Raw genomic sequence first — 126,055 nt, forward strand, 5'->3', positions numbered from 1 at the left:
TCGACATGTTTGTTTACAAGGAAATGCGCCTACATCTCAATGTATTATAATTATTACTGACATACGAAATGCGCGCATCGTTCTTAAAAGAGGCGGGAGGTACAGAATAGCGAGGAGGGAGAAATGGGCAAAAAAAATATGGAGGTGGGAGAAATTTTGGCTAAAAATAGGGCGGATAGAGAAATTTTAGCTCAAAATGTAGGGAGGAGGAAGAAATTGGCACAAAAAGTAGGGATGAGGGAGAAATTGGCGCGAAAAGTAGGGATGAAGGACATTTACCTTCTGTGCCCCCCACCCCTCTTTAAAAACACGAGAACATACACTGTCGTAAGATACGTGAACATATTCCTTGTCATAGTAGCAAAAGGTTGGTTAAATTTGTGTGTTTAAGACGTTTTGTTATAGAGTGGGACATAAAAACATGATTAGTTAACAGCTCAGTGTTTTTATTTAGAATATGCTTAAATTAGGAAGATTAAATCTGCGTTGTCAAAATTTTGACTGAATTCATAAAATTTTAGCATCCTGCTGTCTTGTATATTATATCGTTTCAGGTATCGCAAGGGGGTCCGTATGCTTCTTTTAGCAAACAACATAAACTAACATTGATCTACCTAATATTTTTTTAGTAGACCGATGGTTAATTGTGGTTTATCGTGGTTATCCGTTCAAATTTATTCATTGTCGTCACTTTCTGGCCAAGAAACATTCGTGCGAGATATTTGTTTACAAAAACTCATGTATTTCTGTTTTTCTTGGGGAATTTCAGCGACAAATGGGAGTATTCTCCAAGCTAATTATATCGTAGATTTTGTTAAACATTAACCCATTAACTCCTGCACCGGCCTAAACCGGCCGATCGGGGCATTTGTTCCGCTTGTGACGTCATCGCCTTTCACCCAGAAAGGCGACATCTATGCTCAAATTGTGAAGCAGAAGAAGACCTTTCCAACGATACCTAAACCAGCGTGATTAGATTAATGGAACTTGAAATATGCACCAAAACGCTTCAAACTTTTAGCCAAAAACTCAGAGGAAAATTGCCTCTTTCCACCCTTTCCTTGTCCATGGTAAGTAGTTCTTGCCTCGTTTACGCTTTCGCGGAAATTCTTCTACTAAAAAGAAGCCTGCTAGAAGGCCAAACACTGCAGCAAAAAGAAAGGAAGAAGAAGAAAAAAAGAAAAAGCAAAAAAAAAAAAAAAAGTTACGATTTTGATTTGTGCGCATGCACGAGCTAAAAAGTTCTTAAACGTGATTCTGGTGAGAAATAAGGATGCATTTTGTGTTTCGAGGGCCGATTTGAGTGATTTGGAGCTATCTTAGCTTATAATAGACCTTAAAAGGTCAAACATCTAAAAAATGCGTTTTTTTGGAAAATCTCCAGGAGTCAAAGGGTTAATCTCAAACGCCCAGAAATTTTGTTTCGCATGCTCTTGAGAACGTGTATTGCTGCTTTCTCTAAAAAATCAGCCGGCTGCTTTTTAACAATGATACAACAACATAGTCAACTGGAGTATCATTGCAAAAGCCCCGCTTAACACCCTTAGACAAGAAAATGAATAATACGACCCTGGATAGTTACACGCTCAATGTTATGGACGGGATCTAAACCCGTACTTTGTATATTTCCTCAACTTAAGACACCATTTTCAACTTTAGATAATCAAAAATACACTTAAGCCACACACTGAGCACGCTTTTTAAAAATAATTATGTTAGAGCTAAGATAGAGCTAACAGGTATCCTTTCTTTTCACGGAAATAGACCTCAGACAATCTTAGACAAGAGCAGTTGAAAAATAGACTTTGCTCTGCTAATTTTATGGTTATTTAACCGCTAGTTTTTAAACAATCTCGTTTCCAGGGTCTCTCTCCCCGCAGCCAAAAGCGACAGAGGAGTCTCTCTTCTCTCGCTCTTGGGGGTGGGAAGAGAGAAAGACCCTGGGAACGAGGCTGTTTTTTTTTTTAATTTTATGACTGTCTGTTTAAAAATGGTTAACATGGTTACAATTTGGGAAAGGCTTGTATCCAACAATAAAAAGGATTCAAATCGGCCACCCCTTTCTTCCGACATTTTTCTACTCTGCTTAGTTTTCTCAGACATTTACTCTTAAAATATTGTATACGCTTCTTGAAGTTTAGCAACGAGAACCTTGTACAAAAGGCTTATGGTGGCTATTAGGCTCTTACCGATAGTGCTAGCACTTTTTTTGGCATTATTTGGCTTCGCGAGCATTTTTTTCTACATTTTATCCCAAAAAGTACTGCTAGCATTATTTTGAATTTTCGACTGATTATTTGTATAATTTTGTGTTAAAAAGCAAATCTGACTTTATTTATGGCGTCCAAAGCGTCCCAGATGCATTTTGCCCTCATTTTAGTCAAAGGAGTCGAGGAGGCCTGGGGAATAGGTTTGATAGGTCAGCGGTTGCCTTCTAGAAACCCAGTCCATCACACTCGTTCCAAGATGGCGTCATCCACATTGTCATCGAGAAACAATGGAAGTCAGCCAGCCAAGGCAGAAAATGAAAAATGTTACTGAAAATCTACAAAATGCAATATTCTATGTTAAAAATAAAATCGGAAAAAGTGAGCATTTTTATGTAAACCACGAGCACTTTTTTAAAAAAAAATAGCATTATTTTAGCACTTTTTTGGCAAAAAACAAGAACTGCTTTTAGCATTTAATGCTTTTTTTACGAGCACTATCGGTAAGAGCCTAGTGGCTATAGTTTGACGGATAAATAGAACCCCTACGTATCTGTTGATGCTACAGTGATGAAACAGACGAGTACTCAGTCACTGGTGAACAAGGTATACTCAATTGTCTCTCTACCGTACGGTCACCTTATATAGTAACAGAATAAACTATAAAAACACCTTTAATCGCAGCTGTCAATGATTTTATTGCTGTGACCAAGAACACTGTTGCAGCTCTTGGAAATATTCATCGCCTAACAAGCCGATGCATAACTTACAAATCACTAGACCTCCACGTTCATAGGACTTAATGATCTCCTCTGGCAAACTTACTTTAGACAGTAAAATAAAAAGCTAGATTGCACATGTTCTACGAGTCAGCCCACCAAGCCGACCAACAAGAATTGAAATAGAAAAGTTCGGTGGATACGGTGAATTGGAGGCTTTGGTAAACTAACCAAAAGTAAATGGGTGATCGCGAAAAAAAAAGAGAGAGAGAGGTAGGGAGGGGAGGGAGGAAATACAAACAATAATGTAAAACCTGTTTTGCTTCATTGTGTTGATAAAAATAAATAAATGAATAAACAGGTGACTGGGCCCTCTCTGCAACACTCTGCACTTTAATGATTTTTCTTACAGTTTTATATTATCATGTTTATGGCATGTCCCCGTAACACTCGCTCAATTTTCATTCTCTGAACCAATTGGCTCCAGTTGTTCACAGCGTTTACCGCTATATACAAAGTTTCCCTCCATTCTGCAACCACAATAATGGCCTCCCATTCCTGGAAGTCGAAAACACGTTCCACCATTCAAACAATAATGGCGCCATTCATGTTCGCATGCTGATGAGAGAAGATAAAATATTTCACTAAGAAAGTGGCAAAATAGAAGGGAAGTTTTCTGAACTTTAAAGAACAACTAGTTTTATTATCTGTTGAATAGCATGCACAGTATTGTTAGGCAGATAATCATGACGTCGTCAACTTCACCATGGTCTGTGTGGGGCTTCGCGTTGGATCTGTAACTATTAACAATACAACTAAAAAATAGAGAGTCAACCAATAGGCGACAGAGGGTAACTTACGACGAGAGTTTAAAGGAACATCTTTCCAGTGAGATCGAGGAGCATCTTTCTTGGGTGCACTTGATCCCTTCTGTGAATCACCTTAACACCATAAACGATATACAAATACAAATATAAAACTTGTAACTGGTCTTGACTTTTTTAAAACAACGTTTCGGCGTTCGACATTCTCCAGATGACAGAATGAAACTAAGCTTAGCTACGGGCTGCGCGTACAATTAAGTACAATTAAGTTGTACACTAAAAAAGGTTATTTATATAGCTGGCTTCAACAAATGCAAAACAGTATATTGGCTCTACTTCAACAGAATTGAAAGTTCTTTTCTACAATCACAAACTATCAATTTTTAACAACATGGGTCATTTTAGCTAGCAGTTCATTTTAATTCTACTAAGCACCACAATAGATCACATCAAAAACGAGTGACAGCCTGGGCCGAGAGTGTCGGCGCGAGCGATTGTGGGATTATTTTGGAGCAAAAAAATAATAATAAAACACGGAGTAAAACACTAAATCCCATGGTAATTTTAGGGTTAAATACCGAGCCAAGTGTTCTTTTCCTCGTAGCTTTGGCGTTGTGACACAATGTTCCAATATTTATTAATAGTTTAATTTGCTCCCGTTACTTGTAAATTCAATTGAAATTTGCTTGGGTAAGTTGCCAAGATCCAAAAGGTCGGGCTTTATTTCTTTCTCGTGTATAAACTGAAATAATTCCACTCAATTGAAAAAAGGGGGAAATTCTTATTGCCCTGATGAACGGACTGCGAAAAAAGGAAAAGTGGGAAGTAAGCCCAGGTCGAGTTCACATCGCATAAATGGGAGCGAGAATTCCAAATTGAAATTTGCTCTGCAAGCAGCAGCTTTCTTTAAACCCTATTCAGACCGGGGGGGGGGGGGGGGGGGGGCTTTTGAAGCCCGCGCTGACTTTGAACTGATACAACTTTTTTTTTAAGATTTAACGTAACGCTGCCAAACTTTCTGAGTTTTCCTAAAATTTATCTGTCAATAATTTGGTAGGGTTGGATGATGCCGGTCTGGAACTTGATATCACCGTGGCAACGACATTTTTACTGCATGTTTTCCGAAAGGTGTAATTTTGCGTGTTTCTGTTAATAAAAATCAACTTAAATGGAACTATTTTTACATGTTTACGTGTGAAAAGCACATTTTCATTGATTTTGAGTAGTTTGCAGTCATTTTGGGTGGTTTTCTGGCATTTTTGAAAAATATTGAAATCCAAGATGGCGGATCCAAGAGGGCGGCTGTTTTGACATCATGATGTAATTGTCACGTGATGTAACGTCACCATCCCACGTGACGTATACCAAAAAAGAGATGCTCGGACATACAACGCATCCTATAGGTTTCATTGTGATTATCCCCCCCCCCCCACCCCCGGTCAGAGAAGGTCCAAAAAAGCCCTGTATGAATAGGGTTATCCTTTTTTCGGGTTATTGTCAAATTCCATTTGTGTTGTATATATTTATAAGTAACTGAGACAATTAAATAAGTCACTCAGAACAATGTTTTCCAAAACCATTTTCAGAGGTAGCGGCTCCTAGCAGCTCGTGTCAAGATGGCAGTCTCGGGGTAGATGATTCGACCCTCTAATTTTGATCAAGGCCTCGCTTGCATTTATTTATTTATTTATTCATTTATTTATTGATTGATTGATTGATTTTTGAGTCTAATGCTTGCGTGCGCTTTGCGCATGCGCATTAGACTCTTTGTTATATATAAAAAAGCTGTTAGCAATCCCAAGGGAATGGTTCGGGATCGATAATCGTTCGCTGTAATGTAGAAAACAATGACCAGCTGCAAGAACGGACTCCGTACGGACACGCACGATTAGTTTCAATTAAAAACAGCCAATCAGCGACACGTGTTCCCACGCATAATTAAAAGTTCTTTTTCAAGTCACGATTATTCAACTTGAACAGGACGAAATAATTTTCCAGTTAAAGCATTTGTAAGCTTTTTGTGAAAATAAAACTTCGTTTTAAGATCACTTAAGCAGTTGTGTTTTCGTCTTGCTTAAAAAACAAGACGTCTTTGAGAAAAAATATTTCGACGGCGATTCGCGTTTATTTACACAATGCGACCAAATGTTTATTTTGTTAAAACAGAAAACTTTACCTCGTATTTTGTATTTAAGTCATTCGAATTTTCACCAATTTTTTCTTTCACAGTGCAAACAAAAACCTTCAAAAATAAAAGATGTACATGGATAAATGTAAATCAAGTTACGTGACTAAATCAAAATGCGTTTGTTTGGCCGCTTTGCAGTATTACACTGTCCCGGCCTTTGCCATACACTGAAATCGAATTTCATGCTTTTATAACTCTCAGAGATCTCAAGTTCTTCTTACAGCTAGAAAAATCATAAAATGGTTATAGTAATATGGAAGTGATGATTCGCGAAATTTGTACATCATGTTAAACAGTCTTCGCTCCTGTGTATCGTAGCTCGATAATAATTGCCTTCCAGCGTTCAAAAGGTCATCATTATATTAACGTGAGTATTTACACCCGTTTTTAGGAAAATCTGTCACTCAGTGTTTACAGTACAATGGAGGAACAGTCACTATTTCAAGTGCTTTTATTGCAAAATCTGTTTCAAGAGTCATCATCAAAGTGGTGAAAAATCTGAAAGAAAACGATGTGAAGTTTTTCAACCCTTGTTGTAATGAACATGTTTTTTTGTAAATCGTCACGCAATCTTGTCCAAATGTTTAATCGTTTCTGCTTATACGGACAATACGGAAGAAGTAACATCAACTCCTGTTCACACTTTCAATTTTGTGAAGCATATAACAATTATGACCATTTCGTTTTCATCCATTATCATCCACGATGCCCCTAGCTTGCTATAAGCATTTTAAACTCCCGAACACAAACCTCTAACCATTTTTCACCGGCTTACGAAAACCGCGCAATCTGTATCACTATGCCATACAGCATTAGACTCATGTCACTCTTGGTGACCTATTTTTTGCTAATTTTCACTGTCACGCCACTGTAACGTCGTAAAAAAAAGCAAGTCCAAAAGTACTTAGCCAAAAAATCAAGAGTACGGTATTCCGTACTCGAGTTATCAGCCAAAATGTTCCACACAAATTTATAGAGCACAGTAACGTGGACTCGAGGAAGAACCCAAATCAGTAAAAGGATGTCAAATACAAATCCTTAAATGGTCGCGTTGATTGACAGCTCCATCATAACTAAATGTTAAATGGCATCATCGCTTAAATTCAGAATTAATTAATGGCTATTAAGTGCTTATATAAAACGACTTTTTTTACATAATTAAAATGTTTACTTTTTGAAATGCACAATTCCGAAGTGTAAGAATCGTACGATAAAAATTGTCCATTTTACAAGCGCCGAAAGGTGGCTTTTTTATTAAAAAATGTCCCGGGACTGGGTCCGAATTTAGCACGAAATCTCAGCACGCGACGTCACAGTGTTTGTCTGAGGAGATCTGCTTCTAGTCTTTAGCTTTATTCTATAAACAGTTGAATCCCGATTTCTCGGACCTCCAGGGGAAACGAAAATTGTTTCGAGAAATCGGAGGAAAAATTACAAAGAAGTACTATCCAAGGGAAACGAAAATTGTTTCGAGAATCCGAGGGTTCGAGAAATCGGGATTCAAAAAAAAAGGAAAATAATACAAAGACCGTGAAAAAAGACCAATTATTTTAAAGGGATTCTACTAACCGCACAAGCAATGTAGTTAAACTTACCCTCAACAAGCATCCATACGGCAAGGGATATGTACAGGACTACAAGAATCTTCATTGCTAACAAAGTCTTGTCTTCTTTGAAACTCTTTTAACTGCGAATTTGAACTGCTGGAATAAGCCGAAGACCTTTGTGTCCCCAGTGATATATTCTGAAGCTTTTAAAGGATCACTAGATAAATTAAAAATATCGACTGAGTGGGTAAGGCATTTTACTTGCCTTCTATTTCTTGTCATATAATATAGAGCCAATCAATTGCCTCGATATCAATTCAGACTTTTCCTACCATCCGTTTCGTGCCCGATTTTCTCGAAACCCAATGCTTATGATTTTAGCTATTATCAGAGGTGTAGCTGTCAGTGTCATAATAGAACACTTTCAAACTTTAACGAGTCTAATGGCACCTATCGACCCTCCTTCAATTGGGGAGCACAAGCAAATTTTTGTTTCCAGGCAACAGGCCACCCCGTATCAGAAACAAAGAAGTGCACTAGAAATAGGATTTGCGAAATTGTTAAAATGCACAACGCAAGGACACATGTGCTCGGCAATACCAGATAATATTGCGTTTTTCTTTATCTAGAAAGACGGTTTTAATAAGACAGCAGTTCATTTTGATACGTGTCTATTGTTTGGTGGGACGATTGTGTTGTCCTATTCGCGTCCTAAGCGTTTAGCGTTTGGATCGGTCGACTCGATCATTCAACAATTAAGGAAGATCGGCTATTGATATTCCTTTCCCCAGGCTCCCTAAACCCGCGGCTAAACCCGGCGGGATAAAGTCCTATTTACCAGCCATCACTGAGAAACAGCTGGTCGCGAGAGGCATCCCGAAACAAACATTGAACAATTTATTTTTCAGGATTTGGTGATTTTATGTTGAAAAATATATAATTAATCAGAAGAACGTACAAGTACGTTCGTTCACCGCCATGTTATTTATTCGTGGAAAGGATGTAAAAGCCCTCTTACAAAGTCTCTGCGCCCTTTCTCCGGGGTCACAGTGGGGGAGGGGGTGGGGTGGGGTTGGGGCTTGAGGCTTGGGAGGTCTTAGCCCGCCCCCCAATATTTTCGAAACAAATATAGACTTACTAAGAGAAGAGGAGTCTCTAAAGCACCCTCCCCCTCCCCCCACAAGAAAAAAAAAAAAAAAAAAAAAAATGGAAAAATGCTCCGCGGTCCCTGTGCGAGGCGGCACTTCAAATCTATTTGCCCTTACGCGTCACGCGGACTCATTGGTATGCCCCGTAACTGCAGTGAAGGCCTACATTAGCCTGTGCCAGTTACTGAAGATCCCTGTCCGACAAGGACTTTTGTTTAGGCCCCTCAACCCATCACGAAATGTTATTCTAAACCTTTTAATCTGGCCGCGGCTCAATGGCGACTCCCGACGTACACACACTAGCCAGCGTTTAACGACTGGTACCTGTGGTTTGCAATTATTATATCAATAACACTTTCATACAATCAAGCGTTTAATGCCAAGGACAACTCTTGAAACAACCTGTCTACTAGCGTGCACAAATAGTTCCACATGCCAACATCACCTGTGGTATGAATATTGCATTATCCTTCCTGCATACTTATTAGCATTTAGCTATGAGAAAGTCATCCTAGAATGCGCTACGCCTATTGCTGCAGAACCCCTAGCTAATCCAGACAGATATACCAAAATGAATCTATTGCCTTTCTTATCCTCAATAAATCAATTTCACAAATCCTGACTAATCTTCGAGCTTTATTCCAGCATTGCTAGCAAAATTTTTCCGGCCATGTTTTACCTCAAACGTCTTCAAGATTGTTTCACCAATTTTGTTTCAAAAATATTGCTTTAAAGAAGTTATGACTGGAGTTTTCAATTTGTGAAAGAGTTATTTCCTGGATTTTTATCAGACAGAAAAATGTTTTAGTAGTGACGGTGGGGTAAAACCGAACAGAAATCTTGATTTCGTGGCAGAATTAAGTGGAAAATCGTTTTCTGTCATTTTTCGCACATAAACTGAGCTGCTCGACACAAAAGATCTCTGGTGTAGTTTGTTTCTACTACAATTCCTTATCTCAATAAATAAATAAATAAATAAATATAAATATAAATAAAAAGGGGAAAGACAACATCGGTTTTCTTACCCCAACCCGCAAATTGCCCAAATTTTAATCTCGAAAATCTTTATAATAAACACTTCTCGCGTTCTCAAGCCACGGTGCTTGTGCTCGAGTTAAAATTAACTATGCGATAATTTTGTGACTCAAAGCAAAAAAGGCTTCAGCCGTCGCAAGAAAAGGGAATTGCTTTCTCCCTGTACTTCTCTTGAATCATGGAAAATGTGTTTGCATGCAGGCATAAATTTAGTTGTCCTTGAATTTTTCAAAGTAACTTTGAAATAAGATAATATCTTCGAGGAAATATTAGAAACATTAAAACAATAGTAGAACTAAATCCCAGTTTTCGTTTTTAAAGTTTACTATTTCTTCATTTATCTTGTTATTACTGAGATTATTTCATTTTACAAAAACTGTAGAAATTTCTGCGCACTCTTTGGTGAAGAGCCATTGTAGGTTTGTCTTTAGTTATTTCAGCCTTTCAGAATATTTTGGTAGTCGGAGAAATATAATTAAAGAAGTATGTTCCTTCATTTATGAAAAAAGTCACCAAAGAAAAGAACAAACTAAACCTTTACTTTACGTGTACTGATGTTGCGCACTTCGTGACTACTAAGTTCTTTGTCTAATAGAAACATTTTGAATGCTATATTCTAGACAAACAAGAATATGATTTTCCTTTGTCTTATAGGAAGCTAATGTTCTTTTGAGCTTTAGAAAAGCAGCTGAATGCCATAAGCTATGTGGTAAAATGTGCTAGCTCCTGAGCCTAGCTCCTGAGCCTATGGTTTTAATTTATTTATTTATTTTTTTTTTCTCGCACCACCTATTTCGATTAACCGTTTTGTCGTTCGTTAAGGAACACGAGTAGAGGAACGCGTTTAATATAAACTACTATAACCAAGGACTTTTAAAAGAAGAAACTTAAGTAAATAAAAAAACCTACGTCTTGATAGACCGATTTCCAGTTACATTTAGTATTCAAAGAAAACAACGTTTTCCAATATACAGCTATTTCAATTAACGTTGTCCGGATCAAAGCTTAAAGACAAGACTGAAGGGCAGTATGGGTAGAAGAAGAGGGCAACTGCACGTGCTGAATACTAAAATATATAATGACATGACAAACGCGAATTTGCACGTTTTCTATTTCTTTAGACATGTGAAACAAGGTGGTTTTAGCCACACTGAATTTAAGAAGAATTTTCAAAACTCAGAACCAAGCGACAGTGAAGGTAAAGCTACAGAAAGTCCTCCTGAGAGGAAAAAAACAAACTCGTGAATACCCAGAACGCCATACGGTCTTGCCTTTTAGCTTTAAGCTTTGAACCGACAACGTTTATTGAAATAGCTGTATACAGAATTTGAATAATATTAAAGGCAATTAAAACCTCTGCCTTCAATCTCTATTTAAATTTATGGGTATCACTCACAAGTAAAAGGATCGTAGTCAGCCTCTGCCATTTTCTCGCCCATCTAAATTCGGACATTTCGCATGTTGAAAAGAAATCCTCGTCCATCCTTGTGCGTTTGCTTTACTGAGGTCTAAGACTACCACAAATGCTTTATAAAACTATCGACGCATATTTTTGACTAGTTATTCTATCATTCTTTTGTTTGTTTGGAGTGAAATTTATCAGTTAAACTTAACGAATCCTAGTCAGCCTCCGCCATTTTCGATGCCATCTAAATAATGAAAACTGTATGGTGACAGTGATCTCTTTCCTTTAGAGAAGCTCCACGAAAACTACAATACGTACCGAAAGTCTCGTATGTAAACAAAAACAAAGGTGTTGCTGCCTGGTTCCTTTAAAGAAATTTCGTAAAGGAAGTGTAAAATAAAGTCTACTAACCTCTTAAGCTCGCTTCAAATTCGCCGGATGTTTCAGATATCTCGTGTTCAAATTGTGGGTTAACTTTGTTTACCTTGCAAGGAATATAGTACGTGTTCATGAATTTGCTATTCTTATCTCAGGTAATGTGAACATGTGGCACAATTTGTGTAAGCTGCGGATAGGCTGTTTCAAGACAAGGGCGGATCCAGGAGATTTCAAATGTAGGTGGCTGTTAGCAAATATTTGATTTACTATTTTATTTTAGCCGCAGGTCTTTTATAGGGAAGGGAAGCTTGGGTGATGTTTGCAAATCTTTTACTTTTATTGTAGTTAAAGTTATTCAAATTTTCACACCTTTTTCCGATCCTGCCATTGTCGTTATTTTATATTTTAAAGTGCTTATTTATACAGTATTTCTTTGGTGGATCTAGGGGGTGGCTAGCCACCTGATTCACGTGCACTCCCCTGAATCCGCCCCTGCAAGGGCGGTCCTGATCGCTTGATTGTACTTGAATAGGTATATGTAGCAGGTTAAAATTCCATAGTTGAAGCTTTTGATTTTAAAAGTATTCTTGAAATCGCTGGTGCCAGTTGTTAACTTATTTAAAAAAATAATAATTTCTCGAACATTTGGGAGCTGTATATCGCGTTTATATATTTGTCGCGATTCTAAAAGAAAGTGTATAGAAAAGTATTTAAGAGGTTGTGTCTGAAATACCGGTCTTGTCGATCTGGCGTGAAAAATAGATTTCGCTCACAATTCTTGTTTGTTGCAAGACTGTCATGTACTTACACTAAAACCACAATTCGCTTGACCGGATCATTCATTTTCCTCGAGTTTTTAACAATTTTCTCTGCACCCGAACGAGCGCTAGTAACGACCGCTGTCAAGGCTTAAATTTACAACAACTTTGAAAATTAATTAAAAAAGAACTAACAACTTCTGTACCAAACAAACACCACAGCCAGTTAAATTATGTATTTTAATTTATCAAACCAACTTTCATGAACACTGAGCTCGCATTAAGCCAGCAGCAAAACATTAACGACACCCCTATAACACACCTTGATGAAACACGCGAAAACGGCTGAGATTCAAACTTTATTTTTGAAAAAGTTAGGCGGTCTACTTTATTTTAATAACAAGGATTGAAAGCTCAAATATGAAAACCTAAATGTATTATCCACCCAAAGTTTAGGAAATGCCCGCCACAGCCCACTATGAGCCAACTATCATCCGAAAGCAACCTCGTGCTTGCCGTCTTATTGTTTAATATAGAGGCAATACCCGATTCCCTCTACAGCGCGCGCCTGTAGGGAATCACGGTAGTTGTATTCATCAAACCATGCGCGAGACTCAGCAACGCGCAATGTTGCTTACAACTACCGTGATTCCCTGCAGGCGCGCGCTATAGAGGGAATCGGGTATTTGCTTTATCTTGTCTCAAATAATTTAATCAGCAGACAATATTCCAATGGCAAGACGACAATACCATTTGGCCACTTGCCGCCGTGAAATATTGACACTTAAATGGGTCAGTTTTCGATTCATTTAAATTCTAGCTTGGCTGTGAGGCTAAGGGAGATAGCCAATAAATTATATAAGACATTTTAACCCGTCCTTGACCTTGATGCGTTTTCTTTTGTTTCATTTCTTTAAGCCTCGAAAATGAGACTATTGTCATAAATAGTTGATGAAGTGATTTCTACTGTGATTATGCACCATGATCTAAATCAAAGTCAACACAAAGTGTTATTGCAGAATTTATTGAATTATCTTGAACCACTGAATTATACAGACAATCTACAAATAATCAGAATGGTGAAGATCATTGATTTCAAATGGACAATAGCTTTCCAGCAAAATAAAGTCATTATCAAATTGTTTATTCAGTATAGCACTGTAGAATTCCGATTAAGCAAGGACACTTGTTGCTTTGATTTGGCTGCTCTTCAAGATGCATGGTAACTTTCGATGGATTATCGCGTTTAGAATTGGAGCAAACATGCTCAGGCTGTCTTCTACTTTCACAATCATTTGAAGGGAAAGTATCACAAGGATTTTGATTTTTTTTTCGTCGTAACTGTGGTGTTATTACCTCTACTTGTTTTAAAAATAATTCTAGAACACCGAGAGAGTGATATCAACCAATATTTTGGAAAAAGGTCAGTGAGAGAACTTGGTGAGAACTAAAAAACTTCCGCCGGAATTTTTCAAAATGTAATTCATTTCGACCCTTTCCATCTACGGCCAGAGACACTCGTGGACAGTTTTACTACACTAGGTGGTAATTTAAACCAAACTTGGACATTATTTTAAGTTTCCGTTAACACTGAAATGTTTTTTTTTTTTTTTACGTTTTGAAGTTACACAAAATCCCAGTGATACTTCCCCTTTAAAAGGCTTCGAGAGATAACGTTACTGGATCGTTGCCCTCGGAACTCTACGGTATCATAAATACTATATGTCCTTTGTGCACCTACATTGTATACTAAGTATTTTAAACTTAATTCAAAATAGAATACAGGCAGTTAAAACTTAGCTAACTGAAACTTTTAGTTTCTTTGTGATAGAAACATCCACCAAACAGACAATAAAATTTTACAGTGCTACCGTAGCTCTACTAAGGTCCCGTATAATAACGGCAACTATGCAACAAATATATTACAGTAATAAGTCATGCAGACTTTTAATGTACCATAACCTCGTGAGCTCTCATGCAAGTATATGACTTTGCAGCAATAAATATAAATATAATAAAACATGTAAGATTAAAAACAAGTCAACTTCAAAGGTGCAAATACATGCACCACTCATGGTAGCCCAGAAAGAGCTTCAAAGGTAAATCATAACGTTATATTACAGTAGATCGCATAGCTTTATGCCAATGTTGTCTCATTTAAGCCGACCTATGTGTTGCTTGGCATATAGGCCGGCCAGACACTTGTGATTTTCTAGTGTCGTTCTATATCACCCATTGGTGTTAGTTTGATATCAGGGAGCATAGACATTATTAAAGTAAATTAAACTCTGTGGCAGCAATACTCAATTAGCCACGAGTAGGAGCATTTCGACTCCTCCCTGGATGGGATGCTAGTCCATCGTAGGGTTACCTCCCAGCATTAAATTCGCTGGTACCCATTTATACACCTGAGTGGAGTGAGGCACTGCAAAAGTAAAGCGCTTTGCATAAGATAAGAACACAACGGAACGACCCCGGCGAGGCGTCGAATTCCGGCCGCAAGCTCAGCGCGCTAACCATCAACCGCCGTGGGTCGCTCGAAAAGAATCAAGTAAATTGTGAGCTATCATTCGTCATTGAAATGTTTACATTCTCTAACATGGTGCCAACCGATCAGGGGTTTTTTTTTCTTCACGCATTACCGCTCATCAAAAATCACTTTAGATATTCCTCGATATTCCTAATGCATTTGGAGTATCTCCGATGTTAACTTGGATGAGAAATTCTACATGCACGTTACAGCTAAAGTTTTCAATGTACACAAATCAATGAGTAATCGAAAGTACATTGGACTGTTTCCAATGTGCTCCTAAACAGAAAAAAATCTTAAACATTTTCGAAAACCCTCTCCAAAGTGGATAAATTTGTTTACGAAGAACTGTCTGCTTATGTATTTTATTTTGGACAGACATAAACGTATACTTTTATAAACGCTGAGCGTTTCTGTGTGAACATCGCCTCACAGATTCATTCCAGCATAAACAGAGGAGGGCCATAATTACTCTGTCCAGAGCCGTTTCTATTTCTCATCGATTTCAGGGTGTTAACTGGGGCATTAATTGGCCTAAAATTTTAACGCCCCCGACCTGTCACGAGTTCTACATCCCTGCTGACAAAAGCAAACCAACGATCAGACCCTGGTAGAGATTTATCGATGTCAGTAACAATAGCAGAAATATATATAATCATAAATATCGATCAGATAGTTTCCTCCTTTCCAACATGTAACCCCCTCCCCTTCCCTTCTTCTCCAAACTGAATATTACATAAATATTAATATTTTTCGATGAATCTCATTGATAATTATACCTGGAATAAGGAAACAGTCTTTATACTAAATAAAATAAACCATCCCGTATGATTTGTTAGTTTACAAAGAAGCTTTAACTCTCTAACTGCTGTTAATTTCACTTTAGTTACAGTCGGTCACGTGAAAAATGAAACCCCCTTTTTCCAATTATCAGTAGAAATGTCGTTAGTTAAAAACGCCTTAAACTCATAGCTAATTACTTTTAAGGTATAAAAATCATCAAGAGAGTAGAGCACTAATTTACAGTTTTGCCATACTAATCTAGTCGAAAAAAAATCAGTTTGAATCTTATCTTACCTCCACCCCCTCCACCCCCCTCCCTCCATTCCCAAATTAAGAATTAAGAAAACAACAAACTTTTCGACGAATCCTCACCCACTTGTCATTAGACCTGGAAAAAAGGAACATCAATTATTGTATGTATTGGATAAAGGAGCCTCCCCGAATGATTAGCTAGTTCATATAGCGAAGCTATAACTCTCCCACTGCTGTTAATTGCAATTTAGGTGTCACGTAAAATGAGTTAAACGTATTTTTCATCTTAAGTTCAGGAGTAACGTCATTAACTACAAAGGTGCCAGACTCATAGCTTATGATTGTAATCTCAGCGAAGGCTATGATCAGTCAGTTTTAATATAGCCAGCCCCCCCCCCCCCCCCTCCCCCCACCCTGAAGGTATCATTTTTATAGATCAAAATACGATTCTGAGTTAAAATGAATCAGTTTAAGTTGAAAGGAATAAAATGAAACTAAGGCTAGGCAAAGCTAAGGACACCAATAATTAACCTTTTTTCATGGACACTCTACCCCCAATTAGTTAATTAATTAATTGATTAATTAAAGTGTTTTTAATCACTAAATCACTTTCGCGATGTGGTAAAATCATTTAAAAACCCAAAAAGACAGACGATTCTGAGGAGACCTTTTTTTTAAAAGTCTTTGAAGTATAGTAATTAAGACTCTTTAAAAAATGTCAATATAATACAAACGTACATCTTTGATGGCATTGACGTTATGGTGAATCAACCAAGATAAAACACCTCCCAGTCATCAGGTGTGAAGTTGTAAGTCCCTGCCAGGATTGTTCTCTTGTCTTGTACTCCACTTGGAACAGAGTAGGAGGAGCCAAAGTATGTGAATGAATTAGTGTTGCTATTTGCATCGTTTGCAATGTGGATGTCATGTCCGTGGCCAAATGATGGACCACGATATGAGACCCTGTAAATTTCGCTTGATGGGGTAGTCACCATGCTCTTGAATGGCGTCAGACCTTCTTTATTGCGGAGAGAAAATATGAACGCTTTAGAAGTGGAACTGTAACCACCGCTGGATTCTAAATAGTACAGAAAAACAGAAATGTTAATGATATGAAAAGACGAAAAACATGAATCCGCATAACTGGAGTTACAAAAAGCTATCAAGTTCGGTAACGATCAATAAATCAATACTTTAGATACCTCCTGTTCCCTTCTTCCAGGTCTATGTTCAATTTCAGGTAAAAATAGAGTTAACGGGGACTGGTGTCGCATCACAACAAAAAGCACTAAACAGCACTGAACTTTGCGTAAAATTTATCTGAGAACATTATTGTCTCAATGTTGTATTATCAGTTAAAAATTTACGTTACCACAGAAATCATGAAAAACTCGATTGACACTCCAATATGGAGGTTTCTGCAATACATCAAAAATCGCTTGCCATAAAAATATACCAAGAGCATAGATAACATGATTAAAAACGGTTTGTATCTGATCTTAAAATTGGTTTTAAAAAAAAGCTGTTAAAAACGTTTAAAAACTGAATTTTCGGTAACTCTCTGTTACCTTCATCAGAGTTAAATTGGTTCAGTTCTTTTTGCATAATAAGTTTTTATACGCCGCCGGTCTCTAGGGATTTTCCCAATGCTAAATAAACTTGTGGAGAATGTATATGTTCGTTCACGCAGTTAATGTCCTGGATGGAATGTAGCGCTTCTAGGAAAAGGCGTTGTTGTCTGTTATTCACGTTTCTTTTTCAAACTCATTAATAATTCATGAATTGACAAGCCAATCAGGATACGCCAATTTGGTCAGGTGCGTTTGGTTTGAAAACCCGATGAAGCACTGGACAGAGGCCTTTCCGCGATAGTTTGATGAAATATCAAACTCTAAAGTTCGATAAAACGTCAAACCCTTGTGATGCGGGATTATCCTAATTTAAATATTAATGACACAAACACCGACTGAATAGACAAGCTTCTGTTTCACGAGTTAAGTAGAATCACTCTAAAATTTACGTTTACAGTACTAGTGCAATTCAGAAACATTCCTGAACATCTCGTTGCGATCGACCACCGTGCTTAACCAGAGTTTTTGGTGAACCAATATTTTATATTTAAAGACAGACCATCCAGGTCCTCTAACGTGTCTTCAAGACTTTGCACGCGGTAAACATCATAATCCTTGAACACACTTCCCGAGTCAAGTAAAGAAGTTTAAAGGGATTTTTGCTCGCGCGCTGTTTGGCAAGTTCGATTCTCAAAACCGCAACGGCTCTCTTGTCCACTATGCTTTGACTGTGCAAGCAAGGAATTTTCTTGCACATTTTTGGGCGGCCGAAACCGGCGATATTCATCCTCAGCTAACCCGTCCACGTTTTAAAACTAGGGACTTTAAGATACCTGGACGGCTGACCTCGAGGACGGCTGACCGGAAGTAATTTTTCGCGTGTAGCTTATATTGCGCATGCCCGCTCCACGCACATTGCCGTCCAGCTCCGTCCAGCTCCGTCCAGCTGTTGTCGAGGACGTGAGAAGTAGAGTTTTGCCGTCCACCAGTGAACGGGAGTGCTTTTTGTATGATTTCGTTTAAAAATCTCATTATTTTTTTTAATTCTGTTACTTTGTTAGGTGGTCCTTTATAGTATTCTTGGTTTGGTACTGATAAAAGGTTTAGAAGTCAAGTTTTATTTGCGGTTGCGAATAAATTTGCTGTGCTTTGCATAAACGCTGATGGCGAAGCCACGTGCGTGAAATCATGAACTTTCTTGCTTGTGTTTCTACAAAAATTTCACTTGGAATTTGTAACCTGTGAATGAAAATAGTGCTTTCTGGTCCCACACTTTGAGCTAAAAGCGCCAAATGTTTTTCTTCGCATGTTTTGGGATAAGGAATTATTGATCCACTAACGAAGCCGTCCTCCGTTCACACACGCCGGCTCTTAACGTTGGAAGTTCCCGCCAAGAACGTCGACATCAGCCCAGTCCTCCTCGCGAAATTCTACCGTCCTCGAGGTCAGCCGTCCAGGTATCTTAAAGTCCCTATTAGCAGGACGCCACTGCATGCAAATTGTGGCGGCTTGAAGTAAACAAGCTTAGTTGTGAAAAACACGGATCTTACATAATCATCACAAAGTATGCGCTAATTAAACAAAAGATAGCAACAATTCAATGTTTTCGTGAATAATATACTTTGTTTGCAATAAGGCCCCGATTGCAAACTGTACGCTAATTAAGGTCGCGCAGGACCCTTGCAATCATTAGTATGTATTTATTTAAAGAGTATGCACGAACTGTCGGACGACTGTAGCCGACAACAAACGAAATATTCATGAGAATGTTTGTTTTTAAACTCTTTTGTACAAGTAATTACTAGTAATTGTTCTCAGCTTTGTGCCACGTGCGCTGGAACATAGGGAATTATCATAATTAGATTCACAGCTTTGAATATATCACACGTTAATGTAAACATTGATTCGGAAGGTCTTCGGAAGCCTCAAAACCTGCAATTTTGTGTCCAAGTTTTCTCCGCCGATATATAATTTTAAGAGTTGATTCGCGAGGAACATAAACTTGATGTACTCTATTGTGCTATGACTAGAGCGAATTTTTAAATTTCCTTCTCAAAATGAAGATAGCACGTTTCAAAGTTTAGATTTCACATTTTTGCTCTCTTAGAAGCCATTAACTTGTAGCAGTTTTTGAAATCGAAAATTTCGTTCTAGCCATAGCACAAAAGGGGTTATGATTTATCACTAGGCTATATAATCATCTAATTCGGTGCGCTGTGCTAGCTGAAAACTTGGACACAAAATCGCATTATCTGCAGTTAAACTTTTAAGGGCTTGTAACATCACAGACAACGATCATCTCTCAGTATAAGGACAATCATGATGTAATTCCATCATCCCCGAATATCCTTGTTAAATTTTAGAGGAATCAATGTTCAAAATGTAGTGAATTAAAGCTTTACAAGATAGCACTCCGTTTAGAAATTTGGCTAATGAATTTATTAATGAGCAAGGGTCCCGCGCGACCTTAAACAAAAGAAATAAAAAATTAAGTTTTCGTGAATAATATATTTTGTTTGCAATTAGGCGCCGATTGAGAAGCTATTTCAAAAACTCGTGCTTCGTGTTTCATCGGGGTTTCCAACACTCGAAAACAATAAAAGCACTCGGCCTACGGCCTCGTGCTTTCATCAGTTTTCTCGTGTTTTGGAAACCCCGATGAAACACTCGCACTCGTTTTTGAAATATTACTTCTAAATTTGTTTCCGCGTGTAGTTTAATTGCGCTTTCGTTGTTTGATTTTGCGCCAGGGTTGTGTTCTGCGCCGCGCGAATTCCAAGATCTTTTGGTCTCTCTCACAGTAGGCAAAATCACATGTTTTGCACTTGACTTTGTACACAATTCCCTTGATCTGATTTGTAGAGGGGCGGTCTTTCGGTTTCTTAAAGATACTGCCCAGTGTTTTAACAGGCTTGAATGTGGTTCTAATGTTTTCTCTGCTTAGCACACGTCGAACTCTCTCGGAGACACCCTTAACATAAGGGATTGAAGCGTAACCCCTTGGACTCTCTTGACTTTCTTGGTTTTCTGTTTTCTTTCCAAGGCAACGATCGATGAAACTTTGGGGGTATCCGTTGACTTTAAGGTCACCGATTACTTGTTGTTTTTCGCTCTGTTTCCGCTCAGAGGTCGAGAGAAGATATTTGGCACGATCCATCAGTGTCTTAACTACAGCTCGTTTGTTTTGTGCGGGCTATGTGACTCGAAGGCGAGATATTTGTTTGTGTGCGTGGGTCAACGGATACCCCCAAAGTTTCATCGATCGTTGCCTTGAAAAGAAAACAGAAAACCAAGAAAGTCAAGAGAGTCCAAGGGGTTACGCTTCAATCCCTTATGTTAAGGGTTTCTCCGAGGGAGTTCGACGTGTGCTTAGCAGAGAAAACATTAGAACTACATTCAAGCCTGTTAAAACACTGGGCAGTATCGTTAAGAAACCGAAAGACCCCCCTTCTACAAATCAGATCAAGGGAATTGTGTACAAAGTCAAGTGCAAAACATGTGATTTTGCCTATGTGGGAGAGACCAAAAGATCTTGGAATTCGCGCGGCGCAGAACACAACCCTGGCGCAAAATCAAACAACGAAAGCGCAATTAAACTTCACGCGGAAACAACAACCCATGACATTCATCCAGATTACGTGGAAATTTTAGAAAGAAACGTGAATAATAGACAACAACGCCTTTTCCTAGAAGCGCTACATTCCATCCAGGACATTAACTGCGTGAACGAACATATACATTTTCCGCAAGTTTATTTAGCATTAGGAAAATCCCTAGAGACCGGCGGCGTATAAAAACTTATTATGCAAAAAGAACTGAACCAATTTAACTCTGATGAAGGTAACAGAGGGTTACCGAAAATTCAGTTTTTAAACGTTTTTAACAGCTTTTTTTTTTTAAACCAATTTTAAGATCAGATACAAACCGTTTTTAATCATGTCAAACACTGATTGCCCTAATAACAACAGCATAGATAACTTTCCCGCCCTTTTAACTACACACGTATACTGTTAACTCAGCTTAACTACAAGTTTATCTCGGGATAAATGAAATAAGTCATACCCCAAGGTATATCAGTGTATCCTCCAAACACGTACTGTCCCTTTTTGATGATGGTAACCGTGTCACGTTTCCCATCACACCTGCTGTGGAAGGTACTGGCAGCCCAGCCGTAAATCGAGGCGCGGTAGCACAGCACCCACTGAGGGTGACTTCCAACAGCAGGCGTGAGGAATTGATGAAGGTGCCTTTTATAATATGCATTGCCATTTATTATAGCTGACAGGCTTGAAAGCGGACCTTAAATGTAAAAACAAGGATTTAGAGAAATGATGTTAAGTTAACAATATGCTCTTATGCGTTACCAGCATAAAATTGACAACATAGATTAAGCACCATTCTAGTTAAAAATCAACAGCATAGGAAAGTAATAAAAGATCTTTCCGTTTGCAAAACCAGAAAATTAGCCTAATCATGAAAAACACAACTATTAGTATAATTTCTACAGGTGAGTAACAGTAACACAGTATTAACACAATAATAACAAAGCAGTAACACAACAGCAACACTGAAGTAACACAGTGTTCACTGTAGTAACACAACAGTAGCACAATAGTGACACAGCAGTCACACGACGGTAACACAAAAGAACACAACATTGTAACATATTGCAAAGTTGTAAAAATAACTCCATTACTATATACTTTTTGCTGGAATTTAGAAATTAATGCTCGCGAAACACAGCTCCCGAATTTTTTGGGAAATTAACAACACACGAATTAGTAAAAATAAGGTACCAGAAATAGTCATCTTGCACCATTTTTGGTAAAACAGTTTATGTTTCCGAACGTGATCTTGTTATGCCAGCAATTACGCGGCGCAAAGAAAATACAACTCAAAGTTAAAAATCAAGCGCATTTTTTTTTTTTTTACAAAAATAAGGAATATCGAAAAATATGTCAAACGAAGGCAAAAGTCATAAAAATCTCCACAGAAGTTATACCCGTATAAGGATATCAATTGTGCTCATGTCGTGCATTTATTTTTTATTTGTAAAACATTTTGGCGACGTACGTGAAGCGTCATAAACATGTAATTCAGCAAAATGAATATGCATTGAGAAACCAATAATTAGCACACCCGCACACTCATAAACAATTCTGGAATATACCTTAAAGTCGTAAATTATGCTTCAGGTAATAAAGTACTCATGTGTAATAAAGTTTTATGTCTTCCAACCCCCCTCCCCCCCCCCCCCTCAGTCTGGATAGGGTTAAAAGTAATCATGTGAGTTTCCATGTGTATTTAAGTTTTGTTTGTCGCATTTACTTTAGTAGAAAAAAGTAGGCTAAAAAAATAAAGAAATAAAAACCTTTTTGGCATCGATTCCCAAATAATCCCGGTAGACAACTGCATTTGAATCCATTGACTAGGTCAGTGCACCTGCCGTTGTTAAGACAAGGACTGCTGTCACATTCGTTGATATCTGTCACAGTAATAAACATAACTTGTTAAAAGCTGAACTCTCCCTCGCTCATACATCTTTTTGTTTTTGTAATTTTTCACGAGATATGTATACAAGCCGTGGCGTTTGTTCAGCTATTCAGTGCCCGTTAATTTTGCCCGCATTTTTTTATAATCTAATTCTTACATTTTCCGCTTCCACTTAAGGTAACGGCGAACGCATTTATAGTTTAGGAGAAGGAAGTAGGTACAAAGCACCTTTTTCACATCGATCCCCAGAGAATCCCGGTAGACAACTGCAGTTGAATCCATTGATCAGATCAGTACAGGTTCCGTTGTTAACACAAGGACTGCTCTCACACTCGTTGATATCTATCACAGTAATAAACACAAACTGTTAAAACTGAGCTCATATTATCACATCCTATTGTTTTTGATGAAACCACATGATATATAGCTACAAGCGTATGCATGAAGCTGTAAGGAAGCGGGGAAGGGGTTATAAATCCAATTTCCCCCCGGATTTTTTGCCTGATATTCCACGCCGCCGAGATATTTCTCAGTAACGTGAAACATGCAGCCTTGAGAAATCCGGCTGATAACGCAAAAATATCTCGGCGGCGAGAAGCAAGATTCGCCTCTGATCGTATTTTACACGTGTGCATGCATTAATATAAAAAAAAAATCTCTCCGAGTAAAAATCAAGAGGCTTTTTTTTTTTGTAGCTATGATCCATTTCGACAGCGAATCTTATCAAGCTCTATCAGGTCCCGAGCATTAAGGAAGTGGAAAATAAATCCATTACTGTGTACTATTTGCTGGAATTGAGAAATTATATGCTCGCGAAACACGGCTCCCGAATTTTTGGGAAAATAACAACGCGCAAATTAATAAAAATAAGGTAGCAGAAAGAGTCGGCTTACACCATTTTTGGTATGACAGTTTTATGTTTCCGAATGTGATCTTGTTATGCCGGCAATTACGCGGCGTAAATTCAACTTTAAAAATCAAGCGCAAAAAAAAAAATATCGAGAAACAAGTCAAACGGTGGCGAAAGTCATTAAAATCTCCACCGAATTTATACTCGTACAAGGATAGCGATTGTGCTCATGTCGTGGATTTTTATTTTTAAAAGATAGTCGGCGACGTACGTGAAGCGTCATCTACATGAAATTCAACACAATGAATATGCATTGAGAAACCAATAATTAGACCTTTTCAGACCGGGGGGGGGGGCGGTTTCCGCTCCCCCCTCCAAAACTTCCAAAGTATTTGAGCAATCACTATGAAACTTAGAGGATATACAGTATGTCCAAAAATCTGTCTTTTGATATACGTCACGTGGGATTTTGACGTCACATCACGTGACAATTACATCATGATGTCTAAACAGCCGCAAAGTACTCAAAATCGATAAATCTGTGCTTAAAAATCGCAACAACGTGGAAATAATAGCATTTAAGTTATTTTTCATTAATAGAAACACAAAAATAACAAATTTGGGAAAAACATGCCTGTCAAAATGCCGTTTCCACGGTGACGTAAAGTTCGTGACACAACAACCAATCCTACCAAATTATTTCCAGATAAATGTTCGATGAAGTCGCAAAGTTTGGCAGCGCTTGGTTGGATTTGAAAAAGTTATAAGCGTTCAAAGTCATCGCGGGCACTTCCCCCCTCCTCCCCCCCCCCCCCCCCCGTATGGATAGGGTTAAAAGTACTCATGTGAGTTCTCATGTGTATTTAAGTGTTTATGTCTCCTTTTTGTTTGCCGCATTTAGTCAAGTAGAAGAAAGTAGGTTAAATTAAAGAAATAAAAACCTTTTTCACATCGATCCCCAGAGAATCCCGGCAGACAACTGCAGTTGAATCCATTGTCTAGGTCAATGCACGTACCGTTGTTCAGGCAAGGGCTGCTCTCACACTGGTTGATATCTGTAACAGTAATAAACAAAACCTGTTAAAAGCTGAACTCTCCCTAGCTCGTACATTTTTTATGCCTTTCTTATTTTACATGAGATATGAATACAAGCCGTGGCGTTTGTTCACCTATTCTTCTTCTTAGACCCTTTCGATCCCAGTGGAGCATAGGTCCACGGAAACCATTGCTCGCCATCGTGGTCTGTTTTGTGCTATCCTTTCAAGCTGCTTCCAGGTGTAGCCTGCTTTGCCCGCCTCGTCGTCTACCGTTCTCTTCCATCTGTTCCTGGGACGGCCTCGGCTCCTCTTCCCATTTGGGTGCCATCTCAGTGCCTGCTTGGTGACATTGCAGTTAGTTTTCCTTTGGTTGTACCTAATCTAACCCCACTTTCACCTTCTTATCTGGATGTTGATCCTATCCTGCTCAGTTGTTGTCCATAGTTCTTCGTTTGTTATGACCTCTGGCCAGTGAATGCCCATGATGGACCTCAGGCATTTGTTGACAAAGGTCTGCAGTTTGGTGGAGTTTGCTTTTGTTACTCTCCACGTTTCATGATCAGAGCCGTAAAGAAGGACCGACTTTACGTTGGTATTAAATATTCGTAGTTTGGTATTTCTGGAAATCCCTTTTGATCTTCAAACAGGTGTTAAGATAGTGAATGCAGTTCTTGCCTTTTCGATCCTCAATCGTATGTCCTGATCAGATCCACCGTCCTTGCTGATGTTACCTCCAAGGTACGCAAAGTCATCCACCTTATAGATTTCATCCCCATCTAATTCTATCCTGTCTGCATTCCTGGTCTTAACCCTTATCGCCTTCGTCTTGGATTTGCTGATCCTAAGGCCCGTCGGCATTGAGATTTTTGCCAGTCTTGGTAGCTTGGATTGCATGCTCCTGTGGTTGTGTGAGAGAAGGGCAATGTCGTCGGCGAAGTCCAGATCTTCTAGCCGTGTTATGAGTGCCCACTGTATGCCATTCTGACGTTTTTCTGTCGTCCTCCGCATTATCCAGTCGATGACAAGCAGGAACAAGGAGGGCGACAGCAAGCAACTCTGGCGAACTCCAGTGAACATCTCAAACAGTTCTTAAAGAACTCTGTTGTGGATGACTTTACAGGTGCACTTCTCATAGGTCCTCTGTATAAGAGTGATGTTTTTCTCTGGGATTCCATAGTGGCGTAGCAGCATCCACAACACTTCCCTATCAACGCTGTCGAATGCCTTCTCACAGTCCACAAAGGTCGCATAAACAGGAGAGTTCCACTCTAAAGACCGCTCCAAGATGTTCCTCAGGGTGGCAATTTGATCTATGCATGACCTCTCTTTCCTGAACCCAGCCTGTCCTTCCCTCAATCGTTTGTCCATCTTTACTTTCAACCTCTCCAGAATTACCCTATTCAGTACTTTCCCGGTCGTTGACAGCAGCATGATGCCTCTCCAGTTCTGACATTCATTCAGCTTCTTCGGAAGTTTGATTAGGTAGCCTTCTTTCCAATCGTCTGGTATCTCGTTCGTTTCCCAGATCTTGCCAAACAGCTAATACAGCATTTTGGTCGAGGTGTTTAGATCTGGCTTGATGGCTTCTGGTGGTATGCCATCGGGACCAGCTGCCTTTCCGTTCTTTAGTTGTCCGATGGCTCTCTTGATATCTGCTTAACTTGGCTTATTCTCGCTGACCTGCAAAGGTGTGACGGCTAGTTGTATGTCAGGCATCTCGCTTGGCGAAGGTCTATTGAGTAGTTCTTTGAATTGATCTGCCCACCTTCTTCGCTGTTCGTCCTGGTTAGGGAGCAACTCTCCGCTCTTGTCTCTGATAGGTCTGTCTGGGATCTTTCTATCACCTGCCAGTTTCCTTGTGATGGACCTCTGCCTGATGCCTCCTCTGCCTGTCACGCGAGGTTTTCTACAGAGTTCCTTCGGAGCCTGTTAATTCTGTTGCTTGTATTGTTTTTTTTAAATTTATGTCTCGAATATTCGTCTTTCACTAAAGGTAATGGCGTACTCATGTTACTAAAGTAGTTGATTTCTCATTTTTGTTTATCGCACTTAGCTAAGGAGAAGGAAGTAGGTAAAAGGCACCTTTTTCGCATCGATCCCCATGAAATCCCACTGGACAACTGCAGTTGAATCCATTGATCAGATCAGTACAGGTTCCGTTGTTAACACAAGGACTGCTCTCACACTCATTGATATCTGTCACGGTAATAAACACAAACTGTTAAAAACTGAGCTGTTATTATCACATTCCAAGGTGGAACGAAACTTCCTTTGTTTAACAACTCAAAAATTCGGCATAGCGGTATCAGGCAACCGAGTGTGCATGCGAAGGAGGCCTATTCTGGGACCCAAAATCGCCCAAAATCGCCCAAAGTCGCCTAAAGTCACCCTAAGTCGCCCTAAGTTGTTTTATAGATAGTATAGATATTTTCTGTAAAAGTGGTGAAGTGGTGAAGTGGTAAGGGCATAGTGAATAGCTTGACAAAGGTCATTGTTTAGCTCGCATGTTTTTGGTCTTGATCGTGCACAAAACACAATATAGCTATTTGCACTTTTTTGGTCCTTTGAAGTTTGCCGGACATCAAATTAAAGCAACAAACAGTGATAACGGTGACCAGTCGGGCAAAAGTAAGGCTTGCGAATTATACTAATTAAAATAACTCCACCGATTCTGAAACGATTGACCATTTTTTGGTTGTTAAATGTCAACCGTGACAAATTTTTCGCTTGTTATTTCACGCCGCCAAAACATTCTCAGTGACGTGAAACATCAGTTGAGAGATCTGGATGTAAATGCAAAAACATCAAGCGGTGAGAAACATCGAAAAAAAAAACCACGACTATTCGCAATTTACACGCATGCAGTCGTTGATATTAAAATATTTCCGAGAACAACAAAACTTTGGGTGACGTCTTTCTTAGCAACGGCTTGATTGACACAGATCCACACAGTTTCCTGGCACCGCTATGCCGTCAAAGAAAAGGGCCGACTTTTTTCCCCCTGTCACATCCTTTTGGTTTTGACCGAACTACATGATATATAGCTATAAGCGTATGTAGCTGCAAGGAGGGGGCATGTTATAAATCCAATTCCCCAGCCAAAATTTTATCCAAATCCCATTTTCCTGCCTAATGTTTTCCCAAATGTTCCCAAATCCCAGCCCCAGTTCCATTGTTTTTAGTTTGCTATTCTCAGTAACCCAAATTCTGTTTTCCCAGTGAAAATTTGCCCAAATCCCAGTTTCCATTTTACCTCTTCAGGCCCCTCAAGTAGTGGAGAACAGGCATATAACTTGGTCAATATTCCTCCAGATCTTTTCTGCAGAATTAAATTGTACATGTACCTTGCGATGCTAATACTATGAATTCGATTCGACCACTTGGGAAAGTTTTGCATGGCATTTTTCTTATTTTGTTTATCGCCTATTAGTAAAAACATTTCATTTGGTTTCATTGTTTGGTTTTGGCACGATTCCGTTTTTTAAAAATTTTACCATGGCATTAAGTTTCCTTCGATACTCATTTCTGCATAATATTAACTATGACAGTGGAAAACTTCACTACCTGTTTGGCAATGTTTTCCTTTGAATCCCTTCACGCAATGACACACATAGCTTTTCTTCTCGTACTGTGATATGCAAGTTCCATTGTTCTTGCAAGGCCAACTGCTACAAGGGGACTGAAAGATAAAACGAGAAGTTAGGACGAAGCAACATAATATGACGCCCAAATCTTTAGGACCGCTGCGCTCTAGAACTGGCTTTGGCACAAAAAAGGCCATCAACGTCCGATATGCAACGAGGTTGTGAAGTTCCGTGCTACACGGGCAGCCTCAATAAAATCAATATCGTCAAAGGGAAACAAGGTACACACGCCAACACCCAAATTTATTTTAGTTATATAAACTAATTCCTATCTCAAAAAAGTAAAAAAAAAAATGTTAATAGGATACCGTCTTCTCGGCGTTGACGTCTTCTTGGCCCAGCATGTTTATATATTTCCTCCCAAGTTGTCCTCAACAACGGCTGGTAATAAACTATATATAACACCACCAGCTTGCTTAATGTAGGTTGTTACTTGTTGTATATATAATGCACGTTTAGAAAATCGAGTTACCTTATTCTTACTATTTTCGCGATTTTCGCAATTTCAAAATAATTGCGAAATTAGTAGGCGCGAAGAAAACATTGCGCAAAATTTAAACACGCGAAAACTGATACCATATTATATATCAAATGAGAGAAATGTTTAGAACTGCAACTTTTCACTCTTGAAAATATCTTTCCGTCTTGGTTTTGACTAGCACCCTTCCTCTGATTACTGTTTCGCTCTTGTAAATTGGCCAAAACCTCTTAAGTACAGTCACCGAAGTTTCCGTTTGCAGGCTCCTTGTAGTGACATTGATTCAGACCTTTGTACACTTCCAGTAGTTCCTTAGTCTTCGACGACTGCTCCATAAAACACTGACAAAATCGCCAAATTTAATACACCTTTTTGTCTTTTTTTTCTTGTAATCGCGAAAATTAATACTCGCGAAATTCGGCTCTCGAACTTTCGCGAAATTAAGTAGGCGCGAATATTAGTAAGAATAAGGTACTTACCGGATTACTGAAATGATGAAACAGTGGGCTGACGATGAACTTGTCTGAGTTGTTGTACTTGTCAGATGGAAGCAGTTCACACAGAAGGTTTTCGCTAATATCAGCAAATGCAGCCAGGTTGTACGAGAAACACGTTGGGATTTCTAGACAGGCAAACCCACATTCGATGCCATCCTTAATAAGATCTGAACCGATGCTGGTGATGTTGAGATAAGAAAACTCGTCTTTCTTGAAGTTGATAAAAGATGCTCCTTCGAAAGAACCTTCATTGCGACCTTAGTTAAAAAGAAGATAATTAAAGGTGTTTTTAGTAGCCATTCAAAACGACGCCCTTCCGCCTGCCTTAATAGAATTTTGCAATTGTCCCAAAATCGACTAGAAAAACGAAGATGAGCCTAAGAAGATTAAACCAAAGAACGCTTACCTTTCGCAGAATGAAAGAAAGAGACAACGATCGCCATGATAAGCAGAAAGTTGCTTAATTTTTGCAGACCGAGTTCCATTTTTACCGAGGTGTTAACTCCTTAGACTTGAAGTCTGACTGAAGTTTGTCCTTGCACGTCTATAATGTGAAATAAGAAGGCTTTTAAAAATGACACCTGATATGGTCATCTGAGTGGGAGGCAAAAAGAAAACAAATATGATAATGCAAAACTGGTAAATCATTCCTCTATGTTTTCTTTGAATAAGAGGACTGCATAAATAACGAGTACGGGAAGTCTTCTAAAACAAAATAAAGCTCACATAAATAAGGTACCGGTCGCTCTAGGTTAAAAAAAAATTGTTTGGTTCTACTAAAAGTCCCGACAAATTTTTGTTTGCACCAAATCTTGAATTTGGTAATCGTGGACGTACTTGAAAACACCAAATCATTTGATAACCGCAAAGTGTCAATCACGTTTAAACCGTTCCCTTCTGTTCCTTTCCGTTGGCTGAAAAAATTTTATTTTGCAGCTGAAAAGAGCTGTATTTCGGCCCTTCTTTAGAAATTTTCCCCTTTTCCCGCTTTCATCGCGTATTGAATGCTTTTATTTTTGGTTTGCCGCGCTTTTAATTTGATCAGCAGTAGTACTACTCGGGCGGTTTACACCCGGAGGTGCATTGGAAAGAAGATCTGCTAGCAATAGTATACGTTGTATGGAGTCGATGGTTGTTAATATCTTTGCCGTCCTCCATGTTCACAGCTCAATTATCGCACAAAACTTAAATATGAAAAGCCATTTTAGACTTTCTTGTTTGACGTTTTTTTTAGATTAAGGCACGTTAATTGAAAAATCTGTCAGTTTGACGCTTGAAAAAGCTTTTAATTTTTGTGTCAATAAACAAATTACACCTGCTACTTAAGTCTTCCTCTCGAGCTCTGTAGAAAGAGATCACTTAATATTCCTAAAGAGTAACAATAGACATTTCTCACTCCTTCCTTCCACGAAGGAAATTATAAGTCAACATGAAAAAGTCATAAACTATCCATTTTTATTATCTTATCGCCGTATGAGCTTCTCCGGTTAATAATAAAGGGCTATTATATACTAATTATTCCTTTTTTGTTCATGAAGTGAAAATAATGAATATTGACTACAGTTATAAAAAAAACAACGACCATTGACAGAACTAAACTACGTTCTTGTGTGGATATTCAATTTGTGCAAAGAACTAAAAATCTTTTTGAAAAAAAAAATCACCTACACAGATTTCCAAGTACAAATTTACCGCATTCGTTCTTCATCGTACGTTCTTGTAAAGGCAGCTGATTAATAAAAATTCAAAAATAGGACTGCATACATAATGACGTCTGCAAAACGTCCCAAACAAATTGTACTTGTCAAAATGACCGACACAAACACAGCTACCAGCTATTAAACATATCTTAACTTTACAAACATTAGTTTCTATCTAGACTAATTTCCTCGAGCTTCATATTGTTTCATATGCTCTTTTTGATGATACTATGATGTAGCAAATAGCACATTATTCATTAGAAAGTGACTCGTGAATAACAAACGTGTAAATTGCACAGTCATTTGGACTTAGATGTCTAAATACATAGCTGGAGTTGTTAATTAATAATGTACAAAATTTCCCTCCCATTAGCAAACTTCCACCACACTCAAATTTACTATCAGTGCAAGGACTATAAAAATAAAACATTTTAACGTATGTCGTAACAGTGAATTCTCTGTGTTTTAAAAGATCGGTGCGTTTATTTTTTATCAGTTATATTAAATATAATGCGACGAAGTCTAAGTCACTTGTAAACAAACATTTTTTTATCTTCATTGCTTGCATAGCCAATGCAATAAGCAAACGTTATGGCATGGACATAATGTTAATTATCTCGAAACCTAATGCGCGCGTCAAAATCTGCTAAAGAGCATTTACATAAAAAATCGCAATTATGAACAAAACTTTTAATGTCATATGTAAAAACCTCCTTTGTACTACGCGCTACTGAAATTAAAAAAGTTCTCTATATGCAGTACATAAGTTCCATTTCGTTGACAGAAAATGTTACAGAACAAAAAAATAAAAATGGGGCCAGTGGTTTGGGTATGATGCAATTGGAAAAATGAGACGTTAAATGAGACGTTAACGTTGGTAAACATGGTTGCCGCTAGCACGACAGCGTAGGCTGAAAGGAATTAAACCAAGGGAGAAAAAAGAAACATCATCTAAATTCCTAATATCCCTGCAATCATATCACTCTGAGGACAGAAAGAAGTAAAAGGTTTTGCATTAACACGATGCGTTGATTTTTTTTAGCGTGCGTCGTTTCTTTATAACATTTTAGTGCTTGCGGCAAATATGTTTACCAGCATTAAGGTCGGGCTTATTTTTCTAATTGCATAACCCTCTCCGCTGTCATCCTTTCCTTCCCAATTTAAGACTTTCATTTTAACATTTTCTTCCAACCAAATGGTTCATACAAACCTTATTTTACCGAGTGGTAACTATTTTAACTAAAAATTTAATGGCAAAGATCCGGAATGTGTTCAATTTAACCGCTTTAAGCGCATTTTGTTTGTCAAAGTTATATCAGCCAAACCTCTTAACTTTGTTTAAGCGTGTTGGAGGGGTTACCAGTTTATAAATTATAAATAACCTATGGAGTAAAGCATAGATCTGAACTACAAGTGGTAAAAGGCTAAATTTTATTTAAGAGAAAAAGACCGCTTGCAAGGTTTGTGTCGGAGGCATCACACTCTACAACTTCATCTTGGCCGGTCATTGAACAGAAAGTCCAGCAACCTTTTCGGTTAATTCGACGTAAACAATGCAATGCCGTTATTAATTATTCAGCTTTATTCTTTAAGTATGATATGAGAGAAGTTGTAATATTACTCCTATTTTCTGTATGTGTATGTCAGAATCGCGTCGTAAATTAAAGGCAGTTTTGCAACTGGCACTGAACATCTAGTATCGTTCCTTAATTGTCAAAATGTTCCAATGAATGCTCGCTACAAAAGACTTATTGCACAAATTCTATTTTGCTGTGTATGTAATTAAAATAAGAAATGACTTTTTTTACAAGTGACTGAGCCTGCATCTCAATGTATTATATTACTGATCAGATAGAATGAACGCATCGTTCTTTAAAACATGAAGAAACATACATTGTTAAAGCTACATGAACATATTCATGGTCATAGTTCCCGCATATAGTTGGTTAAATTTGTGTGTGTTAGACGTTTTACTATAGAGAGGGACATTGGGAACATGGTTAGTTGATATCCCAATATTTTCGTTGCTATATGAATTGTGAAAACTTATCGAAACGCCAAACTTCAATACATATTTTGTTGTTTCCAAAGACTAACATAGATTTACCTTGCTCATTTGAAAATTCTCAAAAATTTTTAACAATAAACCTGTAGTACGAATTAAGAGTTCTTCGTATTTTGGCCGCGCGAAAGTTGGGGAAAGGGCAAAAAAAAAGGAGGACCGGGACGGGAGAGCGGGATCGGAACGTTTGCCAGCAAACCCCACGATCTTGATGAATCCAGGTGTATTAATGGGTACCTACAAGCCTACAGTTTATCATAGCAACAGTGAAACTAAAAAAAAAATACTTTTCATTGCTGTGGCCAAAGAATCTGTCTCCGTTTTAAGGAACATTAATCAATGACATGAAAATGCCGTCAACACGTCCGACATTGTCTGCAAAGTTGGGCTGATCGAGTTCAACTTCTCTAACCTGTTCCAGACATTCGGTTAATTTGGGAGCAGCCCCAAAAAACTGGATTAGTGCGAAGAACGGCGAGCGAAAGAAGAGGCGAAGGGACACTGCAACCCAAGAAACTGACTACGACTTTGCAGGCATGTTAGCGATTGTCGACAATTCAACGCATTTTTGGGGCGTCATCGACGGAATAGGAAGCCTAGGCTTCCGTATACGAACTTCGATCTTTTTCAATATACGTGACATGATGTTACGTCACAATGCAGCCGTTACGTTACGGCAACGATAGTTTTTCGTTACTGTGGCAATTCTGGATGATTCAGCCATCTAATCGCTTCGCTTTCTCTCTCACACTGATAAACAAGACACCCAAGCAAGGCGGGCAAAGGCAGCGTTTGCATTATTCCACGCGAAGGTATTATCTGTACTCTATTTCAGGGATGTAACAAGGTATGTGGAATAAGGGATCAAAGGGGTGGGATCAGTGAGGCCATTACGTGTTTATACAGCTGTAAATGACTGACAACTGCTCTTATTTGAAACAGTGGTGATGTTGGTTTATATAATGCATTAATTTGAGTGTTCAGATCCTTCTTGTCCAATAAAGCTGGCTAGTTATGGAAAACATGAGAGCCTACTGATTAGCGCATTTGACTTCTGATAGAGGGGTTCTGCTTCCATGGTCTTTCTTGGGCAGGAGTACGATTATATAAATGGCTTACGGAACCAAGGCCGTATGTCTGCAGTGGTCTAGCACCCCATCCAACAGAAGTAGCAATTCTTCCAGTCGCTTCAGTCTACTGAAACCGGGATAAGCTCCAAGGAGACTTCAGTAGACATGGTAAAAGCGCTACATAATATTGAATATTATTATTCATTCAGAATATTTCTGTGTTTCTGATTGGCTTCCGATCCCCGGCTAATTCCAGCTATTCCGCTAGCGCCGACCAAATTTGGAAGAAATTCCAATTATTGGATCGCAACCGTCCAATATCAAAAATTATTGGATCGCAACCTCGTTCCCAAGAACCGCTGACGTCACGCGACTGAACGGCTTTGCTGCCGGGCAGATTGAAAGCGCGAAATGGCCGCTGGATTTGAGCATTGCGAAGAGGTAAAATTTAAAGTTATTAGACGACAAGGAAAGTCAAAACACGGAAAAAGCAACGAAGGGGAGTCGATCGATTTTGAAAGCGTATCTTCAAGAGGAAAAGATCCCTGATACGGCCACAGCGGAGGACTTGGAGCGATTTTACGAAAATTCTACGTCGATCAAGTAAGCAAGAACGATGGAAACCTGTACTCGAAATCATCGCTTTGTGTCATCAGATTTAGCTTCAACAGCACTTCAAGCAAGTGCTAAATATCGACATTATAAAGGACAAGAAATTTAATGAAGGTAACCGAGTTTTTGAAGTTTGAATCAAATTTAAAAGCGGACGTTGTTGTGTATTTGTGTACTTTGCCTATTGTCAAAACCCTATTAAATTCATTTTGTGCATTTGGAGCTTTGGAAATATTTTGAATGAATAATAAAACAATTATTGGATGAGGCTGAGTATGATATGAAGAATTATGCAGATCCCGGAGGGCGTTATCCGCCTCAGCCTTCGGCTTCGGAGGATAACACCCTTCTCGATCTGCATAATTCTTTATATCATACTCGGCCTCATCCAATAATTGCTAAATATATTTACCAGAACCACATCAATTTAAAGCTATAGCTGAAAAGGCTAAGGGTAGTCACATGACAGAAATACATCACTAAGGAACATCACATGGGTTTCACTTAGGTTTCATATGGATTTCATATGGGTTTCAAAATGGGTTTCATATGGGTTTCATATGGGTTTCATGTGGGTTTCATATGGTTTTCACATGGGTTTCACTTGGGTTTCATATGGATTTCATATGGGTTTCAAATGGGTTTCATATGGGTTTCATATGGTTTTCACTTGGGTTTTATATGGGTTTCATGTGGGTTTCATATGGGTTTCATATGGCTTTCATGTGGGTTTCATATGGTTTTCACTTGGGTTTTATATGGGTTTATTTGGTTTTCACTTGGGTTTCATATGGGTTTCATGTGGGTATTATATTGTTTTCAAATGGATTTCACTTGGGTTTCATATGGTTTTCACTAGGGTTTCATATGGTTTTCACTTGGGTTTTACATGGGTTTCATGTGGGTTTCATTTCACTTGGGTTTCATGTGGTTTTCACTTGGGTTTCACATGGGTTTCATGTGGGTTTTCACTTGGGTTTCACATGGGTTTCATATGAGTTTCATATGGGTGTTACTTGGGTTTCATATGGTTTTCACTTGGGTTTCACATGGGTTTCATGTGGGTTTTATATGGGTTTCACTTGGGTTTCATCTGGTTTTCACATGGGTTTCACTTGGGTTTCATATGGTTTTCACTTGGGTTTCATGTGGGTTTCATATGGTTTTCACATGGGTTTCATGTGGGTTTCATATGGGTTTCACTTGGGTTTCATATGGTTTACACTTGGGTTTCACATGGGTTTCATGTGGGTTTTATATGGGTTTCACTTGGGTTTCATATGGTTTTCACATGGGTTTCACATGGGTTTCATGTGGGTTTTATATGGGTTTCACTTGGGTTTCATTTGGTTTTCACATGGGTTTCACATGGGTTTCATGTGGGTTTTATATGGGTTTCACTCGGGTATTCACATGGGTTTCACTTGGGTTTCATATGGTTTTCACTTGGGTTTCACATGGGTTTCATGTGGGTTTCACATGGGTTTCACTTGGGTTTCACATGGTTTTCACATGGGTTTCATGTGGGTTTTATATGGGTTTCACTCGGGTTTCATATGGTTTTCACATGGGTTTCACATGGGTTTCATGTGGGTTTTATATGGGTTTCACTTGGGTTTCATATGGTTTTCACTTGGGTTTCACATGGGTTTCTTGTGGGTTTTATATGGGTTTCACTTGGGTATTCACATGGGTTTCACTTGGGTTTCATATGGTTTTCCCTTGGGTTTCACATGGGTTTCATGTGGGTTTCACATGGGTTTCACTTGGGTTTCACATGGGTTTCATGTGGGTTTCATATGGGTGTTACTTGGGTTTCATATGGTTTTCACTTGGGTTTCACATGGGTTTCATGTGGGTTTTATATGGGTTTCACTTGGGTTTCATCTGGTTTTCACATGGGTTTCACTTGGGTTTCATATGGTTTTCACTTGGGTTTCATGTGGGTTTCATATGGTTTTCACATGGGTTTCATGTGGGTTTCATATGGGTTTCACTTGGGTTTCATATGGTTTACACTTGGGTTTCACATGGGTTTCATGTGGGTTTTATATGGGTTTCACTTGGGTTTCATATGGTTTTCACATGGGTTTCACATGGGTTTCATGTGGGTTTTATATGGGTTTCACTTGGGTTTCATTTGGTTTTCACATGGGTTTCACATGGGTTTCATGTGGGTTTTATATGGTTTTTACATGGGTTCACTTGGGTTTCATATGGCTTTCATATGGTTTTTACATGGGTTTTACTTGGGTTTCTGGTAGACAAACAATTTCACGCGAGCGGTCTGATATCCTTTCTCTCATAAGAGAAATGAAAGCAAATATGCCTGGTAACTAAACAATAAATTAATGCAAAAAAAGCCTGGTAAGGCCTGGTTCACACTAGCGACATAACGACATAACGACATGAACATAACAACATAAAGAAAAGTTCAGTTTTTTTCCTTATGTCGTTATGCTTATGTCATTATGTTCCAACTATGTCGTTATGTTATGTTGTTTACACCGGTGACATAAAACCTAAACATGAGGTGTTTTTTTGCATTTGCGTGACCTCGCCGTTATGTCGTTATGAGCCAGGCCTAACCAGACATGTCACGCGAGCGGTCTGATATCGTTTCTCTTATAAGAGAAATGTCACGCGAACGGTCTGATATACGTTCTCTTATAAGAGAAATGAAAGCAAAAGCCTGGTAACCAAGCAATATCACGCGAGTGGTCTGATATCTTTTCTCTTATGAGAGAAATGAAAGCAAAAAGGTTGTTAACCAAACTCTGATGTCACGCGAGTGATCTACCCAAGAGATACGCCATACTAACACCCACGCGATGTCCCGCGCACATAATGCCGCCGCAGAAGCGCTAAAAAACCTTCTCATTTCTCTCAGGCCGCCCGGCCGCGCCGCTAACTGCGCTTATTTAATAAGCGTCGTCGCGAAATACGAAATCGCTGACGACTCGTGCCAGTTGTTTTTGGCCAACGCTACAAAGCAATTCCAGCTTCACGTCGGCAAACCGGTCAACTACTCTTTGTACAAATACTTCCAAGAGGTCTCAAAATACTACTGGCCAAATAAAACTAAAATTTTAGACCGGTTGGAAAACCTCCTCATTTATCTCAGTCCCCGCCCAACACCAACAGCTTGCCAACCGAGTGAGGACAAACAAAGTTTTTTTTAACTAGCCCGACCGCGTGACTGCACCCGCCGCCACTAACTTCCCTTATTTGAAAAGCGTTCTCGCGAAATACGACATCGCCGTCGGCATCGACTCGTGCCAGATTTTGGGCAACCTTATTCAGCAATTCCAGCTGCACGTCGGCAAACCGGGCAACTACGTCGGCTTTTTGTACAACTACTTCCAAGAGGTCTCAAAAGTCGACTCTCGACTGGCCAAATAAAACTGAAATTTTAAACCGGTTGGAAAAGGCTCTCCCAAAACTTAAGAAAACGTGCAAAACAGCTGAAAAATTGTTTTACGAATGGTGGGGAGGTCTCTTTTTTCCATCAACCGTATGATTCGAACTGAGCGCAATTTTGTTATTTAAGAAATAGAAAACATGTTCCGTGTTTCTATCGAGTTATAGAAACACGAGTGGAAGTTTGGGAGAAGGAGAAATGCTGTGGGAACACGAGTCGATAGACGAGTGTTTCCACAGCTTTTTCGACTTCTCCCAAATTTCACGAGTGTTTCTATGACTCGATAGAAACACGGACAACATGTTTTCTATTTCTTTTAGAAAACAGCACAAAGAAAATAACGCACATCAAAGTAATATTTAGCGCTTTAATTAAAGATGAATTCCAGTCCGTACTGCGCAATCTCGGCTGCAATGTTTATGTGAGCCCACCACGAAGGGAATGTTTACAAGCAAAACTAAAAATTCCGCGACAAACTTACCTTTTTCTTCATTATTAACGCCAGATATCCTTGCAGAACAAATGCTAACGAGTAGAAGAACCTTGACGCTATTTCAAACCGACGTTTCAGCTCATCGGAATTTCTTGAACGAAACGAACTGTAATGGCGGACTAAAAAACGTCATGTATGCTGTCACCGAAGTGTAACGTTTCAACGAATTCAAAACAAAAACGTAAACAAACCCCGAGTCTGCGCAGTACGGACTGGAAATCAGCTTTAACATCAAAACGTAGATTCTCTTCACCTCGCGGTTTTACGTCATGAACATAATCAACCAATCATAGTAAGGAAGTCGATGAACAGAAATAAATCAAATGTTCGGCATTTGCTCCAAGGCTAAAATTCACCGTTTTTTGGCCAAACAAACAAAGAAAACAGGCCCCAAAGTTAACGTAATTATGAGAAATAACTAAGCCGATGGTTTAACTGGCCAAGCACTGGAAGGAGTCAAGAATTGTGGTTTTATTTCGCTTCATCGACCTAACCGAATGGTTTGACGACCGACGCTGTCGATCGAGCGACTCGAACCTTGGAGGTGAAAGTGCATTATTTTTCTGTTAAAAGAAGTTTGACTCAGCATTCTGGACGAATATCTTGTCCTGTTGAGGAGTTGTGAATAGTTCTGAAGTACAGTCAACTCTCACCTTGCGGACACCCCGCTATTGCGGACACTCGCTATTACGGACAAAATCCTGATCCTGGCCAATGAGGTTTGACTGGAAATGACTCCCGCTATTGCGGACTCTCGCTATAACGGACACTAAACGACGCCCCGAGCGTGTCCGCTATAACGAGAGTTGACTGTACTGCAATCAAAGCCTAGAATGGAGTGAAGTTGCGCCAATTCGTATACTTCTTTGAAAGGTCAGCCGCTTCGATAATTTCTTTCACAGACTATTTTTGAATGTGTAGCGGGCTCTGTAAACATTTTACTCGCTTGTCTTCAAGTGTGCAAATATTTGTTTAGTCTTAACCTGGTTTTTTTCAGCTGTGACATTAAAATTTGACACAATTCTTAGTTGTTATTTTAGCTTTACTTATTTCAGCGCCGTGAATATTGATTGCCGTGTCTACAACAAGTGTCTGTGTCTCCATCGAGTTATAGAAACACAATTTTAAACCAATCAACGTACATATTTACTTTGTGCTATTTTCTAATTGCGCTTTAAAGGCTTCGTACTTTTTGTTGATCTCCTAGTACAGTCAACTCTCGTTATAGCGGACACGCTCGGGGCGTCGTTTAGTGTCCGTTATAGCGAGAGTCCGCAATAGCGGGAGTCATTTCCAGTCAAACCTCATTGGCCAGGATCAGGATTTTGTCCGTAATAGCGAGTGTCCGCAATAGCGGGGTGTCCGCAAGGTGAGAGTTGACTGTACTCGGCGTCAGAAATCTCCCCTCCGTCAAAGCGGCTAACACGAGAGAGCTGATATCGCCAAGCGTCTGCTCAGCCAGCCTCTGTATTTTTTTCGTGTTTTGTAGCTTTTGGCAAGAAGACTTTGATGGCGACGCTGCAGGAGGTTGAAACCAATGACAAAATCGTCGCGATGGCGACAGTCTGCCGACAGCCAGCCCAACTCTCGAAAAGGCGGTTGCAAGGCCGGAACCTGAAAAAAGCGTTGCCATAGCTCCCGAAAGCGCACAGACCGTTTGAAATCGCGTGTGCCAGCTTTTAAACTTGGTTGAAGTTTCGCTGTGGTGAGCCTGGCATTCTTCTAGAGCCTGCCGATTTTTTTTTTATTTCTCCTCGGCGGTATTTTATCCCAAATTCCATACTATATTTTACTAAAAAACTTTGTTAATCGCAAAAATGATTCACCCATTTACCGCTTTTTTGTCGTAAGTGACAGAGTTGCAAGCAGCCCCTAGTGTCTCGCTTTTTTGCTGGGGTGAGTCCAGAACCTTTTTGCTGAATAAACCAGTTTTTGTGTTAAAAGCCCCCTTTGCGATGACGCCTGACCAATATCTGTCAATCAGTTTTTTATCGACTCCCGGGAGCATTTGGTATATATCTTGAGCTTGTTGAAATCCGGGAATCAGTTCCGATTTTTTTGTTTACAGTCTCGTCGATTCCCATCCCCAACGTTTATTTTAAATTAATGGCGTTCATTGCCGCCGCGTATCCCCACTGCCTTTGTTTCCACGGGACAGCGTCGAGAGCTTTTACCATTTTCCTGTCTGCCGCGTTTTTGCAATCGTTTTCGTTTTCCTCGTACAGTCAACTCTCGTTATAGCGGACACGCTCGGGGCGTCGTTTAGCGTCCGTTATAGCGAGAGTCCGCAATAGCGGGAGTCATTTCCAGTCAAACCTCATTGGCCGGGATCAGGATTTTGTCCGTAAAAGCGAGTGTCCGCAATAGCGGGGTGTCCGCAAGGCGAGAGTTGACTGTATTTGGCTTTGCGGTTCAAGCACACACCGTAGTCTACGTCATGCTGCATTGCGGTCGCGTCTGTTGCCCCCGTTGGTTGCTGAAATATTCGCTGAATCTGCCCCGTTTTCGGGTCGTATTCAAGCTGTTTATCAAGAGGGTTATAGGGTCCGGTGTAGTTGTGCCCCGGCAAGGTCCAACCGCTTTTTGGCTTGGGAAGTTTGCCAATGCCGAATGGATGTCAACTCGCGTCCAAACTTTAGACGCAATGTGGTCAAGCATTTCGTTCCCAACCTTTTGAAAAATGGGGCGAGTTTTGTCCAGCGCGAAATTGACCGCCCGCTTTTGCAAAGCAGGGTTTCGCAAAGCTTTGGCCACATAGTTGCGACCACCCTTTTCGAGAAGCGGCATCCCTTTTTCAAGAGCTATTTCACCCACTAGACCCCACGGCGAGGTCGCCAAGGAAACCACTGTCCTCCGCTCAGGAGGGCTCACCTAGTTTCCCGGCAAAAACCGGGCTTTGGTGATTCTGCAACTAGCGCATTTTACCTTAACGATCTTTCGACCTTTATTTGTAATTTCGACCCTTTCAGTGCCTTCCACATTGGGCGTGCGCCGCCTCCACTTATGAAAAATAAGTTTTTACGATGCATTCGTTTTTTCGGACATCGTCAGTAAACATTCCCAACATATCCTCGAAACTGGTACCTTTGTTCTTTTTATTTAAAAAGAGGATGCAGTAATAGCCGCATCTCACGCTTTTTTCCCATTGGATTTGGTTGTTGTTTCTAAAAAAAAAGTCTTTGCCCCTGCAGTGCCATTTCCACTTCCCACTCCAGCGGCGGCGGAAGCCCAAACGAGTCAAAATACTCAAACGTCCTGCCCCTGGGCCAGCAGCACACCGTGTGGGTTCCCATACCACCAAAATCATCCAGGTTGATAATGCATGGGGAATGGGGCAGAGGTTTTACTTCGTCTCGGCTAAAAATACCTTTGATGGGGATACGTAAATAATTGCACCGTTTTCTCAAGTCAATGTTGGAGAGGGGGGTGTCTTTGAACTTTATTTTTTAAATCTTCCCACGTTCCGATAAAGGCGGTGAGCGTATTAGCATTCCTTTACCTCCAGGCCCTTCAGTCTGCATCTCTTTTCCGAGGATCTTTTTGATCAAACCTATAGCCAAAGGCACATCGACTCACTGCGTGAAATAACAGATATAAGGTCGTATAATGCGTCCGTATACAAAAGGTATACGGATAGAAATACTGGCGTATAAGGACATCGATGTATAAGGAATGAGTAATGAACAGTATACATTACATTCCTTATTCTAATGTATACTAGTAATTACACATCACCGTACACTTAGTGTAAGGGCATCCGTATATTCGCTATGGTTTCAAGTATTCTTAAGCCTTCTACCTTCTTATTTAAAACTACTGAAGATTGTTTTACTCCAAACGGAAACTTTAAGACAATTTCAACTGTACCATTATCGTAAACTTTTAACAGGATACACTCGTATACTGATTTGTATACTGATAACTATATGTAACCGTATACTACGAGTTAGGGCACAATCCTACAAATAAACGCGTCTTGCCAAAGTTTGCCAAAATGTCACGGGGATTTTTTTTTTCACCTGCAGTTGTTGTCTCGGAGACTTGCCTTGATTTCATTCATAGCCTCCCGTATCAATAAGAAGACGCAAAAGAAAGTCTGCGTTTCGAGATCGTCGTTTACGAGACTACGCATCGAAGTAATCTTGGAATCGCAGACATAGAATCGGCCACTAAGCGACTTGTCCCTGGAGGCACAACTCACCAATTGCAAAGCTTAAGACCGAGTTTCAATTAATCTTAACGCGCCTTCACTTATTGATTCTGAGAAAAATCATTCTAAGATTTAAAACAACTAATCCACGGTTTCTAAGGATAGTTTTGTCCTTAAATTTGCTGAAAAGCAAATTAAACAAGTGTATATGTACTGCTTGGTATACTGATATTACAGATTATTATTCAACACATGCGCGCGCTGCCCATATATGGTCAAAATGTGAACGTTATCTGTCATCCGTACATAACAGATATCCTGCGATATATGTAGGTTGCGAAGATTCGTGCGAAATCGTGTAAAGCGCTGCATAATTACAGTTTTTCTATCTGCAAAATGTGTTTCGTTGACCATTTGTTGAATAATAAAACAATTATCCTGCTCAATCTTGCGGAATATCGTCTGATTTTAGCCAACTCGGCCTACGGCCTCGTCGGCTAAGTATCAGGCGATATTCCGCGCGATTTCGCAGGATAATTGTTAATTATCTTAACAAGCTTTAATTTTTATTCTTATCTACCGTGCTTGAAGATAGAATAATTCAAAAAATCGCTGAAATGCAATTTTAAAACTACCCCTAAAAGCATTTGCTAGCTGGTTAGACAATTTTGGCAGGATGCAAGTGTATACTGTTAATATTTATATATTAACCATTTAAGGCAGTTTGGTCCACTTGAGTTGAATTATTAGAGTCATTTGGGTTATTTGAGTAAGTTGTGTCATTTGATTTGGTTGCATCATTTGAGTCAGTTGGGTTATTTGAGTGAGTTGTGTCATTTGAGCTGGTTGTGTCATTTAAGTCGGTTGTGTCATTTAAGTCGGTTGGGTCATTTATTTGAGTCAGTTGGGTCGGTTGGGTGATTTGATTTGGTTGGGTCATTTGAGTCATTTGGGTGATTTGAGTCGGTTGGGTGATTTGGGTTGGTTGGGTGATTTGATTTGGTTGGGTCATTTGGGTCGGTTGGGTGATTTGAGCCGGTTGGGTGATTTGAGTCTGTTTGGTCAATAATGAGTAAGTTGTGTCATTTGAACAGGTTGGGTCATTTAAGTTGGTTGGGTACTTAAGAGGGGGTTGGGTCATTTGAGTCAGTTGGGTCATTTGAGCTGGTTTGATTATTTTTGCCAGTTGGGTCATTTTGAGTCGGTTGAGTGATTTGAGTTGATTGAGTAAATTGAGGCATTTGGATCATTTGAGTCATTTGAGTCAGTTGTGTCATTTGAGTCGGTTGTGTGTCATTTGGGTGATTTGATTTGGTTGGGTCATTTGAGCGGGTGGGTGATTTGAGTCGGTTGGGTCATTTGAGTCAGTTGTGTGTGTCATTTGGGTGATTTGATTTGGTTGGGTCATTTGAGCGGGTGGGTGATTTGAGTCGGTTGGGTCATTTGAGTAACTTGTGTCATTTGAGGTGGTTGGTTGATTTGAGTCATTTGGGTCGGTTTGAGTCAATTCAGTAAGTTGTGTCATTTGATCCAGTTGGGTCATTTGAGTCAGTAAGTATAAATTTTTCATTCTAGATCTCTTTTGAAATCAAAATAAAATAAGTCGACAATTACAAACTAGCTTGACGTTTTCAAAAATATTGATTCGCGAGCGCTAGGATTTTTTTTCATCGGCATTTAATACCTCCTCCACGATCTTGTATTTTGCCGCCATTTTTGATTGCCGCCAATTGATTAACAATAGGGATCACGTTCCTTAGTAGAGTTTTTACTTTTAGCAGTCGGTTTTTGTTTTTGAAGTCTCGCGCATGGCCGGAAAAAGTTTTTCGCTTTGCAGGCCATTTACCAAATCGACCACATTTTTTTTCTTATAGACCACAGAAATGAAGTCGCAAAATGTTTAAAACTCAAGTTAACCAAACGAGCCGTCAGGCTCGTGGTTTCACTGCAAAGTTTTGGAAATTTTATGGCGCCATTTCTATGGTCTATAAGAGTGTAGACCATGAAAAAATGTGGTCGATTTGTTTTATACTATAACAAACTCGAACAAGTATTTATCAAAAGCGATGCCTGACCGTGAAGAAACTTTTCGAAACTTTGGCTTTAGTTACTTTTAGTGGTGCCGCTCTCTATAGGGAAAACAACTGTCTAAATGCACGCGCAAAATGACGAATTTTGTTGCGCGACCAAAAACTGTCTAAAAGCGATCAAAATGTTTCAATCTTGTGTGCTTGCGGTTAGTTCCACTCCTGTTTGCTTGCGGTTATTTTCCCTCCGGTTTGCTTGCGGTTAGTTTCACCCTGGTTTGCTTGCGATAAGCTTTTAATTATTAGTAACGGCAGCATTTTTCAAAATTTATAACTGTAGATCACTCGCGTTCCCTATATAGCGCGGCAGCACTAAAAGTAACTAAAGCCGAAACTTTACCGGCGGACGTAAAAGATTCCCGACACGTAAAAACAACAATGATCATAAAAAAGAAGATAAACAAGGATTTATAGAATAACAATTTTAACTTCCTTTTTTATTCTCTCGTTGAGTGTGTGTCTATCGCAATAAGCCAGCAAGATGATTTTTCTTTCTGAAGATCCTGTTAGCGCTCGTTCGCTGAACGTCGACATTTCGCTGAATCCGCTGCCGGTTCGTTAGCACCGTTCTTCTCAGTTAGACAAAAATTCAAAAGCCTGGTAAATTTTCTTTCGACAGATCACCTGGGTAGAAGTCCAATCCCGAATTCCTAAGACAAATGCGGACTTGATTCTAGCAAAACAAGATGAAATTCTTTATAAATTCTGACGCTGGCTTTAAACCACTTAACACGTTACGCACACGCTTCCCCAGACCGAAGGACAAACTCACAACATTCCAGTCTAGATGTGTTGTTTACAGAGTTAACTTCCTTGACTGCAGTTTTACCTACTATGGAGAAACGGACAGAGCGTTAGCTACTCGAATTAAAGAACATCAAAGAGCAGTACGTGTTTGCGACAAAAACTCTAAGATCGCGCAACACGCGAAAACGTTTGGCCATGATATGGATTTCAATTATGCAGCTGTGATGGACAAGTCAGGCGATTACCACAAGAGGCTTTTCCTAGAAGCGTGGGATTCGCAGAGGGACCAGAATGCGGGAAATGAACACATAGACATCCCTGATGTATCTAAGTCACTTACAATAGTCTCGCGCAGCGTTCGCGTGTACTTGTATTAGTCACTCGCGCGCGCGTACAAATGTGAAACCGTTAAAATAAGCCGTTGTGTTTTCTGCCATGTTAACAACCGAAGAAGACCGAAGATTCTCGGTCGAAACGTCTTGAGTAGATTATGAGCGTTGTTTACACTCAAATAAGTCAGCGTCAGAATTTATAAAGAGCATTAATGTCAACTCCTGACTGCAATTTTGGTATTTTTCGTTTAAGATGAAATTCACTTTCATTCATGAAGACCAAACTTACTCATTTATACATGTAGCCCGCGCGTGTGCGTGGCGTGATCTGACGTCACTTAAAGATATTTTACGCAGTTAAGTTTTTCGATATAAAAACTATACAAATCTGGGAGCGATTGCAGAATACCGCGCCACTTCATTTAAACTCAGATCCTGTTTCAATTTTCTGCTTGTATTGGTTGAGACCGAAAAAGTGTGCCCTGACACACACTTAAGAGAAATATTTACAATATATTTTTTCTTTGTCAGGGTCACCAGCCCTCACAACACAAAGGTAACACAGCAGATTGTTGATGAACTTTGTCGCCATGGTGGATTTACCAAAACTGCTGTGCAACGTAAGTTAACCACTGTTGTACATGTACTATTAGTCATGATTATATCATGTGGTTCCAGGAGATGACCATACTCCCCCTACAGAAAGAATTGGCAATTCATTGGGGGGGGGGGAGTCTAGAAGTTAAAAAAAACGTTCAAGGAAATGTATGAAACTTAATTGGAATTTCCAGAGGGTTGGGAAGGGAGTCGAAGGGAAAAGCTCTTCTGTAGTGGAGGTATGGATATTTAAAGGAACAAAACATTTGACTTATTAATTATTCCACTTATATGCTGAGAGATGAAGTTAACCTTTACCATCGGTGTAAACAATTTCCTCACAGTAAGACGTTTGTCATTTCTGGCAACCATTTTGTTTTGCCACCTATTTCTAACGCTGACAAGTCATGTGACAATGTTACACAAAGGGCATATAAGCTGGATTAATGTGACTCATGAAAATAGAACTGCGTGCATGTAAATGTTAGGGTACAATTGTAATCTTGATTTTTAGGGGCTATTTCTTTGCTAAGTATGCAGCAGCAGAATCTGAAGCATAAGAACCTTATAATTTAATTGAGTGGAAATCAAAATGTCAGAAAGCAGGTGGGAAATCGAAAGGAAAAGGAATCTTTCTAGCCTGATCCTTTAGACTCTGTTGACCCCTAACACCCCTAACAGTCAGGGATGTCGCTGAGGGCTGGCTGCCAGCTACTTCAACAGCTGAAAGAGAACTAAAATCCATCTGAAATATCGCATAAAAAAAACTAAGACTTAGGTTAACTTTTACAGCTGGGCTTGTTGATTATCCTGCTTAGTGATTTCTTAGCTACATCCCTGCTAACTGCATACAGCACAAGGCTTTCTTTTGATCAGAACATTTGAATTGGTGATCGTGAAGTTTGATAACTTTGTATGCGAATTTGAAATAACAACGAGTCTTCCTTTTTTTGAACAGGAACTGCCAAAAAGTACCACGAGCACATACGGAGGACTGCTCTTGGGAAAATAACTGACGAAATCAAAATAAAAAACAAGAAAAATCTTCGAAAAGAACGTGTAAGTTTACAAGTACATACATGCCTTTTATCAAACAATAGAAATCATCGATGTGATAAAAAACCGGAAGAAGATTTCAATTTACTAAAAAGTACTTTCTTCTTATAGAAATATGAAAGGAGAAGGTGTCACGTAAAAGACGAGAGAGAAGAACGTGCCTTTTCAGCGCTCAGTAAGGAGCACATGTCAAGCGACGAAGATGACTCGGTTACTGAGGGAGAAGGTGGATGGGTGTCAAGGCCCCCATTATACAGAAGCAGGACTTTAGAGTTATTCTTATTCAAGTAAGAAGCAGGCCAAAGGCGCCTTGAGTCCTTTGTTTGTTTGTTTGCTTGTCTAACTTATTGCAAGACATCAGTGCTTACAGATAAAGTTTGAAATAAAAATATGTGTTATTCAAACCAGGGATCCATCTACAGTATAAAGTAATGACAGAGCTTTGAAATTTTTGCAGTTGAACTTGTTGTATAATCTTTGTGACAATACATTTACACATTTTCGTAGACTCGACAAGCGCAGTGGCAGAGAAGAGGAGGGTGCCAACAAAAGATGGAAGAGAACGAAGACCCGTACCGGGGAACCGGTAGAGAGAGAGCCACCGACGGGTACCCCAAAATGGGCACTATCTGACGAATGGAAAGAAATTATTCGACGCAGAGAACTGGAACAAACTGAAAGGTAAAGATAAAGGTCTTCTTTTTGTAACACAGCTAGTAACCCATCTTATTCTCTTGTTGGTTGCTGTTGCATTGAGTTATTACACCCGTACAAATGTAAAACAAAAGCACAAAAGAACTGCGCAACTCAGCATACAGACTGAGACACTGTTTATTTCACTATTTGTTACATTGTTTTCTAAATAAGCTTTTATAATCTACAGGGAGCCCGAGAATGAAGAGTGTTCAGAAGAAGCTCAAGGAGAACAGACTGAAACGACATATGATAGTGATAGCAACAACTCTTCAGATAACGAAATAGACTTTAATGATCAGGATTAAGGAGATTGTATAAAATGATTGTTGTAAAATTAGTTTTCACATTTTCATGAATTTCAATTTTTTGACTGTTATGGAACATAAGATTACTTTCGCGTTTTCCTTTATGTATGTTTTTAAAAAGATCACTGAAAAAAGTGAGATTGTATAAAATGGTTGTTGTAAAATTAGTTTTCACATTTTCATGAATTTCAATTTTTTGACTGTTATTTAACATAAGATTTCTTTCGCCTTTTCCTGAAAAATGTATCGTGCCCAAACGGAAAAAGGCACGCAAGTGATGTCAATAAACAGCCATTTGCAATTGAAGCATTGACGTTTCGCTCTTTTATGATTCCATCTTAGATGTAATGAGTGATAGTTAAATTCCTCCATGGACGTGTAATGACGAACCAGAAGGCCTATATCAACTGTATAAAATCTATTTATCCTCCTTCTACGCCCCATCAGTAAAATACATGCTTTCTTCAGTATACATAATACAGACGGACTTGTGTAATGACGGATAAGAAATCCCAGCAAGAGTTTAAGAATCCGTATACCCACCTTCTTTGCCACATCCGTACACTCCATGCTTCCATCAGTATACACGATGTATACTGACATGTTTACTGACTTTTACGAAATAGCAGTGACAGTGTAAGAATCCGTATATCCACCTTCTACACCACATCAGTACACTCCATGCTTCCATCAGTATACGCAATGTATACTGACATGTTTACTGTCGTATGAGGAATCCCGGTGACAGTGTAAGAATCCGTATCCTCACCTTCTACGCCACATCCGTACACTCCATGCTTCCCTCAGTATACACGATGTTTACTGACATGTTTACTGACGTATAAGGAATCCTGCTACAAGTGTATAAGATCCTTCTATTTTTTTGGCATAGCCTGACGTATACTGATCCTTACACGGTACCTTATACATCATGTCACGTCCTTATATCACCCGTACACGACTTCGTATACTGACTGTAGAAGACCTAAATACGGGCCAGTATTCGTATTATTTTACGCAGTGACTGACACTAGCAAACCAAGAAAGCCGCCGTACATATCGCACACTGCTCTTGCTCATAAAAGCTTTAGAGTGCGAAACAATAGCAACCGTGTCACCCTTGGTTTCGCTTATTAAATATGCACATTTCCGTGCGATTGAGCTTGAAAGGTCTTGAAACAGTGACAAAATCGCGACTTTAAATATATTTCTATACACTTTTTTCCTTAATTTGCAACAATTAATAAGCGCGAAATACAGCTCCCAAATGTTCGCGAAGTTAATTAGTAAAAATAAGTTAACAACTGGTACCAGTAGTTTGCATTTCTTACCGCCCTTGCAGGGAGTCAATTAGGTGGTTAGCCACCCCGTAGATCCACCAAAGAAATATAAATAAGTACTTTACAATATAAAATAACGACAATGTCAATGAAAAAGGTGTAAAAACTATAGATAACTTTAACTAAATTAATATAAAACAAACCTGGAGTTAAAATAAAATAGTAAACAGCCACCCACATTTGAAATCTCCTGGGTCAGCCCCTGCCTTGGAACAGCCTATCCGTCGCTTACACGAATTGTGCCACGTGTTCACATTACCTGAGGTAAGAATAACAAATGAACACTATATTCCTTGCAAGGAAAACATAACTTACGCACAGTTTGAACACTAGATATCTGAAACATCCGGCGAATTTGAAGCGAACTCAAAAGGTTTGTAGACTTTACTTTACACTATCTTTACGAAATTTCCTTAACTTGAGATATCCATAAATTGAAATAGAGATTGAAGGTAGAGGGCTTAATTTAAAAGTCCTTGGTTAAAGTAGTTTATATTTAACGCGTTCTGCTACTCGTGTTCTTTAACGAACGCCAAGACGGTTACTCGAGAAAGGTTGAAGTAAGAAAAAAAATTAATTAAAGCCATAGGCTTACCACACAGGTAGGGGCTGGGTTCAGCTGCTTTTTTAAATCTCATAAAACATTAGTTTCCTAAAGGACAAAGGAAAACCATCTTCTGGTTTATCTAGAAGATAGCATAGAAAATGTTCATTTATAATAGCAATTTATAAGTCTCGTCGCCGCGCTCAGTAGTCACGAAGTGCGCAATTGCAACATCGTACATCAAGTAAAGGTTTAGTTTGTTCTTTTCTTTGGTGACTTTTTTATGAATAAACGAAGATACCACTTAATTCACATTTCTGAGACTACCGAAAGATTCTGAAAGGCTGGCAAAGACGACAAACGTACTGTTTGTAGGTGAAATTAAATATTTACGTATTTAAGTATGGTCGGATGGTTTCAATTGCAATCGAAATATTTATGCGAACTTTCCTCAGTAGGTTTTCCGAATTCGCTGCTATTTTTGGTTTAAAAGGAAGAAAATGTGTTCTGCTTTCAATTTGTTGCTTAATAAAAGTTCCCTTACCTCTACGCGTTTTTAGAGTCCGGTTTGTTTCCAATATAACTTCCAATCAATTCCGCGCGATTCAAGGTTAACTCCAGAGGAAAGCAACGAATTTTAATGTTTCCGTGTCGCTTTCGATTCTTTGGCTTTGTCTCAATTTTATTTAAACAAGTACAGCTTTTCTGACGGAGTTATGTTGTGCAAAGCATCATTTAAACAACCAAAAACGGCAATAGAGGCGACGTCATTCAGCGTAATTCGACAAATAATTCGCAAAACAGGGGTACCTATGTTCTATATATTGCCATGTTCTATCACTGGAAATATTGCTTGCTCAAAATTTATCCCATAGAGCGGCTAGACAATGGCTCTCCACCAAAGAGTGCGCAAAAATTTCACCCAAAACGCATGGAGCTTTTGATTTGAGGCCCTGTGAATAAAAAGTTTTCCCTTGGAATAAAGAAAATGTTGAAGTAAGATGAGGGTTTACAAATGAAAAGAGCAAAACTCTCTGTTTTTGTCCTCCAGCGAGAGAGTTCGCTCGCACGAACGAGCCGACAGTATATTCTATAAATCAAAGCGGGAGATATTATCTTCACGTTTGAAATTGAAATCGCTCGACATTATTTGCATCATGCATCGAAATATTTTCAAGAAACTCATTGAATAAAACTAATATCGATAAATATCGAATGTTATAGAAGAAAAGATATAAATTATATTAAAGGAGAAAATACAATATAAATTAATGTATTATTTTTATTTTTTCGCACCAAAAAATATTTTTGCCGTGACTCACGGTCGACCTGGGCTCCTGGTTGGCTCTTGAATAAATGCTACAACTCTTCTTTTGGTTAGCTTTTATTTTGGAAAGCGTGTCTTAACTCATGCACAGGGGTGTCATATCGCACGCGTCTCATATCGCACGCGTGTCATATCGCACGTTAGCGTGTCAAATAGCACACTGCTCTTGATCATAAAAGCTTAAAGCCTGGTTCTCATATGATCGTCCCGATCGTTAATGTCGCTTCTGTCGATTCAAAAAGTTTGCTTGCTCCAATCACCTCAGACTTTGCAAACGACAGAAGCGATAGAGACGATAGGGGCGATCATATGAGAACCAGCCTTTAGCGAGCGAAACAATAGCAACCGTAACACCCTTTGTTTCGCTTATTAAATATGCACACTTCCGTGCAATTGAGATTGAAAGGTCTTGAAACAGTGACAAAATCGCGACTTTAAATACATATCTATACACTTTTTTCCTTAATTTGCAACCATTTATAAGCGCGAAATACAGCTCCTAAATGTTTGCGAAGTTAATTAGTAAAAATAAGTTAACAACTGGTACCAGTAGTTTGCATTTCTTAAGGCTGGTTCTCATATGATCGCCCCGATCGTCTCTGTCGCTTCTGTCGTGTGCAAAGTCTGAGGTGATTGGAGAAAGCAAACTTTTTGAAGCGACAGAAGCGACAGAAGCGACAGAGACGATCGGGACGATCATATGAGAACCAGGCTTTACCGCCTTTGCAGGGAGTCAATTAGGTGGCTAGCCACCCCGTAGATCCACCAAATAAATATAAATAAGCACTTTACAATAAAATATAACGACAATGACAATGAAAAAGGTGTGAAAACTATGGATAACTTTAACTAAATTAACATAAAACAAACCTGGAGTTAAAATAAAATAGTAAACAGCCAAGCACATTTTAATTTCCTGGATCCGCCCCTGCCTTGGAACAGCCTTTCCGTCGCTCACACGAATTGTGCCACGTGTTCACATTACCTGAGGTAAGAATAGCAAATGAACACTATATTCCTTGCAAGGAAAACATAATTTACGCACAGTTTGAACACTAGATATCTGAAACATCCGGCGAATTTGAAGCGAACTCAAAAGGTTTGTAGACTTTACTTTACATTATCTTTACGAAATTTCCTTAACTTGAGATATCCATAAATTGAAATAGAGATTGAAGGTAGAGGGCTTAATTTAAAAGTCCTTGGTTATAGTAGTTTATATTTAACACGTTCTGCTACTCATGTTCTTAAACGAACGCCAAGACGGTTACTCGAAATAGGTTGAAGTAAGAAAAAATAAATTAAATAAATTAAAGCCATATGGTGAGAAGGTAGATGAACTCATTTTACCTTATTATAGGAAAATAACGCTTGTGTAAATTAGTATATTTGAAATTAACGCGACTTAAATTAACGCGAATCGAAGGAAATATCACTTCTCAATAAAAGAAATTAACGCGAAAGAGAGGGCAACATTTCAAAATGAAGGAAATTAACGCGACGTACACAAAAAAAAACACTTCTTGAGAAAACAGGAACAAGTTTATTTCAACACTAGGCGAAAAATCCGAGATGGAAACAACGTTCGTGAGACTAAACCTAAACGTATCGGTTAAGCTTAGGAATCTGCCGGAATCTGTCTTTGCGTTTTCGTTTTTCACTAGTTCCTTCGCTCCAACTGTGGTGGGCGGGAAAATTTATTTATGTAATCCATTCTCAGTATCAACCCTCACATAAACCAAAATAAGACATAAAACTAACGTGACTCTTCGTCCTTATGCGTGGTCGAGCGTAGCGGTGCGGAAATCTCGGGGAGCGGGAGTTTACCGGTACAAGTTTTTTGACCAATTTGACCAATCAGAGCGCCCGTAGTGTCTCAGTTATTTTATAATATTTCCTTGAAGAACAAATTTTCCTGAATTCAAGAGAAGAACAGGAAAAAAGGAAATTCCCTTTTCTGACGACGGCTAAAAATCTTTTTTGTTCTGAGTCAAAAATTAACGCAGGGGTAACTTAAACTTGAGCACTAGCACAATGGCTTGAGAACGGGAGAAGTTTATATTATAAAGATTTTCGAGATTAAAATTTGGTCAATTTGCGAGTTGGGTCAAAAAAACCGATGTTATCATTTTCTATTTATTTATTTATTTATTTATTTATTTATTTATTTTTCAGATAAGGAATTCTAGTAAAGATCTTTTCTGTCCAACAGCTGCTTATGTGCGAAAAATGACAGAACACGATTTTCCACTTAATTCTGCCACGAAATCAAACTTTTTGTTTGGTCTTACCCGACCGTCAATACTGAAAGTTTTCCAGTCTGATAAAACTCTAGGAAATAACGCTTTCACAAAATGAAACCTCCACTGATAGCTTCTTCAAGTAGTATTTTTTAGGACAAAACTAGCCAAACTATCCAGAAGTCTTTTGAGGTGAAAAATGGCCTCGTAATTTTGCTAGCTATATTGCTTTAACAAATCTCGATGCAATTATGGATCATGTGGCCTGGAAGTAATATCCACTGCACTGAATCAAGTACCTAACCTTTTTGGAGCTGCTGATGCTCTATCTTCGTTGGATATAGATAAAGTAAACGCGCACAGGTGTATAATAACTTGCATGGTTTTACCAAAGCATTGTAGACAAGTACATTTAGTTTTCTCTTGATTGTTGTAAGCAACAATGTTGTTTCAAGGCGTTTCGAATATTATTTAATGTTGAGGAAATCGATTTACTGAGGATTGGAAAGGCAGGGAGTTGTTTTTGTATATCTGTCTGGATTAGCTAGGAGTCTTGCTGCGATAGGCGTTGCGCAATCTGGGGTAACTTTCCCATAGCTAACTGCTAAAGAGTATGCAAGGAGGCTAGTGCACTAATCATGTAGTGCACTATTCAGGCGATGTTGGCATGTGGAATAATTTGTGCACGCTAGTGGATAGGTTGTTTCAAGAGAGGTCCTTGGAATTCAACACTTGATTGCTTGAAAGTATTCTTGATATAATGAATGCAAATCACAGGTACCAGTCGTTAAACGCTGGCTAGTGTACGTCGGGAGTCGCCAGTGAAAAAAGCGTTAAAAAAGCTTCAACCGATATGCTTTGTGATCGTTTGTTTTTGGGGCATGTTTTGAAAAGGTAGCTCCTGTTCCAAAACACTCCATATCGGAGAACTACTAGTAAAAATCGATGGCAAGACGGTCAAATCACTTTAACCGAAAAGCGTGTTACTTCTTAGCTAAAAAACAAGGGTGTAAGAAAATTAAAGCAACTCAACTCGCTTTCACATACAATGTGGCGGGGTACAATTGTCATATAAAAAGAGTTTAATGCAAGTTTCTGCACAGAAAAAAAAATCAACAAACGATTTTTCCTTTAAAATAGGAATTTTAACGATGACTTTATGTGCTCTTTCGGCCGTGAGGCGCCCAGAAAACTACTTCATTTCTTCTGGAAATGCCCTTAAAGGGATTCTTTCTGGAGGCCACAGTTTGATCTCAGAGCAAAAAACGTAATAGTATTTCGTGTTTAGCCCAAAGAAGCAGTCCTTTGGTCAAATTGCTCAATAAAGTTGGCGATAGGGCTATTAAAGGACACAACAACATGTTTGGGCGAAACTTGCGCCATCTTTGTTTTTGATCTCGTACGAAAACCGCGCACAAGAAAACGCCATAGGTTGAGCCTGTCGACTTTGTCATGTGAATGCAGAACGAACTTCATTCCGGAACGAGTTTCGTTGCGAAATGAAAATGATTCCGGAATCATGTAAACAAGCCCTAAAGGTTCATCGACCACTAATTTGGCCTAGCCGGAACAAGGACTCAAGGGGACAGTGATGACGAAATATTGATTTTTTTCTATACCACTTTAAAGGACTTTTTTTCGCCTTACTTATTGGCAGCGCGATGAAACTGTAGAAGAGTTATAAAACAAGGCAAATGATTGGTTTATTTTATACGTCAAAAGAATAAAACACTTGAACCTTTTCATCACGTGAAGTGTCGAGTCTCTAATTAATCTAAATTATTATTGAGGGATTTTTTAGAACGAGCTCATAAAATATTAGCTCGGAGTGTGGTTTGTCACGCTGAATTAACCCTATTCAGACCGGGCTATGTAACTTCCAGAATATTTAAGCAATCACAATGAATTAAACTTATGGGATACATAGGATGTCCAAACATTTTTTTTTGGCATATGTAACGTGGGATGATGACGTCTCATCAGATGAAAATTACATGATATGTCAAAACAGCCGCCATCTTGGATCCGCCATCTTGGATTTCCAATTTTTTTCAAAATGCCAGAAAACCACCCAAAATTACTGAAAAGTACACAAAATCGATACAACTGTGCTTAAAACCCGTAAAAAGGTAAAAATCAATTGCATTTAACACGAAAATTACAAATTTGGGAAAACATGCCTATCAAAATGCCGTTGCCATGGTGACGTCAAGTCCCAGATATCCAATCCTATCAAGTTATTCCCACATAAATTTTAGATAAACTCACAAAGTTTTGCAGGGTTTGGTTGAATCTTGAAAAAGTTACAAGCGTTCAAAGTCAGCGCGGGCCTGAAACCCCCCCCCCCCCCACCGGTCTGCATAGGGTTAATATCGAGGCAATTGATTGGCTGTTGAATTTTCATAGGCTAAGTGCAAATGATAACTATGGGACCTCTATATCATCTTTTTTTCATCAACTTTGGGAAACAGTTATAACAGATTTAAAAATAACTGCTTTACACTACCTTTTACAAGCAATATAAACTGGACCTTTTAAATACCCAATCCTACTCTTCTGCATAATTTGTTTGTATTCTGCATATATCTTACCTACGAATTATTCAACCTTTAACACCTTTATTGTTTGTATACTTTTGATTTTCACTTTGTACTATTTTCCACTGTTTCTTGTAATAGATATGTCTTGTTTGTTGTCATTAAAAATGTGTGGATCGTGAAGTAAAATGGCCCTCGAGTAATCGACTGGATACGGAATCGTATAATCCTTTATAATGTTTTATTCGATGTAAAAACAATACATAATTCTTGGAAAATATAATAGCGAGCGATACATTTCAATTCAAAATAAGAATACTCAAGATCCAACCGGTTAAAAACATATTACTCACTTCTGTGACGCTATCCAATCAAATACTTCAATACTAGTAACAGGTCAGCAAGTTTTATCGGGTCAGCACAGGATAACACTTCAGGTTAGCAAGGTAAAAAATCTGACTGCTCTCTAGCGCGTCTTTATGAAAGGACAACCTTTTAGCGGTTACGCAATGGACTGTCAATCACACAGTTTATTACTAATCAAATATCGATCAACGAATTAATAAATTGCAATAAAATTAACTTTTGTTCAGCGAAACAATGTGAATATTGTTCATCGTGCATCCTGCATTTATGCATAAATAGCGACGCTCAAACAATCGCCTTCATCGCCTGATGAAGACTGGCAGTATTACAGTCAAAGCGTCGCGATCAACATCTCAAACAGTTCTATCTGAGACAAACGAATAAGAGGAAATCCGCCAGGACTTGGAGTAGTTATTGGACAAAATTATGTACCAAAACTATTTACACCTGATTGCAATTTTTTTTGTTACTGCTTCAAATATCTTATCTTTTCTAACAACACCAAACATCGAAAACAAATTTCGAAGTTCCACTGAATTCCCATGAATCGCTTAAAAGATGTTAGCTTTTGCCCATAGCTTGTAAACTTTGAATATCATTTTCTCAAACTCTGATAAGAAATTGTTGTACCAAAATTATTTCCACCTTATTGCAAACTTTTTTGTTACTGCTTCAAATATCTTATCAAAAGAAATCTTTTCTAACAACACCAAACATCGAAGACAAATTTCGAAGTTCCACTGAATCGCTTAAAGACGAATTTACAAAATGGCTACACGTGTGATTTTGCCTATAGCTTGCGAACTTTGAAATTCATTTTCTCAGACTCTGATAAGAAATTGTTGTTGGTGTTATCACGGATAATTACTTACATCTTTACCTTTTATTAAGGGTAGGAAATAATGCAATAGGATTTAAATTATCCTGGTACTTGATTGTTGTCCAACTTTAATAAATATTACTCGACTTCCTAGTGGATTTCGTCATAAACGTTTATCCCTGTCTTGTTTGTTTGTTTCTTACGTTTCAGTGACCAACACGATAGCCTACTCACCTGAATTAAAGCATGGTTCTTGTTTCCATGCGACGTTTAGGTTATTTCTTCTTGATTTGTTCTTCTAAAAAAACGTTGCTTCTTTTTGTTTGTTTCTATTGGAAAGGAAACTTTTTAATGATTGGCTTAACTTTTAGTAGTCACGTTACTTACCACGCCCTTAATTGTAAAAATTATGAGCATTTAAGTTACGGGATGTAAACGTTCAAGTTAAGTCTCGTTTTTTCTCTTAAAACCTGTACCTCACCTGGCTAAACGTCCTGCTAAACGGGGATTCTCAAAAATGTTTATAATTTAGTCATTGTCTCCTATTTTTGCCTAGTCCCAGTCCCTCTCCAAAGGTAAGACGTTGTGATTTAAAACAAAAGAAATACATTTGTAAATCTCCGATTAGAAATTAGTCAAAAATCGCATCTGCAAGTTCTCGTAAATTTGGATTGAAATTTTAATCAATAATTGGGTGTGGTATGTCACATGATCGAGCAGCAATGGCATTTAAAGATGAATTCCAGTCCGTACTGCGCAATCTCGGCTGCAATGTTTATTTGAGCCTCACACGAAGGAATTTTTATAAGCAAAACTAAAAATTCCGTGACAAACTTACCTTTTTCTTCATTATTAACGCCATATATCCTTGCAGAACAAATAATAACGAGTAGAAGAACCTTGACGCTATTTCAAACCGACGTTTCAGCTCATCGGAAATTCTTGAACGAAAGGAACCGTAATGGCGGACTAAAAAACCTTATTTATGCTGTCACCGAAGTGTAACGTTTCAACGAATTCAAAACAAAAACGAAAACAAACTCCGAGTCTGCGCAGTACGGACTGGAAATCAGCTTTAAACCAAAACTGAAACATTTCGTACAGATACTTCACCTTATGCATGTTTATAAGCAAAAGCTTGAATACCTTTTAAATAGATCACCCCCTCCAAAATTAAGCCTAACCCTTGCCATAGTTCACTCGAGATATACTTCCTTGGTTACTGAGCACATTTTATTTTGGCTCTTATCTTATTGTTATATTTTCCTTCTTTTAATTAATATGCTGTCTATAAATAGTGTAATAGTGTATGATTTTTGTAAATAGTTTTAAATAATAATAAAAAATCTGAAAAAAATCGCCATATTAATGACAAAGAAATAGAAGTAAGTGTAATGCCTTTGCAAGTAAATGCCAACTCAGTCGATATTTTTAAATTTATCTAGTGATACATTGAAAGCTTCAAAATATATCACTGGAGACACAAACCTCATCGGCTTATCCCAGCAGTTCAAGTTAGCAGTTAAAAGGGTTTCGAAGAAGAAAAAGAAGCAATGAAGATTCTTGTAGTCCTCTACATATCCCTTGTCGTGTGGATGCTTGGCATTGAGGGTAAGTTTAACTTCATCCACTGTGCCATTAGAATCCACTTTAAAATAATTGGTCTTCTTTAAATTTTCTTTTTTTATCTTCTCATGTTTTAGAATCCCGATTTCTTGAACCCTCGATTTCTTGAAGCAATTTTCGTTTCCCTTGGAAAGTACTTCTCTCTAATTTTACCCTCGATTTCTTGAAGCAATTTTCGTTTCCCTTGGAAAGTACTTCTCTCTAATTTTACCCTCGATTTCTTGAAGCAATTTTTGCTTTCCCTTAGAGGTCCGAGAAATCGGGATTCAACTGTGTATTTATTTAGGAAAGACTAGTATCAGATCTCCACAGTTAATTTTTAATAGTCCTTAATTAATTCTGAATTTAATCGATGATACCATTTAACATTTGGTTATTGATGGAGGTGGCCTTATGGTTAGCGCGCTTGACTCCGAGTCGAACGGCCCGGTTTCGAGTCCTGGCCGGGGCTCTGCGTTGTGTCCTTGGGCAAGACACTTTTCTTCCAGAGTGCCTCTCTCCACCCAGGTGTATAAATGGGTACCACCGAATCTACTGCTGGGGCGTAATACCTGCGATGGACTGGTATCCCATCCAGGGGGGAGTAGCAATACTCCCAGTCGCTTAATGCTACCGAAACCGGGATAAACTCCGGCTGTATGGGCCACTTGGCTCGGACACAGACTTTACCTTTTATTGATGGAGCTGTCAATCAACGCGACCCTTTAAGAATTTGTATTTGACATCCCTTTACTGAGTTGAGTTGGGTTCTTCCTCGTCAGGCTACGTTACTGTGCTCTCTAAATTTGTGTGGAACATTTTGGCGGATAACTCGAGTACGAAATACCGCACAGACCGGACACTTGGACAAATAATACCAGTCAAGGATGTGCGGAATATAATTGCCTTAGGCCAATTGTTTATCATTGCAACAGATTGCTAAAAGCTTAAGAAAGCCGCAGCTTGCAGAGCAAATTTGGATTTTGAATGCTCATTCCCATTTTGGCGATGTGAACTCGACCTGCGCTTACTTCTTATATTTTTCGCAGTCCGTTGATAAACAGTTAAGCACAGCAGGGCAATAAGCATTTTCCCCTTTTTATAGAGTAATATTATTTTAGTTTATACACGAGAAATAAAAGCCGAAAACTTTTAAAACTCGAAACTTAAAACTCGAACTTTTGTTCTGCGAATCCTTGTTTTGTTAAGCCTAAAATCGTTGGAAAAGCGGCTGCTATTGTAAATTCAGGTTAATTGGTTATCGGCAACAACAAAGCTGCGAGGAAAAGAACATCTAGTTCGGTATTTAACCCTGAAATCACCATTGCATTAAGCGTCTTGTTTCCTCCCAAATAATCTCTCGCGCCGCCACTCTCGGCCCAGGCTGTCACTCGTTATCGAATTGAGGTATTGTGGTGCTCAGTAGAATTAACATGAACTGCTAGCTCACATGACCCATTTTGTTAAGCATAGACGATTTGTGATTTTAATCAAAGTTCTCTTCGAGATATCGACTTTTTTTGCATGAAGTTAGTATGAGTAGAAGGTTTATCCTGGGCATTGTTGTTCGAACATATCATGGAAGAATTCAAACGTCTTTCAGTTCAAGCATTTTTTTTTTATTTTCGAGAAGGAAATGCTGTATTTGTCAGTCGCGACGGCTGGGTGCTTTGCGACTCATATACTTTGGCTTGGTTAAAAAATGGTAAACTTTGACGTTTGCCTTTAATCGAAATAGTTGTTTCCCTTCGAGTTAGAAAGATTTCTACTCGGCTTAATGCAGGGTTCTCGATAAAGGTTACGCAGGACAGAGTTACCTTTTGTCTCGTCACGCAATCCTAACCACACATTGAGAAGTAAATTTTCGATGGATATTACCAAAAGCCGCTTCTCCTCGCGTTATTCTTTACCTTACGGCTACACATGCCATTTCTAACGACTACATTTCCAGTAAAACAGTTGCTGTTTATTTTTCTAATGGCGATGCATTAACTTCTGAACAGAAGCAAAACCGTTAAGCGTTTACTGCTTCCACCGGAAGTTATTTCACAACAGGCTACAAAAACACTTGTAAATATCACTTAACACATTTAATGATGTTGCAATTCTAAATTGTGCAACTCAGCAGAAATAATCAATTGTCACGAAATGAGTTCCCTTTAGTTAACTATTAGCAACGTTTTAGTGTGTGAAAGACTTGTACCAGTACAAATTTGCGTTGTTAATCGTTTTAGGTTAAATTAATATTAGCGCCTAAAGACTTGTACCAGTACAAATTCCGTTCTTAATCGTTTTAAACTTCGCTGCCTTCGAGCGCTGAACCCCTTACATTCTTAATTGGTTATGTGACGTAAGATTTGGGCTACTCACGTTTTTAATTGTTATAGAACGTTTGTAAATTTGACAAGTCACGTTTTTTTCTACAAGAACTGAAGTGCTGAAGCACAACTATAGAGTGACACTTTACAAGTCACGCGCTTTGATTACCCACAGCGGAAAGTATTCCCTTGAGAAATTAAAACAGTCCCTTTAGAGTTAACAAGAATGTGGTTCCTTCCGGCTAGCTTCCGGTTCCAGATTACCCCACATAACTGCTATTCTCCTTATTTTTGCTTGTCAACAAGCAAAAAAAAAAAAACGAACTTTAAATGCTGTTGAAGTAGAGCCAACATACTTTTTTTGCATTTGGTGAATGCAGCTACATAAATAACCTTTTTGGTGTACAACTTAATTGTACTTAATTGTACACGCAGCCCGTAGCTAAGCTTAGTTTCATTTTGTAATTCTGAAACAGTCAAGACCAGTCACAAGTTATATATTTGTATTTTACATCGTTTTTTGTTATTTAGGTGAGTCGCAGGAGGGATCAAGTGCGCCCAAGAGTGCTCCGCCTACTCCGTTCCCTCTTCCCACAAACACACTTCGTAAGTTACCAAATGCCGCCTATCGGTGGTCTCTCTATTGTTTAGTTGTATTATTAATAGTTACAGATGCAACCCTAAACCACCATGCAGACCATGGTGATGTTGATAATCATTATCTGCCTAGTAATACCGTGCATGCTATTCAACAAATAATAAAACTAGTTCTTCTTTAGAGTTCGGAAAACTTCCGTTCTATTTTGCCACTTTCTCAGTGAACTGTTTTATCTTCTCTCATCAGCATGCAAACCACGTGCAAGGAAACATTATTGTTTCCATGGAACTTGTTATCGAATGGAAGGACAGGAGGGCAATCATTGCATGTGCAAACGTAATTATATAGGCAAACGCTGTCAGATATTTAAGCCCACTTAATATGGCCGATAAACACTCGATAAACACTCCTAAGAGGAACAATTTAGTGTGTACTACCTATACACACAATATAAGCAAGATAATATAAAACTGTAAGAGAAATCAATAAAGTGCAGAGTGTCACAGAGAGGGCCCGGTCATGTGTTTATTTTTTGATTAACACAATGGAACAGAACAGGTTTACATTATTGTTTGTACTTTTATCCCCCCCCCTCCCCACCTCTCTCTCTCTCTCCCTCTTCTTCTCCATCCCTTCATTTACTTTTGGTTAGTTTTCCCCAGCCTCCAATTCGCCGTATCCACCGAACATTTCTATTTCAATTCTTGTTGGTGCGCTTGGTGGGCTGAATCGTAGAAAATATGTGATCTACCTTTTTATTTTGCTGTTTAAAGCAAGTTTGCCAGAGGACATCATTAAGTCGTATATACGTGGAAGTCTAGTGATTTGCAAGTTATGCGTCGGCTATTTAGGCTTTGATTGGGGTGGGGGTGGGGTGGTAAGCGTTATTCCTTATCCCTAAACTAACAAAAACTCTTTTCTCTATTAGTTTGATACCTTTTAAATAAAATTAATTTGTTACACCTATAATTATTTAAACTTTTATCACTTATCACATATCCCTTAAACCATTTTGTGAGTTATCCTTATGGCCTTCTTTTTGCACTCACTGTTTTTCGCGCCAATCCAGTTCTACGAGCTGCTCCCCAACTAACGGAACTCCTGGAACAGGCGAGCGAAATTGAACCAAGTTCCATCGCGCAAACATGCATTCGGGTCGGAGGGGGGGATATTTTAATACTGGCGATGAATATTTCCAATATTTCCAATTGCCGCAATAGTGTCATTGGTGACATCAATAAGATCGTTTAAAGCTGCAATTAAAAATGATTTATAGTTAATGCTTTTGCTATATACGGTGACCGTACTGGAAACAATTGAGTGGTGGCCCGGGTTCGATTCCCGGACCCGGCGTCATATGTGGGTTGAGTTTGTTGTTGGTTCTCGTCCTCGCTCCGAGGGTTTTTCTCCGGGTTCTCCGGTTTTCCTCCCTCCGCAAAAATCAACACTACTAAATTCTAATTCGATCTTTAACAGTCCTACGTCTTATACATGAGCCTCTGGCTCGGACACTGAGGGTAACCTCGTCCTGTGTATGGACTTTAAAACTGTATTTACATTTACAAAAAAATTGTATTTACATTTTACAGCATAGCTTGTTCACCAATGATTGGAAACTATAGCCACCGTAAACCGTTTGTACGAGGTTCTCGTTGCTAAACTTCAATAAATGTATACAAACAACGTTTTAACAGTGTAAGTCTGAAAAAAAACAAAAACAGGCAGAGTAGAAAAATGTGTGAAGAAAGGAATCGGCCGATCTCCACAATATTTTCGTTACATGCAGGCCTTACCCAACTTGTAACCATGGCAACCACTTTTTGTTGATTGACTTTTTGTTTTCAAGAACAGACCACCCTGAAAAAACAGCCCAAGTGGCACAACAACAAAATGTGGTTTTAGGTCAAATTTAGCAGCGTGTATCTCTAAATTTATACAAGCAACAGGTTCAATTTCACATCAACATAACACTTGTCATCTCGTAGTATAGAACAACACACCGTTCATGATCTGCATGCATACTTAACAGGCATGCTTCACACATTTTCAGGGCATTTTAAAATCCAGTTTCTCAGCGGTCAGGGAAGATAAAATATAAGTCTATCTGCAAGTTTCTCAACATAAACAGGAACATGTTTTAGGCTAGTGTTGCCGCTGCTGCTGCTGCTGCATTCCTTTTCGTTTTTCTCTGCTTTCTTATTCTCTCTATCTTTTACTCGGTGCACCCCTTCTACTGGCCTGATTATTATATTATTATATTATTACTTCTTTGATTTTTCTACCTTGATTATATTTTTTTAGGTCTCCCTTCAATTGGATTGAATTGATACATTGTGAGGTCGCTCCCTTAAAATTGAAATTTAAAAAGCAGACGGCCAAATTTCTAGGCATTGATAATTACAATTTTGAAGTGTAGTTTCGCGAAGATTATTTAGCAGCTTGAGCGCTAGTATTCTTATAAAGATTACACACATATTTAGATGAACGGCATTTCTTACCAGGAAGCATTGTGGGAAACGTTCAATGGAAACGTAACAGTTGTTTTATTTGTTAATATTGCACCAAAATTCTATTGAGACGATAGTACAAAATCTTTATAAGATGACAAACATAAAACAAAAATACACTGTAAAATAAATATTATAGTCATTAGAATCCATAATCGATGTATAACGTGCAAGTTTAAGGACATTGCTGCCGTCTTTATTCACACGAATGTTATGCTTCCTTCACGACATCATGTAGTTGTGACACTAGCCTTGCCACTGAAGGTTAAGACTTCGTGCGATGAAAGCGTAGATATCGGAATATTCTTCAATCTAAAAGAAAGAAGAAAGGCGTTAATTTGAGGAAACAGCCAGTCTCACGAGGAAGCGCCACTTACAATTGAAAGCTAACTAGTACTGTTTGTGCGTTTGTGGAACAAGGCGTTTTTGGTTCATTCTCGTACGCCAAACAACACTTGTTGGCGCTGTTTCGTCAGCCTGTCGTCATCAGGGCACTTCATGTAACTTAGCAACGTGTCTTACAAAAACCCACGGGCTCAGACTATTCCTAAAATAAGGCAATGAAGCAAAAGGGCAATTACTTCTCCATGCGACATGAATGAACACAATCATGCTACTAGTCCACGGAAAATTTCCACCCCACCTCCACCCCGGCATTTTGACAGTTCTGCACGACAATTTCCCTGTTTTTCACATCAAATGCTGTGCCCCTAGGGTGGAGATGGTCCGATACGACACTGGTTTAAACGTGATCATCAGCTATTTCATTTCAAGTGCGTTCAACGCCTGTACTTACTCACTTGATCTGCTCACGAAACTGAAACCCAATACAAGCCTGAGAAATGGAACAATCTCTTACCACACACTTTATTAGTTTGTCCATATTGTGGACATTACAGCACAGGGCACAGAGGAGTCAAGTTTGTCCGCAATTCAAAATCTCTACCATGTAATACGCCCCTTAAAGCGATCGTGTAAGCGTACGTGATACAGCGCTGTCATGCAAAAAAAGCTTCTTCAACAAGGCGAACCCTCTTCGACTCAGGGCCGTAACTAGCAAGAGGCAAGACGAGGCACTTGCCTCGTCTAATTTTTACCAATAATTAAAAACAAACTATGTTTTGTTGGGAAAATAATACCCAGTTGAACAGGATTGATTTTTCCCTAAAAATACCACGCGAAAAAAATTTTCTCTGAAAGAGATTCGTACCCTCTAGATGTCAAAATTTTCTGGATGGCATGCCCCCAGAACCCACTGAAGCATGATCCTGACTCGTCTAATGGCAAAGGTCTGGTTACGGCCCTGTCCGTCTGTCATAGATCTGCATTAACGACTCATTAACACCGCAACAAAGAAAGCTACAGAACTGGGCGAAAGGCTTGAGAGAAAGTAGGGTGGTTGAACTAGAAGAAAGAAAGAAGGTGAAAAGAGCAAAGGGAAAGGAAGAGGCTGTGATAAACAAAAAAAGTTTGTTCTATTTTTGTCTCACTAGGAAAAAATGAAGCTATAAATGTATGTCTCGGTAGCTAGTAAAAGTTTCGCCATAAACTTCGGAGCTATTGGATTCTCTTGCCAGTAAATCCACAGGTAGCCCAAGCTCGATATATGAGTACAATAAAGATGACCTTTGCATTGTTTCGTAATTCGATCGATTTGCATATTTATTAGGATTTGTATGGGGAAATAAATCTAGCCGAAAAGAACAAAAAAATGCCGGGGGGGGGGACTCCCATATGAGAGTGACGGGGATGCTCGTCGTCTCGCTTAGGGGTATAAATTTCGGACTTTGGGTCTCGCTTAGGGTGTTCTGGGGAAAATGCACGAAAATGACAATATTTTTAGCCGTCAGTGTCTCGTTTAGGGTTGCACACGAAGAAATATACAAATATAAGTTCTTTTTCTCAGAATTTTGGTATCTTTTAGGGGTCTAAAATAGCTTGAGCCACGCCCAGATTGGTCTCTTTTAGGGGTTCTTTTCAAAATTTCCGACGAGCATCCCCGTCCCTTTAATATGGGAGTCCCCCCCGGGAAAAAAATATCCGTTGAATTACAATAAAAACCACTCACCGTAACTCCTTTGTTGTTCCCTTTGTGTGCTGTGAGGTTTTTTAGCCGATTTAGCGCGATTCCAGTGAGTTTTAGTTCCACTGCCTTCCTCTCTAAAAAAAACTCACTGGAATCGCGCTAAATCGGCTAAAAAACCTCACAGCACACAAAGGGAACAACAAAGGAGTTAAGGTGAGTGGTTTTTATTGTAATTCAACGGATATTTTTTCGTTCTTTTCGGCTAGATTTATTTCCCCATACAAATCCCTATAAATATGCAAATCGATCGAATTACGAAACAATGCAAAGGTCATCTTTATTGTACTCATATATCGAGCTTGGGCTGCCTGTGGCAAATCATGAGTTATTTTATTCCTTTTAGCGTTATTTTGTTCAATGAACGTCACATGGGAAACATTCCGTTTTCCCATCAACGGCTCCAATTCCTGAATTTTGTACACCGGAAGTAATCTGACCGAGACCGGAAACCGCGCATCTGGCACCCAGGGGACACCGCGGCAGAACGTCTACGCATGCGCTGAATTTAGCACTTCCGGTTATCTTTCCAGTCACTCAACGGGCTTCACTCGCTACGCTTTCGATTCAAGGTCAGTCGTGGCCCACGTTTTAGTTGTTTTACTTTGTGAATTGCGCTGTTTTAATCTGCTGTCATGGATTACAAACTAAATATGACCGAAACAATACTAGATAGATTTAGAAAAGGTAAGTCGTGGATTAGCTGAGGCTTTGATTCTGAATTTGAGCAGCAGATGAGCTTAAATAAGCTTAGGTTTATCACACAAGGCGAGAAGGCAGAGTTTTACTTGCCAGTTTTTCTTGATCGATTAACCTTAACTAAATTCATACTTTCCTATCCAGTAATTGGTTGCATGTTTGTGTATTTTTTAGCTTTAATTGTTTTCAGTTCTACATTTATTTAACCTAACACTTCGGCCTAAAAAATGACAGCACGCCGTCGCTTCGTTTGTTTTTCGTTCAGCAGAGGTATGGTATGAGAACTTTTTAAAGTTTTTTTTTAAATAACACCCGGTAGTGAGGTCTGATTTTTAATTATTCGGTTTTTGGTTTAAAGCAAGTTTTTAAACTAGACTTTTTCCTTTTAGATTGAGGAGAGATAACCGGTACGATAGTTTGAAAGTTTGGTAAATTGAACGCCATGTGCGAATCTGCAAGTTTCATGTTCGCGCGTGAGGCAGCCACACGGACTGGAAATGTGGAAAACATCCGCCAAATAGACAAATATTTGACCTTGTGAGGAGGATTAAGAAAATCAAATTGCCTTTGTCTTGAATGGAAACACAATTTAAACTTGTTTAGCTTCTCGGCTAACAGCTTTCAATCCAGCAAAAACTCCAGGTAGTCCGGGAGTATCGAAGACTCAATTCATTCATGTTGAACCAAGCAAACACTGAGCAAATGTTGTTTTCTTTCTTGTTTTGTGACTTTTTTCTCAGTGAAGGCAAGAATTATCGAAAGCCTAAACTTAAAAGTTCAGTGGTTCTTATTTTGGTTTTATGTTGTTTTTTTTTTTTCTCATTTGTCGCCCCTTAATTTGCGAGCAATTAATAGACACAGTCAAAACGAAATTGCCGCTGTCGACTGTCGAGCGCTTGCGACCTGTTAACTTCAATAGGGCTTTCCACAAGTTGCTCGGCAACTTTTTGGCAACTTTTCAAGTTTCGAGCAACTTTTTCCCCTTCGAGCAACTTTTTTCCTCTCGAGCAACTTGTTGCATTTTGAGCAATTTCCAGACCGAAGATCTCCGAAGAGTATCCGAGTGTTGTTCAAAACATACGAACGTTTCCGAAGATTTACGAAGTTTGACGAAGATTTTCGAGAAACGTCTGAAGACGTTTCAACCTTTGGCTCATTCTACATTAAAACATTACAAAAACTCCTCAGCAAACATGACGTCATCATTTTACAAATTTTCCCCTTGATATGTTATTTAGATACTTTTGCTGTAAAATCGCATAAAACTGCTTAGAAATCTAACCCTCAAAGGGAAATTTATCATCATCATCGATCCTTATCGCGCCATTGGACGCATAAGGCCTCTCAAAGGGAAATTAGCATACATTTAAAGAAATTATCTTGATAAGAAGCAGCGTTTTTGGATTTTTTGGAGCAACTTTCGAGCAACTTTTATTATCAGAAGCAACTTTTTTGGATTTTTGGAGCAACTTTTGACCAACTTTTTGAGAAATTACGGGCAACTTTTTAGGAAATCTCGAGCAACTTGTGGAAAGCCCTAAACTTCAAGCATCATTTTCAATGTTGGTGCAAGCAGGAAACCTTATGGTGCAAAAGTATGAAGCTACAAAAATAAATAAACTTTTGAATTAGACCATTATTTTCCTTATGTTTCTTTGCTATTTCTTAAGTTTTGTGTTTAAACTTCGCGCGACGGGAATTTTGTATTTACGCGACTGGATTACATAGTCAACCGGAAATACAAAGCTGACCGTTAAGCTGACCGGATGTTAATTTTCCACTCATGCGCAGTGCGTTTTGCCGCGGTGTCCACCCAGGGTATTCTGGGATAGGGGACTGCCCCCAGATCTCTTCCTTCCACTTCGTAGTGACTCCGGGAGTGACTCTGGCTAGCGCCGTTTACGAATCGAAGTTATCAAATATTGTGGAAAAGTGGAGATATTTTTGCAGCAAGGTTAGCTTATAAACTACCAGTTGTACTTTTTCTAAGCGTAGGAATACATTTCGTTTGAGTTGAACGACTCATTGATCTGTTAACTGCAGTAAAATCACTTCCGCTTTGGAATTCAGCAGTTGTGTATTTCATATTTTGAACGAAACTATTGTCATTTTTGATCGTTTTGTCATCTGCACAGGTCCCAAGCTGTGAAATTGAAATTCAAGATGTGATTTTCTTCGATTAATTCTTATTTCAGGTAAGCACTGTACTTTGGACAGCTGTAGAAAACTTGTATGTATGTAATCGAACCAAATATAGCGAACATCATTATCGTTCGATTAGGTTCGGTAATTGAACATACACTGTAATCGCATGTAATCGAACTCACAATGAAATCGAATGTTTGATTGCACGGTCGACAATCGTACTCAATCGAACGGTCGATTACCGAACCCTGTAACTGTTTATTTGATTCTTATTTGATTTTTATGTTTAAATAGTTCAAATGATATTTGGACATTTTTCTATCTATTCCATTTGATTATGATTTCTAGCCTCCTACTTATCAAGAGATGGATTCCGAACAAAATCGAATCAGATTGAGTTCGATTGCGTTTGATTTTGTTCAAATGGTTTGATTATCAAACTCACAGCAAAATAGATGTTCAACTTTGTTCGATTACCGAACCCATTTCGTAGTTTGGTTCTCGATTGGGTTTGATTGAATTTTAAAGTTCGATTTTGTTTGATTAGGCCATCCCAATAAAATGTTTCGTTCCCCATCGCCACGTCTCTTGTGATGGTGGGTCGGTCGGTCGGGCAAAAAAAAAAAAAGAACGAACACGTCTGGGCTCATTTAAGCAGCCAGGAGATGCAGAACTGAAAGATTTTGTTTCAGTCGATCTCGCTGAGAATGTTGGAACAATCGTTAATGCCCTTGGCACGAAAAGCCTTTGAAAAACTTACCGTAGTATCGATGTTAATTAAAGACAATTAAACATCACATCATATCAATTGTTGTTAATAAAACAATATCGTGTGCTTGCAGATTAAAGTACTTGCCTCTTTGACTAGTGAATCTGGAATTTTTTTTTTTTTTTTTACATTTCGAAAAAAAATGGGTCGGTCGGGCGATGGGAAACAAAACATTTTATTGGGATGGCCTTAGATACATGGGTAATCTTGAGTTGAATTTTTCTGAAACAGTGTCCCCGTGCTCCAAAAAAAATGATTTGTTTTCTCATCTGTTTTGTGATTATATCAAGGGTTATTCAGCCTCTTGATAGTCCGTTGTCTCTTTTTGTTGCATTTCTCATGTGGATTACTGACTGTACTTGGCAGTGATGCTCTACAGTCAAGATTCAGTTCCAGTCGCATTAGGGAGCGGGGAAGGGGGTGGGGGAATTCAAAAGAATAACTGTCTTCCACTTTAAAAGCTGGGCTGCCATTTCCCTGCTTTTTCAGTAATTCCCAAGTTCAGGATTTAACAAATAATTTATATTAATTTGCTTGTACATTATTGCAAATCCAATTAACCTTTACTGTAGCGGTAGCGGAATCAAGGCCAAATGGAGTGCCAGGAAATTCGCGACCAAAGCGATAAAATTCACTAACGTGGGGATAAATTATTGGACCAACCAAACGATTCCATATTTATTACGAACGATTCCACTATTAAGGATGATTGACTGATTACACGTAAACTGTAGAACAGATAAAGTAAAAATCTAATTACAATTTAAGACTTCTGACGATTAAGGAATGCGTAACTCTACTAAGCACGTGGCAAACAGAAAACGACCAAACGAGAAAACCTTTAACGAAAACTACTACAAAGGCGAGCTGTGAGCCACGGCAGCGTAACACAATAGGAAATACGCATAAACTCAATTACCAAACGTCTATAAACTTAAAAGTAAAGAACGAAGAAACGTCTTACAAATGAAATGCCTATGAAACCACGATCCAAATTACACAATACCAGGCTATGACATAAACTATTCGAGGAAAAAAATAAACTAGCGAAATCATGAGCACATGCATAAGGAAAGAAGAACAAGACTTACATATCGGTCCCACAACGCTAATGGCTTGCTTAAACGATGGAAACTTCTCTTGAAAGTGGTTTACACAATAGCGCTCGAATGACACTATCTTCCCTAATGCATGTTTAAAGAACTTAGCTAACAATACACTCAGTAGGTAAACACGATTAAATGTCAATGTCAACAATGACGCAATCAATCGGAAATCGAAGTAGCGCAATCAGGTAATGAAATCAAAGTAATGCAATCAACAACATTAACATTTACTTTATTAAAATGTAAACATAAAAATTTGTTTTTATTTTATTAAATAGGTCCCTGAAGTTGTGGAACTCAAAATGTGACTTTTAAATGCTTCTTTTAAATTGATGGTAAGTTTGAGTAGAAAAAAAAGCAAAAAAAATGAGATCATGCAAGCACTTCAGCCACGGCCATTATACAGTGTATATTGCAGCACGATAAAGAAATAAAACAATCTGAGTTTATATCAACAATTCAAATTATATGGCCTATTAGCCTGATCAGCATGATTTGCAAAGTTTGAATTTAAACTCAGCAAGTTTTTACCAATAGACCAAAGAATATTCCTTATACTCCATTTTGTATACCAAATATTACGTCTCTTGGCACTCTTATTTGGATATACAGGAATTACCTTATTCTTACTAATTTTCGCGAGAGCTAATTTTCGTGATTTTCGCGATTTTAAAATAATCGCGAAATTAAATATGTGCGAAAAAACATTGCGCTAAATTTAAACACGCGGAAATTGATACCATATTAAATATCAAAAAAATAAGAACTTGAAGTTTTTGGAACTGCAACTATATACTGTACCTTTAAAAACACTTTTCCGTCTTGTTTTCCACAAGCACCCTTCATCTGATTACTGTTTTCTTAAGCTCATAAATAACCAAAACCCCTTTAGTACAGTAACCAAAGTTTCCGTTTGCAGGCTCCTTGTAGTTACATATTGAGCTAGACCTTTGTACATTTCCAGTACCCGTGTTTCTTAGTCTTAGTCTTTGACGACTGATCCAGAAAACACATCTAAAAAATAGCGAAATTTACACTTTTTCTCTATTTTTTCTTGCAATTGCGAAAATTAATACTTGCGAAAATTGGGCTCCTAAATTTTCGCGAAATTTAGTTTACGTGGAAATTAGTAAGAGTAAGGACTATAAAGAAAACCAGTTAATCTGAGGCGCATGTTAAAAAGAAACCATAGTGAAAACAAAATTCCCCACTTGAAATTCCCCACTTCACCACCCGCAGGAATATGAGGGGTTATCCCCGCCATAATTGTTTTTTCATTTTAAAGTAGTGTTCTTCTTTTTATTGTAGCAGCTGTCATTTCGCTTTAGTCCTTTCTCTTCCGCAAAAGGCACATTTTGTGAAATTACGCATCAAGTTCCATCAAATACGGTTATGCCGAATTTAGAATGCCCCCATTTGGAAAATTCTGGGTGCTCAATTTGCGCAGAATTCAGGAAGCCAAATTTGACAGAATTTGGTCTCTCAAATTTTGCGAAATTCAACTCACTGAGCTCTCAAACATACTTGTCAGCGGTTTTGCTTAAAAAGCAAAAGGAGCGGTCACTCAGCAAAAAACATGGCCGCCACTACGCGTACGGTAGATTGTGGTCGTTTTTTTCCGTTTTTCGGAAAATGAGGGAAAGTTTCAATTCTAATAATACTCCTTCGTGATCATCTAAGGTGTAAGGAAAACATTGGATCGCTTTTGGTTGTAAAAAATGTGAGCGAGCTTCTCACGGGTCGTCAGTTATTTTGGTTTCCCACGGATATCCAGCGAAGAAATCCAAGGTTTATAATCTGATAAAACTTCAGCATGGTGAGGACAATTTCTTCTTCTTTAAACTAAAAGCAACTTTTCTTTGCTCAGATCATTACAGCAAAGCTGGAGATATACACAAAACTCCTGAGCAAGCCGGTGGGATTCTTTGTTTACTTGTTTCTAATCACTGTCAGAAGTTGTTGATAGTATTTTACCTCAAATAATGTTCTACTGTTGATACGTTTTTACTGAAATAAATATCCCAAATCATTTACAATTTTGCAAACTCTTTATTTAGTTTTTTTTTTGTCAGGTAGATTTTTTTTTGAATTTTTATTAGAAAATTAACAAAAGGTTTTTAATGTCCAGGCATAACTAATCGATGATCAATGTCATCAATTGGTAATCAATGAGTAATCGATGGGTAATCAGTTGATTAGTCATTGATTATTGGCGATGATCAATGAGTAATCGATGACTAATCGAAGCCCAAGAGTTTTGTAGCCTATCGAGTTTTGTGGCCTATTGATTACCTATTGGTGTTATTGATTACTCATCGATACCCATCGATTACTCATCAACTATTATTCTGCACACAAAAGACACATTCCTTGCTTTCTTGTACCATTTTTTTTTTGTTTGTGTTTTTTTATCTATGTTAGTCATGTTGCTTTATAACTGGCATTCTTGTTGACAAAATTACGCCTTCACAAAAGATGAAATAACCTTCCGGCATATCAAGACGTGAAGGGCTAATCACAAATACAGATGATATTTCAATATTTCACTTTACCCAACTCTGTTCAACAGGAAAACCAATCAGTCTGAAAATGAAACTAACAAGTACACAGACAAGAATCGACAACATGGTTATAGATTTTGTTCGGTGGATGTTTGTCAGCAAAGTAAAACTGCTTCGGCTTAGGGAGACAGCCATCATAAGCAGTTACATTACGCACCGGAACAGCTGCAAGCACTTTTTACTGTTTGTCCTTTTTTCACGTGTAACTATGGTATTGTTAGATTGTTATGGCGCGTACAAGCTTGGGTATTGAATACTTTTACAAGTTCCGGTTTTCGACCATGAGATTATATCGATGAGTATTCAATGCAATCAATGACTAATCGATGCAATCGATGACTGATCGATGCAGTCGATGACCTCATTGATCATCGGCAATAATCAATGACTAATCAACTGATTACCTATCGATTACCTATTGATTACTCATTGATTTTATTGATGTCATCGATTAGTTATGCCTGGTAATGTGCAATGTTTACAAAACTTTTGTTTACTTGTTTCTAATCACTGTCAGAAGTTGTTGATAGTATTTTACCTCTACTGTTGATAAGTTTTCACTGAAATAAATATCCCAAATCAGGAATTATTTCCAATTTTGCAAACTGTTTTTATTTCTGAGTCAGGTATTTTTTGTATTTATTCCTAAGAATATAAACAAATTAAGAAATGGATTATTAACAAAGAGTTATTTTTAGGTTAAGGTTTTGGCTAAGTTAAATAAGGTTTCAATAATTATTTTCTCACAGGTGAAGAGCTATCCCAGTAAACATGGATAATTTGTGAAACAATCTACAAGGAAGCCCTCAGTTAAAAGAAAGCACAGAGAAACATCCACTCAATCAATCAATCAATCAATCAACATAAGAAAACACAATGTAAAAGCAAACAAGAAAACATAATGTTAAAGCAAAGAGAAAATCATTTTTTCCATTAACCAGGAGTATTATTGCACCTTTTATGACCTGATGGATAATCCGATTGAGCTGCAAAGAAAATAATGCATAATTGAAATGAAACCGGTTAGTGACAAGCAAAGTTAGGGTTCCACCTCAAAGCAGGGTGGTTTAATGTTCCCTCAGTGATAGCCCAGCATAAATCATTCCCCCAGAAGAGTTTAGAATTCAACTCTTTTATCCCCATAATTTAGCAACACATATATTCTCAACTTATTGGTCTCCATGCATTTGTCAATTCTAGCTGGAAAAATTTGGTTGAGGGCAAATTTTAATGACTGTTAACTTTGTTTTCATTGCCTTTTATGCATTGACTTAGTGAAATTTTGGGGCTGATTATTCTCAGACAGTAAAGGGTTATCCACTAATGGGACTTCTACATTGAAACCAAAAAATTTGTCAACCTTTTTTTTTGTCTGAAACAATATTTCTGAATGTTTTTTTTTTTAATGAAATGGGGAGCTATAAGAATCTAGTTCCTACATGCAGTATTGAAAATATTGATGTTTTGTTTAAGATGAATTATTCTTTCAATAATGACAATAAAGTAAATGGTTCTTGGAGGATGAGTGAACATTTATGTTATATGTGAGCCTGGGCCCTGTGACTTCTGCTGGTAAACAATTTCAAACATTGATAGAGCTTTGACAAGTTTTCAAAAGTTTTTATTTTCACTTTACTCTCTGAATTAAAATAAGTTATGTGGATATGCCAAGGGGAGTTTTGTGTAGATGTACTTAGAACTTTAATCATGAAGCTGGGTGGAACTCTGCTACATTACGGACAAGCATAGTCTCCATATGAAACTCAACCATCATTGAGGTAGCCAGTAGAGGAGTTTCTATTGTTGCACCCTCCTGATCCATGTCTCAGGGGTGAAATGTCTCTTGTCAAGAATTAAGTGTTTAAAAGAAACTGAGTCATTTGATGATTTCTCTCCAAAATAAACAACCAGAATAAGGCAAGGATAAAAGTTGAATACATTTGTCCCTGGACATGTAAATAATAGCAATGATTCAACTTAACTTTAATCATTTCCTCAGGTAATGTTTCAAAATAAAATTTTAGAGTTGCAAGCTTTTTTGCCAGTAAATTGCATCCTCCTCATTCTGCTGCAACTCATAAGCCTTATCATCGTGTTTGGGTGGGTACTGTTTTATTATAGCATTAGGAACTGTAAAAAGGGTTTTATAGAAACATCTGCATCAACTAATTTAACAATGATTTCAAAACTTAATAGCTGATGCAGTCATTTCACTTGTAAAAACTTTTTGGCTCTTTAATAATCGCCCTTTGCTTGTGGTATTTTCATTTCTTGAGTAGAAGATTCTCTGTGCCTTCTTTTAACTGGGGGACTCCTTTTAGGTTGTATCACAATCCATGTTTACTGGGATGGCTCTTCACCTATAAGGTAATATTGAAACCTCAATTAGCTCTATAACTTTACCACAAAAAACTCTTTGTAAGTAATCAATTTCTTAATTTGTTAATTTTCTAATAAAAATTAAAAAAAAAATCTACCTGACAAAAAAAAAAACTAAATAAAGAGTTTGCAAAATTGTAAATGATTTGTGATATTTATTTCAGTGAAAACCTATCAACAGTAGAACATTATTTGAGGTAAAATACTATCAACAACTTCTGACAGTGATTAGAAACAAGTAAACAAACAATCCCACCGGCTTGCTCAGGAGTTTTGTGCATATCTCCGGCTTTGCTGTAATGATCTGAGCAAAGAAAAGTTGCTTTTAGTTTAAAGAAGAAGAAATTGTCCTCACCCGGGTCCTCACCATGCTGAAGTTTTATCAGATTATAAACCTTGGATTTCTTCGCTGGATATCCGTGGGAAACCAAAATAACTGACGACCCGTGAGAAGCTCGCTCGCATTTTTTACAACCAAAAGCGATCCAATGTTTTCCTTACACCTTAGATGATCACGAAGGAGTATTATTAGAATTGAAACTTTCCCTCATTTTCCGAAAAACGGGAAAAACGACAATCTACCGTACGCGTAGTGGCGGCCATGTTTTTGCTGAGTGACCGCTCCTTTTGCTTTTTAAGCAAAACCGCTGACAAGTATGTTTGAGAGCTCAGTGAGTTGAATTTCGCAAAATTTGAGAGACCAAATTCCGGCAAATTTGGCTTCCTGAATTCTGCTCAAATTGAGCACCCAGAATTTTCCAAATGGGGGCATTCTAAATTCGGCATAACCGTATTTGATGGAACTTGATGCATAATTTCACAAAATGTGCCTTTTGCGGAAGAGAAAGGACTAAAGCGAAATGACAGCTACTACAATAAAAAGAAAAACACTACTTTAAAATGAAAAAACAATTATGGCGGGGATAACCCCTCATACAGGAAAGCCTTTGAGCGAGGTTAAGACAGCAAACAGATCAAGAAATCTTTGGAAAGGTTCAGTTTTATTAAAACTTTGTCTCCTTTCAGAAGGTGTCCAGGCCAAGGGCTGTCTGGATTTAGGGCGACGTACTGTATATACTAAGATTTTGTTGTTGTTGAAACCTCAATGTTTTTTTTATAAATCATCAAAGTCGAGAATAATTGCTATAATTAGAAACATGACCAAGTTAGAGAACTTACAGACAAATGGTTCAGAATTTAGTATTTGTGACATCAGTCCAGGGTATCAATCAAATTCAACCCAAACTGCATTTAAAAACTGGTTGCAAAAACATTCTTTAACTTCTGATTGCTTTAAATATTGTCATGAAACACTTTTCTTTACTAATTTGTGCTATTATATTTTTAACATAAGGTGAAGTTTTTGTGTGCCATTAGTGCTCCAGGGGTGGGCTGCCCTGATTTTATCAAATAACTCGAGAGTGGGCCACTGAAAACCAGTACTCTCTCAAAAAAATCCTGTAGTTCCCATCTGTCTCATTCTACCCAAGTCCAAATCCAAACCATGTCCAAAACTGATACCAATATCCTGGTAACAGGTGTGATGTCACTAGTCCCAGTCTCCTTTACACTTGGCCATGGGGAAGACAAACCTTACTTACACAACCCATAAGGAATCACTGTTTTGTCTAAAACCTTTTTTCTTGTTTTACGTAATATATTATAAAATAGACTTAAAACATTTTCCTGGGTCACTGCAGGCACTAATAATATAATTTATAAGCAATCATAATTTATAAACAATTATTAATTGTTTTTAAATTATTGAAGAAGAAAAATGGGGGGCATCCGCTAATCCTGAGTGTTGTAATCATCTGTGCAGGTGCCAAGTTGTTGAACATGAGGATCAGGATGTGAGTTATCAGTCTAAAGTCCTTTTAACAACAGGTACATTGTGAACATTATTTAAAAACCTACCGGTAATGATATTAAATATATTATGTGCATGTACATGTATTGTATCTAGTATATAATTTTGGCATTCTAGGGTATTATGACAATGTTTCATGGTGTTCAGGGTTTTATCTACACCCCTTTTTTCCATAAGCTCATACCCAAGCAGTGAGTCAATTGTCTGCAGTTGTGAAATCACATTATTGCTCTTAGGGCTTGAGGTGTGGGAGGGGGGAGTTGTAGAGTAATGTACATGCCAAAATTTAATATCTTTGGTCTTAGGTAAAATATAAGTAAGTCTTGGAATTTGCATATTTAAAGAGAGTTATTGTATGCTCGCTTATCAGATTGGAGAAGCAACCATTTAGCCTTGTGATTGTAATGCTGCTATATAAGTTTGTTGTGTACAATGTACAATGCATTGGCCATCTACATGTACTGGAAGCCTGAAGTTCAAGCCATATATGGTCTTGATTTAGTGTTGGGGTCTGGTACTGAGCTTCAATAGCCTCCTTTATAAATTTCTTTTTCTGAGAAGATCTTCTCAATGTGTTCCCCAGACAAAGTGATTGTTGGTCTTATGGTGTAGGTAAATTGAGTCTGATGTTGAAACATCAAAGAGACTGGGCACACATTAAACACTGAAAACACAGCCATCATTGCAAGGGAAAACAACAGTCTTTTTCTGTTGATAAGTCTGTGACCTAATAATGTACATTTTGTATTTTTAGAATCCCAAATGAGTCTAACTGCTTTCACTGATGTTAAAAATTTAAGTCAGCAAGATCCCAGGTAAGTTCTGGCCACAAGACTTATAATATAACCTCAAAACCACTATTGTCTAAACTATGCTATTGATTTCTCATAGTAACCTTTTTATGAAAAAAAAAATATAAAGATTAAAACCACATTCTTGATGTGTCTAAACATGGATCTTGAAACCCAGTCTATACGTTCCAAAGTAGAGGAATTAGAACCCATATAGCTGTACTAGGAGGATAAGAAGTGCAAAATGAATAAAAAGCAATAGGAACAAGCCAAACAGATTAGCAGAACATGCAAGAACAAATTTAGAACTTGTTATAATAATCTGCTGTCTTTTTTAAGCATTACAATATTAATTATGTTGAACTTATAACTACTCCGTGTAAAAAACTGAGTTTGACGTTAAGGCCGTATACAGAGTTGTGAATTTAAGGTGATGAATAAATTATTTCTCATTTATTCACATTAATGTCGCCAGATGCAGAATGGAACAGTGAAGAGCTGATATTTTGGCTTCTTGGAAACAGTGGTAGGGTAACTGTAAGGAACAACTTTTTTTATGTAGAATGAGATGTGATAATGAACATACATATAGTTCTATTTTTTGTTAAGTACTCAATGCAGAACTTATGTCACTTTCTGTTATCAGAGGAATGCTAAAAAATAATGTGAAAAAAAAGAAGATCCCCGAGCACAGGTGCAAATACTCCATGCGGAGCTATATTCTTTAAATAAACAACGTTATCATGAATTAATACTGAAATTTATAAAAACTTACTGTGTTCTCAAGTTTACATGACAGCCTTAAATAATCAAGCTTTTATTATTGATTATTAAGAGGGCGTCTTTCTTAGAAACACCCAAAAATTTGGCGTAAAAAATAATTTTGCCTGAAACTCTGTCAACTGAAAGACTTTACTGAGGTAAGAACTAAAACAGATTTGGTTTGATTTGAAATGATATTCTGGCCGCGTTAGGAGCCATAAAATATTTTCCCTTGTCAGCCCCCGTCACAAAGTCTCGAAAATTGAAAAATAGGCACTTTTCGTAATACTGTAAAATATTTATTTCGCATCATCTAGCCGCAAATTTTATATCAACTTGCTCATAAACCTTTCTAGTTTTCCAAGAAAGTCACAATTTGCCTCTCAATTCTCCTGAAAAGGCAAAATGGAGCGTAATATGACCACTACTAACCACCTTCGAGCGAAGGCTGTAAATTGGCTTCAATTTAGAGGCTATTTTTTAAATTTTGGGACCAACCTAATACTTCTAGCCTATACAGCCGACTAGAGTAGTCGTTTATCTGCAAATATGTGCAAAATCCCATGTACGTTTTCAATATTTCAAAAGTTGTGACCGTTTTTATCAGCACATGTACCAGCATTTTCGATTTTTTCGCCTACATTGAAATCGAACTCTCTTGAGCAGATTTTGACACACATGCAGCCTACCTGCTTCTCATCTCGGTTTACGTCCAACGTTAGACGGTTAACAATCCCCAGAATGCTAAATCCCATAATAACTCCAGCAAATTGGTAGGTATTGCCTTCAAAACTTGAGCACCACGGCATCTATCGAGTCCCTTGTTGGCGAGCGAAAGCCTGAATCCAAGGCTACATTTCGCACTAAATAGCCCATTGAACACCATTTCAGAGCCGTTTTTCTTCAAGAATCAGTCAAAAGACATTCCGAGACTGGTATTCAGAGAACATAGCCGCGATTTGAGGTCTGAATTCCGAAGAAACATCACCATTTACAGCGTACATCTCGACAATATCGATACTGTGTGATGCTGCTTCCGCAGAGGTCCGCATAAATGGGGAGACCGCTGATCGCTTGTGCCAACAAGGCAATGTCACTATATTTTTTTAAATTAAAATTTGGAAAGCATGCGCAATTTCGAGTTTTAAAGAAATCAGTCCTATAAATAAATATATTTTAAAAGCGAAGCCTCGAGCCAAATGGCCCATACTGTCACAGCTTATCCCGGTTTCGATAGCATTAAGCGGCTAAGAATATTTCTACTCCCTTCTAGATGGAATGCTAGTCCATCGCAGTCCCCCCCCCCCCCCCGCATAATTTCGCCGGTAACCATTTATACACCCTAAACCCTAACCCTAACCCTACAGCAACCCTGGCCAGGGATAGAACCGCGGACAGTTCGATCTGGAGTCCGGCAGACTGTAAGATATAGCATTTTGAATTTCGGAGTTCACTCCACACAAGACCTAAGATGGCCGAAAGAAGGCTGTCACATTTTCTTAAAAAAAAATCCTCATCTAACCATTTTTAATACTCTGGACACTTGAGCGTTGAGGTTTTGCGGGAAGTGTTTATTTGAATGTTTACTTTTTCGTGAGGGTGATCGGATTTGTAGCAGAATTTAATGCCAGATCACATGTCTGTGCTCTTCAAATTTGCGTGAAACAATTTGACGGATAACTAGAGTACAGAATAATGTACAGATCTATGACAAGTAACGGTAGTTTATATAGCAGTTTTCTACAACCTGTAATATTCTTTTTTTACTCAATAGTTTTGGTTTTATTTTTGGCGGCGTGACAGTGAAAACCACTTATAGGATGTGGTGTTACAGGTATTCTTAGCCTGCCTGCCTTTTGATGAGAGGGATGAGAGGACTTAACGTAATAAAAGCACAGCTATGTCAAGGCATGGAGCCAAGACTACTCAACGACTGTCTGTTACTCTTACGGGATGTTTAATATGGTTTAGTCAGAAACACATTCACATTCACGAATCATATCCGTCCCCTTGTCTATCAGAAGTTGCTTTTTTTCTTTTGATTTTACAGGAATCTCAAAGTGGCTACCGATGGCTTTCAGCATGACCACATCGAATTTTTGAAGCGTGTTGCTGTGGTAACGCTCATAGAAGTCATACGTGTCGTAGCAGATGGGATGCGAGACGTTAATTTCTCTATTATCCTCGTCTACCAGAACTTGTCTGTCGGAATTTTCCTGGAGGCATTGTACATCGTCCTCGTCATCGGGCGACATTCCGACCACACCCTGATCCTTGCGACGCTTTGCTGCTAGTCGGGAGAAAAACCTCTGGATTTGGCTCTTCGTCAGCCACTCTGTTCTTGTAAACATACGTTCATTGCCTTCATTTTTGGCATTTCGCATGTCTACTGCAAGTTGGGAGGGGGGTGGGGCGGTGAGACATTTGCCCAAAAAATTCTCGCAAGTTGCATGCCCAAATTTTTACGAAACAGTCGAGAAGAAACGAGGGTAATACGATGCACTAACATAGGCTTTCAAATGAAGTGAAAAATTCTTATATAAGAATCTATCATATGAGCTCATACAGCACGTTAAAAGAAATAGCTGTCTCTACCATTTCGACGGCCGAAGATATCAACAATACAATCCATGTCTTTGTTGACTTCAGAGTTGGAACACGCCCATTAAATGCTAATAAGTGCGATGGCAAGTAATAATTTAGGCCAAGTAAAAAAACAAATGTTTCTCGTCCCTATTTCTATAAAAAAAAAAAAAAGAGAGCGGCCGGGAGCATTTTTTTTATCATGTTTAATTATTTATTATTTTGTTGCATTCCATACCTGTGTTGTTCGAATATGTGAATATTGATGTATTAGTAGTAAACTTGATTTAAGTGTCAATCGTTCTAGCGCTTTAAACACCTATTGGTGACACTAATGTTTTTTCCTCCATCGTCAAATTTTCCAGGCCAGAAGCGAACTTCCAAAATAAATCCTGCAAGGTAATTGACCTATCCAGTACAAACCTAGCGTAACAAGGATTTAAAGTTTTGGGCCTTAGTTTGTATTAAACGCAGACAAAAGCCATGTCTTACTCCGTACAAAGTGAAAGTAAACATAAAAAAAGAGAGGCGACCCCAAAAAATGAAGCGGGCGGGGACGAGAAACACTTGTTTTTTTTTTTTTTTTTGTTTTGTTTTTTTGTTTCAATTGGCCATTACTGACACGTTGTCGCCCCATCAGATGCTGCGGAGGTAAGTTTTCAATCTGCGCAACGCACTGAATGATCGTTCTGCAGAACACGATGTAGCAGGTATCAATCACGGATATGAACAACGTAAGGAAACTCTGAAAACTTATCAAATAGATCATTCTCTTGCATTTCTGAAACCGGCAGACATGTAGCCTAATCCGCGCACACGACGAAAACTCGCGCACATTTTCTGCTCGGCTTCCAGAATGTCTCCGTCGGTTTTATAAAATTTAGTAACGAAGCTTTCTATATCAGGTGTTTAACTGTGACAAATATTTGCAGTACAGTGCCCAACAGTAAAAAAATTAAGTAAAATAGAAAATATCCATCTCTTCGAAAAAAAAACTTCTTTGAAAACTGGCTTTGCCCAAATTTCTCTTGCTGCCCAAAAATCTGAGTTGCCCAAAATTTGAGGGGGCTGCAGCCCCCCCCCCCCCCCTGCTCCCCCGGCCTGTACGCCTATGGGGAAGGGTCCGCCTTTCGCCCAGTTCTTTCTCCTAGTGTAAACCGTGCCGTAAGGTATTCTCTAACCTTCTGCGAAATTCTAACGTTGCTCCTCGGTTTGCTTAGGGCCCATCCTGTTTGTATAGGATTGATTTCTTTAAAACTCGAAATTGCGCATGCTTTCCAAATTTTGATTTAAATAGTGACATTGCCTTGACACAAGCGATCAGCGGTCTCCCCATTTATGCGGACCTCTGCGGAAGCAGCATCACACAGTATCGATATTGTCGATCGCGAGATGTACGCTGTAAATGGTGATGTTTCTTCGGAATTCAGACCTCAAATCGCGGCTATGTTCTCTGATTACCAGTCTCGGAGTGTCTTTTGTCTGATTCTTGAAGAAAAACGGCTCTGAAACGGTGTTAAATGTGCTATTCAGTGCGAAATGTAGCCTTGGATTCAGGCTTTCGCTCGCTAACAAGGGACTCGATAGATGCCGTGGTGCTTAAGTTTTGAAGGCAATACCTACCAATTTGCTGGAGTTATTATGGGATTTAGCAATTTTGGGATTGTTAACCATCTAACGTTGGACATAAACCGAGATGAGAAGCAGGTAGGCTGCATGTGTGTCAAAATCTGCTCGAGAGAGTTCGATTTCAATATAGGCGAAAAAATCGAAAATGCTGGTACATGTGCTGATAAAAACGGTCACAACTTTTGAAATATTGAAAACGTACATGGGATTTTGCACATATTTGCAGATAAACGACTACTCTAGTCGGCTGTATAGGCTAGAAGTATTATGTTGGTCCCAAAATTTAAAAAATAGCCTCTAAATCGAAGCCAATTTACAGCCTTCGCTCGAAGGTGATTAGTAGTGGTCATATTACGCTCCATTTTGCCTTTTCAAGAGAATTGAGAGGCAAATTGTGACTTTCTTGGAATACTAGAAAGGTTTATGAGCAAGTTGATATAAAATTTGCGGCTAGATGATGCGAAATAAATATTTTACAGTGTTACGACAAGTGCCTATTTTTCAATTTTCGAGACTTTGTGACGGGGGCTGACAAGGGAAAATATTTTATGGCTCCTAACGCGGCCAGAATATCATTTCAAATCAAACCAAATCTGTTTTTGTTCTAACCTCGGTTAAGTCTTTCAGTTGACAGAGTTTCTGGCAAAATTTATTCTTACGCCAAATTGAGTGGGTGTTTCTAAGAAAGACGCCCTCTTAAGGATGTACTCTGGGTCTGTCTTGGTTAAATGCAATTATTGTTTGTGAAAAACACAGTTAAGTTCTTAGTAGAAGCCACCTGACTTTTTTAGTGCTAAGCAGGATCATCCATCAAAAGTACAACTATCTCAACTCGGTTATGTTCAACAATGGATGTAAATGGAAACAAAATATCATTTTTCTCTACACTTAGGCACAGTTGGGGGTGTAAACCTTTCCACATTGGATAAAGATGGCAGCTGCTGCACCTTCACCTCTGGCCAGCTCTGTGGAGAAAACAAATGGAGCCAAGCTCAGCAGACTTCTTATTGATGGTGGAACAACGGTTCTAAGGAATGTTTTTGATAGTTATCATCCTCCTGCAACCCTCGCTGCTGATCTCAGTGCTAACCATCTGACCCTCAACAATCTTTACAAGAAAAAGGTTTTACATAAACCTCAATGGGATCTACTGTTCCCACCTGGTGGAGCCACACCAGACTCCAAAACATTTGACATTACCCTTCTGTTTCTTCTTCTGACCAACATTTGTGGACTTTCCCCTCCCCTCTCAGGTTGGCATAAACCACCACCCTCAAGTGACACCTCACTTGAGGCTAACCTTGCTCGCGTTAAGTTGTATCGTAATGAGTTGTATGGTCACGTGACATCAACCGGCGTTCAAACAGCTGTGTTTAATGCCAAATGGCAGGAAATAAGTGCTGTTCTTGTTGCTCTTGGGTTGAATCCAGCAGAGGTGGTCAGTTTAAAGTCGGCGCCTTGTGGTGAAGATTATATCGGTACTGTCATGGAATGGGCCAAAAATGACGAGGAGATTAAGTCACAACTGAGAGAAGTACTAGAAACCCAACAACAAGCACGTCAGATGCAAGAGGAAGACCAGAAGACTCTCCAAGATACACACAAGGCAGTTGAAGGTGTTCGACAGATCCACCAAGATACACACCAAGTGGTTGAGGAAGTTCTGAAAACCCAACAAGTAGTATGTCAGACCCAACAAGAAGATTCAAGAACTCTTCAGGATACACAAAAGGCAGTTGAAGATGTGCGGCAGATCCAGCAAGATACACATCAGGTGGTTGAAGAAGTTCTGAAGACCCAACAAGAAGTATATCAGACTCAACAGGGATTACGTCAGACCCAACATGAAGTGCATCAGACCCAACAAGAAGCCCATGGAGCAATTCAGGAAGTAGTAAAAACACAAAAAGAAAATCGAGAAACATTACAGCAAGTCAAGAAGTCAGTTGAAAACATGACAGAAAGAAGAAACATGGACAAAGAAGATGAAATTCTCAGTAAACTAGCGAAAATAAACAGCCGAAAGGTCGTTGAATATCACGCAGAAAGATATCAAGAGGGAACACGTGCATCAGTTTTTGAAAGAGTTGAAAAATGGTTAGATGACAGTAGCTCCTCAAACCGAGTGATGGTGATTAGCGGAAATGCGGGAATGGGCAAATCTGTGATCTCAGCTATTGTTTGCAAAATAATGCAAGAAGCTGGCAGATTGTCAGGGACCCACTTCTGTCAGCATGACAAAGAGCGCTACAGAAATCCCAAGATCATGCTTCAGTCGTTAGCTTGTCAGCTGTCAGATTCTTTGCCAGAATACAAGAACGCCCTTTTAAAAACTCTCTCCAGGAACCTGGGTGTAGAACTCAACAACATGGAAGTCAAGGATCTCTTTGAAGTACTGTTTGAGGAACCTCTAAGCGAGTTAAAAGGCCCTGGCAGGAACATCCTCATGGTAGTAGATGGACTTGATGAAAGTCAATATCAAGGACGAAATGAGCTGCTTGATGTTATTGCTTGTCATTTCACAAAGCTTCCCCGTTGGATTCGATTTCTCGTAACAACACGACCAGAAATAAACATCGCAGACAGTCTTAAAAGTTTCAACCCTTTGCAGCTGGAGCCAAACAATGAAGAGAACCAAAGAGACATAAGGCTGTTATTTGAAGAGCGGCTAAGTGATGTAATTCAACAAGGTCACCGAGAAGTCATCATAAATGAACTTGTTAAAAAGTCTGAAGGACTCATTTTGTATGCTTATTTGCTTGTACTTTTCATCAAAGAAAATGTTTCAAATCTCACCCTTGAACAGCTGGACAGCACTTTGCCGTCAGGTATTTCATCTATTTACCGAACATACTTTCAACGCCTAGAGACAGAACTGTGCAAAGAGCTGAAGATCAAAGAAGAACAGTTTTTGACTTTTCTGAGTGCTCTCACAACTGCAAGAGAACCACTACCTCTGGATTTTGTTGCTAAAATGATGCTTTCGGGTTCAAGTTCTTTGGGTAATCGGCGGAAAGTCAATAAGGTGATTGCTTGTATTTCAGCACTGCTACCTGTACAAGGTGACTGTATTCACTTCTTTCACAAATCATTGAAGGACTGGCTGACTGACATTTCTCTGTATGAGCAGCACGACTTCACTGTAGATGAGCAGGACGGTCATCGAATCCTTTCCAAACTTTGCACTGAGCAGCTTGAAGATATTAAGCAAAAAGGTGTTGGTTGTGTGCAGCTCAGTGATACTGCTAACTATGCACTGAAACATGGTTTTAAACACCTGCTACAGCTGAATAGAGCTGAATCGTGCGACTTGGTTATAAAGAAGTATGTGGTAGACTTGGAGCTTGTGTATGCAAAGCTGTGTGTAAGCAGTGCAACTCCGGCCGACGACTTCTTGTGGATTGAGCAGCAGAAAATCGCTAAACAACTGTCTGAAGATAGTAAACGAATGCTGAACGACCTCACATTCTTCTTACGAAGGTATATGCACGATAATGCATTTTCTAATCGTCCTCAGGTATTTTTGCAGACCGTGGTGAATGAGGGAGGATCGTTACTGTCTTCTGTGGCATCGAACCTCATTACGGACAAATATCCTGAAATACCATACATGGAATTTGTGCACAAGGAAACGCAGCAGGGAACTGTTTTTGCCCGTTTTCAATGCTCATCTGAAGTGGCTTGTTTTGACGTTTCTCCGCAGCGTGACTTCATGGTTTGTGAATGTATAGACGGAACTATTCAGCTGTGGTCACTCCATACTGGCAAGCTACTATGGGGACGCCCTGTTATAGTAAAGAAACGTACCATTTCTTGGCGTGATGCATTTAGAATGTCACAGCCATTAACCTGCTCATCTGTCTATTCATTTTACCGCTCAGTCGTTTTTCATCCTACTGCAGACGTTGTCTTACCAGGAGTCTTAAGCCATGCCTATACCCTTGAAGGAGATCAGAAACCACTTTTTCCCGAAAGTAAATGTAGATTCACAGTTTGCTCAATTTCAGGAGACTTGACCACGATGCTAACTGACTGCCCTGACGATGCTAAATGCATTATTATGTGGAGTCTAAAGAATGGTTCAGAGATTACACGTACTACAAGAAATGAAGATGTTTTGTCGTTTGCGTGGTCTCGAGATGGAAAACTCCTGGCAATTTCTCATTCCACGGGTTCTATTTCTATCGTTGATGCAATGGATGGTTTTAGAACACTGGCAGAAATGGTCATCCCATGGCAAGACGTGTGTGGAATGATTAAGTTCTCACCTGACTGTCGTTTCATTTTTTGCTTATGTTTTCGACGTTGGTTAGGTTATAACATTTATCGTCTGGATCTCAAAATGGCGGAACCTACCAGCTGTACGTTACATGATTGTAAAACCTCTGTGCCCTGGGACTTTGAATCACAAAGCGAGACTGGATTTTTGTTAGGAGATCCTATATCGTCCTATGTTACGGTATTTGAGTTTGTGTTAAATGAGCAAACTGTACTGAGGAGTAGTCCTCGCGTTCGGTGCATAGACATGATGAATATAAACAAGCTGCGTAAAACTGACGAAGAAGCTAAAGGTACGCTTATTACAATCAGAGACATTGTATTTTCTTTGAGTGGCGAGACTGTTTATGTTGTCAGTGATACAGCCGAACCAAAAGCAAGCGCTTGGGATGTTTCAAGTATGAAGCTCTTAGGACAGAGAAGCATCCAAACAGTCTACCGAAATCATCTTGTAGCTGTAAAGGAAGGTGTTTTATTGACAACAGCAAGTGGTACTCTTGAGCTGTGGAGTTATGAGTTGTCTAAGTGCGTCCGAAGTTGGACCAATATAAACGGAATCAAAGGGATAATCCCCATACCTGTATCAGAAGGACGAGTGGCGTGTGAGGCAGAGAACAAAGTGATCATCTTGGATACTACTAGCGGAGAGATTGTGTCGACATTCCCAATTAGTTACTATGGCCGGTTGATGGCATGTAACAGTAAATGTCAGCTGTTAACCTACAGCTCCGAAACACTTCAGTTGGCGGATGGCGAAACTATGCTTTGGGAAATAGTGTGGGATTATGAGGAAACCGAACTTAAGGTGTTTTCTCTTTCCGAGCAGTTTGCTGTAATTTCATTCTTAACACGTCGGTCTAAGCACCGAAAAGTGTACGTCCTTGATGCAATTTCAGGGGATAAACTACACATTTTATGTAAATGCAAGTGGTTATTTGATTGTAGATTTGTCAGTGACGAGGAATGTGTTATCAGCTCCGACGCTGTCTCAGGAGGTTATTGTCTTCAGCTCTTTAACGCCAGGTCTGGTGACCTGCTGAATGTAATCGATCTGGATAGCAGAGCGAATTGTTTAGCAGTCTGTCCTTGTAAACGTCTCCTCGCTATTGGTATTGGCCTAAGTGACTCTAAACACGGATTCAAACTTATCCAGGTTCATTTGCCGCAAGACAAAGACGGAAGGAAGAGCAAGAGGTAATTTATTTAGCAGCAAACTTGAAATTTGATAGTTATTTTCTAAATTTGAACCTGAAGTTAAACGTTATAATGTTCTTAAAATGTTATTCAGAGTAGCAGTTCTTTGGAGAAATGCGAATGTTGACAACATTTTAGAAGGGGCCTTTTATTTCAATCTCGGACGTCTGAAACGTAAAAAGATCGCTGGAACTTTTGAAATAATTTTTAAATTTATCCGGTCAAGTGCACGATCTTTAGGCAAAATATGAACGAAAATTAGTCTTGAAGAATTTATTTTGCAATCCAGAATCAACGAATTATCATTTTGTACAATATATTGTTAGCGTTAGTTAAATGCTCTTTTCAGGCCTAATTGTAAGGTGGCCGCCACTTTTTAATTTGTTTGTAGACTTCAATTTTTACTGGTTATTTGTCTTTGAATTTGAGAACATTGGTCCTCCGTGTTATAAAACTGATAAGTTTTGCATGTTAACTGTTAAGCAAATTAGCGGACCCGCGCAATCAAATTCAGTATACGCGAACGAGCACTATAATCCATTATAGTTCACCACTAAATTTTCTCCGATTCTGATTGGTTTAAATTGAACACTTGACGCGATAGTGCCCGTCCGCCGGAGGGCACTATCAGCCCATAGTGCCCGCCGAAGAAAAATGCCCGGATCGATAGTGCCCGCCCGTGACTTTTTTTTGTAAACCAGCGTGCCTGCAGACAAAAAACCTAACCAGATTCACTGCATTTAGTGGGTTTCTTGTTTGGTTTTGTTTCGTTTGTTAAATTTCGGCTTTCAATTGAATTTTTTATCCTGAAAAGTAAAAATAATTCACGATGTTCGTTTTTGTTTGTGCGCGCGGAAGAAAATTTAGTGGTGAACAATAAAGACAATAGAGTGTTTCTGTCAAGGAACTATCGGTCTGATAGTTCCTCGACAGAAACACTCTATTGTTAAAATAGTGCACGCGAATAGCGTGAACAAATCGATTCGCCACAAACATTTCCCTAAGCTTCTCGCGCGAGCTTTTGGCGGGTTTTAGATCTATATTTCCACCGGCAATGGTTCATGCTTTTAGCTGTGAACTATCGAGTTTTATATAATAACCTGAATTCTACGCGCATTTTGATTGGTTCTTACTTATGATCTATCAGAGTACAGACACATGGATGACGTCACGCGGTGGTGTGACTCGCGCGCGTGATAAGAGTTCATAGTCCAAATCAGAGTTGTCGGCAAAGTTTTTCAAACTTGCGGGGCCACAACAAAGCAAAAAAGTTCAGCTTAATTACAAATCTTCAGTGAGAAACAATACGCCAAGCATCGTTCACCTTTCGAAGCATTTAACTGGGCGAAACAAGCTTGAAGAAGACAGTGAATTATTCGAGAAATTATCCGAAATCTCTATGAAAGTTTGACCGATGTTGTACAGTTGGACGACGCCACGGAAAACAAACGAATTGCGGTTGAACGCTTCGGTTAATGCTTACAGATTTGAACAACTTTCCAAATCGGAATAAAGGTTAGTTTTTTCATTGACTTTCAATTGACCATTTTTCTGTTTATTCCAAATTGTGGACAATGCTTCGTGTTAACGAAAACTTAATAGTGAAATCAAAACAACTTAGCTCATCGGTACGGCAGCATTGCTCACACAGAAGTGTGCTGAAGTCTTGTGTTATTATATAAAACAAATAGATTTCATTTTGCCGTGCGTCTGTTCAGTAATAGATCACAGAAGACATCAAAATGTGGTATGAACATCAGTGACCCACTCGGCTAGCGCCTCGTGGGCCACTTCTCTGTTCATACCACATTTTGACGTCATCTGTGATCTATTACTGAACAGACGCACGGCAAAATGAAATCTATTTGTTAAATGGTGCACGCGAGAAGTTTGGAGAGCACGAAAACGCACGAGTTAATAACCTTTTGATTGTTTGTTTGTTTTACAGGACTCTTAATACCGGAGACCACAAGAAAGTACAAGTTGAAAATGAAGAGGTGAGTCATTCCCAAACAAAGTTTCGTTGTCATCCGGATACCGGTGAATTAAAAGGCCCGTTAGGCCGCCACATATCACACTACAGCGCAATTGCGAATTCAAGGGTGAAATTGGTGACAGCTATTAGCTTTTTTTAAAGATAGTTTTACATTTTAAAAGGTGTAGACTATCCACCCCAGATACATCAGTCCTCGCTGGATCTTCATTCATTCAACAAAAGTTGTGTTATACTTTAGTCTGACTTAAAGAACATGATCTACGTCAAATACGATACTCATGAGTAAGGTCATTTTTTTTTTTTTTTTTGGGGGGGGGGGGTAGGGGGTTAATCATTGTCTAGTTTTTATGTATCCCCCCGTGAAAAGAACGATAGAGTTTATTTATTAAACACAAGAGAGCGCGTTTCATCACATTTCCAAACACTAAGAAGAGAGTTGGAAATGCGACGCGCAGTAGAGGATTTTTGACGAACTTCCACTGTGTATTATTTTTTAGGTGTGTTCCTGTCTAGTTGATGATGATGACGACGACGATTATGATTATTATGATTATGATCATTGGCTATTATGATGATTTGACTAATTGTCAGCCTGTGGGAAATGCGGTGTGCGGTTAGTGCGTGTAACAAGTGTGTAGCACGCGCGAACCTCGCGCTTCTCGTTCGACTAAGATGCACGTTAGGATTGTACCGCTTTTGGAAGCCCAGCAAACCGTGCGATGTCCTGGAAGATGACTGGCCATGTTATTGTACAGGAGAAATATCCCAAGGGTATTTTTTTTTTTCAATTAACCATGTATAAAGGAATTTATACTACATTGATTTTCATTCTTTACTATGTAAGATGCTGGTCTTTTGCAACAATTACATGTAAGACCAGGCTTAAAGCAAGATTTTAAGTTCAACAGAAGAGACTCAATTTTGCCGTACGTCTCTTCAGCTATTGATGCACATATGATGTGAAAACATAGCAAAATGACGTGAAACTTACAAAACATCATCGTGATCTTCACTTGTCAAGTCCTGTCCAGACTATTCCTATTTGACGTCCCGTTTTCTCTTGAATCTTAATCTGTCTAGTGACTGAACAGACTAACGACGAAATGAAATTTATTTGTGGTGTGCAATAACAAATAATTTTAGGAACTCTGTTTTCACAAAGCAACAAACATTTCGTTTAAAGAGTGACGTTTTTTTAACAAATTTGTCGAGGAATAAAGCACGACACAGTTAACTTTAGAATTAGTTCAACTACTCTAAAAAAAGTTAGGTGTACAGTTTGCTGAATTTACTTTCCTAAATCCCGCGTGAAAATTTATTCAAAAAGGTCATTGTTTGAAGTCGTTCTACAAAGATCGATTTCCGCGCCGATTCATGGGTTTTCCCAGCAAACCATGCCAATTAGTTTACGTTAATTAAAATTGTTAATTTTCGGGCCCATATTTTTTTTTTTTTCAGCGACAATTATCGTTTAGTTAAATAAGACTAGGGTCCGGGGACAATTTGTAAATATCCAGTAAAAGTTTAATTGGAACAACATCATACGCTAAGGCAAAGACTTGTTTTACTTTGTATAGTGGTTTAGTTTTATGGCCAGGAAATTGCTTAAATGAATAGTCAGATTTTCTAAATAGGTTAGAGTGAAGAGCCGTTTTTTTGTAAAACAATAATTCAATTTTTTCAATATGGCATAGTATCTTGTTAGTTTCATAGCTAGAATCGTGTTATTAATTATACTTTTCACTATTATAGTGCACGTAATTCAGTCACATAGACTGCCAAGATTTGTTTTATGAAGAAAAGATTGCTCTCTATTTCGTAAAAGTAAAATTTTTTAGTCTGCAAAGCTAAGCATGTTTTTTTTAGCATTCAAACGTTTCCAAAGGGAACCATAACAACGTAACCGTTAGTAACATTTGATAAGTTATATGAGCAATATTGAGTAATGTAAGTAAGAATTTTAAAATAATACTTATTGGAAGTAAGTTTTCTGTGAAGAAAAAAAAAAACTGAAAAGGACAACGTTCAGATAAGTGATCTGTACCGACTTTTTTAGTATACATGAAGTCTTTTTTTTCTGTAGTAAGTTGTATTGTAAAATAAGCGACTTTCTTGCTGATGAAGCGAGTCTGTATTTTAGGTTTATTGTACAAGTGATGACAACACTTTAAAACTAAGGTAGACGTTTGCAGCCATTAAAGTTAAATAAAATTTATCTTAATCTGGTCACCGTTGATCAAACTTACCTGTTGACTGTTATACAGTCAACTCTCCGAGCGGACAACACTGTTATTCGGAATCCTTTCACTAAAGGCGGAGAGTATGGCTTTCACGCCATGTTTCTCTGTGACTTAACTCTCCATAAGGCGAACACATCTCTAAGGAGGACAGCAGATGCTTTTTTTTTTTGCGAACTGCCACGTTTAAAACTCCTCTTACTGTCAGACTCGTTTTCAGTCCTTACTTATTTTTTTTCCTTAAAGATGATGAAAGACTGGGGAGAAACAGGAGCGACAGGGAATGAGTCTGTCGAATGCGCAAACTGAAAGTAAATCGACATATACGTTGATTTTCTAGCTGTTTGTTATTTTCTTCTGTGAGTTGTTAAGGTAACCGCTTAGTAATTGCACATCGATCATTTGTGAATGAGTCATTTATTCTTTTCTTTCTGTTTTCCGATTTCTGTCTTCCAGCATCCCTTATGTTGGAGTTCTTCTTTCGTGATGTATTTGCTTAGCCTGCCCAACGCTCGGATTAAGTACTGTTAAAGGTCATATGAACCGATTTTTCGATTTTCTTTTTTATTTTAAGGTAAATTTTCACACCAATAACGGTTAAACTTTTAAAGGGTAGTTTTGTGAATATCATAACTGTAGTAGCTTTGTCATTCGTGTTTCAAAACAGATAACACACATTTTTGTTAATTTTATTTGTATCAGCAACTACTGAGCCAAGTACAATGGAAATGAGTTATTTTATTTGTTAATATTTCACTAAAATTTTATTGAAATAGTAATACAAAGTTTTTGTACGATGACAAATATAAAACAAAAAATAATAAAATAAAATAAATATTATGGTAATTTGGAATTCCATATTGTTAAACGTGACGAAGGCTTTTTCCTTTGAAGTGTCGCAAAGATACAGTATCTGCTGCAATCTTTGTCCACACGAATGTTACGCTTCCTTCTCGGCATTATATGCGACACTAGTCTTGCCACTGAAGGTTAAGACTTCGTGCGATGAAAGCGTAGATATCGGAATATTCTTCAATCTGAAAGAAGTAAAAAACAGATGTAGGAAACAAGTATAAAACAGCCAGAAGTCACGCAAAAAGTGGGACTGGCTTGTAAACACAGATGGCTGTTTATGTGCAGAACGTATAATACGTAGTCTGTTCCAGGCGTTCGCGAAAAACGGGATAAGCGAGAAGAACGGCGAGGGGACTAAGGCGAGCCTGGAACAAGCTAATAATAAGTAGACGCATAATTACAAGTTAATCGTGCTACTAGTCTACTTTATCAGTTAGTCCATATTGTAACCTGCGATCAGGCGTTCATTTTTTGCGGCGGGAGGAGAAAAAACGCCTGACCGCAGGTTATCCATATTGTGGACATTGTAGCATGCGATGAGAAACCGTCAGATTTGCAAGTCCATAGAAATAATTTGAATACAAACTATCAATAAGCTTACAATCTTGGCTGTGGGCTTCCCGAATCCGTGTCCAGCTTTCGTGTCAATTCTGATTAGAAGCGGGTTAGTCTGCAAGGAAACGATATGAATTAATCTCACCAAGTGTTAAAAAAAAGCTTGAATCATCAAACAGAGTCGCACTTATTTCCAACTTAAAACAAATTGATTTGCTTTTGCCTTTTTCTCAATTTACCCAAACCAACTCGAACTTTTCAATAACTGGAGTTAATTTCTGGATGTGGATGTGCATTTTCTCCTTAGCTTGAAGCAGCGTGAAGATTGGAGATGCGCCTTAAAAAAAGGCCAACGAAATGCAAGCTGCGTCCAGTTGCATTGCACTGAGCCTACGTTATCAAAACCACTAAGCATATCTTTTTTTATTTTAATGCCACATTGGAAAAATGAAACTCCCGATAAGTCGACCCTTCCTTTGTTTGTTTGCTTCCTCAGACGGCTCGAAATAAATTAATTACACCTCAATCAAGCAATCAATAAATCAACCAATCAATCCGCCAGTCAATCCATCAATCAGTCAATCAACTAATCAGTCAACTAATCAATCAATCAAAAATAATCAATCAGTCAATAACAGCACCTGTTTTTCATAACTGCCAACACAATGCTGAAGCTGCGCAATATATTTCAGAGAATGAAGTGGGACAACACGATCATCATGGTCAGCAGTCAACAGCAGAAGCGATGGATATTGAGCGCCATTCTCGGGAATCTTGATGTTGTGAAGGGGAGAATATCTAAAATATAAAAATCCATCGGCAAACATTGAAACAAAAGCCAACAAACAGACCATAGACCGGTCCATTAAACCCAAAAGGAAGATTAAGAAACTAACGACAGACAGACAGGCAGACAATAACTTTACTACAGTATCAAAACTTTTACACCATTTATTTAACCGAGAGAATTCTCGCGCGCTGATTGGTCCAAAGTTATGGTCGATGCGAGTATAGACCAAGAAAGTGGCGTCAAATCACGCCACGCACACGCGCGGGCTAGAAATGTGTAAGTTTGGTTATCACGAATGAAAGCGAATTTGATCTTGTTTTGTTTGAATAAAGCCGGTACGCATTTGTTTTCCGGTTGGACTTCTACTCAGGTGATCTGTCGAAAGAAAATTAACCAGGCTTTCGATTTTTTTGTCTAACTGAAAAGAACGGTGCTAGCGAACCGGCAGCGGACTCAGCGAACTGTCGACGTTCAGTGAACGAGCGCTACCAAGATCGACCAAGATCTTCAGAAAGAGAAAATCATCTTGCTCGCTTCCAGCGATATGCACACACTCAACGAGAGAGTAAAAGGTAATTAAAATTGTTACTCTTTGAATTCTTTTTCATCTTCTTTTGCATCATTGTCGTTTTTACGAGTCAGGAATCTTTACGTTCCCCGGCAAGTTTCTTCACGGTCAGGCATCGCTTTTGATAAATACTTGTTCGAGTTTGTTATGGTATAAAACAAATCGACCACATTTTTCCATGCTCTACACTCTTATAGACCATAGAAATGACGCCATAAAATGTCCAAAACTTTGCAGTCAAACCACTCTCTTCTACTTGAGTTTTGAACATTTTCTGACGTCATTTCGAATTCTATGGTCTATTTGTCAATTATTCCACGAGCGCGCGTTGGATATGAGATGGTAGATAGCCAATAAGGCGCGTAGCGCCGAGTTGTCTATAACGATCTCATATCCAACAAGCGCGAGTGGAATAATTGTTTTATTAAAAACGCCCAAAGAATTGCAATATTTGAGCTCCCGAACTGTTTTCGTTGGCGCGCATCGGCTACCATATTTGTGGTCAATAGTATATGAGCTCACATACCATTGCCTGTTAACCAGTCAAAACGCAGGAATTGCAATATACCATTTCTAGTTTTTAATAAAAGAGTGTAGACCATGGAAAAATGTGGTCGATTTGTTAAATAACCTGGGAGAATTGGGGACACAGTATATAAATACAAAGAAATAATTAAAAACTATATGAGATGTCTAGGGACGTAGCTAGGAGTTTTCAAATGGGGGGGGGGGGGGGGTCACACTCACTATGTCTATGTTACACCCAGGGTACGTAACAGATTGTCACGTTAACATCCACGTTGTGTTTTGCTAGAAGCGAATTTTTTTGTATGAGCACTCAAGAGTCAGGGTTTTCTATGAAATTATTAAGAACAGTATTGAAATGTTTAACTGGAGGACGTGAGCGGAAAGGCACAAACATGAGTGCCAGAGACACGAACTCCCAGGTGGGGTCCGGGGGCATGCTCCCCCCGGAAATTTTTCAGAATTGGACTCTCAAAAAGGCCATTTCCTGCATTCCCTGGACCGTAATTGGTTAACCGGGAAGGTCTTTACGGCATGAAAAAATGTTCACAGCATTTGTTCGGTTTTTAGTATAGTAGATTCCAAAACAGACTCTAATTGGAAAGAGAGTGTGTTGATCCTGGATGTGAGAGATGGTTTTCTTAACTATTTAACATTAATTTAACTAGTTTTTGGCCAGTCCGAGTGAGGTATACTCTACCTTTGATTAACAAATGCAAAATCGACCAATTTGCACACTTCTAAAAATAATTATTTTGTGTATAAACTAACGGCGTTACATGTCAAACAGCTGGATGGCGGCATGCGCGAAAGAAACCCCTGAGAAGTGAGAATGGGGAAGGGACAAGGCTGCAAAATAGCTGCATAAATTGAGTATCTAGCACTGGTAAAGAAAGATTTAATACATTGATGCCATGTTTGATCTTAAGATTTGTGCGTTTTCGCCAATGTTTGTAAAGAAATCCCACAAAAGGGGGGGGGGGGTTATGGGCACCCCAGCACCCCCTTTCGCTACGCCCCTGTAGTACACAGGTTAAAAGATAAGCTAAAAGACAATGCCTTGCGCACATCTGGAAATGACTGTTCATTTCGCCTGCCTTTGCCTTATAGGAAACGTTACCGAGTTTAAAACTTACTTGATCAACCAATCAAAATCGTCCTTTTTATCGGGAGATCCAAAATCTGTTGTCCTTGGAGAAAGAAACAACAAACAAGAAAGAAAAGGAAAAAAAGAGCAAAGATTAAGTTACACAAAGAAGTCCAATTACTACCCAAGACGCTGTCTTCAGCATCAAAATTAGGTCATTTATAAACGATCTTATAACAGGCTGGTGTTAGGATTGTAGTTATAGTTGTATAAAGGCTATAATCAAGATAAAAAATAAAAACCACGAAAGACAACTTGTGACCATTTTAATTAATCGAAGACTCATTGCCCTAGACCACTGGATTACAACGCAAGAAAAAAAGCGAGTTCAAAGCACAAGAGGTTAGGAGGGGGCAAACGAAGCAAGCCGGCCAAAGAAAAACGGTACCCCACGCCCACACCCTCGCGCATTTCGTGTTGTGCTGGAGTCCAGTTCTTTCGCGATTCATTTCCTACGTACAATGATCCAAGAAAAATCCCAGAAAATAGGGGGCTGTAAGCAGTGTAGGCTGAAAGATTTAAAATAAATTAACAACGACATAAAAGCACAATTCACTTACCACGCATGGCCTATGGTAAATTTATGAAACTTCAGCATGTCCATAACACTGTGTCAAGCAATCAAATGAAATTCAAATAAGATTGTGATACTGAGAAAGATAATCTAGACAAATCTTAGACACACAACACAATGTCTGACTTACGGTACTTGTGACACAGCGCAACCAAACAGATCTGGTCGCTGATTGATGCAGGCACCCACCAAAAGGCCGCCATTGGATCCACCGCAAATGGTTATCCTGTCGATTGAACGGACACAGTGACTTCATGTAAGAACTTTGCTCTAAATGTGCCAATTGGTACCGTAAATTCACGAGTTGCGCGCTTTGGAAAAAATCGCGAAAAGTATACATTCTCGCGAAAAACGAATGCGCGAAGTTTAAGTAGTAGTATAAGCCCTGGGCTTATACAACTTCGTCAGGGGTTTTGGGTTGGCTTATAAACGGAGGGCCCTATATCCGGGAGGTCTTATAAGCGGAATTAAAAAAATGTTTCGAAACGAGCCACGGTAGTGTTGATCGAAATACGCTGTTAGTTAAAAACGTATAATAAAGCAACTTTTACCCCTGTCCAGTACTGTCATCTAGCAGAGGGGGGCTTATATCCGAGGAGGCTTATAAATGGAATTTTACGGTATACTTATAATACAAGAAAACGAGGAATTATGCTGTGGGACACGGCTTTCTTAACCACTTTCTGTCCTTGAAAATATACCTTACTGGTCCTCCTGGTCTTCTTACTGATTTGGTGAACAGTAAAGATGATTGCTACATGCAACTTTATAAGCACTTGTAGTTTACGTACGCTTTGTAAAATGAGGACATCACGGTTTGGGATATTAAGGCAATGGTAAAATCGCGAGGTTAAATCTGCTTCCACTTTCACTTTTGTACTGGAATCGCGAAAATTATTACTGGCGAAACGCAACTCCCGAATTTTCGCGAAATTAAGTACGCGCGGAAATCAGTAAGATTAAGGTAATCGTGACATATGTTGTATGTTGTTCATTGTATTTAATATGCAATACCTTTCTGGCGATGTGTATTTCTGCTGGGCAAGGTATATCGCCGCGTGCTGAAAGTCATCAAACACATTCTGTTTGTTACCAAAGCAGCCCGCTTGATGCCATGTTTCACCGTATTCACTGGCAAGAAAAACAAGAAAACAAACATAGGTAATATAATGAAAAATCGGCACACACGACGGGACTAGTTACCGGAGACTTATCTCTAGGTCCCAGGGATTTACCCCTTGTGTTGTTTACATGAGGGGATTTGTCCCAGGAATAAGTCCCTTGTAGTGTTTAAATGCGGGAACTGATTGTGACTCGCTCCGGCTGCATTGTGATTCGCTTGGGACTGTGGGGAGCAGGGATGGCTCAGTGGCGAGAGCACATGCCACCCGCCAATGTGGCCCGGAATTGGGTTGAGTTTGTTGTTGGTTCTCATCTCTGCTTCGACGGTTTTTCTCCAGGTTTGACGGCTCCCTTCCCTTAACAAAAACCAGCCAGTTCAATTCGATCCAAAATAAATGGCCTCATATTGTTTTTTGCTCTGATCTATTAATTATCAAGTTCAATCACAGCGACTTGCACAAGAGGGACAATCGAAACTTGAGGGAAACTGAAACTCCCTGTTCTCTCCGACCAAACCCTTCAACGGGGATCGATGGGAATATTGTAAGGATAAAGTTTTGACCCTACAACTTAACTCTAGTCGACAGTATAATTTATTACTACATACATGTACCACACAAGTAAATAATGCTTTTCGCGCGCGCTGATTGGTTAACTCAGAGGTGATTAGCAAAGTACTATTCACCTCCGAGCAGCTAAAAGAGAAACAAACTGCCTTCGCGCGTCGCTTTGTTTACCAAAAGTGATGTTTTGGACCGCTAGTTATTCAGCTTGTGTAGTATATACTATTAGTCAGTTTTAACTGAAGTGGGTACTCGCGCAACAGAACTTGCCCTGGGAGTTAAGACACCTTTACAGCAATGTATACGAAAAAGCTCGACTCACCCTCCACCCCTCAAGTTAGGTACAGCGATGATTCCACCGAGATGCCTCATGAACACGATTCGTGATACACTGAAGGCTGGAGTGATGGAGATATTGAATCCTCCATAACCATACAAGTACAGAGGATGGCTACCGTCTAGCGCAATACCCTGATTAACAAGAATGTTCATTTCAGGAAAAAAATGGAAAAAAAAAATGTTTTAAGAAAGTGTTGGTGGTAATGCAACATTCCATACTCTTATGGTAAAGAAAAGTAGCTGAATTTCTCGTACATTATATCTCCGAAAACGAAATTGCAGTATTCGAATGAGCGACTTTTGGTTCGAATTATCGAGAAGTTTGGAAATTTTAGGGTTTGAATCCCACTGAATTTTGATACATCTTGATAAATTCGCATAAGAACGGTCGTACACACATGTAAAAGACTGATTATTTTTAAACAATCGGAAATTTGCACTAACAATAACGAACGCATCAAATGCTGTCACGTCGAATGACGTCATACATGTAAGATACGTCATATAGCAAACAATGAGATTCCGGGAAAATCTTCATTCCAAAGTAACTAAGAAAACATCAATGCTCACCTTTTTGTGGACAATAAACATTGGTATCTTGGTTCCATCCTTACTGGGATAAAATACTTGTACAGTCTGGAACTGAGATGAGTCAAATCCTTTGACGTTCGTTTCGCGGAAAATCTACGGTGGCAAAAGTTAAGATTGAAATGATCTGTTAGGCTTTGAAAAAATATTGCAGGAAAGCAACAAACAGGAAAGAACATCAAATAAAGTAGACTTTACAACATGAACTATTAACTGTAAAACAACACTTTATATATCTAAGTATATTTGGCAGGAACTTTGGTTTTAAGAACTTGGTGACCAGTACATGAAGTCATTACACCCTACTTGATGATTTTCTTAATTCACATTACCCATTAAGCTTGATTTCCAGCTGTTCTGGGAGGAACGCGGGCTCACAAAACGGCTGGAAATCGTGCCTTAAAACCCGGCAAAACGAGGAAACATATTTCCAGAAACATGCTGGAAACATGTTTCCATAATTGTTTCCTCGTTTCGCCAAGCTTCCATGCGGCGCGGAAACACGAAATGTTTCTGCCGCGTAGCAGAAGCAAAATTGGCGCTGGAAACATTGGGGAAACATGCGCGCGCTACAAATGTTTCGAAAAACATGTTTCTCGTTTTGCCAGGCCTTAATTACCTGTCTGCAAAGCGTTGAATCGATCTTGTAAGGAGAATTTCTATGTCTATCACCCTTTATCAATACTGGCAGTCTATTATCCTTGAGCACAAAAACAGCTGAGCAGGTAGAGAATGTGCTTGGTATCCAAATACGGATATCGCACGATTCGTCCCAGGCGATTTCCTCGCACCCGTCATGCCTCTTGAGTTTGCCTTCGTTTTACAACTTCGGCATTTCTGGAGATATAGTTGACCTTCTTGGGACATTATTGGGACCTGAAATAGTGTCCCACTCCGATAAGGAGGGGTGTCCACTTATGGGAGGTTCAAACTGTATGTGTTTTTACCGTACCCAAATTCGCAAGTAGCCAATCAGAAGCCGAATCTACTGTCCTGATATCCTACGATATCAAGTCACTGACCTGATATGCCACCATATCACGGTCACTTTGAAGTAAAGAAGTGTTACTGTACGATGAATTGAAAAGAGGTTTACCAATAAAACAGAACTTGTAATTTAAATTAAGCGGTGTTTAGCGGTCGTAAAAAGAGAAAAACACGGTTCCCGCCAAAACTAAACTTGAGCGCGCTCGCCAATTTCTAAATTTTTCGCTTAATTTTGATTTTGAAAATTTAAAGAATGAAACTCTAAACAAACGAGTGAAAAATAAGGCAGAAGAAGAACTCAAGTGGTAAAAGTGTTGAAGACCTAGTCAACACAATTTGCAGTACGTACCTTGCAAGCATGGCATCAACAGAGCGATAAATATAACCGGAGTTTGGTCTCGCCATGGGTATTTTGGCTCGACTGCGTCTCGCCAAAATACGAACCATGGCTTGACCAAACCCGCCTGATATGCCGACGAAGCGTACCAAAAAGGTACGATTAGGTATAAGTATTAGGCTGGGGCTATGATTAAATGTGTCTGTAAGCGACGGTTCAACTATAAATTATTGACTTACTTAATTTTCAGTACTGGTGCATAACAAACTTAGTCAGAACAAATTGATACATACATTAAACATGTTTCTGGTCCTAACGACCAAATATGTAATTAATTCACGCGTGAATTCGAAGCCGTCTCTTGTAACGACGTATGTTACTGTCTGGCACATTGAGCAAATGATTGAGTCAGTCAAACACAAACCTTGGGTTGAAAATTCTCCTGAGTTAAATCACAGTGATAGATGATTCCTGGAGTAAGAAACGATGTAAACTGATAGAAGATCTGAAACAGGAAAAAATGTCGCTTAGGGAAATAAAACAGTAGTTTAACTTGTAGATGTCACTTTTAAATGGACAGTATTTCGGACAATGCTATTACTCAGTAATCGGCTAAACTGTAAGGATAAATAAAAGCGCTAAAAAAGGAACATGCATTCAAGTAAATCAGAAGAAACCCGGAGTCTAGAAATAATCACATAAATTTCGCTAGTGGCGAACCATTCTCGTCCCCATAGCCCTTTCGTTTCTCTTAGCCGGCTAGGCCTTGGCACGAGGAAACAAATGGCTCTGGGGACACAGGATTTCCAGTCCTAGATTCTAGGACTTCCGGTCTTCATGTATGCAGTCATGACGTTTCAAAAGAATTTATGAGAGAGTCGTTACGTTTTCGACTTCCGTTTAGGAATTCTTTGTTCCAAACAGCCAATCAAAAAAATCGAATTAATTCAAAAATCCTATGTCCCCAGAGCCCTCCGTTTTCTCGTGCCAAGCCGGCTAAGAGAAACGAAAGGGCTATGGGGACGAGAATGGTGGCGAACGCTCTTAGCAAAATCCATTTCAAGACAAGGGGGAGTGCTGTCATTTTTTTTTTTTTTTTTTTTTTTTTTTTTTGCAACGTCTTCCAATGCTATCAGGAAAGCAACGTGTTGACCCCGGAGCTTTCCCTTGAGCTGCACAACTTATTTCACCAATCCCGACACCTGAGGTAGGCACCTGCTGTGTGCTTGTGACAGGGTTGGTGGTGCAAGCAAACGTAGCAGCAGGAGAGGACTGGGATTGTGGGGCAGAGCTTAGTTTTTGATGGAAATTTGCGTTTTAAATTCAAATTACAGAATTGTACCTAATGTGCAAGCAAGGTAGAGCTACATGTAACACTCTGTGTGAATAAACAAAGGTTTGTGCAGACTATTTACCTCAGAATCCTTCTTCCGCCCTGAATAGCCAATGATACTGCCGATATCAAGGGGAAATGTCATGAGTCTTTCTCCTGCCAGATTGTGAAGCTGAAGCACGCTCTGCAAGCAGAACCCACACGAAATAAGTAGAACAATTACTCTAAACTTTAAGCCTGCATGTCAACACACAAGTTCGCTTATACAGGCGGCCTTCATACATTTTATCAGTGTTTATGCAGTAATGTATCAGTCAATTCCAAGCGAGAACATGCCCCCCCCCCCCCCCCAAGGGCAAACCCCCACGCATTTGACTTTTCATAATGTCTGATCAAATTCCCCAGTTGCACGGTCAAATGCCCCACCAGTCTAAAATGTCATTGTGAGTTGGGTTTTCTCGTTAACACTTACTGTACATTAACGTCACCAAATTGACTAAATTCACGCGCTTGAGCTTGCTCAGGCAGTAGTGGGTTTTATAGTTTATGACAAAATTTGTCGACGGTCAAATGCCCGACAATCCGAGCTTCTGTTCGATCAAATTCCCCACTATCTGGGCCTCAGTAGCGATCAAATGTCCGGGGGTTGCCCGGGGGGGGGGGGGGGGTGGTCTCGCGTGGTATTGACTGATATATGTGTTGTCAAACTCACCAGTGACCTTGTTAAGCAAAGAACGTCGAAACAATAGTAGAGCACGTACATTAACAAAAGACAAGATTTCCTTGTTAATAGTGAGTTCATTAACACTTGAACTATTGTTCGTTTTCTTCGTCACCCTTTGCTCTCAATTCACGTTAATCGATTGGCTTATTTTGTGGCAATTGGCCCTGTTTGAGCAGTCGAAATGTAACAGCTATAATCTATCAAGCTTTCTCACCTTGACATCATGTAGATAACAGAGAACCAACAAGTTTTGTTTGACACAGGCAACCCACTCTAAAACATCTTTCTCATCTTCTTCAACTAGAGTGCTCCAGTGTTCCTATTACAAAACAAAAATTGTAGCAACACAGTTTACATATATACTATATACAAGGCTAAAAAGATTTTGCTAAAGAGCGTTCGCCACCATTCTCGTCCCCATAGCCCTTACATGTAAACTAAAACCCCATTTACACCAAAGCTAAAACACTTTTAAAAGGTGTTTTGTTAAACACGGTAAAAATTTGTTTTCTTTGCCAAAGCTGCTTTGAACTGATTTTTGTCTACTTCTTATTTTCGTTTTTTTTTTTCGTCTGAAGTCGGCATCTTAAAGCGTCTCTCCCCAGTCTCACTCCCAGTTTTGACACTGGCACAAGACCTCTCGCTCTCGTTCGAAGACCAAGCGCGTTCGCAAATGATACGACTGTTTTGCAGTCTAACTTCAAATTGTGTTAAACTTAGTCTTTCAGTTTTCTGTTCCTGATTTTCATTTTGTTAACCTGGTTTGAATGAGGTATGAGGAACTGTTTACATGGCTGCGCAGTTTCATTTGTAACCGCGTCTCTTTTGATGCGGTTACGATTTTCGTTTGCATGGCGCTGATCGAGACTGTTTTGAAATCGGGGGTCGTTCTGAACACGCTGTCAAAAGTGCAGTGTTTTTAACGATATGGTTTCACTGGTCATGTAAACAGGAAAACCACATCGTTTTGAAAATGGTTGGGTATTTTGCGCGACATTGACTGGCTCGCCAAGTCCCAAGAGTAACTGTAAACATAGTGTACCTCGCACGGAGTGCAGTACTGCTTATACAATAGGGTTAGATAGGTTCCGTGTAAACACGGTTAAAACCATGTCGCTTCCAACGCGGTTTCGAGGTAGTGAAACCTTGTTGATTAGAAACCACATAGTGCAAATTAAATATTTTTTTGTCGCTGGAAGCTCTGTAGACTTACCATTTCCGGTTTTGAAAAGTCAATATTGATTAACTTGTACCTAGGAGCTTTTAAGTTTGTCTTGAAAGTAAAGAGTGTTCCCTCATTGGTAATGTACTGGAGAGAGAGTAAACAAAATAATACATTACATCCTTTAATTCCATTAAAACTGGTAAAGCATGGCAACATGTAAAAGCATTACTTCTGGGTAAAAACAACTACACTGCGAGCGATGGCAAATCAGTTGGTATCAAATTATCATTGAAGAGTTGTAAGGAGCCTTTTTTTTTATATATATGTACAGTAGAACCCCGGTAACTAGAACTCTGAAGGCCGGGAAACAAAAAACAGTTCGGTTCGTTGAATATTCAATTTTCCAAGTTAATAATTGATAGTTAATCGATTTTTCAGCACTTCAGTACACAGTACAGTGCAAATTAAACTTATCTCGACAGAAACTCTCAAACGATCATACATTTTTATGATATGAGAGTGGAAAGTGACTGTCAGATACGTGATCTATGTGTTGCTCAAATTAAAATCAATTCGCTGTAGTGTCGACAAACAGAGAAAAAGAGCTAATGGGATATTTCAATGGGCATCCGTGGCGAGCTGCAAGAACCAGAATTCGAGTTATCGGGGTAAATTTGACCCAAATTTTGATCAAGGGAAACGAAATTTAGTTCGAGTTAGCGTGGTTTTCGAGTTATCCGAGTCCGAGTTAACCAAGTAAATATGACTGATCATGAAAAGTGGGGTCAAATCCAAGGGAAATGGAAGTTTGTTCGCGTTAGCGGGGTTGTTCGAGTTACGGGGGTTCTAACCATACATTATTAGGATTAACTTTTGTGATAGGTTACTGAGAGAGTAAATAATAACAAAAGAGACTTTATCTAGTCAATTATTATTGATAATGATCTTCTGTTAATTACCTCGTATTCAGCATCAAAGTTGTCCACCACTTTCTCAAAGGGAAGTAAACCTAAACAGTTAATTGCAACACGCATTGATCAGAGTCTTGATAAGGTAATTCAAGGCAAAATTTAAGCTAATTTAAGTCTGAATCTGGGCCTGGTAGCACATCTGTCATCAGGCCAGGCTTATTCACGTTTTGTAGCTACATGTACATTAAGTGACTACTGAGGGATATTTCTACCCCAGAGGGGGTACTCGGGATTTCAAGTGATGGGGATGATCAAGACCCCAAAAATCCCTAGGGCTTCCACTAAAACCCCAAAAAAATTCATTAACCAAAAATTAACCCCAAAGAAATCAACAGCAAAACATGTTTGTTTGTACTTTACATGTATTTGCAGAACTACGCAGCCAATAAGCACTAACACAAATCTTAAGATCATTCAATACCCAAAAAATCCCTTCTTTAATCAAATATATATACTTGCCAAATTTTTCTACCCCCAAAACTCCCGGAACCGAAACTTTCAACCCCCCAAAAATCCTTCTATCATCCCCGTCACTTGAAATCCTGAGTACCCCTTCTGCGATTTCTACTGCACCTGGGTGGGATGCTAGTCCATCGCAGGGCTACCCCCAGCATTATTTTTGCTGGTACCCTTTAAACACATGTATACACCTGGGTTAAAAGAGACACAGTGAGAGTGAAGTGACTTGCCTAAGAACACAACACATGCAGTGACCATGGTCAGCGCTTGAACCTGGATCGTCAATCCAGTGTCCAGTACACTAACCATTGGGCCGCCGAACCTATTGACTCAGAAACTAAGAACAAAGATAAAATTTGTACATAATTTGTACAGTACATTTGCTATGTTCTATTATCTCTTTGAATACAAGCATAGCTCAGTTACAACAATGATGGAATTGTACTGACCTGTTATTCCCTCCTTGTGGTTTTCAAGATCACAGTAGAAAAGTCTATTCATGGGGGCACAGCCCTCATGAGGAGTCAAAATTAAATAACGTCCACAATCGCTAACTTCAGCACCTCTGCAAGAAAACAAAAATACTTTTCACAAAATATTATCCCACAATTTATTCAATATATACCAGCTAAATAACTGCCATAGACCTCATATACAAGTACTGTCACAGACAGGTTTTTGTGAGTCTTTTCATCTCATTGCCGCCAACAAGTGGAAATCAGTCAGTATGTGCAAGCTAAAGACACTGGCCTAGGTGAAAATTAACATTGTAAAAAGTGCAACACGTACATGTCATAAGTTTGTTTGAAGGTGCCAATTTCCTTTAATGTCAAGAAGTAAATTGGAATTGTGACTCACATACTCCACTTGGGATGCTCAGGAAATTCACAACAAAGAACATCTTCTGATTGGTCTGTTCCAAGTACATGGTAATAAAGCTGTCACAAAAAAATGATTTCAGAAAAATAATTAAAAGTAATTATAAGTAAAAGACAAAAAATCAATACCATGTTGACCAATTAAAAATTATTACATAAAATATATTAAATAAATCAATTAATCAATAAGTATTATTTTAGCAAGTAAGCAAGCAAGGCCCGAGTGAGGGATTAATAAGGGGAAAAGAGTGAGTGATAAAAATAAGTAAAATTAATAAACATTAATTACACAAACAAAGTAGGAATGACATGCATGAAGGGGGACCCTACTTATAATAATAAACATTTGAGTTCAGCTTCACCATGCAGTAGACAACATGAAAAACCCTTTATAAAAAAATAAGGTTTATTAAATTGGCAGTTTCGGCCAAGCACCGGTATTTAACATGATACAGAGCTGATCAACAGTTTTTAAAGATACATCGCATGTACTTATGACAGAGGTCAGAAAAAAAAACCTGCTAGGAAAAAAAATGGTGCGAAACACTCAGCAGGAAATCTGGTTAGGAACCATGGCTCAAGCTCCAGGTAGCCCATCCTACGAAGCTTGCTACACAGTTCAGAACATCCAGCCTGTATGCATTGAGTAAAATAAAGGTCCCACTTAACACGAAAAACTAAAAAATGTAAGTAAAAATGAGGTGCTAGCCTAGAATAATATATTCATCTCTTATATAGCCCTTCCTTATGCACTTGCTCCCTTTAACTGGGCTAGCGCCACGCTGCTCTCATGCCACAATAATATTGCATGGCTGGCTAATTCTCATTCACTCAAATGCCAGAAATTTCCATTTTATTTAATATATAAACTACCTTTTGATTGAGGTTTAGGTCAGTCACTGTTCCATCTGCTTTGGAATTAGTAGGATAACGCTTTTGGAGAGAAGTAATAAACATGCACATTAACACTTTGCTTTACAATAAAAATTTAATCAAGTATCAATTTAAAAAAAAGCCTTAGCAGCTGTGGGAACTGGCAGTTAGCTTTTCCATTCTGTTGGCCATGGCTTGATTGTCCTCATTATTTCATTATCATGAGCAACATACTCTTCACTTTTAAACCACCAGGATCGAACACTTTAATTAAGTTTAACTTGATTTAGAAATGCAGTAAGACTTAGGGCCCATAAATAATTTACATGGAAAGAGGACATGTTATTAAAAAAATTGAATGATCCTAGTGCTAGAATCGCCCTAGTACTAGGATCATCTGAGCGTCATATGATGTATGTTTTCAGCTTTTAGTTTACACTGCAAAAGGGTTGCATTTGGCCCTAATGCTAGGTTGATCCTAGCACTAGGATAATCCTAGTGCTAAGATCATCCTCTTTCTATGGAAATGGGCCCTAAGTAACTGGATGTATATAGTCACAAGTTTTTGTTTTGTTTTGTATTTTGTATATAGTATTATTATAATCACTTGCTAAATGAATACTTAACATGTAGACAACCTTCAACTTACATTGTAGAACAACCCTTTATTATCATGTGTCCATGCCATGCTGGTAAACTTTGCATTCTCTAGAGAGTCTGGCAACTGTACCTTGCCATCCACCCTCATAAACTGAAAATTAAAAAATAGCTAATCTATGGCAATGCATAATTCTAATTGGAATAAAAACTACTGTCATGGAAGATTGATATCGGATGGCAAAAAAGTGAGTCAGATTTCTATAATATATAAGATACGATGTATCTTTACACTAGGGTTGTCACAAAAGGGCAAGGCAGCGAGCCGTGTGATCCATTCCAGTAAGCCTAAAAAGCACTTTGGTCAGCCTATGTTGCACTCTGGTTAGCCTAAATAGAACTCCTGATTGCCTACAGTTAGCTTAGGTGGCTTGCGGTTAGCCTATTTGGAGTAGGGATTTCTGTCTTGCTGCCTTGCCTCGCATGCCTCACTGCCTTGCCTCGCACGACTGACATGCCTCGCTACCTCGCACATTATTTTGTAAGACTGAAACACTACAGGAATGGTTGGAAACTCCTCCCTTAACTGACAGTGCATGTGTGTCAATACATATAGAGCGGTTTTCACTTGAGTGTCGAAAGTAATTTGCGTTTGCTTTGGTTTTGCGTTCACTACGCTTAGTGATTGGTTTAAAAATTTCGCGCCACTTTCTCGGCCAATCAGGAGTAAAACCAAAACCAATCGTGACTCGCTCGCGCACGTTTTCCCGCGCTTCGTGCCCACTACATGTATTTGCTTCCAGTTTTGATTGGTTCACTGGATTGTCTGTGTCCTTTGTGATTGGCCAGAGTAATTACTTTGGTTTTGGTTTTATGACACTCAATTGAAAACTGCTCTATAGTGTAATTAGTGTCTAACTATTAAAAGTTTGTATTTTGAGGTCTTTGACAACAATTTACCTTTATTGTGACCCAGTCAGAGCCTTTGTTTGACAGGGAATAAGCAAAGAGCTCTCCATCTTCAGAGAAAGCTCGTCCCACCAGTGCCACAGTTCCATCTTCAGACAGCTTGTTAGGATCAAGAAATACTTGAGGCTCACTGTTCAGTGAGTCTTGGACGTACATAACACTTTGAGGGAGAAATAAATTATCGGTATGCACACATTTTTTCCACATTAAATATGAGTCATTTTTTGAATTTTGACTTGTCAGCAAGGTTTCAGATATTGTGTTGCCCAAGAAAACATCCATACCCCCACCATAAAAGGTTTTTTGCTTTTAACTCCCATGCATCGGGTCCTTAAACAACCCTCATACTTTCTTTTAAAATATTTCGCTTTTAAGGCCCCTCAGAATTTCCAATGGATATGGATATTATCTGGAACCACATATAACAATTGTAAACAATATAGCCAGGGCTCAAGACTAACTTTTTAATTCACTGGTTTATTGGCTAGTGACATGTCAGATTGTACTAGCCAAGAGTAATTTTTCACTAGTCAGATATATTGATTTCTATCAAAAACTGTTGACTTTTCCGAGTTATTCACTAGCCCAATGGCTAGTAGGAATGCTAAACCTGGTAGCCAAAACCAAAATTTTAGTAGTCCTTGGCTAGTTGGCTACCGTTAGTCTCGAGCCCTGATAGCATCATAGTTAGTAGAGGGGTCCCCTCTTCTATGTTAGCATCATCATGGTTATTTTGTAATTATTAAGTAAAATTACATTATAATTTGCAAATCTGCTTCACACAATGATATTGAGTTAGTCAGACCGTTTGAAGTTGTTTCCAACTTGTTCTAAAATATGTGTCAAGCTATGAGAATTAATCAATTAACATGACTCTACCTACAATTAAATGTTTTATTTCTTAACTGTAAACAGAATCCCAGCGTGTGACTACCTTTGATTTTGTAGCCCAGAGTTGTGGAAGTAGAAGTACTTTGATCCTCTTTTAAATGGGCAGCCATATTTTGGATAGTCCCAGAGCTCTGTGAGCCTGTGATATATACGAACATAATCAAATAAGCTTATAGTGATGAAAAAAAGTAAGTGAATGTTTGATTTTATCCATGACATACTATATCCATTGATTAAGTGTCACTCACAACTTCAGGCTGGGCAAATTTTATGGTTCTCAAAAATACGACACTTTCCAGCAGTAAAATAGCCTAAAACATTTGGGCAGCTCAGCTGCGAAAAGACACTTAAATACAATTTGTACACACTTTCTGGTTTCAATCTTGCTGTGGACACTCACCAAATTTTACCTCCCTCCTCCTTTTCTAGGTGATTCAATCAGGACCATTCCATTTTATATCCACCCCTCCCCCCCCCCATTGATGAGGTAAGTCAAAATTTACCCGTTAGAAAAAAAAGATCAAAGTGCCAATATAATGCGAACCCTTCAGAAATAAACCGAAATTTCAAAACCCTTTCAGAAAAAAAGGCAACTTTTCCCTAACCCCTTCAGAAATATTCGAAAGATCTAAGGATGCTGACAGGGCTACCCCCTCAGAAACGACTTTTAAAGCCCCTTCAGAAAATCTCATCTATAGGGATGTACATAAGCTTATGTACATATAAAATAGAATGGCCCTCATACAATGCAATTCTAGGTATGTACAAATGTACAAATGATTGCAAAAAATAATAAATAAATCTTGATGTAATAAAGATACATTTGGAATGTGGTTTACTGTTAATTTCTCAGAGAAGGCAATTGCAGAATATCAGCAAATCTTGCAGTGTCATTTCCACGTGTAACGCTTCTAACAACACAGGTAACCAAAGCGTACTATGAGAGTTTGTATGGATGTACAATAAGAGCTTGTATGGATTTGAAATAAAGTTGAGAAAAATATCCCTTTTTACCGGTGAAAAGTTATAATGAAACTTTAAACCTTACCTGGTGTCACGTTTTTGTATTTCTAGTGCTTTAGAAAGTCATACGCGCGATTTTCGTCTTAACCGTCTGTTGCGTACTAAAAGAAAGACAAGGTAGGAAAGCAAATTCGAAAGGCGAACGCAGGCCTCTTCGAAAAACTCGCTAAAAGTACCTCAAAACCAGACCTAACTCGATCTTTTCCCTTCACGATCCAAGAGCGATAATTATTCCATCTTTCTATGTAATTGAATTGCATTCAAGTTGAAGTTTGGAGCCAAGAACTTCATTTGAATTCACAACTTCGGCACAAATCGGGCGCCATTTCGGCCGTGAAATTCAAATGCGAGCACCTAGCTAACGGTCGAGCCTAGGGCGAGTACAAAATCCACCCCATCCGGGGGAGACAGAGGAGATCTCTTGTAAGCACCATCTCATACTCACTACAACCACTATAAGTTAATTTTTGTAACGGCGGGTAAACCCAAACGTCAGCAACCCATTCAATCAACATTCAAATCTGTGCACCGTTCCGAACGTTACAAAAATTAACTTATAGTGGCTGTAGTGAGTATGAGATGGTGCTTACAAGAGATCTCCTCTGTCTCCCCCGGATGGGGTGGATTTTGTACTCGCCCTAGGCTCGACCGTTAGCTAGGTGCTCGCATTTGAATTTCACGGCCGTAATGGCGCCCGATTTGTGCCGAAGTTGTGAATTCAAATGAAGTTCTTGGCTCCAAACTTCAACTTGAATGCAATTCAATTACATAGAAAGATGGAATAATTATCGCTCTTGGATCGTGAAGGGAAAAGATCGAGTTAGGTCTGGTTTTGAGGTACTTTTAGCGAGTTTTTCGAAGAGGCCTGCGTTCGCCTTTCGAATTTGCTTTCCTACCTTTCTTTTAGTACGCAACAGACGGTTAAGACACAGGTAACCAAAGCGTACTATGAGAGTTTGTATGGATGTACTAAGAAGGCTTGTATGGATTTGAAATAAAGATGAGAAAAATATATCTTTTTACCGGCGAAAAGTTATAATGAAACTTTAAACCTTACCTGGTGTCACGTTTTTGTATTTCTAGTGCTTTAGAAAGTCATACGCGCGATTTTCGTCTTAACCGTCTGTTGCGTACTAAAAGAAAGACAAGGAAGGAAAGCAAATTCGAAAGGCGAACGCAGGCCTCTTCAAAAAACTCGCTAAAGAAGCTCAAAACCAGACGTAGCTTGATCTTTCTACTTCACGATCCAAGAGCGATAAATATTCCATCTTTCTGTGTAATTGAATTGCATTCAAGTCGAAGTTTGGAGCTAAGAACTTCATTTGAATTCACAACTTCGGCACAAATCGGTCGCCATTACGGCCGTGAAATTCAAATGCGAGCACCTAGCTAACGGTCGAGCCTAGGGCGAGTACAAAATCCACCCCATCCGGGGGAGACAGAGAAGACCTCTTGTAAGCACCATCTCATGCTCACTACAACCACTATAAGTTAATTTTTGTAACGGCGGGTAAACCCAAACGTCAGCAACCCATTCAATCAACATTCAAATCTGTGCACCGTTCCGAACGTTACAAAAATTAACTTATAGTGGCTGTAGTGAGTATGAGATGGTGCTTACAAGAGATCTCCTCTGTCTCCACCGGATGGGGTGGATTTTGTACTCGCCCTAGGCTCGACCGTTAGCTAGGTGCTCGCATTTGAATTTCACGGCCGTAATGGCGCCCGATTTGTGCCGAAGTTGTGAATTCAAATGAAGTTCTTGGCTCCAAACTTCAACTTGAATGCAATTCAATTACATAGAAAGATGGAATAATTATCGCTCTTGGATCGTGAAGGGAAAAGATCGAGTAAGGTCTGGTTTTGAGGTACTTTTAGCGAGTTTTTCGAAGAGGCCTGCGTTCGCCTTTCGAATTTGCTTTCCTACCTTGTCTTTCTTTTAGTACGCAACAGACGGTTAAGACGAAAATCGCGCGTATGACTTTCTAAAGCACTTGAAATACAAAAACGTGACACCAGGTAAGGTTTAAAGTTTCATTATAACTTTTCACCGGTAAAAAGATATATTTTTTCTCATCTTTATTTCAAATCCATACAAGCCTTCTTAGTACCATAGTTAGTACATCCATACAAACTCTCATAGTACGCTTTGGTTACCTGTGGTTAAGACGAAAATCGCGCGTATGACTTTCTAAAGCACTAGAAATACAAAAACGTGACACCAGGTAAGGTTTAAAGTTTCATTATAACTTTTCACCGGTAAAAAGGGATATTTTTCTCAACTTTATTTCAAATCCATACAAGCTCTTATTGTACATCCATACAAACTCTCATAGTACGCTTTGGTTACCTGTGCTAACAAGACAACAATTCAAACAATAGGCACTATTGTTCATTGATTTACCGCTGTTGGTTGAAAATTCGTTTATCAAATCTGACTTACTGACAAGAGGCGAAAGACTCTGTAAGCTGGTTTGTTGGGGTTTTCAAATTAAAATAAAGTTATTTTATTTAACCAAACCAAAAAAGCAGCGACTGCGATGTAAAAAGTCGGTGCGTGACGGTGTGGTCTTACCTTGTCTTGAAGTTTTCTCTCGCGTCACAGTCAGCTAAGTAGGGCATCGTGATGGCATTTTGTTGATCTACAAAAGCTTTGGTTTCTTCTGAGTCCGGATCTTCAAGCCACATATAAGGATCGGAAATGTTCGTGCCATGATAGTCAGTTATAGCACTTTCATCTCGACGAACATTCGGATAAGAAAAGCCGGGCGCCATTTTGGATCTTGTCCTTGACCGCGCAGGATTGGGCCGACCGGGAAAGACTGGATATGAATGACATCATTTGTTTCGTTTTAACTGTGCTAAAAATAACCTTGCGTTCGGACTCACCTGATATCGCTGTTGTTGATTGGGGAATCGGGAATAAAAGAAACAAACAGTCAATTTGATTGGCACAACAAACATTTGTAAAGCTCTGATTAACAATTGTTGTCAACTTATATTCAGCCCCACGCTTACAGTCAGCAAAAAATCCGTTGATTATTCATAGCCAATCTTTTAAAAACCGTGACCTGAGATGTAAAATATCTACAAGATGTTTCGGGCCATGATTTCACTTACTCTAAATATTTTTATTTTGAAAGGTCAGCAAAAACGGCTTTCATATTTGAAAAGGGAAAATTTAACACTCGTTCCAATTATGATTATTTTAGCAGACAGCCACCGAAAGTTCCTGTATGAATCTTGTTTTTTTCGTATTATTATTTTCTTTCTTTCTTTTTTCATTAGTTTCTCATTTTCAATTCATTTTTTCAGTGTTTTAAAAAGCCGGGGAATGCCCCTGTGGTGAAATAAAATTACTTGCATGCATAGAGCACGTGTCGAATACAAGAAACGCTGTCGCAAGCTTTTTCTTTACACTTCAGTGGAATTCTGAGCCGGAGTGCAACGGACGGAGCTAGCTGAGTAAAAACCTCGTCACTTTCTTCTTTCAATCTGAAGCTGACGACAGAGGAGTATTTGAGGTGTAGAAGTAAGTTCCTTTTCTTCTTTTGTTTACTTTATTTTTCTTTTTTTTCGGGGGGGGGGGGGGGTTCTTTTTTAATTTGTGTTTACTTTATGCAGCGCGTTCAATTCATGTGCAACATATATATGAACAAGCCGCAAATTACAAGGATATCTAAAGCTGCGCCAGTGGACAAAATTAACATGTGCTGCAAAACCGATTTCGGGAGCGTAGTTTCCCATACTCTGCAAGGCTACCAGGATCACCAGCAAAGCAAAAACTTGAAGGCAAAAATTGTCGTCACGCACTCTCTTCTACTGCGTGGTAAAGGTCTGCAAGCATTTAGTTCTCCATAATAATATCCTTTAAGTCGCATAGTAGCTCAGGTACAAAACTCGGGTGCTTTTGAAGGCAAAATTCAAATAACTCTGTGAGATGTTAAGTTAAAAAACTTATTGCGGCCTTAATCGCATATTTACGAATATAAATTCCGCCCGGGGATTTTAAACCGGAAGTGGGTCACGCTTTGTCACGCTGAAGGGATCTGACAACGTATTCCCAAAATATCGATTGCTAATACAAATTCTTGCACGATTCCAAACTACCCGTAGGCTAATTGTCAGTTGAAAAAGCAACAAGCATCGACCTGATGTCTTTCGAGCGTGCTTAAGGGTCAATCACTAAAAGTCATATGAGTAATTGAAACACTGCAAAGTTTCTTCAACCTTATTATTCTTATTAGACTAATTGTATTTTTTAACATACAGTTCATGAACAGGCATTTATAAATAGGAGTACTTACAGTTTCTTAACCTGACTACAGATATCAGGGCGGCCAAATATTTGAAAACTGAAAACGCCATTTTCTGGAATTGTCGCGTCATTCGTCAAAGTTTGTCCCATAGTATGTCGGCAAATTAAAAAAAAAAAAACGCGTGGGATGTTATAACTTGCTATTGACTAACCCACAACTAGAACGTAATGCATGAATGGATTTTTTTTTAGACGTTTAAAAACGCCTGATGCTGAAGGTCGCCTGACCTTTGCAAACAGGAAGCACTTTTATGTTTAATTTCTGTTTTTGGCACATAACTGGAGTGCTGAGGGCTGAGATCACTACTCTTTTCTGGCTGTCTGCAAACGGTGCAGAGGAATAGAGTACCATTGGGTGATGTGGCATCGTTTAGAAGTATGCCATTCAACTACATTGCATACAGATAGGTGTATGCATAAAAATAAAATCGACATCTTAAAAACTTCAAAAGCTCGAACAGTTTTCAAAACAAAAATTTGGTGAAGGGTGCTTTCGTTATAGTTAATGGATACGACAACTAAACCTCGTTTTATACACTGATGAACAACGACCAATTGGTCGTTTGGACTCGCTCTCTTCATATAGTTTTTACTTTCTTGACAACTGTCGATACTGTGCGACAACTTAAAATACGTGACGTGGTGTGGTGGCTGAAGCAAAAGAAAATTAAATCATATAGTGGAATTCTCGAACCTCTGAGGGAAACCAAAAATCCTTCGAGAATTCTCAATCAGATTCGAAGGTAAAATTACATCGTTCAACTTAGTGAAAGGAAACCGTTACGTTTTTTCTTATAGCTTGTGATGACTCGGCCGGTGGGTTGCATTTTGATAGAGAGTCAGAATTATTTCATCCTTCATCATATAAATTGAAAGGGATAAGAACTAGTTAGTGTCATAAATTGAAGCTGAACCGGCCGTTTACAACCACCACCGTTTTAAAGTGTCGTTTCACTCATAGTAAATATCCAGAAGTTGTCTGCAAAGACTTTCACTTCCTGTTTGTAGGCAGAATAATGAACTAAGTTTTTGACATAAAATATACGGCGGTTTAAACGAAGTTTCTACTACTGGCAAACTCTCCTACATTATCAGATTGTGGAATTTTAATTTCTGGAGCAAATATTCCGATCGACAATGGATTCCAAAATAAACGAACACTTGCGTTCTGACGTAATTTGCGATCCCGATAAATGCCGAAAAATGGCAAACTGATATCACGACAAGGTCAAACAAAAAAGGGGAATCCCCGACTTTTACGTCTGCCCGATGATTGTATATTAAAACTAGTTCCTTTACTAATTTAACAGTCCACCGATTCTACAAAGTGCATCCAAAGTGTGATAACTATTCTGTACCTGTTAAAAAAGGTGAGCCTTAATTGTTTCTTACTCTTATATTATTGTCCACTCGACTCCTAAACACTGCTCTGGGACTGGAAATATCATTTAATAGGCCTACATCACAGATCATTGCAGGTTTTTCTTGTCGATTAACATCGGACGGGTTCAATTATTTCGGTTACATTTAGAAAACATCAGTGGAACCAAGGACTGAGCAAATATGTCTGACTAGATAGTGACGAGAAAAAAGAAAAGCGAGCTCGCCGAAATGTACATGTACAGCATGGCAATCGATAATTGATTCCGCTAAAAGTTTCTGGGGTCTAGATGTAATTCCCAAACTTTAATTTCCGCAGACCTGAACACTCCGTATACGATCGACAAACTAGCACGCCGAAAATTGACCCAGCATCGGAGCTGAAATGACTTTTTCCTTTCAGAACAAAATAAAAAGGAGAAATAAGACAAAATTGGAACGTCCTGAAGGTAAATTTTGAGCTTGTCTTGTTGGGTATCTTCCGTGCAAATTTTTGTTTTGAAAAATGCCTTAACTTGGTTGCTTAGTAACAACGATCTGCGTACTTGATATTCTTCGAGTCGTTTCTGTCAGACTGCAGAGAGATAAATAAAGTGAAGGAACGAAAATCAATGACATAAATTAACTGACATATGTTCAAGCTTTATTTTCCTGTTTAATATAAAGAAAACCACCGGCAACATACAATGTATGCATATAGATTTTTGAGGTTTATAGAGCTTGCACTTGACTTTGTTGTTTTGGAGAACGAGATATATTTTGTCACTCTTCTGATTTTGATTGCCGTTTGTTTAGTTTTTCTTGTTCAATAATCATTTACCACATATGTACGTAAGTGGTTCTATGGTGTATTTTTACCATTATTTTCTTATGCTTTTAAGCCTCTGACGTAGTTAAACCTAATTTTGTAGAAAACAGTTTATTTTTGTCTTAAAGATATTTGCTAGAAACAGACATCTAGAAGAATCCGTAACTAGGACGGACTAAAACTAGCTAACAAGGATCACTTCATTCCAAAAGGCCACAATGAAACTGCTTGTATCTGCCTTTTTCTTTATCAAAAGGCTTATTCTGGGGACTTAGTGAAGCACTCGATTAAACTTCTGACAAGAACTTTGGTTTCAAAAGCCGAAAAGGGTACAAGTGTATTCCTGACGGTCATATTTTACGGCACCGGCCGGTAAGCAGCAGGGGTATCGAATGGTCTTTGCGAGGATGCGAGCACAAATTTTTCTATGCGAGCACGAGCATTGACAAAGGCTGGCCTTACGAGCTACGAGCAATTGTCAAAAAGCTACTTCCACTTAAAATCAAGCATGCCTGAGCACTTGCAAGCTAATTCGATCAGAAGCCTAATCTTGCGAGCACTGAGAAATTTTGAGGGGCCATTAATGACCCCTATGATAAAAAAGATATATTTTTCAGATATCTTTTTTATTTTTTATTTTTATTTTCAGTATTTACTTCAGGCCTTGTTTTCGCATATGTATGATAAATTCATACTGCCGTAAAACTTACACGGTGTTCGACTGCAACGAAAACTGAAACAAGTAAACAAATTGTGACAAACAGTAATTATCAAGACATTCTGCGATGCTAGAAATGTTTAGACTTGCCCAGTTCTAGTTTGAAGGTTTATCTTTACTCTTATATACGTTATATGCTAAATGGGTTATATATGTACTAGGCTTCTATTTGCAGCATATATTTCTTTTTTCCAGACTTAAGTGACACTGTGAGTTATCTGTGCGCGTATTGACATTTTATCTTATATTGTCAATTTTATATCAGGACTGCTTTCATTTTCCAAAGTGATATTACTGCGTTTATCTTGTTTTCACTTTCATTTGATTGGCTAACGAAGAACATCCCATATCCAATAGAATTCCAATGAGTTTCTCCTCACAGCTATTTTGTGTACAAACATATATAGCTTGGGGAGTTTTCCCTTAGTTCCTTTCACTTTCTGCGATTACAATTATAAGTGGTTTTACTAAGAAGTGAAATTCCCCAAGTTCGTTCAGTCGAACCATGTTTTCTGATTGGTGCTTTCTATACGGCGGCAAACGATTGATGGATTTACAGTCTACTTCATTTAGCTTACATTGAAAGGACACATAAAAACCTAAATTTGATCGGTACATGACCGCGAGCTGGCAAAACCGTAGGTGCGTGAGTTAAATATTTGTTAATTATCATAAAACAAAAGCTAGTTTTGGAACGATCTAAACTATCGCCGAAATAAATGTTACTCATATTAATGCCAAGTTTTTTTTTATATGGTACATAACAAGTAGGTCTTGGGGGGGGGGGGGGGGGGGGGTGAAAAATATTGAAAAAAAATTGTTTGCAGGGCCTGGAAAGACAAAATAAATTGTTAACAAAAACGATATGTATAACAAATAATAGTAAGAATTTCGAGAAAAAAATGTTTGCAGAGGTGCATAAACAAAAAAAAAAGTTTGCAGAGGAAAATTTTTCACCCCCCCCCCCCCCCCCCTCCAAGAAAATAATGGTCCGTCCTTAAGAACGACATTTGCTGGCTTTGCTCACTAACAAATTTGATAAAGTTAAAATTGAACATACATATCTTTTTAATACAACTCGTGACGTATGCATTACGTCATCCCCTATATTCAAATTAGTGATCGATTAGAATTGGTGCCTTCCGTTTTAAGATGAGGAAGAATCTCGCAAGTTCCTGGAAACTAGTAAAAAAGGGGAATACCCTTATATGTAATGTGACCGCGTTGATCATTACAACACCCACGTGCTCGTCACAAGTTTATAGAAGAAAGAGCTACTTTTGGCCTGCTACACAGAGCGGACTCGCAGGCATACACATGCAACTCGCTGGCTAGATAACAGCCTGAAATTTTCTCGTTTATTATCGTAGGAGTGAACAGCTTGCCCAGTTAGCAACAAGGACAAACAGTTTTAGAGGTAAGTCGTTGTGTTATTCATTTTTTCGATTATGTCATGATTATGTTGAGTTATTTTCAAGTTGACCAAGTTAAAGGCCGCAAGCTGAATTATATTCGCAAGTTCTTACCTTTCCTAATCGAACTTATAGTTGAAATATCCAGGTCACAAAATAACGAAAATAGTAATTACACTAGGTTTATGTAGCCTATATCCGGCTCATTGCCGGAACAAATCTCATTTCCGGATGTTGAGGAAGCCAAACTCTTAGTGCACTTTCTCGCCCTAAAAAGGAAAAATAAACTTCAAACAAGAATGTTTTAATTAATGTATGGTGGTTCTTAAGATCACCACTACTCCCATTCTGTTTTTTTCTTTATTCGTTTAAAGTAAATGGCACTGGCGTTCGCTAGCTATGATCGGTAAGCAGGCTCGCTTTGAAGTAAGGCTTGCGTGACGAGTCCAAAGATAGGCTTAACTGTCGGGCAAACACACATGTATAGTTGCCTGCGATGTTTAAAGTACCGCATCGAAATGAAGGTGGTCCTTTTACTTCTCCTTATTTCGTTTGCCTTTGTCTGCATTGTTTGCTTTGCGTGTTATGGCTTCTAGTCAGAGCGGAAATGTGCGGCTGGTCGACCTTGAAAATCCCGCTTCACCGTATCACGCGAGTAATATAAGAACATTTAGTTAGCACTTTGATCGGGTCTAGATTAACCTCTGATCTATTACGTCTTGTGAATAAAAAATACTTTGGACTGTTGCTCCGTTAAACCAAATTAATTTGTCAATTGCTATTATGTTTTATGGCGTCAAAAACCACGTGGAATGGTTTCGCAAGGACGCTCTAAAACTACAATGTGTTCTTGTTCTCTTCCAACATACCGATGTGCCCGGAAAACCACAGAAATGAATTGTGGAGTAAAAAGGAAAATTGTTCTCGTCCCGAGCCAATTTGCATGTATAGACTGAAATATTTTGCATTCCAGAAGAGTGAATGCGGCCGCTGCGATTCATCGATTCTGCTATCAACCTGCGATCAGAAAGGTCGTCATTTTGCGCCTTCATTCAAGAACATCGATTTGCCTAGATTCTTATGCGCGCCGTAGCAGCCCGGGGGGGGGGGGGGGGTGGGGGACTCCCATATGAGAGTGACGGAGATGCTCGTCGTCTCGCTTAGGGGTATAAATTTCGGACTTTGGGTCTCGCTTAGGGTGTTCTGGGGAAAATGCAAGAAAATGACAATATTTTTAGCCGTCAGGGTCTCGTTTAGGGTTACACACGAAGAAATATACCAATATAAGTTTTTTTCTCAGAATTTTGGTATCTTTTAGGGCTCTAAAATAGCTTGAGCCACGCCCAGATTGGTATCTTTTAGGGGTTCTTTTCAAAATTTCCGACGAGCATCCCCGTCCCTTTAATATGGGAGTCCCCCCCCCCCCCCGGGCGTAGCAGTCACGACAACGACTGACAAATAAAGTTGCGAGAAACGAGTGACGAAATACATAACATAAAACGCAATACTGTGTTTTGTTTCGCTTCTTTCGCGAGGAAGGAAAATTCGTTTCGAAAAGTTTAGGCTTCTCTCCTCCGACCCGGCCTTCTCCTACATGCAGATCATTACAGATCGTGGACACCAAGATATGGCTGAAAACGTAGACTCTAAAGCAAGCAAACAAATGTGGCGTCTTTCAAACTCTCTTAACATGTCTCTCACTGACCAACGCGTGCTACCTTTGCCTGCTCTGCACCTGACTCGTCCCCAGTCGTCTTTTGAGTCCGTCTTTGAGTCGACTCTTGAGTCTTAGAAGCTGAACACGAAGGGAATCATCCCACCATCCTTTGCGTTTTGCAACTTTCGCATAAGAGACGACTAGAGACGAGTCAGGCTCTGCACTGCAGACGTGTTTTATTACGTGGCGGTATTCTCTCGTATATTTGTATCATCTATTTGCTTAAGAACGAGGGGGAATTAGAATAAGTCAAAACGGTATAACTATGGCAGGTCCAGTCAACTATGAGTTCCAACCCTAAACCGGCCATGATTAAATTAAGATTTTGTGATACTAACCCGAAAGGTAGTCTGCCGGGGAGAATTCGAATTTTCCCAAACTCACTGGAGTGCTTGTATTAGGGTTTTGGATAGTCGTGATTATGAATAACTAATAACATAGAAAAGCTTACTACAGGATGTAGTGACGCAGAAGCCTTTTTTAGTTGCAAGTAATGGACTCCTGCGTGACGTCACTTCTTAGTGGGCCCTAAATTGCAACTTTGTTATCTTTTCAAAATTTCGACTAAACATTACCCACGTCTACTAATTCTATCTCACTTTTTTCTTTTTCCATTATTGGCACGCAAATTGTTTTGGAGTTCCTGTGTTTTCTTTTCAGCATTAGGCCAAATGTATTCAAACTCAAGACTTCAACCTGATTTTAATTCCGGTATATCCGGTTCACGCTTGAGAAATAGAGATTACTCCATGGAAAATGTGCGCGTACGATTTTTATTCACGAGTTGAGTAGTATCAGAAAACGAACGAGTGAGCGCAGCGAACGAGTGAGTTTTCTGATACAACTCTACGAGTGAATAAAAATCGTACAAAGCATTTTCCATGGTGTAATTTGTTTATTTTATAGATACTGAGGTTTTTGAAAAGCAAATTAAATCGGTCGACTTTTTATCAGTTACGCGCGTGTTTAGGAAATCCATTCATCTGCCATAAACTAAAATAGCTAAAACATGTTTGTCTTTCAAAATCACATAAGAGATGAGACGTCAGTTTATACTCTCACATCAACTTTTACAGAAACAACTTTTGATAGAAAACCTGACTGAGACTTGTACAAAACTTGCAAGTTCCAGTTCAATGTTTAAACAGAACGAAACAGCGCTAAACGCTGAATAACTCAACGCGAAGTCGAGCGAACTCTTACCAAATTTAATCAAGAAAACAGTCTGTCAAAACTAAGGACAAACCTGCAGTGTCTTAGTCATCGTCTGAATCAAAACTCGCTACAATCCCTCGGAGTGAAGACGGCCCGTATTCTTGTCCTTCCTTTGTGCGAATTTACTCAAAGGTTTATTCAACTCGGCAGGAGGAATTTCGGTTATCTTCGATTATCTCGCTTCGTGTTTCTATTTTTGCTCGAAGAAACGTTGTGACAACAAGGCCGTCTTGTTTCGTTTTCTTTATAGTGTTTTGGTTTTCCTGTTCTGCAATATAAACGACTCAGTGGAGCTGTTAAAGACACTAACAAACCTTGAACGTGTCTCCGCCATGTCGCCGGTGTTTACGACGAGAATCAAAATGGCGATATGGTGTTGTTCACAAGTGAGTTTTCGTCGTTCGCGCTTGTGATTGGACGAACGACGTTTTTTTACTAGTGAGTTTTCATCGTTCGCCTTTCCTATTGGCTAATGCATTTCACGTATCATTTGTACGCAATCGTTTTTTTTGTGAGAATATCTCAGTATCTATGATATAAAGGGGATTTCCCCCGCACGCAAATCTCCATTTTTGTTTTGCAAATTTTGTTAACACCGGCTGAAATTATGCTCTCCGAATTAATTCTCTCTTTTTTAAACAATGGGATTATCCTAAAGTTCTGAAACTTTGACGCTGAATTTTTGGCTTTTTTTTGACCTGCCGTTGATTGGAGACAAGACCAGGAGAGCTCAAGTGCGGCAGAAATCTTCTGAAACAACAACTGATCAATCAACAGTTAACCGAGCGAACTGTTCCAAAGCGGAAAACGTAAGTAGACATATATTACTGCGATCTCGGAAGACAAGCCCAAGAATTATAAATACCAAGTAAGACGTGGATCAATTCTCACAGAAATTAGATTCAGGCTGACGGGGAACGGCTTAGTATTGCGAAAGGCAACCTAGAGTGGAAGACGTGGCATTTCAGTCGCGTCGAATTTGACCGAGCCGCAGAAATCACGCTGACTGACTGACTATTGCTAGTTTCGGGGGTGGAAGAGGAATAATGAATAATGAATAACGGGCCAAAATAGAAAATGAATAAGGAATATTTAAGGTTCAATGCTTGGAATAATGAATAAGTCATTTCCAGTAGAGGAATAAAGTGGTTATATGCTCAAACATTATCTTGTTATCTTCAGGCCAAAGAGATAGTGGGACACTCAAAATAATTAATTTTATGTTGGGCATCTAAAATAGTACAAAACTTCTACCAGAATGCCTAAAATATCGTTTCTGGGGTTAAAAAAATGAAACTTTTCCCGGGCGACCATACCTCCCGGACCCCCCTACTTTAAAGTTATGTATCAGGCAGCATGAAGTCCATCCCACTAACTATCTGGTTGCAAACAATTAAAGCTGACCCACAGTTATTGAAACAGTGACAATCACGTCCCATCAATATACTACAGTATTTTTGTTATCACTTTAAACTGCAATTGTGTCTGATATTCGAAATTTAGCTTGGTACGTTCTCATTTTTTTGGAGGAAGGGGTTAAATAAAAAATTAGGATTTACGAAGGGGGCAGGGTAAAAATATCTGATGACGAGGGAGGGCAAATGCATTTTTCAGGCACTGTCGATCAAATTCCACCCCCATCCCATAAAAAATGAACGTTCACTTTAGTTAGGCAATAGGGAATAATGAATAACAAGA

General features: G+C 38.8%; 5 protein-coding genes and 1 long non-coding RNA gene across 10 annotated transcripts; 3 read left to right on the forward strand and 3 right to left on the reverse strand.

Moving 5' to 3' along the window:
* Window positions 1–3,299: 3,299 nt before the first annotated feature.
* LOC144665813 (uncharacterized) lies at window positions 3,300–11,592 on the reverse strand. 2 transcript variants are annotated; one of them, XR_013573022.1, is made up of 4 exons: window positions 11,485–11,592; window positions 7,534–7,702; window positions 3,787–3,867; window positions 3,300–3,544 (listed from the first exon to the last, which is right to left on the reverse strand). It is a non-coding gene; the product is annotated as an uncharacterized LOC144665813 (long non-coding RNA). The 2 variants fall into 2 exon arrangements; XR_013573023.1 differs by having other exon boundaries at window positions 7,534–7,688; window positions 11,485–11,559.
* A 4,923-nt stretch (window positions 11,593–16,515) lies between these two features.
* On the reverse strand, window positions 16,516–29,870 carry LOC144665733 (uncharacterized). Of its 3 annotated transcripts, none has more exons than XM_078527032.1 (6): window positions 29,751–29,870; window positions 29,327–29,601; window positions 28,290–28,377; window positions 26,808–26,921; window positions 21,408–21,644; window positions 16,516–16,852 (listed from the first exon to the last, which is right to left on the reverse strand). In XM_078527032.1, the coding sequence occupies exons 1-6, from the start codon at window positions 29,827–29,829 to the stop codon at window positions 16,542–16,544; spliced, it is 1,104 nt and encodes a 367-aa protein (XP_078383158.1). In that variant the 5' UTR covers window positions 29,830–29,870; the 3' UTR covers window positions 16,516–16,541. The 3 variants fall into 3 exon arrangements, with proteins under 3 accessions (XP_078383158.1, XP_078383157.1, XP_078383156.1); XM_078527031.1 differs by lacking the exon at window positions 26,808–26,921 and adding an exon at window positions 23,067–23,180 and having other exon boundaries at window positions 28,290–28,404; XM_078527030.1 differs by having other exon boundaries at window positions 28,290–28,404.
* A 16,016-nt stretch (window positions 29,871–45,886) lies between these two features.
* On the forward strand, window positions 45,887–49,010 carry LOC144664932 (uncharacterized). The gene is made up of 6 exons (XM_078526131.1): window positions 45,887–45,918; window positions 46,550–46,638; window positions 47,574–47,674; window positions 47,783–47,958; window positions 48,179–48,352; window positions 48,555–49,010. The coding sequence occupies exons 1-6, from the start codon at window positions 45,887–45,889 to the stop codon at window positions 48,670–48,672; spliced, it is 690 nt and encodes a 229-aa protein (XP_078382257.1). The 3' UTR covers window positions 48,673–49,010.
* A 3,870-nt stretch (window positions 49,011–52,880) lies between these two features.
* LOC144665816 (protransforming growth factor alpha-like) lies at window positions 52,881–62,852 on the forward strand. Its single transcript, XM_078527114.1, has 4 exons — window positions 52,881–52,982; window positions 59,292–59,457; window positions 62,301–62,375; window positions 62,614–62,852. The coding sequence occupies exons 2-4, from the start codon at window positions 59,400–59,402 to the stop codon at window positions 62,745–62,747; spliced, it is 267 nt and encodes an 88-aa protein (XP_078383240.1). The 5' UTR covers window positions 52,881–52,982; window positions 59,292–59,399; the 3' UTR covers window positions 62,748–62,852.
* A 6,654-nt stretch (window positions 62,853–69,506) lies between these two features.
* On the forward strand, window positions 69,507–93,946 carry LOC144665653 (uncharacterized). 2 transcript variants are annotated; one of them, XM_078526921.1, is made up of 9 exons: window positions 69,507–69,610; window positions 69,792–69,851; window positions 71,955–72,011; window positions 78,439–78,503; window positions 79,241–79,301; window positions 79,753–79,803; window positions 85,144–89,723; window positions 91,672–91,720; window positions 92,217–93,946. In XM_078526921.1, exons 7-9 carry the CDS (start codon window positions 85,183–85,185, stop codon window positions 92,289–92,291), a joined length of 4,665 nt encoding a protein of 1,554 aa, XP_078383047.1. In that variant the 5' UTR covers window positions 69,507–69,610; window positions 69,792–69,851; window positions 71,955–72,011; window positions 78,439–78,503; window positions 79,241–79,301; window positions 79,753–79,803; window positions 85,144–85,182; the 3' UTR covers window positions 92,292–93,946. The 2 variants fall into 2 exon arrangements, 1 of the variants encoding a protein (XP_078383047.1); XR_013572994.1 differs by lacking the exons at window positions 69,507–69,610; window positions 69,792–69,851; window positions 71,955–72,011 and having other exon boundaries at window positions 78,165–78,503; window positions 92,217–92,589; window positions 92,620–93,946.
* Window positions 93,947–94,629: 683 nt separating this feature from the next.
* Window positions 94,630–115,598, reverse strand: LOC144665685 (prolyl endopeptidase-like). Its single transcript, XM_078526972.1, has 21 exons — window positions 115,365–115,598; window positions 111,810–111,905; window positions 110,867–111,035; window positions 109,959–110,060; window positions 109,310–109,369; window positions 108,417–108,496; window positions 108,008–108,123; window positions 107,088–107,137; window positions 106,177–106,272; window positions 105,178–105,282; window positions 104,322–104,423; window positions 103,331–103,411; window positions 101,565–101,678; window positions 100,978–101,126; window positions 99,985–100,101; window positions 99,101–99,196; window positions 98,957–99,004; window positions 98,386–98,439; window positions 96,008–96,164; window positions 95,413–95,481; window positions 94,630–94,993 (listed from the first exon to the last, which is right to left on the reverse strand). The coding sequence occupies exons 1-21, from the start codon at window positions 115,562–115,564 to the stop codon at window positions 94,928–94,930; spliced, it is 2,127 nt and encodes a 708-aa protein (XP_078383098.1). The 5' UTR covers window positions 115,565–115,598; the 3' UTR covers window positions 94,630–94,927.
* Window positions 115,599–126,055: the final 10,457 nt, after the last annotated feature.

Source organism: Oculina patagonica, chromosome 9 (genome assembly GCF_052425735.1).
Source record: "Oculina patagonica isolate OP01 chromosome 9, crgOcupat, whole genome shotgun sequence".
Classification (NCBI taxonomy): Eukaryota; Metazoa; Cnidaria; class Anthozoa; order Scleractinia; family Oculinidae; genus Oculina; species Oculina patagonica.

Coding starts and splice junctions, on each gene's coding strand:
- LOC144665733 (XM_078527031.1), bottom strand. CDS start 29,829: ATGGAACTCGGTCTGCAAAAATTAAGCAACTTTCTGCTTATCATGGCG. Junction 23,181..28,289: donor AGGAAAACATTGCCAAACAG/GTAGTGAAGTTT, acceptor TTACTGTGATAG/ATATCAACGAGTGTGAGAGC. Junction 16,853..21,407: donor ATACACTGATATACCTTGGG/GTATGACTTATT, acceptor TGTACTATTTAG/AATCCAGCGGTGGTTACAGT.
- LOC144664932 (XM_078526131.1), top strand. CDS start 45,887: ATGGATTTCAATTATGCAGCTGTGATGGACAA. Junction 45,919..46,549: donor TATGCAGCTGTGATGGACAA/GTCAGGCGATTA, acceptor TTTCTTTGTCAG/GGTCACCAGCCCTCACAACA. Junction 48,353..48,554: donor GAACTGGAACAAACTGAAAG/GTAAAGATAAAG, acceptor TATAATCTACAG/GGAGCCCGAGAATGAAGAGT.
- LOC144665816 (XM_078527114.1), top strand. CDS start 59,400: ATGAAGATTCTTGTAGTCCTCTACATATCCCTTGTCGTGTGGATGCTT. Junction 59,458..62,300: donor GTGGATGCTTGGCATTGAGG/GTAAGTTTAACT, acceptor TTTGTTATTTAG/GTGAGTCGCAGGAGGGATCA. Junction 62,376..62,613: donor TCTTCCCACAAACACACTTC/GTAAGTTACCAA, acceptor TTCTCTCATCAG/CATGCAAACCACGTGCAAGG.
- LOC144665653 (XM_078526921.1), top strand. CDS start 85,183: ATGGCAGCTGCTGCACCTTCACCTCTGGCCAGCTCTGTGGAGAAAACA. Junction 89,724..91,671: donor GACGGAAGGAAGAGCAAGAG/GTAATTTATTTA, acceptor TTTGTTTTACAG/GACTCTTAATACCGGAGACC. Junction 91,721..92,216: donor TACAAGTTGAAAATGAAGAG/GTGAGTCATTCC, acceptor ATTATTTTTTAG/GTGTGTTCCTGTCTAGTTGA.
- LOC144665685 (XM_078526972.1), bottom strand. CDS start 115,564: ATGGCGCCCGGCTTTTCTTATCCGAATGTTCGTCGAGATGAAAGTGCT. Junction 101,127..101,564: donor TGTTTATTGTCCACAAAAAG/GTGAGCATTGAT, acceptor CTTGTTAATCAG/GGTATTGCGCTAGACGGTAG. Junction 95,482..96,007: donor TTGGCAGTTATGAAAAACAG/GTGCTGTTATTG, acceptor GTTTCCTTGCAG/ACTAACCCGCTTCTAATCAG.